The 142333-nt window shown below is 39.2% G+C and overlaps 1 protein-coding gene, 2 long non-coding RNA genes and 2 other non-coding genes across 12 annotated transcripts; 1 reads left to right on the top strand and 4 right to left on the bottom strand.

Annotated features, from left to right (window-relative positions):
• Positions 1-25920: 25920 nt before the first annotated feature.
• Positions 25921-49004, bottom strand: LOC137062563 (uncharacterized). The gene is made up of 3 exons (XR_010901248.1): positions 48760-49004; positions 26228-26368; positions 25921-26101 (listed from the first exon to the last, which is right to left on the bottom strand). It is a non-coding gene; the product is annotated as an uncharacterized lncRNA (long non-coding RNA).
• LOC137061952 (nuclear factor 1 B-type-like) lies at positions 33358-138990 on the top strand. Of its 8 annotated transcripts, none has more exons than XM_067432787.1 (12): positions 33358-33470; positions 56120-56651; positions 104125-104178; positions 105478-105546; positions 108730-108850; positions 109657-109769; positions 115562-115687; positions 116180-116364; positions 118801-118939; positions 120158-120240; positions 126599-126678; positions 133119-138990. In XM_067432787.1, the coding sequence occupies exons 1-12, from the start codon at positions 33375-33377 to the stop codon at positions 133246-133248; spliced, it is 1728 nt and encodes a 575-aa protein (XP_067288888.1). In that variant the 5' UTR covers positions 33358-33374; the 3' UTR covers positions 133249-138990. The 8 variants fall into 8 exon arrangements, with proteins under 8 accessions (XP_067288888.1, XP_067288813.1, XP_067289334.1 ...); XM_067432712.1 differs by having other exon boundaries at positions 33360-33470; positions 115559-115687; XM_067433090.1 differs by lacking the exon at positions 33358-33470 and adding an exon at positions 50334-50677.
• On the bottom strand, positions 46089-46160 carry trnah-gug (transfer RNA histidin (anticodon GUG)). Its single transcript has one exon. It is a non-coding gene; the product is annotated as a tRNA-His (tRNA).
• On the bottom strand, positions 46576-46647 carry trnah-gug (transfer RNA histidin (anticodon GUG)). The gene has a single exon. It is a non-coding gene; the product is annotated as a tRNA-His (tRNA).
• LOC137062506 (uncharacterized) lies at positions 70386-77142 on the bottom strand. The gene is made up of 3 exons (XR_010901241.1): positions 76452-77142; positions 73954-74117; positions 70386-70809 (listed from the first exon to the last, which is right to left on the bottom strand). It is a non-coding gene; the product is annotated as an uncharacterized lncRNA (long non-coding RNA).
• Positions 138991-142333: the final 3343 nt, after the last annotated feature.

Genomic DNA, 142333 nt, shown 5'->3' with positions numbered 1-142333 from the left:
GTGCAAGAAGCCAATTCGTGAAATTTACTCATTACTAAATATTCTACGCTCAACTGTTAGTGGTATTGCTTTCCTATAGCTCAAACAGTAGAGCATGGCGCTAGCAACGCCAAGGTCATGGGTTTGATTCCAGGGAAAGCAAGAATTGACAAAAAAATCTAAAATGTGTACCTTGAATGAAATGTAAGTCGCTTTGGATAAAAGCGTCTGCCAAATGCATAAATGTAAATGTATTGTAACAAAATGTAAGCATTTGGGAACAACAGCATCTCAGCCACATAAAATCACACAGTGGAGTCAGCGCATGCTGAGGTGCGCAAAAGTCGCTGACTTTCTGCAGTCAATAGCTGCAGACCTCCATACTTTGTGTGGCTTTCAGATTAACAGTGTGTAGAGAGCTTCATGTAATGGGTGTCCATGGCAGAGCAGCATCCAAGCCTTGCATCACAAAGTGCAATGTAAAGCGTTGGATACAGTGGTGTAAAGCCACAACTGTATATATAGTTGTTTTTAAAGTTTTTTTTTTTTTTTTTTTCATACAATAAATATTGAAAGTGTTTATGATATTCTCAGTTTTAAATGTAGTAATTCATAATATTTACATAGTTTAAGTTTTAGGTTGGGACCATTTTTTAAAAATATATTAAAGTTTTAAAATACAGTGGAAAATGGTCTGCATACCTATTATAATCATCAAACTCTCTTCAGTGTTGAGCTCATTCAGGACGAACGGACACTGACATCCTGAGCTCTAGGATACCGATCAGTATATCACCTCAACATCCCATCACAGAGGGCAAAGGTCCACCCTTTATTTGTTTCCCTTTAATAAAGAATTTCTCCTCAATGTAAAATCCTCCCATCTGCTGAGGAATTTCGGCTGTCAATCTCTTGTGTGAATTATTTTCATATGCTTAGACAAATAAAGCCTGACTCATTCTTGCCTGCAGATCCTCTTCACCTTACGGCTCAGCGACCTATGCGCTCATCTTTTACTACTCATTTTCAGACTTCATACATTGTCACATTTGGTAATATTCTATCCATTTTTAACAGTTAATTAAATGCCTTTCCATTTCAACATTGTAGATAACCACCACTGACCTTTCATTAAAGAATAGCATTGATGTGAACATGTTTGAGTGTTTCCGGTACCCAGATCCACACCCACATGCATGCTGACCATCTGGACAGAAGATTTGTAATGCCGGATTTATTATGCTGGCACACCACAGTCTCTTGTTTGGCTTTTGCGTCAAAAGCTTTTCCTCAGACAGTTAAACAATTAGCTCTGAGGCCCGTGAATGAGATTACAGCAATTGCCATTTGAACACCTTGGTCTACTTTATCTAATGGTTGACATGATCTGAGTTGTCAGCTTGTTCCTCACCTGTCCTAAAGCTGTTTATAGCAAAGGCAATCCTTAAGCCTCCAAGAAAACAATGAACACTTCCTGTAGTCTCTGGGTAGGAAAATATTAGGGTACAACTGGGCTGACGGCTCCACAGGGTAAAAGGCTTATTTGATTTGATTTTCGTCTAAACCATTAGATGGCACACAAACTTGCTCAGCACTTTCCAAAACATCTGTTTTTTTAAGATACACGTGGAAATTTGTCAGATTTTTGACACGATTACAGGCAGCAGCCCAAAGTTGATTCTGCGCTTGTTGATCTAATATTTTATGTTTTTAAAAATGTTGTAGATTTAAGTTGCCAATAAGAAACACAACAATTATTTAATGTATTTTGAAACAAAGGTCTTATTAATGTTTGTCAGTTTTGTTCAAGGTAATTAAAATGACAGTTTTGCAATAATGGAAGAATGTTGACATGACATGTAATAATTCAGATTGTAAGTACCATATATTAAGTTGGGTGTCCATCAAAAAAAAAAAAAAAAAAAAAAACATTTAATGAAACATCATATTTAAAATGTGATATTAATCATGTCATATAATAAAATATTATTCTTTTTGCTTCTGTAAATCTATATAAAATTATTAAGCGATCTCCTTCAGTGATTTCTGACTTTTTTAAAGGATTTTGTTGCTATATATTTCAGATATATTTCTATATTAACATTTTAATGATAGAAAATGTATATTAATTGATCAAAAATGAAATCATTTATTCATCAAAATAAACAGAAATACTTTGATAAAGAGATTGTTTTGAACAACTATTAACTTGAAAAGTATTAACATTATTTTAGCAAAATAATTTGTATCAGTACTGTGATGCCCATGCTGGTGAGCCTTTTACCACATGGGGTAAAAGAGCCCCCTTGGCACCTCATACATTTTTAAGATTTTTCTATGTATCATGCATTATAGGAGTATAGTGAAAAGCTATTTTTTGAAGGTGTGCCTTTAGCCCTGTTATACCCTAATCCATATAGTGGTCCACTTTCCACCATGAAAAAGACTTTACAATGAGCACCTTTTTATTCTATTTGCCTTGATTGGAGATAATTGAAATAGTTAGAGGTACTGTAATATATCTGCAAAATAACCTATTATTTAGGCATTTGAAGGTTTTGTTAGGGGTGTGCTGTTTTGGCAAGATTGTGTTGGTAGTGCTTGTTGTGGTGCTTTGCCTCTCAGCAGCCCTTTATGTGCCTGGCCAGATGCCCAATGCCCTCTCTGCTGGCCTCTGTGTCTCATGCCCTGGTGTGTGCCAGGGTCTCTCTGGTGATAGGCACTGTTCCACACACAGTCACGGTGCCAGTTGAGTGCCAGTTTGGGGTTCCAGTTGAAGGCCCTGGCAACACAGATGTACTGATAGCCAATATCTCTCTAACCAGTGGTTGAAAAGCGCAGAAGGTGGATTAGATCTGTGCTCTCAAGAGCGTTGGCATCACAACATTACCATAACGTTTGCTTTTGCTTCCAATTAAAATTTTAATTGGGAATAAAATTGTATTCTTTTGGTGGAATAATTTATAGGCTAATATGATGCTCAAAAGGTAACCTTAAAATCCGGGACCATGTTTGGGATTTCCGCCTGGATTTGGCCTACCCAAATTGAAAAGCTTCCCATACACACATACAGTGGTCTACGTTGAAAATGTTGGTGTTATTTTAAAGAAAACCCTTTGAAGTTACATAAAACACTGCTAAAAAATGAATAAAACTAAAATAATAATTACAAAAAAATAATAAATAATTTTTTTTTTTTAAAGTGTTTAACTCAGGCCGTGTGTGCTCTAGGTTCATGCAGACAATTTGGGCTGTTTCCACTAAATTCCAGAAAATAGTGGGAAAAAAATAAGTTTCATGTTGTATGACAGATTTATTCAAATGGATCTGAAGACTACCAGGTTACATATCCAATTTTTTACTTATGGTTTACGGTCACAGCAAATTATTTAATTGAATGTACCTAAAGCCCCGGACCGAGATGTTCAAAAAAGCTTCCATGTTTGTTGCACCTTCAACTTACAGAAAACACTTAAACTACAGAGTCAGAGTTTAATTTCCTTAAATGAGTTTAAAGGTTATGTTAAATATATAGAACATGAGTCTATCCACACATGCAAATGTTTTAATTAGTCATTTTTATTTAATTGAAATGCACTTGACTTGTCTTTTCCTATTTTGTGTTTGTTTTGTGATTGTGTGATTTAAATGTGTTCTGCTATATTGGCCAGGTTTCTCTTGAAAAAGAGATTCTATATCTCAATGAGACTAACCTGGTTAAATAAAGGTTATATAAAAAAAATTAATTAAAAAAGGGAGGACCCCCACCATATACAGTGGTATGAATTCAAACAGCCCAAACTGTCTGCAGGGTTCTAGAGCTCATATGGCCTCAGTTACACACTCAAAATGTAGTTTATTTATTGAATTATGAATAATGATTTTCTCTTCTTTTTTGGGGGGGGGGGGTATTACAGTTCAGACAACATGTACTTACATGTTTATCACTTTTAGCAGTGTTTTATGTAACTTTAAAGGGTTTCTTGTAAAATGACACCAATATTTTGGACCTAGACCACTGTATGTGTGTATGGGAAGCTTTTCAATTTGGGTAGGCCAAATCCAGGCGGAAATGGCACCAGAGTAATGTAGTGTAAATACATTACTTTGTCTAAAACAAAAGCCAAAGTGATACATATCTCTAGAAAGTAGAGACTACGCTTTCAAATGGTACCACATATTAAAATTGAACGTATATACCTGATGATGTCATTCTGGACCCTGTACATGGTCAGCGGAGTTTAAGTGGTTAACTATCTATATATCTAGCACACCTAATATCTAACTATAGTAAATGTACATTAAGGTATGGAAGCAGTGAATGTGAATATAAGGTTAATGTTATTACGTTTAATGGTTTGTATAAAGTTTGTATGTTAATTGATGTTTGATGGAACTGAATAAATATTCCAAATGTTCCGATCCGATCTGACCTGTAGTTAAGTTAATTATTAATGAGAATTATTAGTGTAAATACTCAAACTAAATATCAGCTGAGACATACTACTGGTACTAAAATGAATGGGATAAAATTAAACTTACCTCCCAAATAAAAGAGACAATCAGTATAGGCACGGTCTTTATGGGAAACTTAAACTTCTTGTGGCTTCATTCATTTTAAGATCCAAGTTCACCTCACTCTTCCTTTTTGTCTTTAAATTAGTTGAAATTGATTGTGTGGTCAGGTCATTTATCTGCCAACATTATTTCCAAACAAAGGAGAACCCAGTAGCAGTGTTTCGTTCTTGAAAGAATCAGACGATGTGTCCAAATATTCCTACTTCCCTAATACACTCCTGAACAAAATCTTAAGACCAGGGGATGCATTGCAAGTTTTACACATTTCGCACTTGTGGATCATAACCGGGTTGTAAGTCCTGCTTCAAAATGCCAAAAGAAGAAACAGGTCTTTTGACCCATCTTGCATGTTCCCCTGATCTAAATCTCATTGAGAACATTTGGGGATGGATGGCAAGGGAAGTTTACAAAAACGTCAGTTCCAGACTGTGGATGCCCTTTGTGAAGTCATCTTAAGAACATGGAGAAACGTTCCCACCAGCCTCCTGGAAACAGTCAAATCAAGCATGCCGAAATTAGGTTTTGAAGTGATCAACAAAGACGGTGGGGCTACTCACTACTGAGTCCTTTTTTGACACGTTTAGTACTGTTGTGCATTTATTTTTGGGCTATGGTCTTAAACTTTTTGTCAGCTGATGAACGGCCTGTTTGAGTTTAAATGCAGCTTTCAATAAATTGCCTACTCTCTACTGTATTTTTTGTCTCTTGTTCCTGTTTCTTCTTTTGGCATTTTGAAGCAGCACTTACAACCTGGTTATGATCCACAAGTGCGAAATATGTAAAACTTGCAATGCATCCCCTGGTCTTAAGATTTTGTTCAGGAGTGTATATAGTAGGCATATGCGGAAAACAGTATGTACAAAAGAGTACTGTCCGAATTCATAGCATTCGAAACACAATAGGCAAAAACTACTCGGATGACTACTATACTGCTTCCTCAGTTTCTGGATTGTACATTCAATGGACATTTTACTATCCCAAGAAGCCACGGCAGAGGAGATGTGAATTGCAGTGAAGTGACTCAACTCTGACGCTGTAGGTCACATGACAAAGCTAACATTGCAGATGCTGCATGTCTGGATTTTATTCATAATTAACACATATAGCTTACTTTTTTTAATGGTTGTGAAGTTCTTCAACAAATGTAGTACCTACAGCTGAGGTCAAATGTATTGGCAGAGAATCAGTTTTATGTTTTTGCAAAGTTTGCTGATTTAGTATTTGTAGATAATTTTTCGACACATATGGAAAGCAATGATACGCATTTCATAAGTTGTAGAGGCTTTTATTGGCAAAAATATTCAAAATATGCAAAGAATCTATATTTACAGTTGGCTCTTCTTCTTCATAACCTCTGCAATTCACTCTGTTATGCTCTATATCAGCTTCTGGGCCACATCCTCACTGATGGCAATCCATTCTTATCTTTATTAGTGTTTAGAATTGATCAAAATGAGTGGACTTCTGCTTGTCCACTCGCCTTTTGAGAATTGACCACGGGTTCAAAGGTTATTAAGATCCTAGGGCTACCTGGCCACAGATCCAAAATTTCAAATTTCAAAACTGTAATGATCTCAGAGCCACTTCATTATCGACCTTTCCTTGTGACATGGTACTCCATCCTGCTGGGAAATGCACTGATCATCAATAAATTGCTCCTGGATTGTTGGGAGAAGTTTTGATACCGTTCTTTATTATCATTTCATCACTGGAACAATTTTGATGAAAACTATGATGAAAATGATTAATCAACGGAATTACACTGGTTCACATTTTCTTCTTCAGCCAGTTGATTTTCCAGATGCCCCAAACTGTTGGAAGGGGGCTTCATCAGAGAAATCACCAGTCCTTTGCTGTCCAATCCTTGTACTTGTAGAATTTCAGTCTGTCTGGTGTGTTCATGAGAAGCAGAACCAGGGATAAACCATCACATGCACCTCATAATCCTGCTTAGATGGGGAAGAGGAAGTCATACTTTTGCTGTGGATCGGAGGCACACTTAGCTAACGCTGTGAACTGCCCAGCTGCAACTACAACATGCAGTGTAAAAAGATTGGACATTACATCAAACTGTGCCGATGAGCTCAATCAAGCACCGTGGCTATATCTATTTCTGACTCACAGATTTGTGTGGTGGATTTGGTGGTTGACAGCGGATCTGTCCTGCCCTATCCTGCTATATTATGCAGGATAGGGCAGGACAGATCCGCTGTCAACATAATAGAGCAGGATATTGGAGACATAATAGAGCAGGATAGACCTATCCTTCTCTATTATGCAGGATAGGACAGGTCCAACGGTATTGAAACATGCAAAGGGAAATTTGACAATGCAAGCATGATGCTTCTGTAGGGAAATAAAGTTTACAAGATCCTGCATGGCATGAAGATGCATCAGGCAAGGATGCGGGAGAACATCTGATCATGGTGAGACACAGCCCGGCCAGGAAACACCCCACAGACCCCAGTCCCTCCAGCGCAATAAAGGCCGCCAATTCCTGCAGAATAGTCCCATAGAAGCAGATTAAGTGGCCTTCAGTTAAACAGCCAAACCATGTAGATACGTTAGCAAAATCCTTAAAGCTACAGCTAAGGGGGAATAACAAATTATTGTTACCTACGCGGCCAAGATATTTGGCCATGTTAAGAGTGGAAACACCTAGCCCTCCTAAGAAACCATAGAGCCACAAAGATACATCAACCGTGTCAGGAGCTTTGGTGAGCTTCGCAACATCTTAAGAAAGAAGCGTATGTCCCTGCGCAGGGCAGAGTGGCACCGGAGATGGCGTAAGCAAAGAGCAAGGAAGCATGCTGCCTTTATTTCCAATCCTTTCTCCTTGACTAAGAAGCTTCTAGGTGACAAGCACAGTGGCAGCCTTATGTGCTCAAATGAGGAGGTGAACTCTTTTTTGCACAACACCTTGAGCGACCCAGATAGTGACCTGGAACTGGAACCACACACAGCCCTCATAAGCCCACAGCCTCTGACAGAGCCAGATCAGCCTCTGCTCAAGGGCCTGGTGGAGTTCCACACACTGGGTGCTTCTCAATATCCCTCCTCGTTTCCTCGCTCCTCCGTCCTTCATCCTATGACCCGGAAACCGATGGAGCTCAGCCATCTTGTAGGAGATCTCAATTCTCTAATTGCACCTCGAGGAGGTGAGGATCGAGGAGTGCGGAGGCTTCCTGAGGAGTTGTGAGCGAGGATACACTGGAGTATTCTTTGCGGAAGTGTTTTATCGACTAAACGTCACGCACACATTCTCCTCCCCCTTCATATCGTGCCACAGTTTATTCATTATTTTTATTATTGTTTACGTGTACAAGACACAAATCCCAACTAAATCCAGAGTCATCATTAATTGACAACGCTTTGAAATGACGTTAAAGGGAGTGAGGATTTCACTTAATAATAATAATAATAATAATGCGTTCGATTTATATAGCGCTTTTCAAGGCACTCAAAGCGCTTTACATTGAAGGGGGGAATCTCCTCTACCACCACCAATGTGCAGCATCCACCTGGATGATGCGACGGCAGCCATATTGCGCCAGAACGCTCACCACACACCAGCTGATTGGTGGAGAGGAGACCGAGTGATGAAGACAATCAGGATATGGGGATTATTAGGAGGCCATGATGGACAGAGGCCAGTAGGCAAATTTGGCCAGGATGCCGGTGTTACACCCCTACTCTTTTTTATCGAAGGACATCCTGGGATTTTTAATGACCACGGAGAGTCAGGACCTCGGTTTAACGTCTCATCCGAAGGACGGTGCTCTTTGCACTTGCAAAGTACACTTGTATATAAAAAATATATACAAATATAAAAAGATATACAAATTCACACACATATACAGTAACATACAAGTTGTGGTTAGTGGTCAGTTTGTGTGTAAATGTAAGTTTATGACCAACTTTTACTACTTCTCATGTAATTTCTATTGAGAAACTATTTTAGTAATAGAAAATTTGCTTGGTTATCACCAAACCTCTGTTCATATGTAAACACCGCCTGCAAACTCTTTTTAAGCTTTCAGACACAGCCAGAAAGGTCAGCAACAGTGATTACTGATAGATACTGACTTCCTTTGGAGTGACTTTGTGCTTTGTAACTTTGCAGACCATTTTCCAGCTCAAACAGCAACATTAAAAGAAAGTTGAAAATGTGAAAAGGCATAATTGTATTAGCGGTTTAAAAGTTATTAAACACTTTAGAATGATGGGATAACTGATATCTGGTAACCGTTGTTATTTTAAATCACCAAAACAAACACGCCCCTACCCCCAAAAAGGGTCTTGGCCCAATTTTTATAGCTCCGCCCCACACATACGTAACCCAGGCAAGGACTATGGCAGAATCTGTGTGTTACTAATCCAGGTCGAATATTCAATGAAAAAGTCACCCCTTCCATCACAAAAACACAAACCGTTGTCATGAACAACTCGATAGAACACGAGCCGACAGTCCAGCTAATGACATATTACAATTATGACAAGATTAGAGTTATAGCGATCACAAAAACACAAACCGTTCTCATGAACAATTAGATAAAGTTAGTAGGCTATACAAGCTCGATAGTCCAGCTAACGACATATTACAATTATGACCGGATTGGTAATATACAGGTCCTTCTAAAAAAATTAGCATATTGTGATAAAGTAAATTATTTTCCATAATGTAATGATAAAAATTAAACTTTCATATATTTAAGATTCATTGCACTCCAACTGAAATATTTCAGGTCTTTAATTGTTTTAATACTGATGATTTTTGCATACTGTCACGGTTCATGGGTTCATTGACTCGCCCTTGTGTGTTTGTTGTGAGGCATGGTTAGGTTGAGCGCTGAGCATTATCAGCTTCAGCCGTGTGTCATTAGTGCTCTATTTAACGTGTGTGTTTGCGTTTCCTGTTTGTCAGTTCGTTGCAGACGCCGCCCCGGTCTGGTCTTCCGCTCTCTGCTCCCCGGCTCTCTAGTCGGTGTTCCTGGGATTTCTGCACCCGCCTGCGGAGGCTTGTTTCTCTGCCCAGTTCCTGCCCACTGCGATCCCTGCTTTGCCGGCCTGCCTGTGCCTGTACAGTCCCTGACAAAAGTCTTGTCGCTTGTGTACAAATTGACCTAAAGTGCCGCTGAAATATATTTCTAATCAAGATTTTTTTACAAGAAATGGCTCATTTTAATCCCACCAGCTTTTGTGATAATGTTTTAGTGAAAAACTAAACTTTCAAAAAGTATTCTAATATTCACAGCGTGGTAAAGCCCATTGAGTCAATTTTTGCAAAGACATAAGTGTTGTCACCTTGTCATTAGAGCTTCACCTGTGACTAATAATGGATCAATTAGGTCTCAGGTGTGTATAAAAAGAACCCCAGTACACTAGACCTTCACATCAACTGCAACTAGACCTCTGCAAACATGCCTTAGATTCACCCTGAGACTAAAGTTTTGATTATCAAGAGGCTGAAGACCAGATCCACTGCTGATGTGGCAGACACCTTCAGTGTGTCTCAGCGTCAAGTACAGAGGATAAAAAAAAGATTTGAAGAGACTGGAGACGTTTTTGACAAACCCAGGTCAGACAGACCCCAAGACAACTGCTCGAGAGGACCGTTTGTTGGCTCGAAAATCCAAGGCCAGCCCATTTTCCACTGCAGCGGAGCTCCACGAGACCTGGTCACCTGAAGTCCCTGTGTCAACCAGAACAGTTTGTCGGATTCTGTCTCGAAATGGCCTCCATGGTCGAATCAGTGCCCAGAAGCCAGCACTAAACAAAAGACAATTGAAAAACCGTGTGGCATTTGCCAAGGCCCACAGCCTGCTAAAAGGATGGATGCTGGGAAAGTGGCAGAAGGTGGATTTTTCAGATGATTCTTCTGTTGAATTACACCACAGTCGCGGCAAATATTGCAGGAGACCTACTGGAGCCAGAATGGATCCGAGATTCACCCAGAAAACAGTTAAGTTTGGTGGCGGAAAAATCATGGTCTGGGGTTACATCCAGTATGGGGGTGTGCGAGAGATCTGCAGGGTGGAAGGCAACATCAACAGTCTAAAATACCAAGAAATCTTAGCTACCTCTTATTCCCAACCATAAAAGAGGCCAAATTCTGCAGCAGGACGGTGCTCCATCGCATACTTCCATCTCCACATCAAAGTTCCTCAAGGCGAAGAAGATCAAGATGCTCCAGGATTGGCCTGCCCAGTCACCAGACATGAACAACTGTTTCAGTATTCATGAGATATATTCGGCTTTGCCGTATAGTGCTGGAGTTTTCTGAGTATCTGTTAAATAAAACTTCTTTTGCACTTGCACTTGGATCTTCTGCCTTTATTCCAGTGTTTTGCGACAGAACGAACTGACCAACATGGATCCAGCAAGAGCAACTGATCTACAGGATTATCTAACGAAGAACGCTCTTTGTATGGACCAGCAGGACGAGCAAGCACTCGCCACGGCACGGGCGGTACAGACTTTGGTGAAGCAGGTGTCAGAGCTTACTACCAAGGTTCAACATCTTTCTGCACCCACTGCGCCACCCACACCGCCTGTCCCTCACCAACAACCATCCACGAGCGATCGACATGAGCCACGGAGAGCCACACCTGAGAAATATTCCAGTGAGCCCAATCTCTGTTGTGCATTTCTCACTAAGTGTGGCATATTTTTCTCGTTGCGACCTGTGACTTTTGGTTCTGAGGCATCTAAGGTGGCCTTGGTCATGACGCTGCTATCTGGACGAGTGGCGCTGTGGGGGACAGCGGTGTGGGAGAACCGCCATCCCTGTTGTTCCTCGTTCGCTACACTATCCACCGAGATGAGACAGGTGTTCGACGCCAGGGGGAGAAACCTGTTTCAGATTACGTCATCGAATTCCGCACCCTAGCGGCTGAGTGTAGCTGGAACGAGGAGGCGCAGTGGGACATGTTGCTGCATGGGCTGGCTGACCGCATTCAGAAGGAGATCTACACGCTGGAGTTACCTAACAAGCTTGACGGGTTGATCGAGTTATCACTACGAGTAGATGCTCGTTTACTACGACCGATAGACCTGACACACCCTGTCACAAGTTTTGAGTTCCGGGGATTTCCCAGCGGAGGAGAGGAGAGTGCAGTCAGCCACACCTTCGATCACGAGCCCATGCAGGTGGGTAGGGCTCGGCTTTCCCAGGAGGAGAGACAACATCAGCGGGAGAGAGGTTTATGGATGTACTGTGAAGGATCAGGACATTACTTTAGATCATGTCTGGTAAAAGACAGAGCCCGACAGTAGGAAGGAGGTTACTGTCGGGTGGGATGTCTATGGACAAATCCTCATCAGCCACTCTCCTCTCGGTAAGACTGCAGTGGGCAGCAGGCGATCACAGCTGTAAGGCACTGGTCAACTCAGGTGCTGAGGGGAACATTTTGGATTACACTATCGCCAAAGAGTTGAAGATTCCCATGTTTCCCCTTGAACGGACGATTTCTGTGCACTCTCTCGGTGGACAAAGCCTACCCGACATCACCCACAAGACGGGTATGCTCACCCTCATCACATCCGGTAAACCAAACCGAACAGACTTTTTTATTTATTTCCAGGTCCCCACTTGTGCCAGTGGTGTTGGGTCATTCCTGGCTAACCAGACACAGACCCAGGATCGAATGGGGTCGGGGGACGGTCACGGAGTGGAGCAGAGAGTGTTATGCTGAGTGTTTAAGTGTCTGCTTGTCCGTCTGTTTCTTGTTCTGTGTTAAAGGAGGAGTCGGTGAAGCTGTCTAATGTGCCAGAGGAATATCTCGACCTGAGGAGAGTGTTCAGTAAGTCCCGGGCTGCTTCTCTTCCTCCGCATCGTCCCTATGACTGTGCGATAGAGTTATTGCCAGGAACTTCTTCACCTAAAGGCAGGTTATACTCTCTTTCTAACCCGGAGAGGGAGGTCATGGAGAAATATATTTCTGAATCTTTGGCAGCCGGGCTCATTCGCTCTTCCCCGTCTCCTGCCGGCGCCGGATTTTTTTCCGTGAGTAAGAAGGATGGTTCTCTGCGAGTGTGTATTGACTACCGAGGGCTGAACAACATCACGGTAAAGAATACTTATCCTTTGCCGCTGATGCCTTCAGCCTTCGAGTGGTTGCAGGAAGCATCCATATTCACCAAACTAGATCTGCGCAATGCTTATCATTTGGTCCGCATACGAGAGGGGGATGAGTGGAAAACGGCTTTTAACATCCCCAGGGGACACTTTGAATATTTGGTAATGCTGTTCGGTCTGTCCAACTCCCCAGCCGTTTTCCAAGCACTCGTTAATGACGTGTTGAGAGACATGGTCGATCAGTTCATATATGTCTACCTGGACGATATATTGATATTTTCTTCTTCTCTCCAGGAACATGTTCAACACGTCAGACGAGTGCTTCAAAGGTTGCTTCAGAATGGGCTTTTTGTCAAGGCGGAGAAGTGCTCGTTTCATGCACAGTCAGTTCCGTTTCTGGGATACATCGTGTCGTCTGAGGGGGTGCGCATGGATCCTGACAAGATTAAGGCTGTGGTGGATTGGCCAATCCCAGATTCTCGTAAGGCCCTGCAGAGATTTCTGGGATTTGCTCATTTTTACCGGCGTTTTATTTGCAATTACAGCCAACTAGCCGCGCCTCTGACGGTCTTAACCTCCACCAAAACTGCGTTCAGGTGGTCTAATGCAGCCGAAACTGCATTTTCTAACCTGAAGAGCCACTTTGTTTCGGCTCCCATCCTTGTAGCCCCTGATCCTTCACGTCAGTTTGTGGTGGAGGTTGACGCATCAGAGGTGGGGGTTGGTGCATTGCTCTCCCAGCGCACCGCCGCAGACGATAAGATGCACCCATGCGCATTTTTTTCTCATCGCTTATTGACGGCCGAACACAATTATGATATTGGTAACAAAGAGTTGTTGGCTGTAAAACTAGCATTGGAAGGGATCGGGGGTGCCTTTTATCGTCTGGACCGATCATAAAAATCTGGAATACATCAGATCTGCCAAAAGTTTGAACTCCAGGCAGGCTCGGTGGGCTCTTTTTTTCGGTCGTTTCGATTTTTCCCTTTTCTATCGTCCGGGTTCTAAGAACATCAAACCCGACGCGTTATCTCGTATCTTTGATTTTTTCGAGCGCCCGTCTACTCCCGAGGGCATTTTACCAGAGAGATTAGTTTTTACTTGTTATCTCCTCACTCACATGGGAGATTGAGTCGAAGGTCCGCACAGCTTTAGATGGGGTAACGCCTCCGCCCGGAGGTCCACCGAGCCGATTATTTGTACCAGAGGGATTATGGTCAGACGTTATTCCGTGGGGTCATGCTTCCAATGTGGCTTGTCATCCAGGAGTTTCTCATACCAACTTTTTGGTCAAGCAACGATTCTGGTGGCCCCGTATGGCTCGTGACGTCCGAGATTTTGTCTTGGCTTGCTCGGTTTGCGCTAGTGGTAAGACTTCCAATCGCCCTCCTGAGGGTCTTCTTCAACCGCTGCCTGTCCCTTCGAGACCCTGGTCCCACATTTCACTAGATTTCGTCACTGGTCTCCCGCCATCACAGGGCAATACGGTGGTTTTAACCATATCGGACCGATTCTGGAAGGCGGCACACTTTATTTTTGCCCAAATTACCGTCAGCCAAGGAGACAGCGGTTGCTACCGTAGATCACGTCTTTCGTATCCATGGCCTCCCGAGTGATGTGGTTTCCGACAGGAGATCTCAGTTTACTTTTGATTATTGGGAGCAACTGTAAGTCTGTTATCTGGGTTTCATCCCCCGAGATTATTGTTACAAACATGAGCCACGTCTGAAAGGTAAAGGGGGAGGTGTTGCTGTAATTTATAATAATATTTTCAGTATTACTCAGAAGTCTAGTTTCAAATATAATTCCATTGAAGTTTTAGTGCTTTATGTAATGCTGTGTAGTGTAAATGATAAATCCCGTTTGACATTTGTGTTGGCTACTGTATACAGGCCACCAGGGCACAATACAGACTTTATCAAAGAATTTGCTGGTTTTTCGCGACACATACAGCTCATGAAAACCCCAAATTCTCAGCTAATCTCAAAAAATTAGCATATCATGAAAAGGTTCTCTAAACGAGCTATTAACCTAATCATCTGAATCAACTAATTAACTCTAAACACCTGCAAAAGATTCCTGAGGCTTTTAAAAACTCCCAGCCTGGTTCAAATCATTACTCAAAACCGTAATCATGGGTAAGACTGCCGACCTGACCCTGTCCAGAAGGCCATCATTGACACCCTCAAGCGAGAGGGTAAGACACAGAAAGAAATTTCTGAACGAATAGGCTGTTCCCAGAGTGCTGTATCATGGCACCTCGGTGGGAAGTCTGTGGGAAGGAAAAAGTGTGGCAAAAAACGCTGCACAACGAGAAGAGGTGACCGGACCCTGAGGAAGATTGTGGAGAAGGACCGATTCCAGACCTTGGGGGACCTGCGGAAGCAGTGGACTGAGTCTGGAGTAGAAACATCCAGAGCCACGGTGCACAGGCGTGTGCAGGAAATGGGCTACAGGCATGGGCGTAGATTACGCGGGGGACGCGGGGGACATGTCCCCCTCACTTTTAATAAAATGTATTTTCGTCCCCCGCACTTTTACTGGGTCTCACCGATTTACTGGGTCTCTCAGTCGACCCACTCCGAGCCGGATCTGAACCGGCGTTACCTGCGCGGGAGCGGGCAAATTAACAGGGACGCTAAAAACAGCTTTCTTTAATCTGGGTTGATAGCGCGCTTCTTGAGGTCACGGGGAAGTGTATTTACATAGAAACCAATGTGTAATACATCAAGATTTAAATTCAGAGACAAAAAATAATCTATGCATGACCTGTCATTTTATTCGCATCTAAATATGAGGAGGGCACTCTCACAGAATGTCAAACGTGGATTCGTAGAGGTAATATCCAGTCACGCTGGAGCTGCAGCTGAAGGAAAACAATCAATGAGTTATGAAACAATGAGTTATGAAACGTGACGACGACAATCAGACGATTGCGGCAATATAGCATATATATATATGCTTTTTGTGTGTTTTTCAAGGCATCTCAATGTAGGCTATTGACAATAAAGTATAGGCTATCATATGAATTATGCAGCTTTTAATGTTTAGTATCTTCTGCTCACCAAGGCTGCATTTATGTAATCAAAAATAGTTCAAACAGTAATATTTTGAAATAAAAAAAAATATTTTGAAATAAAACAGCTTTTTTCCTATGTGAATATATAGTAATTTATTCCTGATCAAAGCTGAATTTATCATCATTACTCCAGTCTTCAGTGCCACATGATCCTTCACTATTCATTCTCATATGATGATTTTATAATCAAGAAACATTTATGATTATTATCTGTGTTGAAAACAGTTGTGCTGCTTAAAAATGTTGTGGAAACCATGATAGCCTACATGTTATTTTTCAGGATTCTTTAATGAATAGAAAGTTCAATGGATAGCATTTATTTGCATTCATTAAATAAATTATCTTTTGTAATATTAAAAATATCACTTGTGATCAATTTAATGCATGTCTGATCATCAAAAGTATTAATTTCTCTCTTTTTTAATTTTACCACAAATGTTTAGATGGTTTCCACAAAATTTAAGCAGCACTATGAGCAGCACAACTGATAATAATCATAAATGTGTGTTGATCATCAGATCCTCATATGAGAATGATTAGTGAAGGATCATGTGACACTGAAGATTGGAGTAATGATGATAAATTCAGCCTTGATCACAGGAATAAATTACACTTTACTATATCTTCACATAGAGAACAGAGAAGCATGGTTTACATTAGAATATATTTTTTTTACATTGCATAAAATCGATGGAGTCTTAATGCACAAGTGTTTGTAGGCTAGTATATAAACCAATCATAAAATTGGCACAAAAAATAGGAGAATAATATTATAGATATTAATTAGTGGTTATTGTTTAGCAGTGTATTTGATATCTTGCCCAATTAAAAGCAAGAGATGCGATAAATTATATTGGTCCAAAAAATAATAATAATAATAATTTCTGTCCCCCTCACTTCTGAAAAGATGGCTACGCCCCTGGCTACAGGTGCCGCATTCCCCAGGTCAAGCCACTTTTGGGCTACAGAGAAACAGCACTGGACTGTTGCTCAGTGGTCCAAAGTACTTTTTTCTGATGAAAGCAAATTTTGCATGTCATTCAGAAATCAAGGTACCAGAGTCTGGAGGAAGGCTGGGGAGAAGTCCAGTGTCAAGTACCCACAGTCAGTGATGGTCTGTGGTGCCATGTCAGCTGCTGGTGTTGGTCCACTGTGTTTTATCAAGGGCAGGGTCAATGGAGCTAGCTATCAGGAGATTTTGGAGCACTTCATACTTCCATCTGCTGAAAAGCTTTATGGAGATGAAGATTTCGTTTTTCAGCATGACCTGGCACCTGCTCACAGTGCCAAAACCACTGGTAAATGGTTTATTGACCTTGGTATTACTGTGCTCAATTGGCTTGCCAAATCTCCTGACCTGAACCCCATAGAGAATCTGTGGGATATTGTAAAGAGAAAGTTGAGAGACGCAAGACCCAACACTCTGGATGAGCTTAAGGCCGCTATCGGAGCATCCTGGGCCTCCATAACACCTCAGCAGTGCCACAGGCTGATCGCCTCCATGCCACGCCGCATTGAAGCAGTCATTTCTGCAAAAGGATTCCCGACCAAGTATTGAGTGCATAACTGAACTTAATTATTTGAAGGTTGACTTTTTTGTATTACTTTTTTGTATGTACTTTACTTTTATTGGTCGGATGCAATATGCTAATTTTTTGAGATAGGAATTTTGGGTTTTCATGAGCTGTCTGCCAAAATCATCAGTATTAACAATAAAAGACCTGAAATATTTCAGTTGGTGTGCAATGAATCTAAAATATATGAAAGTTACATTTTTATCATTACATTATGGAAAATAATTAACTTTATCACAATATGCAAATTTTTTGAGAAGGACCTGTAGATGTAAAGAGGAAACAAACATACCGGTTTATTAGGAGTAGTATCTTACCTGTTGAACACATTTTGTGAGCTGACACTTGAAACCTTGAAACACAGGAGATTTAGATGCTCCATAAAGTGTGGAAATGAACGGGTCTTTATTATCGCTAAAGTGAGCCACAATACTATCGCAAATGGACAAACAAGTGAACATGACACACGAGCATATTTAAGCAAAAGCCAGCATATATTAGTTCTTTCTTGGCTAATGTCCGTCCTGTGTGACTCGTGTGTTTTGAATAATGACGTGCACTGGGCCTCTCTTCTCAACATAGACACACCCCGTACCTGCTGATTGGCTACAAGTTTGTTATTCCACTCGGCCTGAGTCCTTTTTCTAAAACGGTTTTGAAATAACACTTATCCCACTTTTAAGTGCATAATTTCTTATAAATACAAGTCACATGTCAATAATATTTATTTAATATTTTAGGGAGATTTTATGGTACTAAATATATTAATGTAATATTTATGATTAATTTATGACTGTTTAAAATAGTATTTGCTAATATATTTTTATTATTTATATTACAATACGTGTAGCATTTAAGGTTAAAATAGAGAAAAAGTATATATATTCCTTTAATATTCTTATATTGTATATACTATAATATTCCTATATTGCAAAAAAATATTCCTTTTTTTGTTCTTGACTTGAATTTAAATATTCACATTCTTCACGGTATCATTTCCAGGGTAGAGAAGCTATTTTAACGCATTGCATGTTGCATTTGATTGCATTAAATATTTTCACTGAAGTTTTTGAAGAATTCGGTTCTCAATGTTGATCTGGTAACCGTGAAAACAATGTCACACACTGGACGCTCGCTATATATTGCTGGGGAAATTTTTTTTGTGATTAAATATGTGTGTGTACTGTGTATAATTATTATGTATATATAAATACACACACGCATGCATATATATGTTTAAGAAATATTTGCATATATACAGTTTATACTGTATATTAATTTACCTTATATATAATATAATTTTTAAAAATCTAAATATAACATGCATGTGTTTGTACAAACCTGATTCCAAAAAAGTTGGGACTCTGTTCAAATTGTGAATAAAAAAAGGAATGCAATAATTTACAAAGCTTATATTTTATTCACAATAGAATATAGATAACATATCAAAGTGAGACATTTTGAAATGTCATGCCAAATATTGGCTAATTTTGGATTTCATGAAAGCTACACATTCCCAAAAAGTTGGGACAGGTAGCAATAAGAGGCCGGAAAAGTTACATGTACATATAAGGAACAGCTGGAGGACCAATGTGCACCTCATTAGGTCAACTGGCAACATGATTGGGTATAAAAATAGCCTCTCAGAGTGGCAGTGTCTTTCAGAAGTCAAGATGGGCAGAGCATCACCAGTTCCCCCAATGATGTGCCAAAAATAGTGGAGCAGTATCAGAAATGAGTTTCTCAGAGAAAATTGCAAAGAGTTTGAAGATCATCATCTACAGTACATAATATAATTTAAAGATTCAGAGAATCTGGAACAATCTCTGTGTGTAAAGGGTCAAGGCCGGAAAACCATCCTGGATGCCTGTAATCTTCAGGCCCTTAGACGGCACTGCATCACATACAGGAATGCTACTGTAATGGAAATCACAACATGGGCTCAGGAATACTGTCAGTGAACGCAATCCACCGTGCCATTCACTGTTGCCGGCTAAAACTCTATAGGTCAAAAAAGAAGCCATATATCTAAACATGATCCAGAAGTGCAGGTGTTTTCTCTGGCCCAAGGCTCATTTAAAATGGACTGTGGCAAAACAGAAAACTGTTCTATGGTCAGACGAATCAAAATTTGAAGTTCCCTATCTCGAGGGAACTTCGAGCTGCGTCGAAACGCTAGGGGACGCCTCTGCGTACCATGTCATGAAGCACTTGTGTAATCAGTCCAATAGCAGGACGATACGTCACGGGCGGGTGACATCATCAACCAGGAAGCTATAAAGCATACCCGGACCAAACAGTCACTAGCTTCTGTGTCTTCACAAAGCGCTCTGTGTGATATTGTCCATTTATTGTGTGTGTGTCAAAAAAAGTGAAAAGAGAATGTCTAGTCAGTTCAGGCGATGTGTTACTCCCTGCCCTCGTTACATCATGGGTGGGGATACACACAACCTGTGTGTAATGTGTTTGGGGCTTGAGCATGCCCAGTCAGCTCTCGAGGGGGTTGGCTGTGAGCATTGCGAGAGTGCTTTGGCTCGCGATCCTCAGGGCTCGGGTCCCGCTGTTGCCGAGGCGCAGCGAAGGCTCGCGTCCTGGGGATCGCAGTTAGATCTAGTGGCGGGGATAGAGATGGGTGATCCCCTATCTCTGCCCTTACCCGCTGGATCTCAAGCCTCAGCTCGCGAGTTGGAAGCACGCTCTGCGGTTTCTTCCGCTCGCGCTGAGGCACAAGATCAGCTGCAGCACTCCAGTTCCGAGGAACTGGATGTTGTAAGCATAAGTGACTTCCACCACTGCACACACATGCACAGGAGGAGCTTATGGAGGTTGTTACTCGCACCGTTGCCAGATTAAGCTTAGACTGGCCGGCCGAGCAGTATGAAACACATAAACAACAAAGTAGGCAAGATGAGAGATTTCTGCCCTCATATTCACAACCTCCTAGGTGGGGCTTGCCATTCTTCACGGACCTCCACACCGAGGTGTCGAGGTCCTGGGCTAGACCAGCATCTGCCAGAGTTTTCAACCCGTCGACATCCGAATATTCAAATATAAACGGGTTGAAAGCTCATGGTTATGCGGCGGTGCCGCGGGTGGAAGAGACGCTCGCGAGCTATCTCTCCCCCGCGTCAGCATCGTCGCTGCAAGCCCCGCAGCTGCCCACCAAGCCCGTAAGAACGACATCAGCGCTGGTGGGCAGGGCGTACTCGGCAGCAGGGCAGGCGGCCGCCTGTTTACATACGGTGGCCGTCCTGCAAGCATATCAGGCTGATTTGTTGGGGGATATAAATGAGGAAACTGAAGAAGTGGGGAGAGAGACAATAGGTGAAATTAGACGGGCGGCAGATTTGTCTCTTCGTGCCACCAGGGAGACAGCCAAATCCATCGGCCGCTCTATGGCAGCCCTGGTGGCCATGGAGAGACATTTATGGTTGAACCTCTCTGATATAAAAGAGAGGGATAAAAAATTCCTAATGGACGCGCCCGTCTCGCCTTCTGGTCTGTTTGGTGACGCAGTAACAACGGTCGTCGACCGTTACCAGTAGGCCAGAAGGCAGGCTGCAGCTTTTCTGAAATTTCTCCCCCGAAAATCGTATCCCCCAGGGGCTGCCGGGCGGGGGCAGCCCCAGCCGAGTACGTCCTCCTCCGTAGCGCATCGAACGCAGCAAAAACAGAGCGTGGCCGCTCGGGCCCCCCCGCAGAGAGAAGGGGGTTCCGGGCGACGCGGTCAGCCGGGACCTTCCCGCGGTAGGACGGATCTGAGGACCGTCCTTATCGCTAGGAAGGCCTCGGCTAAGAAGTCCTGACGCCAAGAGCGCAGGGCTTCCGATGGCAGTCCCCTCCGGGAAAGTGCGGCTCGCCGAGGCGCCCGCTCTTTCCCGGTGCCATCGGAGGGCTGGTCTGACAACCCTGCCACCATTGGTGCTTCAGGGCGCGGCGGTCCCCGGCGAACGCATATCTCCATGTCCGCCTGGAAACGTAGCGGCTTGGGGATGTTCGCGCCCTCTCGGGAGGGCCCCTGGGCGGTCAGTTCGGTTGCTACCTGCCGGTTATCCGTTACAGGACACCGGGCTGACTACACAGGAAAATCCAGAGACCAGCCTCGAGAGGCTGGTTCCCTTAATAGATTTTCTGGTAGCGTGGAAACTTCAGCCGAATGTCTCAGAATGGGTCCTGCGTACAATAGAAAAAGGGTACAGAATTCAATTCGGGTTACACCCGCCTGTGTTCAACGGGGTTACTGCCACGGTAGTAAGCCCCGAACAGGCTCTGGTAATGGAACAAGAGGTACAGACTCTTCTGCGAAAAGAGGCTATAGAAAGGGTCCCTCCCCACTACAGAGATTCGGGGTTTTACAGCCGGTACTTCATATTTCCAAAGAAGGATGGGGGGTTAAGGCCTATCTTAGATCTGCGTCATCTAAACAGAGCAGTAAAAAGATTAAAATTCAAAATGCTCACGATAAAACAGATCGTGTGATACATCAGGTCCGAGGACTGGTGCGTCACGATAGATTTAAAAGATGCGTACTTCCATATCTCCATCCTTCTGCAGCACAGACAGTTCCTCAGGTTCGCTTTTGGGGGAAAAGCGTACCAATATTGAGTGCTGCCATTCGGTCTAGCTTTATCGCCCCACACTTTCACGAAGTGCGTGGATGCAGCTCTGGCTCCGCTGCGACTCCAGGGCATCCGCGGGCTATATTACATCGACGATTGGCTAGTGTTAGCACAGTCGAAACAACTGGCGATTCAGCATCGAGATGCTCTTCTCGCCCACATGAAGGTGTTGGGGCTAAGGTTGAACGAAAAGAAAAGTATGTTGGCGCCACAGCAGAGCATTACTTTCCTGGGGTTAGTTTGGGACACGAGAACAATGTCAGCTCGGCTATCTCCGCCCAGGGTAAAAACGATCCTGAATACCGTCAACCAGATAAAGCTAGGTCAGTCACTCACTGTCAAACACTTTCAAAGAGTGTTGGGTTTGATGGCAGCAGCGTCCAACGTGATACCTTTTGGCCTGCTGTACATGAGACCCTTACAGTGGTGGCTCAGGACCAAGGGGTTCTCCCCTAGGGGAAACCCTTTTCGCTTAATCAAAGTCATGCGCCGCTGCCTACGTGCCTTGGTGAAGTGGAAAGATCCTTGGTTCCTTTCCCAAGGTCCAGTTCTGGGGGCTCCTTGTCGTCGCGTAATGCTAACGACGGATGGCTCCCTAACTGGCTGGGGAGCGGTCATGAGTGGCCGCTCGGCCCAAGGTCTGTGAAGGGGCCATCAGCTCTGCTGGCACATAAACCAGCTGGAGCTGATGGCTGTGTTTCAAGCACTCAAACACTTCCTCCCAGACCTGCGGGGCCGCCATGTTTTAGTTCAGTCAGACAACACTTCGGTGGTCTCGTATATAAATCACCAGGGGGGATTGAGATCGCGTCAGTTGTGGAAGCTCACGCATCACATGCAAGATTCTCTCGCTCAGGGCGATGTACATCCCGGGGGTCCTGAATGTAGCGGCAGACTCCCAGTCGAGGCAGGGAGTGGTGCCGGGGGAATGGAGGCTCCACCCCGAGGTGGTGGAGGAGCTGTGGATCCGCTTTGGGTGAGCCCAGGTGGATCTGTTTGCGTCTCGAGAGACGACACACTGTCCAACATTCTTTTCCCTCACACATCCAGCCCCGCTGGGGCTGGACGCAATGGTACAGACGTGGCCGAGGCTGCGTCTGTACGCCTTTCCCCCTCTGGCATTGCTCCCAGGAGTGCTGGAGAGAGTCCGCCGGGACGGGGTTCAGCTCTTATTGGTAGCCCCGTTCTGGCCGGGCCGAGTATGGCTCCCAGACATCATGTCTCTCCTAGAGGGTCCTCCCTGGGAAATCCCAGTTAGGAGGGATCTTCTTTCGCAGGCCGGGGGGTCAGTACTGCACCCGCGCCCAGAACTATGGGAACTGTGGGCTTGGCCCCTGAGGGGGCCCAGTTCATAAACACGGGTCTATCGACTGAGGTGATAGAGACCATGTTGCACTCCAGAGCACCATCCACAAGGAGACTTTACGCACTCAAATGGAGAGTTTTTGACGCCTGGTGTACGCACCAGACTTTGGACCCTGTTAACTGCCCGGTCGGTTCAGTTCTCGAGTTCTTGCAAGAAAAATTCTCCGCATGGTTATCCCCGTCGACTCTGAAAGTGTATGTGTCGGCGATATCTGCGTATCATAATCCATTAGATAACGCATCATTAGGGAGACACCCGTGTGTCACGCGTTTCCTCCGTGGTACCTTGAGGCTCAGACCTGCGGCACTCTCGAGGGTGCCGACTTGGGAGCTGGCCATAGTGCTGGAAGGCCTTATGTTGGCTCCCTTCGAGCCGTTAGAGGAAGTGTCAGAAAAGTTCCTCACACTAAAAACAGTGTTTCTTCTAGCGATTTCATCACTGGTGATGAAATCGGCTTCAAAGCAGACGCTTAGCAAGTGGATAGTCAAGGCTATCTCGCTCGCTTATGAGTCGGCCGGACATCCTTCACCTATGAGGGTCCGTGCCCACACTACTAGGAGTATGGCTGCCTCTATGGCTCTTATTTCGGGAGTTTCACTGTCAGAGGTTTGTGATGCGGCTGGGTGGTCCTCTCCGCATACATTTGTGAGGTTTTACAATCTAGACGTAGCCTCTACTCCGGGGTCCCGGGTGTTTCTGGGTTGAATCACACATACAGACATTTGGGACTCTGACGGCATGGGTATTGAGGTCCCCTAGCGTTTCGACGCAGCTCGAAGTTCCCTCTAGATAGGGAACGTCTCAGGTTACGTATGTAACCATGGTTCCCTGAGAGGGAACGAGTCGCTGCGTCGCGATGCCATACCCTCGGCATGCCTGTGATCGATTTGTTCGACTTTTCCAGAAGCTAGTGACTGTTTGGTCCGGGTATGCTTTATAGCTTCCTGGTCGATGACGTCACCCGCCCGTGACGTATCGTCACGCTATTGGACTGATTACACAAGTGCTTCATGACATGGTACGCAGAGGCGTCCCCTAGCGTTTCGACGCAGCGTCTCATTCCCTCTCAGGGAACCATGGTTACATACGTAACGTGAGACGTTCTTTTTGGAAAACTGGGATGCTATGTAATCCGGACTACAGAGGACAAGGACAACCCAACTGGTTATCAGCACTCAGTTCAGAAGCCTGCATCTCTGATGGGGTTGCATGAGTGCATGTGGCATGGGCAGCTTACACATCTGGAAAGGCACTTTTAATACAAAAATGTATATTCAAGTTCTAGAACAACATATGCTCCCATCCAGACCTCATCTTGTTCAGGTAAGGCCTTGCATTTTCCAACATGACACATACAGACCACATACTGCCTCAATTACAACATCATGGCTGCGGAGAAGAAGGATCCGGGTACTGAAATGGCCAGCCTGCAGTCCAGATCTTTCACCCATAGAAAACATTTGGCGCACCATAAAGACAAAGAAGAACTAAGACAGTTGAGCAACTAGAAGCCAAACAATGTGACAACATTTCTATTCCTAAACTTGAGCAACTTGTCTCCTCAGTCCCCAGACATTAGACTGTTGTAAAAAGAAGAGGGGATGCCATGCAGTGGTAAACATGACCTTGTCCCAACTTTATTTTAAATGTGTTGATGCCATGAAATTTAAAATCAACACATTTTTTCCTTAAAAATTTCCATATATGTCTTTCCTGTAGCTCAATTAGTAGAGATTGGCACTAGCAACGCCAAGGTCATGGGTTCGATTCCCAGGGAAAGCAAGAATTGACAAAAATGTAAAATGTGTACCTTGAATGCAATGTAAGTCGCTTTGGATAAAAGCGTCTGCCAAATGTAAATGTTATACATTTTCTCAGTTTAAACATTTGATATGTTATCTATGGTGCATTTTCACATCATTGCATTCTGTTTTTATTCAAAATTTGTACAGTGTCACAACTTTTTTAAAATCGGGTTTCCATACATAATAATTATACACAGTACACATACATTATGTAAAAACAAACTTTTATTTTGGATGCAATTAATCACGATTAATCCCCCCCCCCCCCCAGTATAAACAATATAAACAAAGCAGTTACCCAGAACTCTACATGTGTGACGTCAGCTTCACATTCTTTATTGCTGTCCTTTCCGTTTAGAGGGTATTCCAGAAAGCAGGTTATGTGACATACGCGGGTAACTCAGAGTAAACAGACAACCTCCGCTTTCAGTTTCAAAAACAGAGGTAACTTGGGTATGTACAGTAAGTAGCCATAGCTATGCTCCGGATTATATTATATAGCTATATTATAACATAACATAAAGCAATGTTTTTTAATTCTTAATCTCTTAATCTCTTTAATTTATTTATCTTATTCTGTTCTCTTCTCACACATCGTAGATGTGCATTCAAAGGGTTTTTGAATAAAATGCATCTGTGATACCTCTCACAACAAATGCAGACATAAAATGGCTAAACATACAAATAAACTTATACAGCCATATTGTCTTTATAAAAAGCACAGACTAGTTTTGGTCAATCCATCTCTCTTTTTTAATTTAGCATCAAACAAACAATAGTTCAAATTATTAAACAGCGGATTAAAACCGCCCACTAGGTGCCAATATGCTATAATAATGTTAATTGCCATTAAACAAAAGAAGAAGAAAGGAGTATGGCGTGCTGCTTTTTAGCGTCCATTTCCATGGTGACTCCTGGATTCGGCACTCAGTTGAGAATGCTTTTGTGTGGTCACCGTTAACTCTATGTTTCCTACTCCGGGTTGACTGGTCTTACTGCAGTCCGTGGTTTAGAAGCTGCATACCTTGAGTAAGCAAGGTTTGGGTTAATCAACCAAGAGTTCAGGGAATTTGAGACGGTATGTTAACCTTGATTTTTGGAATACCCCCCCCCCCCCATGGGCCCAATGTTACACCAAAAATTCAGTTACCTGAGTTATGAACAGGCTGACTGCTGCTTCCAACTGCTCTCCACAGACCACCTGATAGCCAAGACTCAATTTTCAGAGTTTAATCCTGTGAAGAATTTACCTGTAACGTCTAATGGGATGTTTTGAAAAGGCTTTTGTGACCTAAACAAAGAGCAAAACAATTTTCAGTTAGATAAGTTAGGTCTTAAGTACTATAGTTTACTAAAGGGCCTTCCCCCTTTTTTTGTACACGACACTCCCACATTCAACAATTTCTGCCAAGTTCTTCATGATTTTCTTCTCTTAAAATTATGAACGTATTGATAGGTAACTGTTCCTAAGACTAAAGTCATCCCTTTGTCTGCTAGGCAGAAAGGAGAGACTTCAGGGAGGATAAACTTAGTTCAGATGAGAGGAAAGGCAAGCCTTTTATCTTGGGCAGGCACTGTATTTTACACAATGTCCCTCCAGTGTAACCTAACAAAGGGCTCCTTATGTACTTCCTCTAGGCTGGCAGGTCTAATACTGCGGCACAGGGGACGGTTGCGAGGAGACGTCTTTTAGAGAGGCTTTGGATGGTGTGTCGGATAAAGAACAATTCATTGAATCAGCGAAATGTGTGTGTGTGTGTGTTGTGCCCTGCTGGAAGGTGGCGTCTGGGCCAGTAAGAACTAGCTCTACCCCGTCCTCTGCCCACCTTGTTTGAACTTCTGCCTGAAGCAGTTGTTTTCACTTCCTGTGCACTTTGATCCTTTTCTGGTTTATTTAGGTCAAAGTAAGCATAATTAGTTAACTATAATGCTCTTGTTTTATATTTCACAAGAATTTGATCATTTTTTCAGGACTCTATGTATAATAGGAGAATGATTTAGTCATTGTGCTCAATGATTCAATGTCAAGGCCTTTAATTTAACTAATCTGTATCTTAACCCCTAATCCTAGTGCTTGTTTAGTTGCTTCCATTAACTCTTGTCGAACTTTGGCATTGCCCCAGAAGGTCCCACGCCCACTCGCTCCCACCCTCTCTCTCTCTCTCCCTGCCACGGTTGGATGCCTCCCGCCCTGATGCTGTCCATTCCCAGTAGGGGCCTCTGTTGATTGGCCCGGCGTGTGTCCTGCACTGTGTGGTGGTGTGAATGACGGCCCCTGTCAGCAGTGACTGGCTCCCCGGCGCTTGGCATTCTTCATTTGAGTGACAGCAGATAGCACCTCCCTTGAATTACCCTAAAAGATTGCCTGTGTGATGGCAGGACCACCTCATCCCAGAGGGAAAAAAACGTCTTGGCTGGGACTCTTTAATGTCGCTCTCTCATTGAGAGACTGAGTCATGACCTCTGAGCAAGTGTTCGCCTGTGTCGCTCCTCTCAGCCAAAATTAATCATTGGACATATTGCATTTATAACTCCACTGGAACTAAAACGTTTTTCATTATGTTCTTTTAATAGGAAGCTGTTTGTTTTTTCCTTTTTTTACATTTATTCATTTAGAAGATGATTTTTATCCAAAGCCACTTTGATATTATCAGCTCATGCATTCCTTGTGAATTAAACACATCCCCTTGCTGTTGCTAGTGCCATTTTCTTGGTCTACTTAAATTTCCTAGAAATTATATTGGCAAATAATTTTTAAGTATTATAAGTAAAATAATTTAAAGTATTTTTTACATATCTTTTTCTTTGTCTATTTTGGTCACACTTTATATTAGGTGTCCTTAACTACTATGTACTTGCATCAAAAAACAAGTACAATGTAGTTATTGTTTGGATAAATTGCTCTTAAAAAGAAATTAATTACTAGTTATTAACAACTTCTTCATTAGTGTAATTAGATTAATCTTCAAATTACTCTCTCCAAAAAGTATTTAATCATTTAATAACGGTTTACTTTCTGAATCCTATATCAACAAGGATGGCCATGAAATGTATCTTTTAATTAATTAATTAAAATAAATTATATAAAACGACATAAAATATTTGTATTATTAGCAAAGTATTTCGAATGTGAGAAGGACACCTAAAACATGCATTTTCAAATTAAACTATACATTTTGTTGTTATTCCACAATTGTATTATATATGATATATTGCTCTACAGTCTATAAACAGTATTTAGTTCAATTACATCAAAAGTAACTAATTAAATTACAGAAAAAATGAGAGTAGTCCCTTACTTTTATTTTTCAAGAGAAAAGTAATTAAATGACAGTAATAATTACACCCAACACTGGTTGTTTTACAATTAATGTTGATTTTATTTTTAATGTTGTATTACAAACACTTTTGCTGCTATTGGGATGGGATGGGGTAAGGTTAGTGACAACGGTTAAGTTTGGTGGTATGGGTAAGTTTAAGGGTAGGTTACGGGGGTGAGGGAAGGGTCAACAGAGATGCATTAATTATAGTTGTAATTAATGACAGCTGTAATTACATGCAGGTATTTTTTTTTTTTTTAAAGTGTCGGTTTTTGTTGGTTTAACTTAAAAAAGTAAGTAAACTTGCCTTAAAAGGTTGCCTTAAAATTTTGAGTTCATTGAAAATTTGAGTTGATACAATGAAGGAAATTTGTTTAATATATTTATTATATATTTATAATAAATGTTAATATTGAATGTTAATATATTTATATATATTTTTTTAGCACTATTTGGCATGTTTCACTGCGTCATCAGAAATAAAACACACACAATTACCCAATATGCTTACAAAATCTTTTAATAATATTTTAATAAAGGTTGTCGAATCTCAAAAAGTGTTCATTGTATTAACTCAAAATTTTAATTTCAATGAACTCAAAATTTTAAGGCAACCAGGTAAATTTTTTCTAAATATTTTTTTACAGTGTATGTACACAATACGTGCATTGTAACAAATGATTCATTTAAATGTTAGTGTAAAGTGGGACCAATGTTTCAATAAATCAAGCCAAATCTGCATGAATAGATGATAATAGTATTTAAATGATTATATTAGTTCAGAAAAACACTTCATTTGACGCTTAAATTATACTTAGGTTTAAGTCTTATAACTACAGAAAATTAACCCTGATTTCTCTCCATTGTCTCGAAGCAGGCATAATTCTTCTGTGGAGCAACAGGTGGTCGGTCATTTGTGAACAAATTAGACTCTCCAATACATTGTGGCAATAGGTTTTGTAATTAATTTAGTTTTAGCCAAGATTACTCCATTACTGTCAATCATTGTCTGTTCTGGCATTAATTACTGTTCACTGAAGTCTTGTTTCATTCTGAAAAAATGGCACAAATTACAGTCAATCACTGTTCATTGCTTAAAAAACAAAACAATATCTAAATTAATGTATTTGAATGGTGTATATTGAATACATATTGTATTTATGTTGAATTATAATTTGCTGCTTGCCCATGTGTCTGGCCTGCTAAGTAAACTGGCCTAATTAAACAAATGGCCACCTGTTATTGTTCTAGGAGTGGACATCTGGTTAAACAAAAGAGGGAATTATAGGAATAAAACTTAATGAAACCTAATAGGGTCTCTAGGGGAGTGATGTTTGGGGTGATATCTCTTTTACACATCTATATGATTGAAGGCTATTAGAATCTCAGTCTTGGACAGTGCTAGACTAGGACTAATAAGCATCACTGTACATTGGTAATCATCAATTAGTAACAGACATTTGCTCTTTTCTCCTTATTGCCTGACTGCCAACCCATATGGGTCAACATTAACTAGTCTGTGCATCCAGTCTCATAAATAAAGTAAAGGACTCTCAGCCGTAACTGCTGCATTTGCTCCATGTGAAATTTGACTACAATTAAAGGTGCAAGTGACATTTTTAGAAGCATTGTGAAGTTACATCCTGAATTGATAATAATGTATATATAAAGAATATATTTGATATAACAATATATTTAAATAAATATAAATTGACAAAAGGACTTAATTATTTATGTATCCCAACTGTTATAAATTGTAGTAAGTAGATAGCACATACACAGAGAGTCTGTAGCAGGTGTTCACATTACTTGGATCAATTCAACAGCCTTCACTTCCCTGCCTCTCAAATGATTGATTTGCCTATTGATTTTTTCATATAAATCTTACAAACACTTGACTGAAAGAAAGTAGAAATCCAATTAAAACTAGAGTCTGAAAAGGTAATCCTAATCCAATCAAGGCTAGAAAATGTATTGATCTGCAGAGTCAAAATCAATTGAGGAAACACGTGAGGGAAATTCAAGTGAAATGTCAAGAGAATGTTTTCCATGACCTCGATTAGCATATTCAGAAAACAGTGAAAACATCTCACAATATTTCATCAAGTAATAGAATAGGTCTTGGTTTTCTTTCAGTGAGCATTTATGAATCAATAACCTTGTACTTTGTTTTATAATTATTTTGTTTTTTAAGTATTATAAAGTTTTTGAAATGATTTTAGTCATTCGACTGATGCTTACATTAGATGAGCCTATATATAGAACAGCATGTGTTTTAGATGACCCCTGAAATCCAAAGTGTAAGAAAACAGAATAATATCTTTGGGACCCTGTGTGGAAATGTGGGAAAGGTTTCGGAAATGAATAGAAAGACACAACGCAAAAGGCGAGGGGGATAAACAACACTCTAGGTATTCTTCTGGCCATGGTGCTTCTGAAATGCCACCTCGGCCCCTGAATGCCAGACGCGCTGTGCCCTGACTCGCGGGACGTTCTCACACAATCCCACAATTCACGTGGAGGGAAGCAGCTGCGGGCGGGAACATTCTGTGAGGAGGTGGAGGTTGGGAATGCGCTGCCGAGGGAAAAAGGTCTGGATAGGTTACAAAGAGAGTCCCAAACATGGAACAAAGCTGGCATTCAGCATTAAACCCCACTACTCACAGCAGAGTGTCAGGTTGATGCGTAAATCTGCAAATGTCAAAAAGCACGAGCAGTGCTTCATTTGTTTGCATGTATGTGTATTAAACATAATTCTGAAGGAGTGGGATGTGGGCATGCTTTGCAGGCCTCAAACATTAGGTTGTTGTGCTGCTCGTGGACAGAAACTGGAAATCAGTGGCTCCAGCACATCCATTGGATGACACTTGCATCTTTCTGCCTTCCAATGCAAGAGAATCCTTGAATCCTTATAATTGGTTAATGTCATCAAAGCCTGTTTTGCATTGCTTTAAACAGACAAATCTGTGCTAATGCTATTAATGCAAGCCAGGTATTACGTGCTAGCTGATGCCTTTGCACTTGCTTCTAAGAAATTTGGATTGCTTGAACGTTTGAAAACCTTCTAGAGTCTCATCAGTTCTTACAGCTGTGTGCCTCTTCAGCAGTGCCTCTTCTGCTCTTGGTTTTATATCCTGTTTTATCTTGATTAAACAATGTTTTATCGAAATTGACATTTATACATCCTTTACAAGGGTAGGGCAAAATTTGACCAAGATACAACTATTTGAAAATCTGGAAAATTTGAAATACTGAGAAAACCGTCTTGTCCAAATGAAGTCCTTAGCAATGGATATTAATAATACTAATAATACATTTGTGATATCGGCCTATTTACAGTAGGAAATTTACAAAATAAATCCTAAAGATTCTTGGCATTAACATATGTATTTTTGTTGATAATTTTGACCCATACAATATACTGTTGGCTACGTGTGACTTGTGGTCCAGGGTCACAAATAAATGAACTTTTTGTCACTTTTTGCTTATTTAGAGTGGACTAAATAATTGCATGTAAATAATAATAATAATAACAATAATAATAATAATAATAATAATAATAATAATAATAATAATAATAATAATAATAATAATAAAATAAAATGTGGACTTAATAATATCTAAATATTTGTGATATTATTTTAATATACATATACATACTGTATCTCAAGATTCATCCCCCCATGTTGCATCAGACGACTAATTCTTAAAACTCTAAATGAACTAAAATTATAAATAAGATTGATGCCTATAGTAGTGTTTTCTTATATAAATTAGATCTTGCTTTCAGTATTTATTTTATCTCAACTTGGTTTCCCAACAAAACCGAATTCTGTTTCTTTACATGCTGATGCTCAGTGATACTTAATAGCATCACAGAATTACTAACACCTTTAATACACTTTCTAGTCCACATCAGTGTCATTTATAAAGTGTTTTTATTTTTTATTTTTTATCAACACCAACTTAATGCTTTTGAGTTCAAATATGAGTGACTCTTAACTCCACTTTCTTTCCATCATCTATAAATAAAGAGGATGTTTCAAATCTTTTGCTGCTTTTAAATCAAATAAGTTTGTCTTTTCCTGCTTAGAAATTGCTCAGTGAAGAAAGTATGGCTGACTAATAAGTGAATGGACTTGGAATACCTGTTGGTGTTTGCGCCTCTCTTTCTTTCTTCCTTCCCTGCTTCCCTCTCTTAAAATTTAAGTTAAAAATTCTCTCTCTCTCTCTCTCTCTCTCTCTCTCTCTCTCTCTCTCTCTCTCTCTCTCTCTCTCTCTCTCTCTCTCTCTCTCTCTCTCTCTCTCTCTCTCTCTCTCTCTCTCTCTCTCTCTCTCTCTCTCTCTCCCCCCTCCCTCATTTGCTGTATAAGTCTGTGATATCTGAACCGTGCCCGGCTCTCATGTCTATGAAACTCCCCAGTCTTTGTTTGGGGAATATAATTCCCATTTGGGCCTCCCCTCATCGACACAGAATGAGGAGCGTTTGGGGGTGGGGTGGGGGGGTGAAGGGGATGTGTGTGTGTATTTATGGCTTTAGGGGGGGTTCCAAAAAACACAAATCAACAATATAGAACCGATGAAAATGCAAATAAACTTTGAAAAGCGTCTGCGCACAAAGGCACCTCATTGGTTGCCCACTTGTTGTACTGCTCAAGATGCCAAAAAAGAGATCCATGCTCCTGTTCTGCACAGCTTAAAAAATTAAAGCCCTGGCCGAGGTGGGGGGCTCTGTGTGTGTGTGTGTGTGTGAGGGATTCAGATCCTGATCCTGTCATTATAGGCAGCACTGCAGGCTGGAGTCATCGCTAGAGCACAGGGCTATGTGCGTGCATGTGTGAGTGTGCGTGCGTGTGTGTGCGTGAACTTTTTTTTCTCCCATAATGCAGTGTGATAAGGATTGGCCTACATGGGGCTGAGAGAGTGGCGTCTGATGAAGGCTTGATTAGTGTGTTATCTACTCCTGAGCTGCTCCTGATGAAAGCTACTGACGGGAGAATGGCTGGGAAAACGGCAGACAGCTCCATCAAATGGCAGCTATGTTATGACATGACAGCCAGGACCTGGTGGATGGTAAGTTTGGTGCTTTTTGGAGCTTTTTTTCCCACCAATTTTTGAGTGACGTAACTCCTCCTTCAGTGCGGTTCATACCGTGTCTTAGAGGAAAGGTTTTGCCGAGCAGTTGTTTGAATTTGAATGAATTGTTTTATCGTTTTATTGTTTGATTTTTTTTTGTGTTATGTGTAAAAGAGTAAAAACATATTTTTTGTGTGTTTACTTCATTTTTTACTGCTGTACTTCTATTTCTTGTACAGTTATTTTAGCAGTTTGCTGTATGTAATCCTGCTTTATGCCCAGTCTTCTGATGTGTTGATATTCACTAACGCGTGTGTTGTATTGGGATGTCACTGATGTCACGTGAGGTCAGGACCCTGAGCTTGACTGTCAGGAGGTCACTTTTTTTTTCTTCAGAGACCATCTTCTGTTTGCATACGCTTATCACTTACTTTTAATCAAGTTAAAAGTGTCCATCCCAGTTCTCGCTGTTTAGGGGATTTTGAGAGTTTTTCAGCAGTGATCAGGGACCCCTTCAGATGAAAATGATGTTTTACAGTTAATGTTTTAAAAGAAATCAATTATTCTACATGATGTTTCTTGTAGCCTCTGCACTGTTAATATTTCTGATTGTGACTTTATTCCCTGGTTTTGGTCATGCCGCTTATGAACACTGTCGCACAAGATGTGGTCGTGCTCTGCACTTGTTGACATTTTTCTGTCTATTTTCCCTCCTGGCAGACAAAAGCCTCTTGTTTGTGCTTTGCTTTCAATGAAGCTACTGCTGGTTCTTATCCCACTATGAATGTTAATTTTGCATCAGAAGTCATACTTTTTTCTTTCTGCCAGCTGTCTTGTGAGTTAACAATTTATCATTGTTTTATTTCATAAGGCAATGATGATGATTATGCTTCTAAGCCCCTGTTTTAAATGTTTCATAACTACAAACATTTTAAGTAATTAAGCATCTTTTTGTTTTTGTTTTTTGCTCCAGACAAAGTCTGAAATTGTGTGGCAGCTTACTTGCTCATTTGGACACAATTGTGTCAATATTACTCTTACACAAAACACTTTCTTATTTTTCATCTTTCTTATTTTTATTCCTCTGGAATCTGTCTGAGCCATTAAAAGTCAACTCTGGTACTCATGAAATAACAAATAAAACAAATAAAGGTTAAACTGTGTAAATAGTATACATTATTACGCAAAGTTACATTATTTTTATACACTATTTGTTAAAGGACAATTGCAATAACCAGAATTCTGTGCTTTTCAAAAAGTTAAGTTTGTTTGTTCTGATAGGAGATTTGTTAGGGTTAGGGTTACACACTCACCATTGAAGCGTTTTATTATGCATTTTAAATCTTATTTTTTTATATTATGCAACAACAACAAAAAATCCCTGAAAATGATTGAATTAAAATGCAGTAATTGATTTTGAAACAGATGGGACTACTTTATGTTTAATCATTTTCAATACAATTGTTGCAGTATTATTTTTAAAATTGTTATTCATAGATATGTGTACGTTATTAATAAATGAAAAAATATCATGTGTTTACCATTGAATAGTCTCTCTATTTATGTAAAATAATCAAAACCAAACAAATATCCTCCTTGGCTTTAGTTTCATTTTGACAGATGGGAGATTTCATCCTCCTCCACCAATGTCCAATTGAATATCTGAGTTTAATCAAAAATTTGGAACATAGCAAAATATTTTAAAATATTTTTCGTAATGATAAACAAAGTGCCACAACAAAATCATATGAAACACCTTAGATCTGGCATTGACTCACTTGCAGATGGACATAAGCATCTAAACAAGGATAAGGCCCAGACATGGTTCGATTTGAAATGCTAACTACTCAAGTCTAAGAAACTGGTGCAAATGTCAGCACTGTCAGCAGATGCTGGGGTGGGCTATGCAGAGAGGAAAGCAGCATTTATCGCTAATCCCTGTGGCCAACAGTCGTTCATTAAGGTATACACTATACGGCCCCCCCTTTCTTGTTTATTGAGGTGTTTTTTTTTTGTTAGTTTTTTTGCGCTAGAGTCCCTCTGTCTGGCTTGCTTTGTGCAGCTGGGAGACTGATGTCAGTCTGCATGCAGCCTCCCAGCAATCTGGCCTTCAGACGATACTCCTGCTCTCCTGCCGAATGTGGGTCGAAGATTAGCATAATACCAACTAATCGTGAATAACATTAGCATTGAGTAAGGCAGTAATTAAAAGGATTAGCGGTAGGGGAAGAAATAAATGAGGAAATTCTATGACAACTGTGTTTATGATATTGATTGGATGACCACTGGGCTCTGATGCTCAGGACTGTTGGTCAGATGAGAACATATTGACATATTGAAATAGGCAGACAAAGTAAGCGCTGCTTATTTTAGAATTTGCCCTTGTATACCAGGTGTGGTGACTGCATTATGTAAAAGTCTAAATACGTACTAATTAAACATGCATTTAGGGTTTAACACTTCAATGACCAGCATGTAAACATGGGATTATTATCAGTTGTCATTATGAGAGTGATTTTGCACTTTTAGATGGTCATCTTGGTTATTTTGATTTAGACTAAAATCCTCAGACTGATCTAACAAGTTAATGGAATTGTTTGTCTGGACGTTAAACTCTCTCCATAATCACAGTGATAATGATTGCGGCTGTTGGGCACATCCCAGCTTTGTAACTTTTGATCATTATCATAGGGATCAAGCTCAACTTCTAACTGCTCTCTGCTGGCACTGTATGTTAGCATCACAGCATGTAAAGAGCTTCTGCCACTTTCATCTTACCATGAGCCTATTATAACTAGTATCACATTAAACCACCAAAGGTGCGCTCAGAATTTTATTCTTATGAAATTTTTTACACAAAAACGCATAGTAAAGATAATTATTATTAAACAATATAAAATTATTATTTTATTTAATATACATATTATAATCATACACTCTAAAAAATGCTGAGTTAAAAACAACCCAAGTTGGGTTGAAAATGCACCGACCCAACAATTGGGTTGTTTTAACCCAATGGTTGAGTTGTTCTTATCCAGCAATTGGGTTGTCTTAAGCAACATTTAACCCAACCACTGGGTTAAAACAACTCAACCATTGGGTTAAAACAACTCAATTGTTGGGTCGGTGCATTTTCAACCCAACTTGGGTTGTTTTTAACCCAGCATTTTTTAGAGTGTATTAATAATAGCATAATTAACCCAAGCTTATGGATACTTTGCAATTAGCATTGATACAGAGAAGAAAAGAGTTACACTTTATTACGACAGTCCATTTTAGACATTCTCATAGTAGAATATGTTGACATGTACTTGCAAAGTTATTTATAGTCAGTAGAATGTCTGTTAGAGATGAATTTGCAGATTTTTATTAATATTACAATTGAATTCTAATGCATGACAAAATAATTCATATTTTAAAATTATTGAAGAATTGTAGGCACTAGCCTACTTGCTTTATGCAATCACTATAGGATAAATCACTATTTTTGTACTTCTTTTTTGACATTGATAGGGCAAACAGTCACCCACAAATAGTCTGTAGACAAACAGGCTGTCTTTGAGTTCACATGAACAGCGATTAAGTTACTCGTCACGCAGACCTATAATAACAACAACAAGCCACAAAAACATAATTGGGAATAACGCCTTACCTTAATCAATCAATCAACTTTATTTATATAGCGCTTTTACAATCACCTTAAAACCTTAAAACCAAGAATAAATAAACTGCCTTGTTTTCTTTTTGCCATGGCTATGATGCTATGAATTACCGAATGGATTTGAAGGATGTGTGCAGATCAATGTTACGTTATACTTTTTCTACGAATATTTGAGTTAAATATGCACTAATCATGAGTGGAATTTGCACCGCAGCGCCCCCACACCTTAGGCTCATGAAAAGAATAGCACGTAGTTATTTTTATTGAAGGGAATTAGGTTTAAATCGCCGTCATGCATGATCGAATTGTATTTTTGCAGTTTTACACATAATAATCCAAGATGATCACATTACACAAAACTGAATATATTGAACATTGTCAATATTTTTTGAGACCCCCCCAAAAATTTGCAAATCATGTTTTCAGGGGAGCCCTTGTCTTATTTAGGGGAGCCGAGCTCCCCCTAGCTCCCCTGTAATTCGCACCCTGGTTTTATTAAAACAAAATTATTTCCCTGGATCTGACAGGATGGGCAAGCTATCAATATGTAGCCATGCTAGTGCCTACAAACAATGAGAGCAATGAAGCAATGTATTTGTCAACAGAACTCAACTGCAGGCACTCTGGAAGAAGTAAAAGAAGATGTAGTGAATAACCGATATATCGGCCAGCCGATACACGGCTGCTGAGTTCGCCGATAGTTATTTCCCGGCATTATTTACAGACTGGCGTCCACAGACCTCTCTGTGTCGCTGGAGATGCTGCAGTTTACATGCAGACCATGCACTGCCCATCCTCCACTAGTAAAGTGCTGGAATCTGATCTTCAAGACAACGGTACGTTTTAAACATTCAAAGCATTTTTTAACTGTTTGACTTAGCTGAAATATTGCCATACACTTTAAAACACGTTGCTCTATATGTGCTTGCAACCAGGGCTGTTTCTAGCCATTTTGACGCCTATAGGTGAAATCCTTATTGGTGCTCCCAGTCAAATTTTAAAACGCAACACTAGTATTACTGGTATTTAATAATAAATACAAACATACATTCCAAACTATATTTGTATATATTTGTTAATAAGGATTACAATTAATACCAGTAATACCATTTTACCATTTTGTAACCAGATACCTGTATAGCCCATAGGCCATCCATACATTAGAGTACCCTTCACCAAGTATCTCCCATTGAAAAAACAGAACTGAAGGTTGTCCATCATTTCAGCTACTTGGGGTGCGTGATCTTGTCTGACATCAGGATCGACAAAGAAGTTGACAACAGGCTGGCCAAGGCAAACAGTGCCTGTTAATAATAACTTAACTGTTATTATGCAGAAGGTTATACGGATGTGTCTGGAACAACAACAACAACCTCAAAAAAGACAAGAAGGTCAGTGTATACAAAGCTGCTGTGCTGACCACTCTCCTGTACAGAACTGAGTCCTGGATCACGTGCCATCATCACATGAGACTCCTCAAGCATCTCCACCAGCGCTGCCTCAGCACAATACTCAACATTTGTGTGAGTGACTTTGCCACCAACACTGAAGTCCTTGAGTCAGCAGAGGTAATTAGCATCGAAGCCATGGTCCTCAAGGTACAACTCTGCTGGGCTGGGCACATCTCCAGGATTGAGAACCACTGCCTACCAAAGATCGTGCTGTATGGGGAGTTTCCCTCTGGTTACTGCAACATTGGGGCACCACAAAAGCGGTACAAAGACTCCCTGAAGAAGTCCCTCACTGCTTGGTGCATCGCTCACTGTCAGTAGGCAACACAAGCAGCTGATCACGACTCCTGGAGGCGCACAGTCCATCAGGCCACCTCCCTCTTTGAAGTTACCAGTAGGGCCACTATAGAGGACACAAGGAAAAGAAGGAAAAATTGGGTCCCCTTAGTACCAATCCTGGACCAGACCTTCACCCCGCATAGGCCAGCCATCAGCAGACGTGGATGTCCTTACTAATTTGTTGTTCGAGAAGCCAAGCCAATCACTATTTGCTAAGAAATTGTTCTATGTAGACATAACTACATAATTATTACATTTCACATGAAAGTAATACAAATAAATACTGAGTCAGTGTGGTTTTTGTTCTCGTTGATGCTTGAACTTTCCCTTTAAATATAACAACTTGCATTAAGCACTATTAAAACTGAATGAATCGATTCAACATTTAACACCATCTGTAAAGATGTATTAAATTCAAAAAAGTGATTTAATAAAAGATGTGAATTGTGCTAAAAAAAACCATTGCCTTATCTTCTCCTAAAGGATAAATGATAAACAGACATATTGGGTGATATGATTGTAGGATGATTGCAGAAGTGACACTGATCTGTGTTTTTGTTTATTCTTTTTAAACATTTGTATATATAGAGCAATGTGTTTCAAAGTGTTTTGCAATATTTCAGCTAAGTCAAACAGTTAAAAGATGTGTTGAAAGTTTACTGTTGTATTGAAGAGCAGATTCCAGCACTCTACTCATCATGTTCATTGTGTCATTTGTATGATGTAAATTTAGGGAGCAAAAGCAGTATTTGCTCCACATATCGGCTCAAGAAAATCTGCAGCCCATATCGATCATCATCTAAGGCTGATGAAAAAAAAAATGGTATCGGCATCGACACTAGAAAATCCATATCAGTTGATCACTAGATGAGTGTAAACGATCTTTGCCGGTATTGTAAAATAATTTAAGGATTCACAGAGTACTTACAACACGATTCATCATTTTTGAGAGAAATAGTAAAGGTGAATGCATATATGTCTTGGGGGATTTGGCAGAAGGAAGGATCGTGGAGGAGACGATGCGTGACCCAGGGAGAGACCCAGAGCACAATCAGGATGAATGCCCATGGTGGAACCACTGGTGGGAGGAGCCAGATGTGCGACCACCAGCAGTAGAGCCAGGAGAAATACAGAGATCGGGCGACAGCTTATGTCCTGGAGGCTGAGGTGGAGTAACGGTGCCAGAGGACTGAAGCACAGCTACAGGGATGGTGGTGGATGGTGCATCTGAAGGCCCAGAAGTCTGTGATGTAGGCAGAGCAATGACTGACCAAGATGGATGAGGGAGCCTGGAAAAGCTGTAAGGACGATGGTCCCAGGTGGAGCCAAATGAGTAAGAAGCCACAGTAGAACCAAATGGTCAATGGACTGAGGTGAAGTGACAGGATGAATGGCCTGAGGTGAAGCCAGGGGATCCCCTTGCCAAAGCGGAGCTGGAGACTGGAAGACCTGAGCAGATCTGAGTTGCTGAGTCAACTGAAGAGGAGGCCAAGGAATTGGCTGTCTTGAGTAGAGGAAGCGAGAGAGGTGAGACCATCAGAGATGTAGGAGACTGGTAGACGTAGACACAAGGCAGAAACAAGTTGCTGGTTGGAGCCAACTAAGAAGGGGTCGAGGGACTGAAGCAAACCAGCGCAATTAACTGTGGAATTTACTACGGAATTTATTTAAGGCTTTTGCTTTTTATGCTTTTTTTTTTGTTTGTTTGTTTTTTTGTTGCTAACCTTGCCTTCAAGTGGCTTTGGTATAAATATACAGGACTAAATGGGCAAATTAACGACAGACAGGTGAATAGGCTACTATGCAAACAAACAGGCACAGCCATTTAAATTGGGGTCTGAAACCATAGTGGACATTATTAAATGCACTTTTAATCCCATAGCGCACTTCGATAATGAGTGTAAGGTTAACTGCTAGAGAACTCATAATGCACTGTGAGGGTTGTGTCGAATGAATAGAGAGGTGCAGGTATGACATCAATAGGATTATCCCATAGGCTTTTGGATTATCACAAAAAATAAGCTCTGTGAAAAACAAAAGTTTATGATACTTACATGTTTTGTCCATTAAGATAATTGTCACAGATGAACAGAATGCAGAGATTTTCCCCAGAAGTAAAAAGCTAAAGCTAGGCTATAAATGGACTACACCACAGTCCTGCGATTTCAGCATCATCCTCACTAAACTTCCGACAACTCTTTCCATTTTTATCTCAAAACATTTTCCCAGAAAGTTTGAGTTACATTAGTTTATAAGAGCACAATTATGAGCATAATGAGCAGCTATAAAAGCAGACTTGAGGTTATCTGCTCTGTGTTATGATTCATCTCCTCAGCTTCTGTAGTGTCAATTAGCCACTTTAGCAAGCGCCTTTTTCAAGACGTAACAGCTTAAAAAAAAAAAAAAAAAAAACACACACACAAAAAAGACTCCACATAAATAAAATTCATGAGTTGGGTTATACTGATGTATTTTATGTTATAGAATAAAACGTAAAAGTGTCTTGAGCTTGTGTTCAACACAGACCTTATTTCATCCATTGAAAAGGATGAAAACCCCATTCAAAAACCCCACTGACTTTGAGACGAGGGCTAAAATGCTAACTCGCTTCTGCATTTTTGCCTACAAAGTAAAGTCCTATACCTGCACCACTCTATTCCCACTTGCCAGAAGATGGGACTGAATCAACCATATATATTACACACAAACATTTAAGTAGTTAAAAAGTTTAGGGACACTGACTTGATTAAATCATTTGCAATGCTTCATGTGAGTGGGCAGGTGCTAAAAGTTATTTTGGCACAATTTGTTTGTTCCAGTTCTCTTATTGGTGAAGATCTCTTATTGCAGCATCCTGTGTAATAGTTTCCCACCAGGACTTACGCTGTTAAAAATGATACTGGCGGTTTCAGCTAAAGAATATTTCATTGATTAACAATCTCATAGCTCACAGTAGGTTTGTTTTTAATGGTTTATAAGTTATCTTTTGGTAAATCAATTCCCTTATGGAGAAAATGAATGGCATTTTTACTTCCGGAACTCGACTGTTGCACTATGCTCTTCATAATCTCTTTGGAAGAGTCATCCGAGTATTTTTCACTTACTGTTTCATAAATACTGTGTATTTGGAAATCTTTCTCTTTTTACATACTGTTCATTTTCATACTATATACTAAGGAAAGATGGATATCCAAATGCAACCTGATGGTACCTTTAAGACTGTTACGATAAAAAGATCATAATTTCAGTCTTTTGGGAACACTGGGCAAGTGAATATGCTACTCTCACATGTAGCGGATGTACACATGGGGGCTATTTTTAAAAAGCTGTGAAAATGCTTATATGGTTATGCAGACTATCAGTTAACTTATCTTATGGAGATCAGATGGGGAGCATTTTAAATAGAATGATCGACCAGGGGTTCTTTAACTGCTACAGCGTTGTGTAGCCATGCCTGACGAATATCTGCTTAGGGCAATTAGGAAACAAAAGGCCTCTTTGTTCTAAACGGGGTTGGGGGGTCGATGAGGGGACGTTAAGAAAGAAAGAAGCCTTGAGAGAGGAAAAGGGGAAGCGTCAAGGTATGAGCCAGTACTGCTGCTTAGAGGAATGGTGTAGAGATATAACCTGAGTAACCTGATATAAGAGCACAAATTAAGATCATGATCAATAATAATAAAGTGTGTAGTAATGGCTTTTATTAGTTTTTTAGAGTTTACTGTTAATTCCATCAGATCAGACATTTTCTTCTTTTTTATGTTTTATAGCTCATAAAGATGAAGGGAAAATATTGTATAAATACTCAGTAACTGGCTTAATTCAGGATTGCTTACAATGTAAATGCGTTTCTGTAGAAAACATGTGAGACTTGTGGATATATTATATTATTTATTGTTTATACCTCCAGCATTTTCCCTAAATTGTTACATGAGAAGAATTATGCCAACATAAAGAAGTATAAAAACTCTAGACAGTTTATATATCTATGTCTATTGTCTATTTGTATTACTTATCACAAAGAACTGAGTCTTATCATGTTCATTAAAGTTTATTAATCCTGCCATAGCTGCTTACCTTCATTTATATGCTTCAGTGCTCAGCTATCCAGTGCCAACTGATAAGACATCATTGAAATATACACAGGCCTTCATCTTACCCACGTACAGAAGAGTTAAACATTGTAATGTAAATGGACATGGTCTTGCTGATGCCAATGTGATACAACAATAGTCCAGTGCAGTACATTTGTTTTTACTAGTGAACACCATTTAAACACCATAATTATGTTTTGGTAACTGCTTAGATTTCCATCACAGCTACAGAGAATCTAACTTCCATACTCTCAAAATGTGTACATCTTTGCTCTAATTTCTTGGGGTATTTATAGTAGGCTACTTGATATTGCACGTCCAATCATTCAACATACCCTTTTAAAGTGGTGTGATCACAACTTCAGTCATTTTATTTTAATCTGTTTGTAGAGGAAACCCTGTTTAGTGAAAATAAAAGATCAAATATCAGACCGCGAGGCTTCTATAGTTGTGGCTAATGAAGATGCACATTGTTACAGGAACATGTGTTCAGAGACCAGACAAAAGCCTGCGGGGATGCACATTTCATGCGACATAGGTGCATGCTTGTCCTGTCAATCAAGACCTATTGATGTGAGGAGTGAGACAGATGCACATAGAGAGAGAAAGCAAGTACACAGCAGTTTTGCCTGACTCTTCTGTGGAGGCCTGCTGCTTCTTTCTCGAAGCTGAAGGATTTGCAATGCATGCACGGGTGTGTGTGTGTGAGTGTGAATGGGACGCAGTGGTTTTGGCAGGATTCCATGTTTACTATAAGCTTTCTCCTTGTTTATCTGAGCGTGTGTCTCGTTGTTGCTCTTGTTCTTGGTTGCTGGTTCGTGGTAGAGAGGAACAAGGACAGTCTTTCATGGTTGTCAACAGGTGCATAAGAGCTCCCTCTGCATGTCTTTAGTGTGTGTTTGCGTTTTATATATATGTGTGTGTGTGTGTGTGTGTGTGTGTGTGTGTAATGTGCGTGCGTGCGTGTGTGTGTGTGTCTGTGTGCGTGTGTGTGTGTGTGTGTGTGTGTGTGTGTGTGTGTGTGTGTGTGTGTGTGTGTGTGTGTGTGTGTGTGTGTGTGTGTGTGTGTGTGTGTGTGTGTGTGTGTGTGTGTGTGTGTGTGTGTGTGTGTGTGTGTGTGTGTGTGTGAGTTTTTTTTCAAGATTGGACGACAGGTCAAAGAGATACAAGGAAACAAGAAAACTAACATATTAAATGCAATTACATTGTAACAAGGACATGAGCATGTTTCTAACTTTAAATGCATGTTACTACATTTCAGTAGCCTATGTGAACATGCAAAATAAAGAAACCAACAGTTTTGTTTTAAAAATATTTTTAATTATCCATAATGACTGGTTTGGGTTATTGATTTATTCTCACAGCATTTTATTGAATAAAATGATCTGAATCTTTTATAGTCTCTGCCATCTGAGTAACACTGATAAAGCAGTGTCTAGAATTACTACAGGTGCAGTAATCTCAAACGAACACAGTAAGGTAAATAATCATTGTCTTTATCTCTGCCAAGTTTTTCTAGATCCATTTGTAGGCAGTGTTTTCATATATACAGTTTGGATATTTTGGATATATATATATATATATATATATATATATATATATATATATATATATATATATATATATATATATATATATATATATATATATATATATATATATATATATATATATGGACAAGTCTGGACACATTATTATTTGTAATGTTTTTGAAAGAAGTTTCTTCTTCTCATCAAGCCTGCATTTATTTGATCAAACATAACGAAACTTTGTTTTAATATTGTGATATATGATTACAATTTAAAATATTTGGTTTTCAATTTATTACACTTTAAATTATCATTTATTTCTGTGATGCAAAGCTGAATTTTCAGGATCGTTACTCCAGTCTTCAGTGTCACATGATCCTTCAGAAATCATTCTAATATTCTGATTTATTATGAGTGATGGAAACCTAATATATTTGATGAATAAAAGGTTAAAAAGAACTGCATTTATTCAAAATAAAAACATATTTTCAAATAATATAAATCTCCTTTACTATCATTTTTTATCCATTTAATACATTCTTGCTGAATACATTTATTGATTTATTTCAAAAAAAGAAAGAAAAAAAAGACTGACCCAAAATTACTGACCAATAGTGTATATTGTTGTTAAAACATTTGCTTCTTTTTTTCTCTTTTTTTTTCTTTTTATTCATCAAAGTATTATAAAAAGTATCACAGTTTATGAAAAAATATTGTACAGCCGAACTGTTTCCAAATTTGAAAATGAATCATCATATCAGAATGATTTCTGATGGATCATGTGACACTGAAGACTGGAGGAATGATAAAATTCATCTTTGCATCACAGAAATAAATGATAATTTAAAGTATAATGAATTGAAAACCAATTATTTTAAATTGTAATAATATATCACAATATTGTTTTTTGTTTGTATTTTTTATGAAATAAATACAGGCTTGATGAGCAGAAGAAACTTCTTTCAAAAATATTACAAATAGTAATGTGTCCAAACTTTTGGCCTGTACTAGGATATATATATATATATATATATATATATATATATATATATATATATATATATATATATATATATATATATATATATATATATATATATATATATATATATATATATATATATATATATATATATATATATATATATATATATATATATATATATATATACGCCCACACACCCACACACACATATAGTCGTTTGCTGCCCTCTGGTGCTTAAATCATCTCGTGGGTAGGCCTACGTATTTAAACTTAACATAACTAACCCTAACATGAAGGTCAGACAGATGTTGTTTTTATCGTCCAATTTTGTATATTTTTTAGGGGAAACTATCATTTTGAGAATAAGAGAACATGAATGGACAAATAAAGGTGTAGAATGTTTAAAAAGTTGAAGAAAATAAGGTAGGCTGCTAGGTTATATACTAGGTTATAACTATAACTATATGTATATGTAGTGACTTCTCAGCCTTGAGTTGATTTAGTGTTTATATGAGCACATCATTTTGTTACTCAAAAGAGCAGCCTTCTGTGGAATGTTTGCCGTGACCCGGATTCGAACCGGGGTTGCTGCGGCCACAACGCAGAGTACTAACCACTATACGATCACGGCACTGGGCTGGTACGCCAGCAGCTGGCAGATAGTTCTCTACTGCATCCTTGTGGGGTGAATGGAAACTGCGCTGTATACCCCCCAACATAACAGGTTACTTAGGTGGTTGCACATTCTGCATTCGACAAACGAGATTATCTGAAAAATTTAAAGGGATTGAAAAAAACCAAATATTTTATTCTAACCAAATTTTACGTTTTTATATGACCAAAAACAACAAAAACTATTTATTTCCGTGAAGATTTTAATGTATCCATGTAGAGCGCTTGATTAGGCTATATTTATAGACAGACAACCTGAGTAGGACAACGTTCTCGAACAATATTTTACTAGCCAGCTGTGCCTGACAAATGGCCACTTTTTCTGTCACATTAAATCAAATGCAAGTGTAAAAGTCACTGCTTCATTTTTTCACTGCCGTGACCCGGATTCGAACCGGGGTTGCTGCGGCCACAACGCAGAGTACTAACCACTATACGATCACGGCGAGCTATTACAGCAGATAGATGTGACTGAGGCTGAGCAGTCACACAAGAGTGTGACTGCTTGTATTGTTTTACAATTACAATTTAAGTCTATAAAGACAGCCGTATTACCTAATGTTAGGATAGTTTGTTTTGACTGTGGCATTGCAACAATAATCTCTGAACAAATATGTCGTTATAAAACAGTTTTTTTTATATTCCATGGGCTTAATGTTTCACGACTGGCTTCAAGTGGCTATGATGTGGGCACTCTGTTATCCTGTTTTGAAAGTATTAAACCGCAAAATTAAAGCGAACAAATTGTCAAAACAGCTGTTTATTAGAGTTCCAAAGTTAGAGTTACAGGTTCTACGCCATAAGACACCGTGCTTTTATTGGAAAACGTGAATGAATGGGACTTGAACAGAGCAGAGCAGAGCAGAGCGAGGTCACAGACGCGTGCTCCCATGCGAGTTTCACTTTTTACATTAGACTATAGGATGATGCAGTCGACATACTTTCTTCTGTAAATTATGAAAAATAATTGCGTCTTGCGAAAGTGTTAATCTACAATATGATTTGTTTCACATCAACCTGCTTGCAGTCTAGGCCTGGTGATACAATATGGCCTTGTGCCGGTATATGAAAAAACGGCATCTACATATTTATTCTATCTGGCCACTTTACAGTAAAGACCATTCCCAGATTAATCGACAAACGCTTTACTTGTTTTTTTTTTTTTTTTTTTTTGCTTTAAACTTTAGTGTTGCATTTAACATTTCACTGAGCTTCAGGAATTAGCCTACTCTGTCAAATAGCTACATACAAAATTATAGCCTGGATTGAAATGGTCATCAATTGTTTTCAAAATAAGTTTTTCTCAAATATTTCTCATATATTCCACACAATAATCTTTTTCACATGGGGAGGAGAATAAACAATACAACAATTATTGATCAGTTTCATGTTCAGGCCTTTACTCCTGTGAATCTATATGGAATTAATTACAATTAAGGATACAATAATTGGAAAACATAGCCTAATATAGCCTAGTTTTTAAATACAAACACAGTTTTTAATTGCTTAATGAAACCCAGAAACCAAATGCATAATGACTGCACATTTTCTTGATTAGAAGTTATTTTATTTATTTGTTTTTTTTTTTAAAAAGAAGGGGGAAAAGAAAAAGAACAATGAATGTGCACGTTTTTCATCCTTACTAGCCTTTCAAGAGAAATATTACCTGTCCTACCAGGCCATACTACTACTACTACTACTAATACTTCTACTACTACTACTACTACTACTACTACTACTACATAATAATAATAATAATAATAATAATAATAATAATAATAATAATAATAATGATAATATAACAACTTTTTAAAATAATTATTGATTCATAGAAAATTAAAATTCTGAAAAAATAAATAAATAAATCAAAGCACTAGAATAAATGTGACAGCATACAGTTAGAAACCCTGCAAATTAATGGGGAAAAAAAGCTCATATGTCTCGGAGAGTAATTATAGCCTTTGGGATATTATCAGTTACATTACAATAAAACAATACAAAATAAAACAAGTACATTTGTAACATCTCTTGCAACTATGATTTTAAAAGGCATATAGAACAGATCAGTCATGGAATCACTTAAAAAGGGTGGTGCCGTTTATTCAAAAGCAGCAGGTCATTGTTTTGCATTAAATGTATACATTTCAACTCAACTGTTTACCGGTATTACAAATCAATTTGCATGTTGGAAGCAACGATATTTTTATAACAATAAATATAGCCTGTCGATGTAGAATAATTAATAATAAAGTAGGCTTATATTCACGCGCAGGACTTGAATGCGCAATGGACAGCGAAATACTAAATTCCATAACCCGTGAAAACATGAAAACACGTTTTAATCATTCGAGTCCCATCTCTTGGTCAAAAAAGAAAAAAAGAAACGGAATATTTTTGATAATTTCTTAAAACGAAATATCACCTTGATAAGCCTACTCACTGATGCACCAGCTATACACAATGTAGCCTAAGGAAAACTGCAATTAATGACTAGAAAATTAGGCTTAAGCGTCTGAGTCGAAAGAATGCAATACCTCTGTACATGAAATGTAACTTACGGAGACAGTCTCAAGGCTCGCTGCGCGCACGGCACAGGCTATCCAAACTCGTGTGAAACTTGACATGCACAAGCGAAAAGATCTCTAAAATATTCAGAAAGACATCGATCTTTCTATATGTTTATAATGATCTCCTGTCCTCCGCTCGCCACTGAACTTGCCAACGTTTACGTAGGAAGAATTTGCAGCCCTTTCGCTTCATTTCGTATCACACTCCACCTACTCGATATAATGTTCCAGCAAGCCCTGTGTTTGTTGCTTCAAACACAGGGCTTGTTTGTTTGTTTCACAAGTGTGACAGCGTAAATGAGAACAAACGATTCAGTCTATATAAGTCGTTTATCTTGACATAGACGTTTAGTTAGCCACGAGTGCTGTCACAGCCAAAACGAACTTTTCTACGTTACAACTTTGTTTCGTGCAAAGCAAAGATGACGATCCGGTTATAAAACGAAAACAGTTATTTAAAGGTTTTTGTATTTTAGTTATTTAATTTTTTTGAAAGATAAACTAATTATTTATGATAGCCTAATTAGCCTATATTTCAACTGTTGTAAAGAAAAAGATACAAATGTTATTAACACAATTAAAAACGATAAAACATAATGTATTTTTCATAGGCTACATGCAGCGTTTATAAAGTGATTGCCTCTCCTTAGATCGATTGACAATTTTGTAACGACCAACATAAATGAAAGACCCAATGAATTGCTTTTTTTAGATCACCACTGAATAGCATGTAGCATTTAGAAAAACATATAATTCTTCGGACTTTATTATCATTCATATTCATTGTCTATGCTGTGCTGTTATATGATTAGGCTTTTTATTCATTTAAAGGTGACCTGAATAGTCAATACACCGTTTACTGTCTCCTTTTTTATGTTTGATAGTGCCTCATTTAATGGCACCGGTAAACACGCTCAAATTAATGCGTGTTTCATTGTGGTTGGACTCGTGTGTGTGTGTGCGTGTGTGTGTGTATGCGCGCGCGCGGCGCTCTGCTGTTCTGGGATCAATGCCATCATTGTACTCTCTAACAGTGGTGACTTTCAGTGCTATATCATTCAAAATCTTAACAATGGTTTAGTAATACAGCCTATAGTATATTTCTACCGATTTAAAGATTACTTGTAACTATTAGTAGAAAGTCATTAAAGTTTACCAATGATAAAACGGACATACAGTAACAGACAATTGCATGAAGGGGAATAAGTACGAGAACGTTAATTTAATTAAATACACTTCCTTGAGAATAAAATACTAATTGATTTGTGGGAATGTATCTGCTCTCATGCCTGTCTCCACAAGGAACCTTCTTAATCCCCAAGGCCAAAATATACAGAAGTAGGCTATTTGACCTGTCTTCAGCTAGTAGTCTAAATTGTGCTCGGTCTCGCTTTGATGGGACTTGGTCAATGTTAATATGCAAATAGTGACACTGCCTGCCGAGCGGAAGTGAGGGGCCTAAGGCATGGAACAGCGAGCGGAGCTCCACCGGTGCGCCAGCCAATCAGAAACGAGGATGTAATTCCAAATGCGCAGCTACGTTTGGCTGCTGCCTGCGAGCAACAGCGACGACAGACAGAGAAAGTGAAGGCGCAGACCTACCCACTTCCAAAAACTCAGCCTATTCTGGACCGCGTTCAACTCAACCACCAAAAGCTATCCAAAAAGACTGACCTGCAGAGGAAGGAAGATAAAAAATATCTGAGGTGCTCGCTGACTTGATTTTGCCGCTTGTCTGCCAAGAATTCTCTTCCGGTGTTCATTTTTGTAAGCACTACAACGTGAAACGAAAAGAGAAAAAAAAAATAAAAAAGCACAAATTTTTGAACTTGAGACATGTGAGCGTACCGGCTTCAATTTCATCCGGCCTCCAGGAACCCCCTTCAATTCCATGCAATACAGTGCAATGGTACGTTATGATGGAAAACACTGTCTTACTAATATTTGTGAATATTTTTCTCGAGTTGCTGTGTTGCGCGTATGTAACCGTAACAGAGCAATAGCATTACGTATCGAGATTGAACTGAAAAAGACACTTTAAAACTGCAGACAAAATTATAGTAATGTTGAACTGTTTATGTCATGCATTGACAAACGTCCTATATGGGTCATGTTGTGTCAGAAGTCGAGTTTGTGCCTCTTGGCATGCATCCTGTGTTCGCTAAAACTCTCCCCTATTGAATAGCAGTGCGCTTCTGGCACGGAGCAGCAGCGTGAATACCTGGACAAGCCGTGTTGATATTTACTCACACGGTTCTCCTGTCATTTAAATGCTTGTCTGGGCTGTTTTACGTAGCGGCACTTGCACTGACATTGTAACTTTGTTCTTTGATACTTTAAATCTAAGAAACATTACGCTATGCACACGTCGATGTTTGTTTGCAGAATAGCCGTACGTTTACGTCCATAAACCGAGTCATTGTTTTACCATGAACATTGGACTTTGGTGCGTTACGCTTTTGTCGCGGTCCATTGTAGTTAGCCTACATTTTAATAATTGATAAAGTGTCCTTCATAAAGTCTTTGTTGAGCCTTGTGGACTTATGAGTTGGACGGAGGGGCTGGGCTTTGACTTCGAGACAAAATGCCGATGTAAAGCGAAGGGAATCATTATCTGTCCAACAAACAGACTGGCACTGTGCTTTTCTCTCACTGGGATACGTGCTGTCTCTCCTTTCTCGCAAAATATAGAACGTTTTCATGTACTGCTCTTTTAAAATGCATTGAACATTGATAAAATAATTAATGTATTCAGTTTTGAGTTAACTTTTGAATAACAAATGCTACATGCCCACACTTGCAGTTGCGTCATTAATAAACTCTGTTTTCCAAGTGTATGATGCAATACCAAAACCTTTATGTTTTAATGTCATATCTCAGTATTGGTTTTGTAATAGCTGATAGTGAAAGTAAACCTAACCAACTAAAGTCTAGACAAGGGATAGTTAATAGCCTAACTTTCTTTAAAGGCCTAGGCTATAGGTAATTCCCTGATATGTTTTGATCATAATCATCATATTTTATGGTGTGTATAATCAAAGTTAAAGGCTTTGAATTTTTTGTTTATAAAACTAAAGTGATATGTAGATGCAAACTATGGTCAATGCATAAGATTCATGCACTTGTTGTTTCTTTAAGCAAGATATTAATGGTCTAAAATGGTCTTAATTTGTAATTGAAGAAGCCAGAAAAAAAATCTTGGTTCTACTACTGTACCTAGACTATATTGTGCTCGCTTCGTCGTATTTCGTAGTTTTACATGCCTGCCCAAGTGTCCAAAATGACATTTGGATAAAAAGTGGGAAATTACTTAAATCTTTGTCAATGTCACGGAGGTGCAGTCGAGGTGGGCTGGAGATATGGGATATGCGCTTGCTGGAAGAGGAGGAGTATGACTGTGTAATTAAAGGCGAAAAAAAAAAATCTTCAGACTGATTTGTTAGGCTCCAGCAGACTAGAGGGTGTTACCGGCCCGTATTATATCAAGTTTGAAAAGCAAACACATGATTAGAAATTAGGCGCCTTCAAGTTTTCTGATTGCACGTGCAATATTTTATTCAAGATTCCTATTGAAACTCAACTCTCAGATTCTGGTAGCTTTTTACTCAGCGGCGGGTTCACCTCACGCGCTGTGGATACGTCTAGATTCACTCCGTTTACACTCTTTTGTGCTCTTAAATAGTCGTCGGGATCGGTTAAATGCAAAGTGTGGGATCTCCAGTTGTTCTCTGTTGCCGGATAAGAGCGTGTTTTTTTGAATGAGGATATCAGGTCTTACTCAAACGTGCACGGAGCAGCACGGGCTCTGAAGAATGAAGCGATAATATCAATCATCTGATACCCTTCAGGACTTGATAACCGCGCGATCTACGATGTATTCGCCGATTTGTCTCACACAGGTATATTTTATGTTTTTGAATTATAAGTGAATTGGTCATTCTTTATTCTTGTCTGTGTTCATCATTCACTGCACGTGCTTTTGATTCATTTAAAAAGCGCTGCAGTTATGCTTTTACGTAGGTTATTTATTGTAGGATAGTAGCCTACACTTCCCTGTTGTCTTTTTAAACTTCAAAATCAATTTGAACAACCTCTTCGACGTCGTGTCTTATTAAGACATGTAAGCAAATCGATTAATTTAAACTTAACTGCAACCTTTAAATCCCCTCCGGAAAATAAATATTTAAATTCTAAATAACTATAATTCTTCAAAGAACATTTTATTCTCTAGTTCGTCTAGAGAACCATCTATGTAGGCTACTGGTTCTTTAAAGAAGGCAAAAAGCAATAATTTAATCTGAGAAACCAATGACTAGTAGTATAAACTTTTTTAATCTTCAAAGAACCATAACCAACTTAAGAACCCTGTAGTGAGAGAGCAATGGTTCTTGATAAGTTGTTTCTTTAAAGTTGTGTACAGTCGATTTTAATTTTAAGGCGATTTGTAGGCTATAGGACTTCTAAAAACCGACGCACATCTAACTTGGTGTAGGCTATAGATATAGGCTATGTGATAGAATGTACTCAACTCACTGCGCAGGGGAAGCTAAATACGTTTATTTCAATAAACACTCAACAGATAAATGTTACCCCAAATTTGATGAATTTTATGTTAAAAACTTGATGAAAAAAAAAAGTTAAAAGGGAGATGCTATTTCTAGTGCGAGGTTATGACAGTGACTTTGAATACACTTTTCGAGAGCCCACCGTTTTATCCTCATCTTTCTTTGAGAAAACTTGCTTTCGTTTGTGCTTGGAGCTTCTCTCACAGAGTGAATTAAGATGAAAACAATGATAAGGTTGATTCAGCGGTTGGACAGAGTCCGCCGGCTTTGGCTGACACAATTTTACTGTTTATATTTTCCTTGGCACCAGAGAGTGATTGACTGAGATATGGTGAGTACAGAGGACCTCGAGCCTGCGCAGCCAACAACCTCGTGCAACACTTTGAACTATTAAAAATAGAAATCCGTGTGATTTTTGGTTTAAGGACATTCCTCAGCAGTGTGATATGAAATACATTTGCATAGCAGCTGCTTTGACAACATATGAATGTAATGTTTTTATTTTACATTACACTTACATTCATTTTTACTACATGTTGTAGGGATGCAACAGTGTGTGATCTTGCAAGGCCTCAGAAATGTATTGATTTAAATTCATTATAGCAAGAATAGCAATGGTTTTATCACAGAGCTTCTTTGTGGTCATATAGGGTCATTTAATTTATAGCAGAGCAAAATTCATTTAATCAAGATCCTTTTTTGCATACCATCAATTATTTTGATAATATGCAAACTGTGGACATTTTATATGTTGCATGAGGTTGTGGCAAAATAAAATGTATATAAAGCTATCTATCATTTAAAAATAATTAAATTATGTCATTTTTTGCTTTCTGTCATTTATGATTTGTTATGAAAATCAGCACTTTGAATGTACTTACATTTTTATACATTCCAGGACTACACAACATAGTGTGAAAACTTACACTCTTTAGCGAGTTACATATATTTTGTGCAACATTGTTGCATGAAGGATTGCACATGCATTCCTAAGTTGTGTAGTTTGTATTATATTTTTACAGTGCTCGAGTGTGGGCTGTGTGTGGGGCTGTCACAGATATATAGGCAGTGGTGTGCTGGATGTGGTTTCCCAAAGAGCTGCCGCCCGCCTGCACACAGAACAATATGTGGTTTAACTCTTCTTCGATCCATTCACTGCAGCCCTTATTCATTTTTCAATGTGGCGGTGAAAAAAATTGCATAGAAGTTTGCAGAGTGAGTGTGTATAAGACATTGTGTTGAGATTCTCGCACACTTGCTTTCATTGTCTTTTTACTTTTTAATCTCATCCATTGGTAAAAATGTACAGGGCTTATTGATCTTTTTACAAAAAAGATCTATAAAAGAATAATTTTATGTTAAATTATATTAAATTATAAAGGGGAGCTTCAGAAAGCAATAGTTGCATTTTAGTGTTTAGTGTGCTGTTCTATTTTATATTTTAAAACATGATTGAAATTGCTTGAAAATATTTAATAATTTTCTCTTTGAGGTGATGAGGAGATTATATGTGTGGAAACATATAAATGTTTAAAAAAATGACACTCAGTGGTTTGTAAAACTGGCAACTGAGTTTACTCAGCTTGTAGTGTAAACCCATATAGCAAGTTGAGGCATACTAAGCAACAACAAAAAAAGCCGTAGCTCAATAAGACAAGTGTGAATAAGCTATGCCGCTTATTCAAGGAGTCGGCCCGCTTTAGTTTTGGTTTGGCATTTTAATGCCACTCTTACCAAACAGCCCTGAGGCCCAAAGAATGTGGCTTTTGTGCCAAGATGTCATTTTCATTGTCCATCTAGATTTGATTTTTGGAGGCCTTGGAATAATTGCAGTACATTAATTCTAATAAATTAAGTGAATCCCAAGGACCGCAAACGCCTCCTCATAGTCAAGAGTAATAGCTGAAGGTGTACAATTGATTTACCACCCCCACCTCCGGATTTTCTTCACTCTTCTGTGTTTAGTTAAAAGCCGTACCTAGTACCTCTGGCCTTGGGAAGGTTTGTTCTGTCATTTTACACAATAGACATGTCCCCATTTGTCTTGCTTTCTTTTCAAGTTTAGGTGATAATCATTCCCTCAGCTGTACTTGTCCAAGGCATTTAGAGACTATCTTTTGGTTTTCCAGGATTCTGAGAGGTTCTGTGGGGCTCTGTGGTAAGGGCTGTTTCAGGAATGTAGGGCGCTTTGATAAGAGATCTGGAAGTATGGGGGGTGCTTGTGCCAACACGGACTGGTGCTTTGAGCGTGGCTGGAGATGGAGAGTGAGCGAGTGAGAAAAGGGGGGTAGAGAGAGAGAGAGGGAGAGAGAAGGGGAATGAGAGATTGGTGATTCTGGAACCGTCTGCTCTACACTGGCACGGTGCTGGCACGGCGCGGGCAGGCGCGGTAAACAGTGGCATCCTTTTTGTGCGTGCCTCCGACACCTGCAGGCAGGCCAGCGCTGCCTGCAGTCGCAGTGGAAATGGTAGATGAATGTTTCATGTTGATGCTGTAAAATTTAATTTTAAATAATTGTGGTGCTTAAAAGTTCTCTAAAAGCAGGACTAGAGTTAACAGAAAGTATATTTGCAACTGGTATTTGTAACCGTAATGCTCTGTAATGCGTCGTTTGTATAAGTTTATCTACTTTTGCATCTTATAAATGTTCTTTATCTGTAATGTTTTCTAAACTGCTTTTATTTTTTTGGGTTGCACATGCTCTTGGCTAATTCAGTGAGAACCCATGCCAAAAGGCCACTTCTGCTCCTGCTCACTTTTCCTTATCCCCTCTCTCTCTTCTCAGGATGAGTTTCATCCCTTCATCGAGGCGCTGCTCCCTCATGTCCGTGCCATAGCCTACACCTGGTTCAACCTGCAGGCACGAAAGCGCAAGTACTTTAAAAAGCACGAAAAGCGAATGTCCAAGGATGAGGAACGGGCCGTCAAAGACGAGCTACTTAGTGAAAAGCCTGAAATCAAGCAGAAGTGGGCATCTCGTCTCCTGGCCAAGCTGCGTAAGGACATCCGGCAGGAGTACCGGGAGGACTTTGTGCTCAGCGTAACAGGCAAGAAGCACCCGTGCTGTGTTCTCTCCAACCCTGACCAGAAGGGCAAGATCCGTCGAATCGACTGCCTTAGGCAGGCTGATAAAGTGTGGCGGTTGGACCTGGTGATGGTCATCCTGTTCAAAGGTATTCCGCTGGAGAGCACAGATGGGGAGCGGCTGGTCAAGTCCCCGCACTGCACCAATCCGGCACTTTGCGTCCAGCCCCACCACATCACTGTCTCTGTGAAAGAGCTAGACTTGTTTCTGGCATACTATGTCCAGGACCAGGGTAAGTGCAAGGGGAGGTTGGGAAATAACGTTTCTTGATTTTATTTACGTGTGCTAATTTAACTGGCAGGTTCAAGGATATAGAGACAAAATAAAATGAATGTAATTTCTAATTGTTAAGGCTATATGAGTAAGGGCATACATTTATTGTTTTACATGGGCTTATTTTGGTACATTTAAGTATTAAACTGATTTGTATTTTAACTCATTTTACATTTTACAGATTAGTTGGCATTTAAAAAGAGAATGAGTAACACAAATGTGTTGTATGTGCTGGAATCACATACATTTGTAAAAATGGGCTAGATATTTCAGCAGATTTTTTTTTACCACCAGGTCAGTATCAGAGTACAATACATTTAAAATTTACATAAGAAATTATATACTCCTCATTATATAAATGCATGCAAAATATGTATTACATAATGAGAATTTGAGCAAATGGCACAATTACACAATACCATTCTATTAGTTCTATATATATTTCTCTTTGCTCCTTTTTAATGACTAAATCTGGTCTGGTAATTTCCACAGTTTTTTTACACTTCTTTGAGCTAGTTTATTTTCGCAAAGTAAAAGAAAATGGTCTAAACTCCTCTGCACACTTACATGTCCCTTCAAATTTATTCAAAATGTACAAAAGGACTTACAAACGTGGAAGGCTACAACATAAACTATTCATTTTATTTCCATTTTAAGTCATCTGTTAAAAAATATATTCATTTGGACTTCATTCATATTTTCCAGGGGGCAACAATTCAGGTTATGTATAAGAATCACTACACAACAAAAATAATTTTAACGTCATTAAATTGTTGCTTTTGTGAGTATGTAAATGTTTTCAATAACGTCAGGCATGGCACCTCCATTTTGTGAAACTGAAGTGCCAGGGTAAGCAGAAGGCAGAGCGGAGGGACAATAATGGTTGCCACTGGCACCATGGTTGGCATCAGACTCTCTTTTGTGTCTTTGTAAGATGGAGTGCATTCGCCTGTTGGCACTCACACGGCAGCCTAAAGCTCTCGTATATGGCTCTGAATTGACCTTAGTCTCCACTCTTATTTACAAATAACATGTTTTACAAATGAAGTAATTTGTATATAAATTCTAAAAGTTATTGTCTGTATTTTCAAAATGGTTTACTGTTGTGAAGCATAATCATGGTGGCTAACTCGTTATAACTGTTACTCAATAAACATATTTCTGACCTTTATATAATCAGAAAAAGAACAGTATGGAAGAAACTACTGAAGTAATTAAGTGTCAGCAAATTAATATTGGGTTCTGTTAATGGCTTACTGTGGCAGTGCGGTATGTTTTGCCTTTAATATCCAGTGCCCATCTCTAGACAATGCGCTCACTTTGTGCCAGTGCACCCAGGGCGGCCATTTTGTTAGCGTTGTGCCAGGAGAGTGGTAGGAAGAGTGCCAGTGACTGAGGATGGCCGTTGATATCAAACCCTCTTTGTCTGCTTACTGCATGCCTTTGATTCGTTAGTTGGCATCCGCAATGCAGTGGGCATGGACGAAAGTTTCCTGACAGCGGTGGAATGGCAATTGACGTTATTCACTTCCAACTAAATAAAACCGAATGCAAAGCAAAAATAAATCTTTACACCATAAGGAAATTGTGGTTGTGGTCTGTGGCAGGTGAACTGAAAAACTAAATCGCGTTCAGTGCTCAGCAGATATTGATGTCCGTATGCCAGCGAAGGGTCCCTTTGTAAGGTGACTGCAAGCCATTACTGCTTTTGTTCTATTTATTTCATCGAATGTTTTACTTTTTTCTCAGTATAATTGTAGGTGTTTTCACACGTGTTGTGTGTGTGTACTGTTAGTAATTCATCTCATGGTCTGGTTTAAATTTAAAGGTGTTTTAACCGCTATCCGCAGCACCTGGCATCCATAGGGGCATCAAACAGTTTGCCTCGGGTTTATGGATGAAGGCTTAGCAGACTCGCCGCTGTTTGCGAAAGCACCTTAGTAAATGCCCAGCTGAATCCCCATTGAAAAGGTGGTGAAGAGGACAGGAATTAGGGGCGGCAAGCTTGTTGGTGGGCATCGTGCCATGCCCTGCCTCTCACTTCACCAAGTCTGGCCATGCCATTTATGCAAGTGTCTATGCCTGTGCATGCGTTGTGCATGCACTGTTCAGCTCCATTCTCCATAAATAATGATAACATTATCAAGATCACAGTTATTCTCTATTAAAATATTTAAACAGTATTCAGAATACCATATTTCCAACAAATGAGAACACAAAAGACAGGATACTTTGATTCTGTTTAGTGTGATTTGCTCATTTTCTGTTTTTGTAGTCTTTTTTTTAGTACTTTCTACTTGTATATTTTTCAAATAAATATATTTAATATATTATTATTATTATTAATATAATTATTATTATATATTTGTATGTATTTTAGCGGCAACTATCCATGCTTTGAAACATTTCAGCTAAAGTTGCTGAACTGTTCCAGCTATTGCAACTCTCTGATTCCACATTGGCTCTACAAGTCAAGTCTGTGCATGTGAAGTGATGATAATTTCACTTCAGAACTCATAAATCATGACTCTCACTTGCCAGGCACATTTCAGACAAGGGAAGTATGCTAATTATTTGAATTGTATGATGGATGACGTGCATTTCATTAATGCACCTTTGTTTTTTTGTTTCTGCTGTGTTTAATACTCTGAGGAAAATTTTTGGTATAGACTTTTTATACTAAAACAGTGACTAAGCAGAAAAAGGTTTGAAAATTGACCAGCCGGTTTATATCAAACAGGCATTTTTCATTTTAACCCAAGATATTTATTTTCCATCACATTCTGGAATATGTTCACAACCTTTATCTCAGTGTTTACATTATCCTAAACACATGACATTATTTTTCAAATAAACACAAAACCTCAAAAATGCTAGTGTAAATTAAGTGCCGGTTCAAGCCTTTCATAAATATTTACATTTGTCTGGCAGTTGGTTTGTTTCAAATACCTAGCTGTCCTTTTGTAAAGCTAAATAATTGAAGAAAATGAATGAACAATTAATAAATACATTTTACCTAAGTCATCAACAACAGCAACAATAAACTGTCTTATTTTGTGCAGGCACAGCCAGCGTTACTCAACAGCTAGAAAGTGTTACACAATCGCAAGAGCTCAACATATCAGTAACAGTGCGAAGGTGTCGTGATTTCCTGCCCAAACTCCCTAGTGTTTATTTTGGTCCCTTGTGAAGTAGCCGGTGTTTTATTGGCCGCTTTTCTGGTGTCAGATGGATTATTTCTCATTTGTTCTAGCATGTTAAAGAGGTCTGTTTTACGACTGCAGGACTTAGCTTTTGCCCTCTGTGTCAAGACCTCACTAAAGATGTGGAAGGTGTCATGTGAAGTTTAATTGAGCACAACAGATCTTTGAAAACAAGGTGGTGACCTGTGGCGCGTGGGGGCAGGCCAGGGGGTCGTTTCGGGGGGCACCTGGACCCCCAGCTGACTCATGACCTCTGGATGTCTGGGTCAGCAGAGCGGTTGCCAACTCCTTCAGAAGAGCTGGTCATTCATCAAACTCCCTCTCTCAACTTGCCAAAACCCCCAACACACCAATACACACAGATACACTGAGTTCCCTAATGGGCCTTTATTTGCTGTGTGTGTGTGCTCTGTATAGGAGTTGTTTGCTGCTAGTTTTCCAGCTGACTGAGTATACGGCAGGGTCAGGACTAGCCAGCGTGACCTAGAGGTCATCACCCCTGTCAGTGACTAAGTACAGCTTGTGGTTTCTGCACTCTCACTTTTTTCTCCCTGTCTGTCTCCTCCTATCTTATACACTCTGTCCCTGATTTCCACATACATGGACAGTTAGACCAGTCCAGAAGTATACTTATAACCACTGTGTGATTGCTCTTCCTGATTATGGGCACTAGAGAAAGCTATGATGGAGCGATAGGCAGATTGAGTAATTTTTATGTAAAAGGCTATGGAATTTTAGGGTTATGGAAAGTGGAATAAAGAGAAATACAGCAGATTGGATTTGGGTGTGTTGCTTAAGCTGTGTTGTCCAGTTCTTGAACGAATAATTCTTATGAGTTTTTTTACTGAATCAAGCACTTTGTTTACATCTATCTGTAAGACTTGAATCCATACTTACTGACTGGTTTATCATATGACAAAGTTTGCATCATGAGTCATTAAGAATAAATGTAATGTTTATTTGTTTAGTATTGTTATTTAGTATATAAGGCCTGCTATTGGCTTGTATTTATGCCACCTCTAAAGAGACCTTTTGTGGAATTATTTTAAAGGTCTTTTTATTAAAATTATTTCACAATTTAAAAGTGGGAATGAATTTTTAATGGAATTAACTGGGATCATTAAATTCTTTACAATTTCCATCTCTATTCTCAACTTTAGTTTTCTATATTGAGCTCTGCATTTCTAAACCCTAGCAATGTTCCTTTACGCCCATTGGAAGCATTCACTGACGCAATAATGAAAAAAGGACAGCTGGCTGGGACGAAACGCACACACAATTGACATTTGGGGCCATAACCAAACTTGAAGGAAAACCGATACAGAATTACAAGTGTTTGGAATGCAACAGGGCCACAGCATTTGTTTTTGTTTAGTCATTTATTTATTTATTTGCTAATTGTTTCCAGTGAGCCCTTGTGGTTGAGTCAGTCATGAGTTTGTCCTTTGGAGAGATACATAAAGTGTTCAGCACATCCACTTGATGGCCCGCAGCTACTGACTCGCTCCCAAAAATCAGTACAGATGGTTCATTTTTCCGCTCTCTCTTTTTCTCTCCCTTGCTTCTCTGAACCGCGCATTTGTTGGTGCTTTGCTTTCAAAAAAGAACTACAACGCACGACTTGGTTTCAGTTGTGGAAATGAAAGGCAATAGCTTCTGTTTGATGTTTTAGTACACTGGTGTACCGCCACATTAAACATAAAGAGGGAAAGAGAAGGAAGAAGGAGGGGTGGTGGAGGAGCAGTGAAAGGATTTGCCACTACGACTTCAATCCAGACGATAATCTTAGTGGCCTGTGGGTGTTGTGAGTGCTTTTCTGCTGAGTTTCCTCCGATTAAAGAGTCTGATTGACTAAAACACACATTCAAATGTTTCTTTGCAGCTCTGTATATTTTTACTTGAGAACACTCCTTTTCTTTAGAACTGTAAGAAATCCTTACTAAAAAGCAGATTAAACAGTTTTTATTTCATAAACACCATTTGCTTTAGCTACTAGTCCATTTCAAAGTATTTAAGCTGCAGAAATATGGTGGCATATATGTAGAGCAGTTGTGCAGGCTGTTGAATACCAGAGCAGAGATAAAGACAGACATACACTGGCCTTATTTAACCTCCACCATTTGGTTTTCTGTGGAGGAACTTGATCCCCTTCTACTCCAAGCAGCCCAATGGTACAAGGCCATCTGATCACATCCCACAGGATCAGTTTATGATGCAAGCATAACAGGAATTTCACTGGAAAACATTTGGATCCACCGCAATACTGCGGTCAAATCTGCCGTACAAATCTACAGATGCGTTTGTGATCTCTGGGCTGGATCGGAGTGGGGGATGAGGTCGTAGTGCGTTTGTGCTGAGCATGCAGTGAGGTCTCTAAAGCAGAGGCTGCAGTACTGATTAGTATTCTGCATGGCCCGCGGTGACTAGCTCACGCAAAAGCCATAACCTATCGAACACATTCCCTTAGTCTAATCCATTTAGAGCTCCCTCCAGCTCTCTGGCCTCCCTTATTGATCCCCCCCCACCCCTCTCTGTCCTCAGTCTCTCCTCTTAGCCCGCTGTTGTTTCAATTCAGTGGTGTACTGTTACTCCACATGCTGCTGCAAAGGAAATGTCCCCCACCCTTTCATTTGTTCTCTCTCGCGCTCTCCTTTCTGTCGTGCTGTCTTACATTCTGCACTTTGTTTCGCTTCTACCTTGTCGCCTGCTTTTTCTTTCTTTCTTTCTTTCTTTCTTTCTTTCTTTCTTTCTTTCTTTCTTTCTTTCTTTCTTTCTTTCTTTCTTTCTTTCTTTCTTTCTTTCTTTCTTTCTTTCTTTCTTTCTTTCTTTCTTTCTTTCTTTCTTTCTTTCTTTGTCTGTTCTTGCTGTTGTCCTTCTTGAGTACTTTTTTGAGTTATAAAGAATATACTTTTTTTTGTTCTTTCTTATGCTCTTTCTTGATGGTGGCGAAAAAAAGTATTTAATTGTTTTCTTAAGTTTTTACGTTGTTGTCTGCATTCTTGCTTTCTTGCTTTCTTGCTTTTTTTTTTGCTGTTCATTGCTTTTATACCACACAATTTCCCTCTAAGGTGCCGCATTCTAGATTTTCTAAACAGGCCTCAAGAGTTTATATCTGTGTAAATACGTTTATGTATGTTTTGGAGAGTGTGTTTGTGTATGCTATCTCCGGGACTCTTTGTTGACTGAATACCCTCAGGCTCAAGCACACTATAACCTCCCTCGCCTTCTTTCACACACTGTAATGTGTACATAAATCTTTGTGGTTATGAGGAGTGTGGAAGGGTCTGTGCTGCAGTGTGGGTGCTGCTTCACCCTGCGTTTGAGTGGGTGTCTGAGTGTGTGGTCGGGAGAAGGGATATTCCCTTTGGAATGTTTTATCAAAAGTGGTGGAAGAGCAGCCTATCAGAATGTTGACTCAAATGCCAGAGTCTACTATCATGAAAAAATGGGAAAGTATGTTGGAAAATGAACTCTCTATTCAGGGGTCACAGACTTTCCTGCTTTTGCCTCTTGGCTTTTTTTTTCTCTTCTTTTTTCTAAACACTTATCCTGTGTTTCTCAAAGCTGCTTCCAAACAACCTCACATCATTGGTGTAGACAGAGGCTTTGTGAGAACCCAGAATGCATTGGTGATCCCTGGGGCCCTCTTGACAAGAGGACCAGCACCGACCTCTCCTTCCCTCCAAATGAAGATGGATGGCCTCATTCTCTCTTACTGTATTTCACTGTATGGGGTGTCTGGGTCTTTCCCCCCCAGACTGGACCAGCACCACCCCATAATGGACTCTTCTCCTCTCTGCCATCAACCAAACGTGCTAATCATGCATCTACGCCAATGAAGATCATCCAGAGAGAAGCAGACAAAAGGGAAAGACAGAGGGGGTTTAGGGTTAAGGTAGCAGAGAAACCCATATTGAGACCTGGGGAGCTGAAGAGGGCACGTCTGGATTCCTCCGTGGTGGGACAGTCAGTGTCTTTCACATCTCTATGTTGATGGGCGTTCTTCATTAAGGGGACAAGCCCGATGAATAGCTGCCAGAGAAGGCCAGAGACAATTGAGGAGGTTGCCACGGGAGACAGTGACTTCTCCCCCCTCGGCCCACAGTTAAAGTCTTTTCATGGCAGACAGGATTCAGAGTGATGGCCGTCTCTTCTTTTGTGTTGTCTGGTACAGTACCTCCCGCCGCTGAGACAGACAACCCAGAGGTAACAGTGTGGAAGGGTTGGGAAGCAACAATGGGGTCAAGTCTGTCAAAAAGATCACCCCCAAGACGTAAAACACATTATGAATGACTTTGTATGGGGTTAAAAGTTGCTCCAGAAGCATTATGCAAAGTGCAACCTGTCACACGCTTTTTATCTGCCTTTTTATTTTCCTTTAAAGCATTTTGTCTAGTTTTAGCACTGATTGGTTGCCTAGTGGAATCTGCTTCTTTATTAACGCCAGGTGTATTAATGCATGCCATGAAAAGTTTAGTCACCTTCTTGTGCCTGAGAGAGCATGTTCAATCAGTCAGACGTATGCTGGAAAGTTAATGAAAAACTGTCATGCCTAACTTTTAGAATTACTCTACAATTCAATAAATCAAGCATACAATTGTAACCTATGTAAAAAATGCATATAATCTAGAGTCTAGAACAACCCCTTACCAACCTAAAAAAATACAAATACTTAGAAGACCTTAGCAGCTACATAGAAACAGTTTGGAAACAAGTTTTGCCCTGGCAAGCACCACTCTGATAACGAAAAAATCTTATTGCACAAGAAATAAGTACACTTCTGTCCAGGTCTGCATTTAGTCCTAGTCCCTCAAGTATAGCCCCACAAGTGCTAGTTCTCTGTAGCTGAGTGCCCAGTGGATCCTGTATGGACATCCTGTGAGGTGGGTCAACATAAAAACTAATCCACGGCAATCATGGGAACGACAGATGTCAAAACATACTTCTCCAGTCGCTTTCCCCCAGTGATAATAGCATCCTGTTTTCACACGGCTTCATTGTATAAGGGCAGATTTCGGTTAAAAAAAAGAGCAGGGGAGAAAAAGAAGGGTGATTATAGTTATTGATAGACCTGATAGTACAGAGAATGAAGTTGTCTAATCAGTTAGAAAATTAGTTGGTGACTTCAGGTACTGCAAGGACTTTTTCTGAGCCATGTTTACACAGGTTTGGAGTTACCTTTTTATTTTTATTTCACTAGTAATCCACAGAGCAAATACCAGACTTCACCACACTGTATTATTAATCTATAAATATGAGCAGAGGTATATCTTCTAAACAGTCATATTAGGTTAGTGATTCTTAATAACACTTTATTACTTGGTTTGTGATCAAAATAGATTAAATTAAAAAGACATTCGTAATTTGTGTATTGTTTTCATGATATGACTATTTCAACAGTCAAAATGGTTACCAGTGTAGTTTCACAATTCTCAATACTTGTTTGATTCTACTACAAAACTATTATGTGAAACATATTTTTCAATTTAAAGGTTAAATATTACAAAATGAGAACTTAGTATAAATGTCTTGGACTTGTCAATGAAATACCACTATTTTTGAGATCCCCAGTGAGTATCCACCTGTCACTGATAGTTTCTGAAGAAGTCTGTTCCTGTAATTTGCCCTATCCGGTGACAGTTCAGGGCTGAGGGTTCTGGGAAGTTGGTGTGTTAAACGCAGAGCGCTGCAGAACCAGCAGTTGGGTGGCGGTGATTAAACGCACTATGCCGGTAACGGTGCCGCTAATGAATACAGGGCTTTAACGGCTACGTATGTGCCTCATTATGAGAGCCTGCACTGAAAGGATATACGCATTGGCTCCGGATTACTGGAATTTTTCTCAAATTGGCCTGCCTTTCTGCTGGCCCAGGAATCTAGCTGCTGCTTTTTTTCCCTCTCTCTCCTTCTCCCCCGATGTGCCTCTCTGACTTTTGTAGAACATGCATCCACCCACACACACACACACACTCTCTCACACACACACACACACACATGCAGAAACACACACCCTCGCCCACACTTCAGTTCCTGAAGCATGCATTTAGATAAAATCAGGCATACAGCTTTGATAACCGCAGCTCCGCCATGGCATTTGTCAGTACTGCTAGTATATTTTTGTATACAAGTACTTCAGATTTGGGTCCCGAGTTCAGCCGTGGAAGTTTGTAATTAAGGATGTTACATGTGCATAGGCCCTGAACCCACAGTACGTTTATGCTTTTTTCCCAAAATAATAATGTAATTATGCGGTCCAATAAAGTTTGCTATGGCAGAGAAAGCATACTAACTACAGCTGTGCTTGGTCAAAAGTGTACACATTGCATTTTTAATTTTCAACCATGTCAGTGTGGCAATGTACAATGTAATGTAAACTAACAGATTGTGGTGACGTCATAGGCTGTTAGGAAAAGGCGTGCAGGGAGGGGACAATTTATTGGTCAAAGTAGGCTTTTCTTTTTGATTACTGGGTTGGAAACTTGTCCTGGCTTCACTGTGGCCATATTTTCGTGAAACCCGCTTGACCACATTTACCCCTAAACCTGAAAACATCCCAATCCATAACTGCCAGCTGGAATTTCCTCCAGCTCATTCATTTGCCATCAGTGGAGCTGCATTACAATGTATTGTAGTGTCTTTTCCGGACACCAGAACAATGCCACCTTTGCTCAGACACACACTTGAACTTCTAATTCTGCGTTAAGAAGGATTAGAGGAAAGTTGACCATTGTTCTCCAGAGAGGATGTATCATTTAGCCTTTGCCTTACATTGGCAAATGCAGGGTTGCTAAACTTTCATTCCTTAATAGTGTATGTTTGTGTGTGATGAAGAAGGATTATTCATGTGAATAATACAACAAGCACACATCTCATGTCCGTTCAATCAGGGTCAGGTGAACCCCAACCAGTGTAATTAATCAGGGTCTCCCTGTGATTAATGATTCAGGTAAGTTGATGTGTAGTTTTACACAGCCTAAATTAAAAAAAAAAAAAAAAAAGATTTACATAGAGACAAGCTTAAATAAGGAAACACTTTCCTAATTACGAAAATCAAGGAATAACTAGTGAAAAAACAAATATCTTTCAAGGGCATTGATATGTTTTGGTATTGAAACATCTTCATTGACTAATGCTGAAGTATTGGGCAGTGAAACCAGGACTCTTATGACTTGAACCAAAACCCACCATGTGTGTCTTGTTAAGGGCAGTTATGACAAATGGCAGCAGCTGTACAAACTAATCTCTCTGTAGCTTTCACACATGGCATTCAATTAACAATGGGCCACTGTCAGACTGTAATCCACAGCTCGCCAACCTGCCCCTACTCCCGCTGGCCTAGCAAACCTCTGCATGTGTGCGAGTGTGGAGAAATGTCTTAAAGTGCTTGATGTGTTTTTATTGAGCTGACGTTAGCTCGGCGGTACCAGGTCAATCAAATGTGGGTTTGTGTGGGTCAATATGAGTGTGCGTTTGTGCATATAGCATTAGCACATGTACAGTGTTTATGAATAGAAATACTTAAGGTATTTAGGTCACTATATGTAGCCAAAAGACGCTTGTGCATGCACGCACACTTACACAGCTGCTGGAGTTTGCTTGTGTGTACGTGTGGCGGGAAGTGGCTTGTCAGAGGCTACATTCCCACTGGGTTTGTAATGATGAAGTGTATGTTGCAGTGGTCACTGTCGGCTCAATTCAACACAAATGAATACAAGCCATTCAAGAGACCAATGTCCTACCATTCCTTAATCAGGATCAACAATCCATAGCGATAAGCAACCAATCATTCAAGATGACATTTGAGATTTAATAAACATATGTTTAATTAAATGCCACAACTAGATTACTTTAAAATAATACAATTATTTTAATAAAAATGTACTATTGTTGTAAATATTTTTATGTACAGTACTGTGCTTATATTGATTATATAGCTTAGCAACATGCTAAAGCCAAAATTGGAATCAGCTGTGTTGCATTTTTGTGGTATTACTAAGTTCAATTAGGAGTCCGTGAAGGTCCTGAAGGGGTTTGTGGACAGATACATTGAACATAGGATTTTTAATTTTTTTTTATCTTTAATGATCTGAAAAGCATTATAGAAGGCATATTTGTTAAAGTTATTAATGAAACTTATAACTTTAATAAATAACTTTAACAAATAATAAGTCAGTATTATAAAATCTGTTCTGGAATTGAACCCTTTGAGCCATTTGAAAACTGTAGCATGAAAGCAGCAAAAATGTAGCAGTTTTGTTGAGACCCTTGAGTTGGGACAATCATGCAAGGACAATCATGGAAGTTGGTCAGAAGTATATTATGGCATTAATTTTGATTGAATAGAAAATTAATGACAGACCTATATAAGGAAAAGGTCTTTCACTATTCCAGGCTAGTAGTACCAGAGTGCAAGAATGAAAAACTGAATGAGAAAAAGGGTTGACTTTTTTTTTCTATGTTGAATCCAAGAATAATTAAGCTCAGTCCCTCTGGCTGTGGACAAAGCCACAGAGTTATTGAAGAGAGAGGGAAGGTTTGTAAGAGTGTGGGGGAGTTGTAACCAGCACTGGCTAGAGTAGTGACCAGCCCCATGCCACACACACACACACACACACACACACACACACACACACACACACACACACACACACACACACACACACACACACACACACACACACACACACACACACACACACACACACACACACACACACACACACACACACACACACACACGCACACATGTAGTGTTTCCATGTTTTATGGGGACTTTCCATAGGCGTAATGGATTTTATACTGTACAAACCGTATTTTCTATCCCCCTACACTGCCCATTCTGCATTTTTACTTTCTCAAAAAAACTCATTCTGTGTGATTTATAAGATGTTTTCTTCATGGGGACCTAAAAATGTCCCCACAAGGACAAGGATTTCGGATATTGCCATCTTTGTGGGGAGTAACGTAGGGATTACCAGCCCACACACACACACACACACACACACACACACACACACACACACACACACACACACACACACACACACACACACACACACACACACACACACACACACACACACACACACACACACACACACACACACACACACACACACACACACACACACACACACACACACACACACACACACACAGAGAATTCATTCATTGAGATCTTTCATTCTAGCTTTCATGTCAATGCTGTTTAGATGAATGACCCTTCATGTTTGTAATCATTTGTTAAAGGAATAGGATAAACACCTGCCTTATTTGATGGGTCACATTTAAATGCATGGTGTTGTGGTTATGCACATTGCCATTTGTAAAACAACTTCCTTGTTAGATGTTACTCAACATTTTTTGCTGCTGTTTCCTCAGAACTATATTAACGTTAGTGACCTACATTCTTTCCTTTCTCAACAAAACATCTGTTTACTAGCCTAGATAGGGCTTTTTTACACTGCACTTAACCCTGGGTTATCCTTGCTCTAAACTATGCTTTTAACTCCACATTTTGTGTCAATTGAAGTGAAGAAGATACAGTTTCATTCTTTTTTCTTACCTTAATGCAACATAAATGGATTTAAGAATGTACAATGTTAAATGTCAGCTTATGAACAGCTTAAGAAAGATTAATTGTTAACCCTGGGTCAAATATGGTCAGTGGGAAATGTGAAGCCAAATAATATAGGATTTTCATTTACCCAGGGTTTACATTGGCCCAGGGTTAACTATTTCAAGTGTGAAAAGTAGAGACTCACAAAATTACAACCAGACAACGTTTGCTCTTTGACTGTCACCAGAAAAGTTTTGATGACATTATCTTTTATTATTATAAACAACTGCTCATGCTACATGTGTGAATCATCTTTGTTTGGATCATGATTAAATTCAGTGGTTGCCTCTAATTTCAAATTTCAACAGACAATTTTGTGTTTAAAGTTAGTTTGGCCTGTTAGCAAGTAAACAACACATACATTTGCTTTAACAAAAAAAAAAGTTTAGTGTATCCCTAGTGAAAAAAACAATATATATACATATTTCAGTTGTAGACTATCATAAGATGTACTTTGACTGTAAAGAGAATAAAGAAGCTGAAAGTATTTTAACTGGATTTGGTTTGTAGAGGATTTGAACAAATAACCTTTTTTATTAAAATGAAAACACACATGGATGTGTCACAGACACACACACATGGATGACTTGTGATTAATTTAGGAGAAGTTTGCTACTTTTATTTGGGATTGACTTTAGCTTGTAAGCAACATCTTAGCAATTAAAGGATGCTCAGAAGACCTTAGCAACCACATAGCAGTGCCCTGGCAACCGCCTAAACAACCTGTGGTGGTGAATTTTACACAGGCAAACAACACTCACATTTTTGAGTGAAAGCGTAAAAGTCTATTTTGGCTTGTTTTGAAAAGTGATCCCATTGAATTGAAGATGATTTGAGAAGTTAAAGGCTTTGAATAACATTTGCACAAGGATCTCTTTGCATCTGTTTTAATTGTATTCACCTTTTCAAGAGAGCAGTGCTGATTCAGAGTGTGTTGGCTTCATTCAAGAGCCAAATTCTACAGTCCTCAGCATTGTGAGGAAAGCTCTCGCACTTGTTATTTCTCTCTTTCTCTTATGTTATCTTGTGGGATTTGGACAGTCAGCTCTGCTTAATGCTGTGGTTTGGCGGGAAGCTGGTAAGGCTGGCGCTCTTAAAGGAGGATCTGATCTTAGATGGGCTGATGTGTGAGTGCAGAAAGCAGAACAGCACAGGGCTTTGTGACGACACACACACACACTCGCTCTTCTCAGTAAGGGATCCACTGCACCTGCAGATTCACAAAGTACAAAGGGCCACCGCCAATCATTCTGCTACTGTGCTTGTCTGGCATCTCCCAAGGAGATCAGATCACCCTGAGAGAGAGAGAGAGAGAGAGAGAGAGAGAGAGAGAGAGAGAGAGAGAGAGAGAGAGAGAGAGAGAGAGAGAGAGAGAGAGAGAGAGAGAGAGAGAGAGAGAGAGAGAGAGAGAGAGAGAGAGAGAGAGAGAGAGAGAGAGAGAGAGAGAGAGAGAGAGAGAGAGAGAGAGAGAGAGAGAGAGAGAGAGAGAGAGAGAGAGAGTTTCTGTGTGTGAGTGTGATCTCACATATACTTAAGTTCAGGGCAGGACACAGACTGGCATGTAGCTGTCACACGGACACACTGTGACAACCTCAGTATAATTTACAGCATTAATAGTTATGTTTATACATCATACTAGACTAATGCCCACCATATAGGGGAAATTACATTTTATGACACTTAAAATAGCAAGTCATCTGGCAAATTTATTTATTAAAATCTGAAGTGTTTCCCTGGGCGGTTGTTTATTTTAAAGCTCAGGAAATATTATGTTTATATATGTTTATCCTGAGGAATATATTTGTTTGTTCTGTGATATAGAAATCAAAATAAAAACAAAAATCGAAAATTATTAGTGATAAACCGTATACCTTTAAGCTGATAACTGATAATATTAAAGTCTTTTTAAATGCTAAATTTGGATTTATTACAACTTGCACTATATATTTTACATTTTTATGTTTTTATATTTTTTATATACTATCCTGAAATCTGACTTTTGATTGCAGATTATCTTGGAAAATTTAAGCGTGGACCAACCCTCCAATACCCCCTCCCCCCGCCTACGGGTTGGCATTAGTTTATTTTTATTATGGAATTTGACTTCCCAGTACTGAAAGTCCTCCCCTGTCTGGTCCACCGTGTCTTCACAGGGAAACTTCAGCTCTCACCCTAAGCCGCCATGTAGTCAAATGACACAGACAGGCTTGTTGTACTCCACCAACAAAAGCTATGAATTCCTTAAGAATGGCCTTGTGTTTGTGAGCGCACCCCTGCGGGACCTCCACTCTGCATCTATACATCTTCATCGTCAGCCTTTGTCAGGGTGTGGCGGCCCTACTGCCTGAAAAGGCTCTCCCGTCACCTGCCAGACTGCAGGAATGTTAATGCTGTGGCCTTGATAATTGGATTTTACTAACACCGTCTGCAAGAAACACACACACACACATCTGCGGATGGACGTTCTGGCCTGCTATTGTTCAGCATTCGTCTCAATAGAGAGCTCAATAGAAGCTTGCTGTGTTTGTATAGGGCCTCATGTCCCCTTAAAGACTGTTTACAGTCTCTGTGTGTGTGTGGGTGTGTGTATGTCTGAGTGTATGAGAAACAGCTCGAGTGCCAGGCACTTGTCTGTCACCCTGCCGGTACTTATAGGTGTGCAGAGCGACTACAGAGAGGTTTGAGAATAAAAGAAAAGAAAAAATAACTTTTAATTCTGTAGAACTGATCTAACTGTTTTAACTATTACAAATGAGAATGCATGCAAATAACAACGAGACCAATTCACAAACAAATTATTCTTTTGAGCAGTTCTTTTTAATGAATCAGAAACACGCAGCATGACCAGTGTAGCTTGATTAGTCAAACAAATGACTCTGATGAGCTGATTCTTTTCATCAAGAGTTCAAATAGAGGCATTTCTGGTTTGAATCAATCTGAAACACTGCCCAATATTAAATATTATTATTATTATTATGTTTTTTTTTTTACAGAATTAGCAGAGAGAATTGTTTTCATATGTAAGCCAAATAAATATTTATAAAATATAACTCCCATCTGCATCACAATAAAATCAGTTATTGAATTAGAATCTAATCAATTCAGGGAATCTGTATCGATACAGCACTAGTATAATTGAATTGTGGCTGTCACAAACAGTACTAACACTTTGCAGTGTGTACATAACATGACCAAAGGAAACTTGGAAACTTTTAGCTCTGTTTTTAGTGTCAGTATTAGTTTCAGTCATCAGTCATCTTGTGTTAGTCTGTTAATATGCCTGTGGGAGTGTTATAGTTATATTTACAGTTTTTGAGTAAAGTAAAGCTCTATGCAGTAAGATACAGACTATAAGGGCTGTTCTATGTGTATTTATGGAGTGTGGGGTGTTATGTGTGTTATAGCTGTGTGTGTGAGCTTGGGCTTGTTTAGGTTGTACAGGACACATACACACACCCCTTCTCAGGGACTCTGATGCTGTTACCACTGAGAAGTTACATGAGCTTGCTATATATTTTAGCTGTAGTGGCTAACTTATTTTCATTTACCTTAGGTGGACTACTAACCACACTCACATATAGTGTTTTTATCTGGGTATGTATTTTCCTTGTGTATAAGAACAGTAGCCGCATTTCCATTACAGATTTACGCAAAACTTTTGCGAAAACTATTGTGAAATGATGCTGTTTCCATTCACCGATGTTATGCGACTAAAATATATTTTTCAATTGGTAGTAAGTAATTATGATGATATGTTTACTTATATCCAGCCACCGCACTAAACATTATTTTTAATCGAAGGAGACGTAGGCGTATTTTCTAAGCATTAATGGCAAGGAAAACACCTTACTTTGGAGCGGCCACGTATGGAGTGTTTGTGGGTGTTTCTCCCTCATATATTCTTCAAGGTCTTAATGATAATTTGTGGCATTTCTTTGTTGTTTAGAATCCAGTATTACTGTAATTATATTGTCTTTTATGAGTTTAATAAAGAACTCTGTCTTTTCTTCTGTCCAAACATACTGCGTCATCTGTAATGAATGATCCACTCTTACGTACACCAGGTGAACTAGAAATGCAAAAAAAGGAAATGTTTCTATTGCAGTTTGGCGAAAATTGACTTTTTTTAAATGCCTTAAAATCATCTTATGCAAGCATAAAAAAATATTTTTTAGCGAAAATGACGTGTTTTTTCAGTTTTTCAGCAATTTCAATTTGCGAATTTGAAGGGTAATGGAAACGTGGCTAGTGACACGTTTATTTATAGATACCTGCTCACTAGTCAACATTTGTAATTTAAAAAAAAATTCTAATCACTTTCATTTTTACACACAAAGCTCAGATCTAAAGGATGTGTTGTGTTTGGCATGCAGGCTTTATTTTGATGTAATCTATGTCAGAACAGTGTTTGGAACAATTATCTCAATGAGTTTACTCACAGCTGTAGTTTTGGCTTGTTCTTGAGGTGAACGTGCTCATTGCCAGTATCTGCCTTCAGTTCGTCTCACAGATGCTGCAGAATCATATGGTGGGTGGAGCCACAGCTGCATTCCTCTGGCTGTGAGGTGAGCTGCTGACACTGAATGCCATGCCTGCGAAATGGCTGGAAGTCATTGAAATTCTGATGAAATTCAATGGTAAAAAAGAAGCTTGGCTGTCAATCAGTGGAGCACAACTTTTGTTGATCAGTCTGATGAACCCCTATGACCTAAATTAACCCTTATGACCTAAATTAACAAAAATTATTTTTGTTTGTTTCAGTAATGTAATTTTTGAATAATGTATACAATTAATAATGTAAGAATTAATATAATACATTAAATTGTTAATATCAATATTTAATTATGTTTATATTTTGTGTGTGTGTGTGTGTCCGTGTGTGTGTATTTGTGTGTGTGTATATATATATATATATGAATCATTGAATCTGTGAATCATTTTCAGAGCCCTCTCAATGGTTGTTTGTAGAGTAAGTTTCATAGTGGTTTGGGGCTTAATGTTTTTGGAGCAATCTGCTTTAACTGAGCAGTGAAGGCAGCTGACTGGAGTATTTCCGCTCGTCCCCTCCACATGCTCCCCATCATCAACCCTGGTCACAAGCCCTGACTGCCAAGATAACCCTCCTGCAGTCCGACCTCAAGCCTCCCACACACCACACATATTAGCACAGAGTTTGGTCCCTGCATCTTCTCAAACACCTCTGGTTAGACATAATTGACAGACTGTTTACACACATTATAAGCAATACATACATTATATTGTGTAAACAGGTTCTGGTAACATTAAAGATGCCATATGCCATATTCAGAGGTCATGACGCTGTGTGCTATGAGATGCTAAAGCTTTGGTTGTGTTGGTTTTGTCATATATAGAGTTAAATAATAGTAACGGTGCATTCAGACATCTACATTCTCTTTTTTCTTAGCCTTAGACTTAGCCAAAGAATGGAAAAGGGCCAATTCTTGCTTTTATATAGGTACATTCTCAACAAAAACAAAAATGTCTGTAAGAGTGTCATATCCCCAATAACAATAGCCATTTTGTTTTCATAGGTCATTCTTTTTTCGGAACATTTAAGGTGTGTGTTTTGTGCATTTTGTGGTTTGGATCTGAAGTATATGTCTGTGCATTGCAGTATTTATAGTAAGATGCTACAGAAAGCACGGCTCAATCTGCCAAGCTCGTAAAACACCTGTGTAAACAAAGAGCCTATCACTCCTCTCCTCTGAGGAAAAGATTCTGTCAGCTCTCCCTATCACACTCACTCTTTTGCGCTTGTCTTCCATACTAGCTCACTGTGTGGGGGTCTCTCTCGTCCCTCCCTTCCTTGCTTATAAGACAATTTCTTCTTTCTTCCCCCTTCTCTTTTTCTAAGAAAAAAGCATGAAGACATACAGAATGACCCTGAGGCCAATGGTCACCTAAAAGATTGTCCAGAAAGAGCACACTTGTGTACCCATATTTTCTGGAAGATGTGAGATTAAATGTTAATCAAGCTCTTTGACACAACAATCTCCAGCCGTCTTGCACACACTCACACATTTGGCCGTTTCACTTCACTAGATTATCAGTGCAGGGGAACTCCAAAATCTCACACTCCACTCCAGGCCTCCATGTCAACAATGATAAACAACACACACATGCCAGATAAGATCATAGCACAATTGCGTTTGAGATAAGTCCCCTCAGTCTAGTTGATAACCATCTACTGGAACTGTACACATGCAGAGGGCTGCGTTTGTGGGAAATGAATTGAATGCTTGCGGATACTTCCGACTCACTTTGATGCTTTTGCTAATATAAAAACATATAACAGCAAGATCTGCCTACACTGGCCATTTATACTACAAGCATTGCATTCACATATTGACCTGCTTTGCAAGGTATACTATAACCAGTCATTTAGCAAAAATAAAATAAAATAATGATAGTTAGATACATATACATACTTTATTAATCCTTCACAGACAATTAGATTTGTTACAGTAGCAGCAACCACATTCAGTCTTTGCACACAGACAAGTACACAAACTAAATTTAACTTAAACATATTCTACCCTATTATAATAATACTAAGAGCAGGCAGGAATAACTCTTAAAAATAAAGGTGCCAGGAAGAACCAAAAAGGGGTTTACACAGTAATGCCACAAAAGAACCCTATTTAGTTCCCTGAAGAACCATTTTTTTCAAACCATTGTATAGTCTAAAGAACCTTTATGCACAAAGAACATTTTGTGCAATGGAAGGGTCCTTTGGATATTAACGGTTCTTCATTAAACCAATCACCCCACCAAAGAACCTTTATTTTTAAAAGAATGCAATAGCGTTCAGTCTTACATTTTGGTGGAATCACCCTGCCACTGAATATGCTCTGCCGAAACACCTCTAAGGCATGTCATTATTCATAAAAACTTTTCTTTTTCTCAGCATCCTCACCTGCTCAACGCAGTCCTGTATAATGCCAGTGATGGAGCTTGCCTTTTTAATCCGTTCATTTTGTCTGTTTCTGTCATATATTTATGCGCCCACCCCGCAGCACACCACCCCAAGTAGGATAAGGAACATTAATAATATTTTATGAGTCCACAAGAGCTTGTGTCCATGCAGTGCGACTCCATGTTCCACTGTTCCGACCATCTGCATTCCCGCCAAATGACATCATCTCCTCTCACCGGCCGTTCGCTTGTCCCACTCTTCCGGTGGTATGGCACAAAACACGCACTGAGGGAGTAAACGGAGCGCACATGTATCACATGCTGAGGAGGACGGAAGTGCGCTAATCAGCGCTGCGCTGTTCCTCCACCCCACCCTGGCCCTGCAAGTTGTGTCTGGGCTGCATGTAACAGTATCTCTAGAAAGGAACACAAAATGGAGAGCTTTGCGAGGAGAGATTAGCTCACAAGGGGGATTGATAAGGGAGAAGCCAAGCAAAAGCAACCTATAAAGCTCTACAAGCAGTCAAGCATAGTCTGAAAACAAGTGAATAGGCATGTGTTGCAGAGAACGTAATTCAGATATAAAGGATATTAATTACACTCCTTATTTGGGTGAAAATTGCTCTAATGGGAAAGAGAGTGCTTCTATTTGGTCTAATCTGTCTAATTCGAGTAATAGGAATAGTCTCAGGTTTGTATTTGTATATTGAAGGTGTATTTAGGTCAGAGAAACAGTGGGAGAAGAGAACTTGCACAATTGATAGGGCAGCGACAGATCAATAACTACTTCAGTTTATATATAATATAAAAAAAGTATGCTATAAACTGGAAACAATAAGACTTGATATTATTTGCTTCCAGTTTTGGCCCTTTTCTTATTATCAGAATAAGAAAAAACTAAATAATATTGGTCAATAGTGATAGGATGCCATTCAAGGAACAAGCAATAGTGTGAACTAGTCCGTTCTATTTTTCCTATGTAAACGAACAATAAACTAGCCTGACGTGGTCATACTCCAGTCCATTGGGCTGTGATTATGGGGCTTTAACCCGAACCAGGAAAGACATCAATTGGATAAACCTACAACCAATCAGAGCAATGGAACAATGCATAACGCTAGTTGTCAAATGTCAACAGAACTCAACTGCACCGTGTTGCCAAGTCTGCATTTTTGTTTTCCATGTCCGTGGGTTGAAGCGACCTCAATTACTGGTAGTTGATATATAGACCCGGGAATGCAAATTTTAGCAGGCAACTTTGCCAAAATAACACACATTTTATTCCCCACAAGAAGCTATTGTTTTGGGCTATTAGTTGGCGGGTTTTGTTGTAAAAACTTGGCAACCCTGTCTGCATGCGCACTGGAATAAACAATCTTTGCCAGTGTTGTAAAAAAAGAAGAGGAATTTAAGGATACTCAGTGTACTTACCAACATGATCATTTCTGAGAGAAATAGTGAAGGTGAATGTATATATGAATAAGCTCTCCGTTTAGGATTAGAACAAATTAAATCAAAGCGCCTTTGATGACGTGCACGATTACGTTACTGTTTATCATCTGTCTGTCATCGTCTAAAGCCCACCCTTATGATTTCATTGGTCCGAACAGTTTCTGTTCGGGCACAATCACTCCTCTGTGGATCAAGTCCAGACCAAACTGCCCGAGCTCAAATGTTGTGGGCGGGGCTGAGTTCGGCTGGCATCCAGGCTAACAATAAACCTCAGTGAAAGTTGCAATTAATCTTTTTTTTCTTTTTTTTTCTACAAGCATCATTCCCACTTCATGATGTTTAACATGTGGCCCAGTGATGTGTGACCCTTCCGCAGGGGATACATGTCTCATGTTCTGGTGGCCGATGCTGTTCTACTCAAATCAGGCACTAATATAAACCAGTGCTATTGTTGTAACTGTGCAGAAATAAATCTCACAATCTTCTCCTTTCACTCGAGCATGGAACCCACACGCTACCACACACCATATGCCTCAGCCAACCGCAAAAATACGACGGCCATTATGGCTTTCCAGACTTCAAATTGAAAGCAGAGATGAGGACAGGGAAAGACATGGTAGCACTTGTACAATAAAAATCTGGTCCTGTATGTGTCTTGTATGTTGTGATCTTATTCATAATACATGGATCAACTCTTGGAACACTTCTTAACATCTCACCACAGCAGTTGCATTATTAAAATATAGCATTAAATGTCTTTTCATTCAGTTTCATACCTTTGTAATTAATTTTTTTACCACAGAAAATAAATGTGTCAGATCAGGGCCAGGGAAACCCAATGCTAACCCAATTATACAAATCTTCCTGTTAAGTTTAAGTTCCTTTTCCGTGATCTTTAAAATAGTGACCACACCTATATTTGACTACTAAATAGTCTATTGTAAAACTTGTGTTTATTCTTAGAAGCTGTTAAATCCCACTAGCTCCGCTGGGATGTGTGTCCAGAGGGGTTGGTACTCGTGTTCCTTTAAAGCACTGAAAGCTCAGCTAATGTATACCGTCTCTAACCAAACACTGCTGTCCCGCCATCTCACTCAACCTTTCTTTCTCTTACAGCTTCACTTGCATGTACTTGTAATCAGGAAATGAGCTGCATACCAAGCTCTAGGGTTGAGAGTCACCTGCTGAATAGCTGTAAGCTGCACTGTATACATGACTGTCAAGCTTCAGAGACTCCTAGTGTTTAACTCTTTCTGTCCACTTTTATTTTTGGTACCTTGTGGAACAATGAACTAAATACTCCAACAAACGTCCACTTACTCATGTTTACAGGACATGGCACTGGTTGTGTTTAGAGGAGGAATGTAGGATTACCTTCTACTGTATATGAAATCTGATTCATTTGGCTTTTTTATCATTCAGTGGTCTCATACTCGTCTGTACCCAATAAGACCCAGCATGTAGAAGAGCATGTACTGAACTTATTAGTTCAAGTTATTGCATTACATAGAGTACAGTGTGCATGATGTGATTCTTGGCTGCGTTCGCTTGGTTGGTAATGAGATGATTGAGAACACGGTGACCCGTTTAGCTCCATTTGAGGCACCATTGCTGTCTTATGTTAGTCAGCATACATAGTCTTAGGAATTCGGTTAGTCAGTTGCGTGTTTATGCTGGCAAAACATGATCTGTCGTAGAACAGGTGAAACATGCATGACATAATTAAACAACATTACACAATACAGAGGGCATTTTTATTGAATATTCTGTAAGTGCTGCAGGTAATCACAGCATTGTTGTACAAATGTTCTGCATTAAGAAAAAATATGTTTAATAAGTTTAATTTAAAGTTAGTAAATGCAGGTATTATGAACTAACAATACAGAATAGTTTTACATAATTTATCAATATAATTTAATTTTATATTCTACACATATGATCCGTTTTAATTTGATAGGGACAAACATGTATGATGAAGTCAAGTCACCTTTATTTAATAATAAAGACTATTTTAAAGCAGCTTTACAGTGTTAAACTGGAATATAATGATTCATTAATAATGCAAATGGATTGTGAATTCTTCTATAAAGACAATTCAATTCTTCTGTAAAGCAGCTCTAAAAAAGACAATAGTGTCATTATTCAGCTGAAGTAATGTAAGTCTTGATTCAGTTTAGTTCAATGTGTAAAGTTCATGAATTAAAACTTTGTCAAATGAGTTCAATTTAGTTTCACATTGGGAGCTGCGCTGGGCGTTGCACTTGAATGAGTGGACATATCTCGCATACATATGTCTGTCATCTGCCAGGTATAACAGAGAGTTCTTTCATTCCACCATCCCCTGAAAGAGGCTCCCAGAGATTTCAGGCACAGCATTGTTTGTGCTCTATGATGCTCACTGAATCTGAATTGGTCATCATATTAAAACTGTTTTTGTTTTGTAGAGGATGTGGAATAAGCGCTCCCTTGTTGTTTGTAGGCAATGATGTTGAAGAGGTTATAATATTTAACATTACTAGCTATAAATATGGACCTCTGTTTGTGAGTTTTCCTTAACTTGGAGTGGAGCCTACTGTAATGACCGTTTTTTCTAGACAGCATGCCTTCACCCCCTTTCCAACAGATGCCTCTAAGACCAGATTACACAAATGTTTATGTCTTCTACAGAGTGTTGCTGAAGAGATAAAGCGAGGGTGATGCTTATCCTCTTTCCACACAGTAGAAACCACTAAGACACAATGTAAACTAAGCCTAGTGCCATGACTTTCATGTCCTCCATTAGAATTTGCCCTACTTAGACATGATCGACAGCTTTTGAGAGTTAGGTTAATGCTAGTCTGGACAGCTCTTATTACTTTCTTGCACCAGTAAAAAGTTCTGCTTGTTTTGCCAAATAACTTTGATGATGACATCAAGTCATATTATAAGGAAAAATTGTCTGTTTAAATGTATTGTGATGTGTGGCTCAGTTACAGGAAAAGAGACAGGACCAAGTAAAACCTTTAGAATTGGATAATTTATTTCCTTCCAGGTTAACAGAGTGAAAGAATCAAGTTAGTACATTTAGATAAGTGTAAAATACTGCCTGAATGATTACTTCAGCCCTTGAGTGGCCATTTACCTTGATATATTTTTCCAATCATAGCAGTTCTTATTAGTTTCACCTATCTTAGCATGCTAACCTAATATTATCCTTGGCCCTTTTTCCTAACTCTGTGACCACAATGATTTCTCTCCAGACAGAAATTAGGGCTGTACTTGCTCTCACTTATTGGTACTTCTCACTCTACATACTTGTAAACTAGTTTGAGCCCTATTAGGGTGGGCAATATAACCTTATATTACAAAATGAGTAGATTTATTTCACAAAAACAATATTATTCATTGGCCACTTTATCAGGCACATTTTGCTAGTGCTGGCTTGGAACCACTGATCTATAGAGAACTGGATTGCTAATGGCGTCATAAAAGTGAAGCCGCTGTGCCGTTATTTTGGTATTCCATTGTAATCTCACGCGTTCTATTGAATGAATAGGAAATTATATGATTTTACTGAGAAAACATTGTCTAAGGAGACACCGTTTTATATATCTGAAGTCTTCCTGTACATGCAACACCAAGTTATGTTCATTCATTACAGTAGTAAGCATCAGTTTGGCGGGCAGACGAAAAACATTTCAGCGTACATATTACAAACATCAAAGCGTGCATTTTGAAATCGGAATAAAGATTTATGCATTGTAACCTGAAATCGTCGCGTACTGTTGTGTTTATGTATTTATGTTGTGCAGTAATATTGTTTTTATTCATACAGTAAGCTAACTGCAGTTAACAGCATACATTTTAAAGCAGTTATTGATTTAAATGATGATTAAATAAATATTTAATTCAACAACATGGCATACATAGCACTTATATTGGAACACTTTTACTCATATGGAAACTGTAAACAGTATAAATTTGCGCTGTGTTTAAAAGCCTGAAAAAGATGTTGCTCAATAAGGAAATAAAAGAAACACTTCATAACGTATTCAGGCAGGTAACGCTGACTGCTGACTGCTTTATTTTCTAGATCATGCATGGTAAACTTTTTGTTTGCAAAATAAAGGCTTGTATTAATATGTATTGTATAAGCTATTCGAATTAATTTCTGCAGCTAAACACACACACACACACACACACACACACACACACACACACACACACACACACACACACACACACACACACACACACACACACACACACACACACACACACACACACACACACACACACACACACACACACACACACACACACGTATATAATGTATATATATACGTTAATGTTTAATATTTCTTCCATAATTACATACATAAAGAAATACGTTTTTTTGTGTTAGTTCTGTTGTGTTACCTGTGTTGGCAGTGTGCAGTAACACACCCACATATACTCTACAAAAATAAACATTACAGATAAGATCTGAAGTAACTATTATTTTACATTTATATATTGTGAAACAAATGCTGTGAGACTAACATGCTACAAATCATTATATTTTAGGTTAATGTTTTGGCTGTACGTCAATAATGCCCTCTGTCAGTAGGGAATAGTAAGATGGCTGCTCGAACACTTCTGGTGACTTCACCGACTGATGACAGTTTAGGACGCAATGAGCCATCCAGTCATTTTTATAGATTGGTGGTTGGAACCTCGTTTGCTTCAGAACTGCCTTAAAGGCACAGTATGTAAGTTTCGCCGCTAGAAGTCGCTTATAATGTGAAATAATGGGAGTCGTAGTTTTGGCTTTTCACCTCCACAGCCAATGGAAAGGAATCTGACTGACTCAGGCAGAAATCATGTTCATTAATGAGCAAATGTATTAAAGTTTTATTAACGTTGCGTTGGTATGAAGTTGGACGTGCCGAGAGCCCTTGGGAGCGAATGCTAATGAGAGAGACCTGCACGAAACACTGGTCTTAGAGCTTTTATTATGCTTTTGCTGCAGTCAGCCATTTACACTCTTTTTGTTGCGTATAGGGTAATGCATTGCTGTTTTACATGGTTAAAGCAATCATACTAAATACATTTGAGTCTGCTGAAAGTTATGAAAGAATGTTATAACGTTACTCTGTGTTTTCGCTCAGTGGCTGTATGAGAGAATTATTGCACTTTCTGTAATCTAGATTGATATTAGAATATCATATTAATATAAACAGTATGACTGAATGATTATGGAGGCCATTTGAATACAGTGAACTCCTTGTCGTTCTAGAAACCAGTTTGAGAGGATATGAGTTTTGTGACATGACGTGTTATTTTGCTGGAAGGAACCATCAGAAGTGCTAAGGTAGGCTGTAGTGTTTAAACAATGCTCAGTTAGATCTAACCCCAGATAGATCGTCGATAAAAGAAGTTGTTTACACCAAATTCTGTCCTAACATATCAATCAATAAATCAATCAACTTTATTTATATAGCGCTTTTACAATGACTATTGTTTCAAAGCAGCTTCACAGTGTTAAACAGGACAATATTGCAACAAAATTTGATTTGGCGGTACAGTCGTTCTGGAGAAAACAGTGATGTTATCAGCTTATTTTAATTTATCATATAGCGACAATGTTGGCAGATCAGTTTATAGAATCAAATAAGAACTAATTAATTATTTTGTTTGTATATTTAGTTGAATAACTTGGATCATAATTTTAGTGTCCCCAACTGAGCAAGCCAAGCAAAGGCAACAGTGGCAAGGAACCAAAACTCCAACAGGGCATTATGGAGAAAAATAAACCTTGGGAGAAACCAGACTCAGTCAGGGTGATAGTTCTCCTCTGGCCTATTATTAAACAGTGTATAATTATTATTCTGGCAACCTTACAGGTCATAAATCATATTAGATCCGAATATTCAAAATGTCTGGGTATCACACAGACATGACTGTGTTTATGAGAATACTTGCAAAGATGGGCAATTTTACACATCAGTGTGTATATTTGACCGTTCAAAGTTTAAAAACACATTTAAATAAGCTTTCATTACAGTGCAGCACGACAACATCACATAAAAATAACAGCGACAGAGATGATAACCAAGAATTTCTACCGGTTAATAAATTATTTATCGTGTCTAACCGTATTTCGCCCACCCCAAACCCGATAACCCAATAACCCAATCTCTTTATCTCATTCATTGAAAATCAGCAGCCTTAGTTGAAAAGAAAACAAAGGTATCTATGTTGTGCAGCCACATACGCTGCTTCTGTAGCCCCGTCCACCAACTCGTGGAGCTAAACAGGCAATAAACACACCGACGATAGGGATATTATAATTTGTAAACAAGACACAGACACTGGATTTGTAGACAAATTGAGATTAAAACACAATGCTGTGCCTTCTATATTGGATACGACAGGAATTGTGCAACATACTTATGTGAGTAAAACATATTTTTATATGTGATAGTATTGCATTGTTACAGATCATACTGATTGTGTATGTGACGTGTCTAACAGAGCATACCTGGCACAGGCTGGAGTCCCTTATTTGTTGGTTCATTGCAATTCAGTTTTAGACTCTCAGGGCTCGCAAAGCCCAACGTCCTGGGACTATGTGTTGCCAGAAGGGCTACCAAAACATACATAACAAGCCCGTCGGCAGGCCACTGAATCTTAAATGGTGAAATTTCTTGATCTCCGTTGTGTTTTAAGAGCGTGCCTGTGTGTGTCTGGTTCACACTTATATCCACTAATCAGGCGAAAGATGATAAATCATTGTGTTTGCTCACGTGTACTAACAGGAGGAGAAGCTCATTTAATATGCAAATCTTATCCAATCCGTGGGCGTTTACTTCAAAGTCTTTAGTGCAGCACGCCCATCAAAACCGTGCATTTTGGAGAGAGCCTTAAAACCAGTGTAGAAAATAGCTTATTAATTATTACCTAATGATGTTTTTGAATCAAAAAACCATGCAGACGTCATAAGTTGACTTCAGTTGAAAAGTTGAAAAAATAAAAAAGCCAGTGCATGACACCTTTAACTACTCTGGGGGATGCAACTTATCTGCTAAAGTCATTTCTGTTATTTGAAAAAAAAAAAAAGAAAAAAAAAAGAATTCCTTAAAAGAGCTCTATGGAGACCTGTTTATCACTATTTCAAATCCTGTAGTCATGTTTTTAAAGGAAACTATTTTGCTCTTTTAAAGCACTCATTGCTCATTCCCATGACCCAGGCCAGGGTTTTATGATGTGCTGATTCAAGTACACAGCAGCTCAGGGATCTTACCTCATGTGCACTAAGGGTTAACACTCCAGACGTCTTCCACTGAGCTTTAGTTGCAGCTGCCAAGGTTAAATAAGGTGATAGCAAATCGTTTACTTGCTGAAATGTTCCATCAAGTTTGGCTGGTTTGTCATTAAGCCTGCCCACTTCAGATAGTTGGGAGAGTTGTGTAAGTTTTGCTAGTGGCATATTATCAGTCAGCCCAGCGAATGGAGTGATTACAACTTCCAATAAAAAAAGATTAATTATTGCCTTTGTTCCAACCCTCCCCTTTCAGCGAAAGCACTCCAGACCTTTTAATAACAAAGTCAAATTTGTCAAAGAGCAGCCAGAGATGGCAGCTAATAAAACCAGAGCTAATCCAAGGAGTTAGCAGTCACCCACATTGCCTTCAAGTAAAGTCTCTCTTGTAAAATCAAACAGTTTGCATAAACATCCACCCGTGACATCTAATCCATATTCGCTTCTGTCTAGCAGGCCAACATTTCTTTACTGTATTGGAATGCCTTTTTGTTGTCATCATATTTATGACCTAGTTTATCTTCTACTTAACAGTCTCTGAATAAGTTACCTGAAATGCACCAGCTTCTTTCAGATGTGTGCTCTTACTTCTTGACCATGAGAGCCAAAGACCTGTACCTGGGCCCTGTAGTTGCTCACTACTTGGGGACACAATTTTTTTGGGGGACATCATTTTTTTTACTATATTATTGGTCTGCCCACATTGACACTATAGTTGTGGCACGGTTCACAAAACCCACGGTTCGTATCACTGTTTTAGGGTCACGGTTTTCAGTACTGTTTGGTTCTTGTTGTTTTTTCTTTTAATGGTTAACACTCCAGAAATTTTCTTCAGCATGTGATATATATTTTAATTATCCACAATTTAGGATACAGTATTTTAAAAAAAAATGATGATATGTAGAAGTTGTTTCCTAACTGGCTGTCTCCTGTTTAACACATTGGTGTAAAATTTTTCATGTAATCATGTCAATTTTGATCAGAACAATGCACTGGGGCTTTAATTCAGCGTGAGCAGCTTTTTGCCCAAGCTTCAAGGGCGTGTTTAAATTATGAAAATAGAAGCTTATATCTTAACTTTAATGTTACATTTATCATGTGAGCTATACTTATCTTATATACAACATGTTCTATGCATGTGTGTTTGGGAAAGAGGGGACAGAGGGGAATACGGTTGCATTTGCAGCAGATATATACTGCCCATCATAAATAAAAGCATGAGAATGACCGGTGTCCGAGGATAACACTGTAAAAGGTGACAGAATGGACGACATTCGTCTGTATTTGCAATACACGAGCTGCGGTTCAGCTGTACGAGACAAACGCCCGCTCTCCATACACACTTCTTCTAACCTGCCAAAACACTGCTTGCATGTGTGGTGTAAAGCCGCCGTTATACGACACTGCACATCCTCCAACCACGCCCAGCCTTCCTTACCTCTCCCACCTGACATTTCTACACGTGACGTGACCTGCAGCACTCCATTTTTACTTATTTTACTTTGTCCACACACACCTCTTATTTTGCGCGAAAAGGACACCGACTCTCTGAGGTAACATACTGGCACAAGGCTACATTGTGCATGCGTCGAACCATGGGACGCACACGCTCCGAACCAGGAGAAGTGAACACGGCATCAAGGTTCTTTTCAGAGAACACTGTGAAGCTGCTTTGAGACAATCAGCATTGTAAAAAGCGCTATATAAATAAAGGTGACTTGACTTGACTTCCCCATCGTTCTGCTTTGTACAAGAATTTACAGCATGGCGTAATGGCATCCATGACTGAGTAAAGACAATTGACCCTTCATGTCCCGTCCAACTCTTTTAGTGTATGCAGGTCTGGGGAGAACAGAGATTCTGTAAGCCGATGTCATCAAGCCCCTTTCCCACTGTGAGGTCTAGATACCTGCGGCAGATGAGTTCCTGGGCCTGGTTTTATGAAGACGGGGGTTAATCTGTAATAAAACAGAAAATAGCTTCTTTACGAGGTGCTAATGGTCTGTTAATGCAAAGGAACCAATTCATCTACCTGCTTGTTTATTTACTGCCTATCGAGGTAGGCCTCTATTCAGACCACGGGAGGAATGTTGACAGGTTAACCACCCCCTAATGAGAGCAGGCTGACAGAAATCCCCAAGCAGTTCATATACTTTCCTGCTTACCAATACATGTAAGCTTGCGAATATCATCAAACAATTTGTACTGTGCCACATTCTTTCATTTAGACTTCACATTTCTGTTCTAACCGATTAATATCCTTAATAAACTTTCAGCTTATCCCTGATAGTACCAATTTACCTTATTTTAAGACTTTGGTCTGTAGATGTGCAGTCTTTGTTTATAGCACACTGTAACTCAATATCACCACAATATTACTCAATTAGTTGCCTGGTTTTTCAGAGTGCTCAAATGGCTGTGGGCTGAAACTTTAACAAGCCACTGTTGTGTTTATAATTTCCTCTTGTGAAACTTGTATGAAGAGTGGAGCATGAAACAAGATGTGATTTAGAGACCTGGTCACAATGCGAACCGCTGTGGCTGCCGTTTCCTACCTTTGTGTGGACGAGGGCCCAGGGGTGCGGCAGCGGATGCACAGCCCCGGCGCTTGCCGCTTTGAAGGGGAAGGAAGCTCCGTGTCAAAGGCAGCAGCTTTGCTATCTGGGGCAAAGACAAATCAATGCCCTTACAAGGTGTCCGATACAACAAACTGTGAATTATTTCTATGCAAATCATCATAGAAATATTTGTTTAACTGTATAGGAGTACTTGAAAGTTGCCAGCAAGTCACAGACCAAGGCAGAACTTTCTTGAAGTCGTTTGTTTTTGCACTGGCTACTTGGTGTGCAGGATTTTCTAATAACCTTGAGAGGAGCCTGCACAGGCCCCAGTTCAACGAGTGCATATGGCATATTTCTCCTCAGCGAGTAGAGACCGCCCCTACTGGAGGCCCCCACCCCCACCCCACGTGCACTGAAAGTCACTGGAGTTTTTTCTCTGCCCTAAAAGTTCTCCCTGTAGACATGCTATATGGCCTCTCACAGACTGTCTCCATGAAGGAAATGCATTATGTGTAAAAGGAATTCCATATGGTGACATACGATCTGTATAATTCCTTCAAATGATAAAAAACCCACCTTGCATGTCCTGCTTTTTGTGCGCTCAGCATGAAAAGCTTAAATAAAGGCCCTTCCCCCAACATTTCCTCCCATGCTTTAGCACTGCGAAGGATCTGGTTTACTGTACTTTTAGCGGTGTGACATTATGGCCTCCTGGGTTTGCCATAGTGAATGCTTACAAATGAAAGCTTGGGATGTTCCAGGTTAGGCATGCCAACCTCAAGTGGCTTGGATTGGGGCCCCAGGCCACGGATGGGAAATGTTGCAGCACCTCTGCCAACCGCCTGGGACTGTGGCCGAAGCCCTGCTGCCTGACGCCTGCCACTGGTGTCAGCAGTGAAATTGACCTTACTTCTAGGGAGCATTTGGAAAAAGTCCCTGTCTGAAGAAAAAGTAGTCCAGTATTGAAGGCTGGGCGAACATTTGCCAAGAGTGTGAATTAGTGTGTCCGATCTAATGGTGACTCTTTGATATCCTCTCCAGTTCCCATGATGCAATGGGATGTCCAGGCCTGGCGCAGATAACATTTTGCAGCCTTTGCAGGGAAGCTTATCCAAGTGCTAGGGGAGTATCACTTGAGCATAGGCCTCTAATGTTGTAAAGCAACAAGATTTATTGTGAGGGAAACACATTTCTGGACTGTTGATACTTACATTGGTTACAGTCTAGTTCTAAAAGCCATGCTAATTGGTTAGAAACAAATGGACAGTGTATTCCCACACATTATAAGTTAGGAAAGCATCATGAGTTGAGAACTTGAGAACTTGCTGCTGTCAGTCTAAAACATATTCGTTTTGGTCCCAAATTAATTGATGCCGCACAAACTAAATCTAGTTAGGAACATTTAGTAAAACACACCCACTGGAGCGAAGGTATTTGTTATGATTGTCTTTCGGGTCAACATCATAATGCTATTTTTTTTGTCTAAATATAATGTTTTTTTTCCCAAATAAAAAATAGGATTCATACCTAATGTCTTGAATTCACACCTATACGTCATTTCAGAATGTTTGTAAACAGTCGGCACCAAGATGCTTCCGGGTGGCAGAACGCGAGCGGCTTCTACTGACAAACTGAAAAAATCCAGCCGGCTACTGTAAACAGTTACATAGTTAAGAACATTTTTGTTGATTAAAGTTGAAACTATGACGGAAACGTGTTGTGTTTGGGGTTGCGCCGTCAGATATACAGCAAAAGGTGTAGGATTGTATCGATTTCCTTCAGAAAAAAGTAAATATCCAGCACGGATTCTGATTGATACTTTAAATGATGGGGCATTATATTTTATATTTTGATTGCGATGTATCTATACCTTATAGCATTGTATAATTATATTACAATATATTAAAATTATGTATACAACCTTGACCATGTTTGTGCAGTGTGCAGTTTTACACTATAATGAAATGAAAAGGTAGATCAAACGTTTACACGTTTATGGCAGCGTCATAGAGGGAAGAAAAAAGGGCAGTAAAATGTAGCTGGGTTTTTCCTCAGACGATGGAAAATTGCTGCAGGCAATAATAATTAATGCTCAAGATGGTAGCATACCTGGGCTGTAAAAAGAGTTTAAAAGTGTTCTGGTCCTTAGAATTCTTCTTGAGGTGAAGAGACAGGGTGTGCCTCTGAGCCCTGAACTCCCAACGTGCAGCATAGACTGAATGGAAACAACGTGTGTGTTGTATAGAACAGTGGCAATGTGTTTGTGCACTGGAGGTTTTCAGGGGTGCGCTGGAGGGGTGGGTTGTTCGGTGTTGAAAAACTAGATCAGATCACATACATTGGGAGAACAGTGTTGTTTTCCACTGCTTACTTATCCTTTCCTTTCTTCACTTATTTTCTTGAGCCCAGCCTCTGCGAAAATTGTCCTACAAAACACACAAGGTCTCGCTCTCCTTAATGTTGTTTATCTTCCTGGGTAATAAGCGTACATCACTTCCCAAGTGCGTCGACACGTTCACCTGTGACACATTGATCAGCATGGTTAATAAGCAAAAATTTGGATGACGGAAGGTGATGGGTTTGGCTGTTAAGTCAAAAAAGTCCCCTAAGGTCCTTAGTCCCCTTAGGTCAAGTAGACAGTCGCAAAAAAACAGAGGAAGTGGTAGAAAAAAAACAACAGGAGAAGGAATAATGCCGGACGGGAAATTCCTGAGTTGGTTCTTGGAAAAGCTGACTGTTGGGACTAAGAGTTCCATCCGCCACTTCATTCTTATGAAGGAGAGGCTACATCGTTTGCACAAAAGAGCTCTTTTGAGATTAACATGTTAACTTGCCTTTTAAGGTCAAGAGAACAAAAACCATGAACTAACATCTCAGGCCTCCCAATGCTGGCTTGTGCCCTTCCTCTTTTCTCCTACGCCTTACTCAGCTTCTTTTCCCTCTAAAAGTGTGTCTACTAGGAGGTTTGTTAAGAAATGCCACCTTTATAGGTGAAGGCGAATTAACAGGCCTACTCTCTATTCAGCTGCATGACAGCTTGGCATTGTTCTTCATATCATTTTAGTGTTTTGGCAGCCTGCCCCAAAAACGGAACCACACACAAAGACCTTTTGCATTCTAACCCCTAAAGCAAGGGAGGGTGGTTGTTGCCACACTGTGCAGGAATGCCTGCCGTAACTCTTATTCCAAACCACATATGATTTATTAAACACTGACACTGTTTGCACTTCTTAATGGTCTTGTTATCTTCTTCAAAAGGCCTACTCTTATCATTGTATATTTTTGCTTAGAATTGCTATAACCTGAAAAACTACATTTTTGAGGTATTGTGAAAATAACCAGACTGCACATGATAATAATGCAGATTTTTTTCTTTTTGAAATTTCTCTGACAGCACTCTCAAATGACCAACTAAACATAGTTTCAGTGAGATGGGCATTGAGACATTTCACTACAAGTAGATGTGTTGTTGTTTTTTTTTTTTTTTTTTTTTTTTTTTAGGAGAGATTTATAGGCTACAGAACAATGAAGACAAATCTGTTTGTTACTGGAATCATTTCTTATTTAGCGCCTGGACCCCATTCCTTAATGCCAGGCTTTGTGTAAAATTGTTTATGGTTTTAGAACAACAGAATCTGAAATTCATTTAGCGGTTCCTCCTCTTACAATCGGCCATATAAACTGAGCACTGGAGCCAAACCACATGTTACCGTTGAAGCCCAAGGCCACCCCGACAAGCCAAAGAAGCACATGGAGGATTTGCCTGCCTGAGCATCTGCCAGGGACAAGGGATCCTGCCACGTGAATTATGGGATTGCATCACTCCATTCTGGTGGGCTAGCTGGAGTTCTTTGAGGCTGTTGGACAGTTGTTGCGGCAAGACTGGTCAATTGGCCTGTTTCTTGACCTTACTGCAGTCATGTGCACTCTCTAGAGTAAAAGGACAGCCTGCTTTATTATGATTGTATTAATCATCAAGCACTGGCTTTTTGACACATTCAAAGGAAAGGCTTTGTCAGGGGGGCACCATTCTGCCTCTGCAATCTGTTTCACAGTTGATACATTTGCCCCCCCAAAAGAAAACTGTACCTTTTTTGTTTTAAATATGCCAGCTTTCTCAAGAACTTGAATGACATAATAATCCAAGAGAACAAAATATCAAAACTGTCGGGGTATATTTTCAGGAGATAGAAACATACGGTTGGTCAAAATCGTGTCTACATGCTGGTCAGATAAATCTCTTTGGATCCTTATATCTGTAGTTTGGCAATACGGTAACATCTTGGGTGACAAAATTGCAGCTCTGATAAAACTCATCGCCTGTAGCTTTCTAGTAATCCTGAAGGCATTGATTGGCTGGTTCAGGTGCGTTTGATTAGGGTTGTAAATAAACTGGGTTTAGTGGCAGTTGCCCTCCAGTTTGCCCATCCCTGCTCTAGAGCCCTGATTCTATAATGTTCAGACACGTTTGATTTGAAATATGTACAATTTTTCAGCAATGGCCACCATAGAGCAGATGTGTCCAGTCCTGCTCCTGGTGGGTTACAATCTTGAGTTTAGCTTCAATCTTAATTAAAGACAGCATAACCATCTAATTGATGTCTTCAGGATTACTAAACAGCTTGGCAAATGTGTTGGGGAAAGTTGGAGTTGGAGAAAGACATTGGCCCTTCATGAACAGTATTGGACACACCTGCCATAGAGGGTTCAGATAAATATATCAACATTACGTTATGTAGAAATAAGATCAATTGATAAATACATGATATAAGTCAGGACAGTATTTGGAATAGTGGGGGTCAAGGAGAAGGACATCTCTATCTAAGGTGAAAGTGAAATTGCAAGGAGATCTGCTTTCTCTTATCTACTTCTGAGAGATTGAAGTGCCACTTTCTAAAGAATATTACAGAGAAATCTCATGATATCATGATGATGCATGTCTAATTATTTTATTAATAAAAAGCTATTCAAATCTTCAAACAATAGATGACATGATGAACTTGGTGGGATTAGTTATTGCCAAGGACTCACCTTTTAAAGGCACAACCGACTAATCAAGAGATTATCTGACTAGACTAGGTACTCAAGGACTCATAATTCAGCATTTTATGAAGGTGAGACAGGGCACAGAATGTCAAGAGCAGTTTACAGGTAATAGAGTGCTGTTGCACTGAGAGACACCTGCAGCATCTATTTTAGCCCTGGCTGGGGTTTTATTCTGTGTGCACTGAAATTAGTGGTGTCGTAGCACTATAAAAGTGCTCAGACATCTGTTGGCTATGTTGGGAGTCAGTTTTTATGTTTGTAATGACACATTAAACTCAGTGTTTCCCCCCATCTTGTTCCAGAAGTGTGTGCCAGTGGAGCTGTCTAAATGAGTGTGTGCTTTGTTCCTTTGTCTGTTTCAGGCCAAGATCTCGCCTTAGATGTGGCATTATATGATCCAATAATTCCCTCAACATCCTAATTAGGTTGTGTGTGTGTGTGTGTGTGTGTGTGTGGGTGGGTGTGTGTATTTGTGTGTGTATATGGGTGCTAAACAGTGGCTGTCTGTCGCCTCTGGCCCAGCTGGAGTGAGGCCATACTTGGGTACTACTTCTCTACTGTGCTGGCACATTGCCCCGCCTCCTCATGCTTGAGCTGACACCCCATTGGCCCTCACCACAAACGGAAGCTTGGCTATCAACTGAGGTTGGCACTGTGATGTCTTGCAGCTGAAGGAAATACAGTTGCATAAGGGATGCTGATCTGTGTGCTTTTTCAGTCTCCATCACAATTTACATATTGTTCCTCCTAAATAATATGTGAGATTAGAATTAGCGTGATCTGGATCATAGTATTTTGAAAATCGTATGCTAAAAGTATGCGGATGATACACTTTTCCATTGATTTTCAAAGTGTGAATTTGTGCATGCTGATATTGTCTATAACCCCTTGTGGCTTGTGCAATGTAAGATGACAAATTTGTGGAAGTTGAATGTCAGTGATCAAGCAATGAAAGTTACAAATTATTTTTAAGGTAGCCAATTTAGCTATATATGTCAACGTAACCAATACATGTGTACTGGGTTTGTGTTAACGAAGTTTTTCTTGGGCATTTTTTAATCAATTTTCATACTTCATTTTTACATTGGCAATAAGTTCTTGAATATTGGGTTAACTGATACACAATGCCGCTTGGTAACCTTGGTAAATTAACTTAACATTTTAATAGAGTAATTAATAAATCCCCGTTCTACATACCGGTTATTGGACACATTTAAATAATTAGTATCATTGTAAATAATTGGTATCATCATCTAACATAAAGAAACACTATTACTTTTTAAAATATGTTTTTATTTTTCCCACTGTTAACAAACTAGCATAAAATCTGCAATATGGAGTTCAACTCCAGTCTGTTATCAAGAATTTGAGAATGTAGTCAAAGTCACAGGTGTTTCTTTTTACTTTTTTTAACAAATCTAAAGAACACACTTTTAATTGTTTTAATTAACCACATAAATCCCATACGCATTGCTGGCATCGATTTTGACTAACCTGCTATTGTGCTACAATATGCAAATTTCACCTCACCTAGACAACTAGCATTAACATTTTATGCTATAGTCATGTCAAGTCAAGAACCTTTATTTATATAGCTTCATAACACAAATTGTTTCAGATCAGCTTTACAGTGATAACTGGAAAATAATGAATTTCAGCTGTTGTTCCATAACTTCTACATTGTCTGAACTGGCATTTCTTGAAATTGTAATTATATTGTTCATGTGAATATAGCTTAAAGGAGAGTACCTGTACATGGTGTACAAGAAAGATACACTTATTTTGGCATGTCCTGACAGTGGAAGCATAACAAGGTGGTTGAACAGGATTTCTTCTCACACTGAGTGTGCAAGTATGCTTGCGTATAGGTGTGTGAGTAATGCTATATTGACTTTTCAGTCTTTAACTTGTGTGAGCAGTACTCTGGTAAGTATGCAATTAATAGAATAAGCATAAAATAATGCTTTAGATCCTTGGTTTTTAGTATGAAGAACAAACACTTAGAGAGTTGATTCTTGCCATGACTTGCAGTGTGTAGAACAACACTTTCTAAAAGAGAAAAGTTTTTCTTAGCCTGAACTCATGCATCCCAAAACCCCTTCCAATGCACACATCAACTTTGTCGACTTTTAAAATATGTAGTTTTGCGCATACATTGCTAATTTTCACACACACTATACTGCTACTGATCAACATACTCCACATAGCCATTGGCCTCCTGTCGTGTCATTCACAACTCTCTCTCTCTCCCTCCCTCCCTCCCTCCCTTTCTGTCTTTCTTTTCCTTCATTTCTCTCAATCCATTCCCCTCCCCATTTCTCCTCCTCTTAACTACTTGTGCAGAGTTAATGGACTGTTTTGGCTTGGCTCCAGCCACTGAGTGTCACCTCATTAGTGTTCCTCTCGACAGGAGCTACATACGGCAGAATGTCATTGGTTCCCCCCTTCCGTCTCCCCCGTCCTCATCCGTAGAAGCCTCCATGAATGGGAAAATGTGCATGCATAATTGAATCTATAGTCTCAGTCTCTTCATCCCTCCCTCCCTCTTTCTCTTCATTCCTCCTTTCCTCACGTCTGACGGCTACAAAAAGGCTTGGACATTTGCCACAGCTACGGATGGATCAGGCCGACGGTGGCATCCCACGACTCCACGCACACTCATGCAAATGGACCGTTCACTTGGCCAATCAAACAACAATACGAGCAGAAGCGATACGCTGTCAGGGGGGGATTTTGGAGAGGTTTGGCCGACACTTATCAAATTATTGATGTGTGTTATGATGACTAGGATCTGAGGCCCCTTTAGAGTGAACGTGTGACTAAAGTTTGTAAGTCCAGACGGAGCAGTTGTGAGCGAGTTTTATTTGATGTGCCCTCTATAGGCTTCCTTTGTTACTGAGGTGGAAAACACACACACACACATAGTACTGTCACAGTGGTCCAGTCATTTTTATCGTGATGGATGAGCCACCCTGGGTTCAGTGTTGTGCTGACATGGGAACATGTGTACATCAGTGCTCACTGCGTGATGCAATGTGTGTCTCAGCCTTTGTGTGTGCTATTTGCCTGTATGTCTTTATTAACACAGTGTGATATTGTGAAGACGTGTGCCTGAAGTTTCGTGTGTGTGTGTGTGTGTGTGTGTGTGTGTGCGTGCGTGTGTGCGTGCGTGCGTGTGTGTGTGTGTAAGGTGCCCTGAGTGACTTGTTTTCCCAGACACTTCTTTTATTTGCACTTTTTTAGGGCCACAGAAGGCAGTCTGAAACAAACAATTTCTCTTTTGTTTCAGTCTTGCTCTCTCTCTCTCTCTCTCTCTCTCTCTCTCTCTCTCTCTCACTCTCTCTCTCTCTCTCACACACACACACACACACACACACACACACACACACACACACACACACACACACACACACACACACACGTTTGTCCTACCATGATCCACCCCACTCCTATTTAATAGCCCCGTCCTGTCTCTACCATTGTTCGGTTCTTCTTTTCAACTCTGTCTCTCTTTCCCACCCCTTTTCTTTCTCTCTTTCTGCTCAATCTCTCATTCATCCCTGGAGATTCTGACTTTAGCCTCCCCTCTTCATGTCTGCAATCAAGTGCTTGAGATCAGGCGGGAAACTGAGGCCAGTGAGGATGTGTGGCTGGGGAGAAACTTTTTTTTTTGGAAGGGGGGAGGGTAGATTGGGGGTTGGGTGGGGGATATGTGTCTGTCACTCGGGCATTAGTCCCATTTTCACACCCTGTCTGTCTGTGTATATGTGGATAGATTGCGTCACAGAGAGAGTCAGTGTTTTTCTCAGTCCGTGTGTAGTCTGATCTGTGTCATGCAGACCCTTGTGAAAGGATACTCAATAGGAGAAAACTGAAGTTGTAATCTAATCAGAAGCCTTAATAAAACAGTCTTGGCCCAATTATAGATCTAAAGATTCTCCAATATAGACAGCCAACCAACCCATGTTCAGCTATTCAGGCACTGAGTATATTATATTTACTTAACTTTAATTTGGAATATTTAAAGGAATATACACAATACCAAGAAGTTTGTACTCATGTATTGGGGCCGTAAAGACATTTACAATATTACACAATATTTCAAATAAATGTTTTCTTTTTAACTTTCTATTGATCAAAGAATCTCGAACAAAATGTATCAAAGTTTCCTGTTACTGTTCCTGATCCCAGTATTACTGTTTTAAATGTATATTTGAAGTTAAAATAATTGCAGCTTTGTTGTGATACAAAAGTGGGAAATTAGTGGGTAAAAGTGAAAGTTTTACGGTTTTGCAGTCATTAAAAAAAAGATCACAGACTGATGTGGTTGATCAATCAGACTCCTAAGAAGTATCCCAATGTGTTGTACAATAATCTTGAGCTATTTATTTGCTTTTAAGAATTTTTTGCAACATGTAAAGATATATTAACTGCACTATGAAAAAATGACCATCAGCCCAATACTAATGTCTTTTCAGAGAAGAGATTCCCGTTTACACAAGCCTCATCTGACATCGGCTCTCTATCTTTAGAGCTGGCACGCTGCTCACTATATCTATGTTTGGGTTACAGCAAACTTTGATAAAGAGCTGTGATTTATCAACAATTTCCATAATGAAGAGAGGGAAAAAGTATAACAAATAGAGAGATAAGCATCTGACAGATTAATTTAAAATGGATAGAAATGTTAATAAGCATAGAAGTATAAATAGAAAAGCAAAGATACATGACATCCTTCTCTATGCAATTTTTGGGTATGCATGCAGATGTCAGCCATAGCGCGAGGTCATAAGAGCAGGTCAGTGACCAGCACACACAAACACACACTCAATCGCTGGGTGTCACTCAGTCACACACAATATTTACACAATTGCAGCTGTACCGTTCAAAACATTTCGGCCAGGACTGCCCATTATTAGAAGATATTTATGCCTCTCTGGTTCTCTGTGCTGCCTCTCTCTCTCTCTCTCTCTCTCTCTCTCTCTCTCTCTCTCTCTCTCTCTCTCTCTCTCTCTCTCTCTCTCTCTCTCTCTCTCTCTCTCTCTCTCTCTCTCTCTCTCTCTCTCTCTCTCTCTCTCTCTCTCTCTCTCTCTCTCTCTCTCTCTCTCTCTCTCTCTCACACTCCCTCCCTCTGCTTGGCTCTGGACTCAGGATAGAGTGAAAGAGAGAGAGCATTCTTGGCTCGGGCCTGGTTTCTTTGGCAAGCATAACAGTATATGTGTGCAGCTTTCTAAAATGGCTGCCAGACGCCTCCTCCTGAAATGTCGACGGTATGCATGCGGCAGGTCTGTTTGCGTGTGCGTTTGCGTGCGCTGGGTGGGGTGGGGGTGTGATACAGTGAATTAAAGTTACTCAAGTATGTGATAGCTCTCAACCACGCTCAAAACAAAGACAAGAGGCTGCTTGGGTTACATGTGGATGGAGCCAACTGTAAGTGTGTACTTACGTGTTTGGGTTCATAGATTCCAGGTTCAGGTATTGTAGGTATTCTTCCCGCAGAATAACATTGTTACATTGCAGGTGGAGGAGTGCTGAAGCTATAATCGTGACAGCTGTATGGATGCTATCCAGTAGATAAGGTGCCACAAGGATACATTAGCGCATCGTATTTATGAAGCTCAAGCGATCCGTGATGAGCTCATATTGCTTCTATTCATGTGGATATGATCTTAGATCGAATATCTTCATCTTAGCTTTTTAGTCACCAAGAAAAGCATCACTATTACTGTTAGGGAACTCAACAAACTTAAGTCCATGACTTAATTCACCCATAAACAAAAATGTTGTCATCATTTACACAACCACGTCGTTCCATTGACTTTATCCATTGACTTCTTTGGAACACTAAATAAGATAATTTTGACGAATGTTTTGATGCCCTTTGACTTAAAAAAAAGAGCCATTTAAAAATAATAATTGGTATCATCCTATATTCCACTGAAGACTGACCATCATACGGTTTAGAATGACTTAAGGGTGAGTAAATATTGATAGAATGAAGTTTTTGTCAACCCAAATTTTGGGTTGACAAAAACACACCAAGCCGACAGTCAGCTGCCAGCAAGTGCCATCATTGAGGGTCTGTCAGTCCAGATTTTGCAGTGTGTACCACATCATTGGCACTAGTCAGTTCACTGTCAGTGGCTTTGTGGTCAATTGAGCATTTTGAATCAGTTCCCAGCCAGAATGAAGAAAGCGAAGACCGAAGATCGAAGTGAAATAGTAAAAAAGTGTATAACTGTATATCCACTGTCCTATTTCCGATTTCCTTTTTTAACGTATATAGACTACTGTCACCTGATGGTATGGAGTTTTGTTTCTTCTCACGGAGATGCAGAACATACGTGCTAGTTGGCCGTTTGCTGTAGTCTTTATGGTGTGTTCAAAAATTACCTTTTGGCCCAGACACAGAGCGACAACACAGATGGCTTTCTTTGTTACTAGTTTGTTGATGTTGGATCTGTGTGTAACAGCCTTTAAGGAGAACTCTGCTAACCCATCAGACTTTCAGTTTAGGTGAAAAAATCCCAGATATTTTAGTGTACAGAATATCATAGGACTTGGGGGTGGCCTCTTTTGACTCTTATGGGCCAGTGAACAATGCACTAGCAACCACCAGGAGTACCGTAGCAACTGCATATTAACATGATACAAAATACTCAGAAGACCGAAGAAACTGCATAGCATCTACTCAGAGCACCCTAGCATCATGACATAGAGTTTAACATGGTCAAACAGTCCACATTTTCTTTAGAAAAAAGTAGCTATACCTTATAGTAGTAACCTCATGGGTTACTGCACATAGAAAGGAAAGATTCATTTTCCCCTTCTCTGTCTGCCCTCTCTCTTACATGTTCTCTCCTTGGACAGTTTGTTTGTTTAAACAAGTGGTAGGGCTGTTAGGTGCCAAGGGTTGTTGTATTTGGAGAAGCTCAGAGTGTTTCTGGGAGCTGTCTCTCGCTTACACACACACACACACACACACACACACACACACACACACACACACACACACACACACACACACACACACACACACACACACACACACACACACACACACACACACACACACACACACACACACACACACACACACGCACAGCACTGCCCTGACCAAACTGTTTAAATGTCTGGCTTATAGATATTTATTTTGAGAACGAACCATTGGTTGTTTATTCAAACGCCCCACCATGTGTAAAACACAACCACACACACACACACACACACACACACACACACACACACACACACACACACACACACACACACACACACACATACACACATACACAACCACACAGAATATATTTTATATTATACACACACAGTATACACGAAGTATATACATTATACAGTATACAACCATACCATCTTCTGCTGAACTTAGTTTTAATGATTGGTTATTTGGGTTAATATTGCCTTTTTATCAGCTCAAATTAGTCTGGCCATTCGCCACTGACCTCTAGTATCAAGAAGGCATTTTCACCCCTCGCTCACTGGATATCTTCTCTTTTTCAAATCATTCTTTGTAAACCCTGGAGATCCCAGTAGATCACCAGTTTGTAAAATACATAGATCAGCCTATCTGGCACCAACAACCATATCATGTTCAAAGTCACTTAAATCACCCCATTCTTATGCTCAGTTTAACACTTCAGCAGATTGTCTTGACAATGTATACATCTTGACATACTGTCTAAATGCATTGAGGCCATGTCCACACGAAGATGCATTTAGCTGTATACATAGAAATGTTGGATCATATCAGTTTCGTCCAGACAGATCTGGCATTTTGGGAGCCTGAAACCGCAATTTCTGGGTCCAGGAGTAGATAAATATGGAAACGACACCTTTGTGTTTTGCGTGCACTGCCAATCTGTATATTTGATGTCATCACCCCACGTCTCGACCGTAGTCAGACACCACTACCGTAACAGCAACAACAACAGTGGACTACATGCTTGTGTTCATACCGCAGAATCTTTATTTGTATACAGGGTGCAAAGTTTAAGTCTTCTCTGTTTTTAGTGTTTCTCTGTGGCAGAATTACAGTGCCACATACTGGTTTACATCGTTTTCAGTTGTTTTCAATGGTTTTGTGTGTACGCAGAATCAGATATTTCTTGAGACAACGACGTGTTTACAGAAAAAGCTTTACAACGAGAAAAAAAAAAAACGGATGGGGAAAGCTCTGACTTTGCGTGAATATGGCCTGATGTGCTGCCATGATTGGCTAATTAGATGTTTGCATTACCGGGCAGTTAAAAAGGTGTACCTAATAAAGTGGCCAGTGAGTGTATAATGTATGCCATATTGGACTTTAGAAGCTGGCATTTGTGAATGTGGTATTACTTATTATGGAAAAATGTAAACTTTACATTTAGGCTTATTGAATATCCTTCTGAAATTAGCCATGGTTACTTTATTTCATTGTGTGGCATAGCAGTGTGTCTGGATCAGAACTGTTTAATAGTGTGTGTCAGCTGCTCCATTGTTGGGCCCTGTGTTTAATCACTCAACATCCATGCAAGATTGTTTAGAGATGCAAACTATGCAAACTAACCTCTACCTCTCTCTGTTTTGGTTTTCTTTCTTGGGGCATTGGCAGGGTAGGAGATGTCTTTAAGCAGACTGATGGATGGCGTAGAACTTGCTTGTGAATTGTAGGGGGAGGGTAGTTGGCATAGGAACGGGCACTGTCACAATGCCAACCTGCTTCTGCCCAATCAAAGACTCAGCTGTTGGCCGATGGTCCAATAAGTTTTCATGATTCAAACACTACTTAAAATGTTATTTATTGTGTGGGAAGAAAATTGTCGACGCTTAATGCAGAAATAACTCTTAAAATTCCTCACAAATGCACAGGACAAACCGCGAGTGGGGATTTTTCTCCTCTTCTCACTCTATCTTAATTTTCTCCAGACTTTTTTCTTCTTAATGTATGGTGTTCCCTCCCTTTCTTTGTCATTGTTGAGCTGAAGCCAAGAACATTCCGTTTTTGCAGCTCTGTTTAATGGTCATTTTTGAGGGGGGAGGGATTTATTTCTATCTCTCTATCTCTTACTCTCCCCCTTTAACTTTCACTTCTGAAATGGAGCTTAGGAAGGAACAAGAGTAATGGTCCAGCTTATTTTCTCTCTTGCCTTTTCTAATTACTAAAAGCCAATATTCAGGCATCATGAATTGCATTGGCCAGTATCAGTGTTGAGTTGGTCAGCCAACTAAAATGAGTTTTAGGGCTTCTTTAGGTTAAAAAACCCTTGCAATGACTTCCTGTTTAAGCATGTGAGATGTTTTAATATTATATTGGTTATTGGCCTATATTATTATTATTATTATTATTATTATTATTATTATTATTATTATTATTATTATTATTATTATTATTATTATTATTATATTATAAGTATTAATCCATATTACAAATATATCGTCCTGCACTGGATATTTATGTACAGGGCAGCCTCATTTATCCTATTTTTTTTTAGTTTGCTATACTTTAACATTTACTTAAATGTAATATTTAAAAACACTAATAATTAAATGTTATAATAATTTATTATAATTTGATTAACATAGATTACATTTAATAATGTAAATTAAAAGCAAATAATAGGATTTTAACCGACCACAACATGAAAAAAAAATATCTGCTTAGCGCTATCGGAGACAGAATTTTTATATTGGTGTATCCCTGTTGCGCTTAAATAAGTTAAACAAATACGATGAAATATTTAAATAAGTTCCTGAAAAGACTGGGTGAATTAATGCCACTGGAGGTGTTTCATTAGCACTGTAGGATCAAGGGAGGGTCTTCCTAAAGGTTCTGTAAGGTAACATCATTAATCATGTGCACATGTAAAGCACACATCAATGACAGGCAGAATTCTTCTCATTTTTCCATCTTTCCTCCCCCACTCCTCTACTTTGCTCATGCTCTACAAGGTGGGGCATGCGTTGTATCTCCATTTTACTTTTAAGGCACGTTTCAGCTTTGCCTTTGCCTGTTCTCACATCCTACTTTTTAACTTCCCTTTCACTTCTCCCATTCCCCCTCACTGAAAGAAACAGGCATGTAACTAAACACATCTGGCCTGTCCTGTCGGGACGCAGAAACTGTTGTTTCATTTTCAGGAAGGTACGGTGGGGCAGCAAAGGCATTAAGTATACCAAATCCTTTCTTTGTGGTGGGTTTGTTTCCCATTTGCTTTAATCGAGCTACATGAACTCCACAAACATGTGTAAAACCTGATGATCATGTTCGCCAGCCTGCTTTATGATGATTCAAAGAGCATGACAATTTGTACAAAGATTTTAAAGTTGACTTTGGCATGCGTAAATTACTTGATTTTGAGTCATTTTATTTGATTTAGAACCCTTTCAAACATTCAAATGCAGAGTGACCCCCCCAAAATCAAGACTACATTGTATATCAGCTGGGATGTGCAGGTGGGCAAGGGGTGGGCAATATAATAATAAATATGAAAAATGTGATATGATAGGCTATGAGTTATTTTAGTTAGGCTATATATTATGATTTAAAAAAATACCCTAAGCAAACTACAAAAACAATAGTAAATACAAAATAAAATAAAAATTCAGATACTAATACATATTTATTTAATATGTATACATTTATTTAACATCTGTAGTTGTTTGATTAACATTAATGACAGACAGGTATTTAATTGGGCTCCTGAATGCATGGATGTAATATTTGTGACACATATAGTTATTACCCACCTGTTTACGTACACTTAAGCCATAACCGACTGTGTTCATGCGATGGACATTTTGACATCAGTGCGCGTGTATTTGACTATTCAGGAGCAAGGAGAACTGATCAGGCGTGTGACAGAGAGCGCACGAGAGAGAGAGAGCGCGCACGTGAGAGAGCGCTTTTGTTGTGTGTCATTCAGCGCGATTCCGCCCATCTTGCCATCACTAAGTATAAAGAATTGTAGTGGAATTGTAGCCAATTTTGTGATACGACGGTCTTGGCATTTCATTTAGCTGTAAGTTATATTCAACCCGCTAAAGTGGCTAGTGGGAGTGGCTGCCGTAGCCGCCACACCTGAAATCTACCCGCATTTGGCGGGTTGGCGGGTGTTAATGTCAAGCCCTGTATATAGTGTATTTTTGTTGTTTCGATTTTTCAGATTTTTCCCTTATTTCCTAATGTTCAAAACAATAACAAAAACCATAACAGCTAAACACCATGGGAAAACACTGGCAGGTGGATGATAAATTACAATGAAGTGCAGTATTGTCATCTGTAGGCCTACTGCTCTTTCTAGGTTTTAATCTGTCAACTTTATTTGTGTTTTCAGACTCACAACAGTCAGGAAGTCCCAGCAACAATGAGCCTGGCAAGAACCCTCCAGGTATGTCAATGTAATACATTGATGCACAAATGGACATAAATCTACAATCACATTTTTAAGTAAACTATTTCTAGGTGCTGGTATACTCATAATAATGACAACCCATAAAAACAGATAAATCCTTCATGACATCCATGTTGTCTCGTTTTCATTATTTTGTTTCAGGGTTTCCACAGTCATTAAAAATAAAAAAATATCTGTGAATTTTAAAATTGTGATTTTCAGGACTGGAAAAATCATATAAATTCCTACAGTCAGTATAAATTGTTTTAGTTATACTCACCTCTTAACTATTTAAAAATATATCATCTTGTAATTATAAAATGATAAAACGTTTTTTTTTTTTTTTCTCATCGAAGCCAGTATGCCAGTATGCCAGTATGCCCCCTGAGTTTGTGGGGTGAAAAAAATCCTACACTGTCTAAAAGTTGAACTCTTTTTTTGGAGAAATTATACTGAAACAGGGTTATTTGTTTAGAATATTTTGGTTTTGACCATAATTGTACTCAATGTTCAACACAAATTAAAGTCAACTGGAAAACCGGCCATGTCATGTCTGTGATTTTTACAAGAAAAACACAAATGGCCATTTATATAAAACAAGCCATGTCATGACATCAGCAGTCCTGTCAGATCTTAGTTTGCGCTGATTTTGCAGATGGCATGTAGAGCGAATGGTGCTCCTCGTCTAACAGTGTCTATTTGTCATGCCAGTGAGTCCTATGTTTGTTCCCCTAGACTCACCTGTGTTGTCTTTTCGTTCTCTTTTTTTTCTTACACGGTCACTGCTAGGTAATGCATAAAAAATGAAAATAATGGAGAGTGTAATTAAGTCTTTACCTCAAAAGTAGGTTGCGCGTTTGCCCCAGCCAAGTAAAATAAAGCTCTCGGGCTATGACTCAGACCCAGCTAGTAATGCTTCCGTGGAAACCCTGGCCCTCACTGCACTTCCTGTTGGGCTTTGCGGTGCATTGTGGGAAAGACTTGGATGTCCTGGCATGCTCTGGGAGCTGGTCTTTTTTGGCACAAGTCTGGAATGCAGTGTTACGTATTAGTTGGTTTTCTCTAAATGTATCTAATTGATCTGGTCTGTACATAATACAAGTCGCAGTTAATGTTGTCTCATTCCCGAAAATTATAGATTAAATGGTGACAAGGATAAAAGATTATTTGTTTTATCAATGTGAAAACTAACATTTCTGATGCCTGCTCACCAAACACACAGCTTTTGAAATGTCTACATTTGTATGTGTTAGGTAAGGACATGTTGTCTGAAGAAAATGCTTTTGTCTCCCACAGTTTACTTAGAAGACAGCTTTATTAAATCAGGGGTCTTTAGTGTTTCGGAGCTGGTGAGAGTATCCAGAAGTAAGTCTACACGCACACACGCACGCACGCACACACATGCACACACGCACGCATGCACACATGCACACACACACACACACACACACACACACACACACACACACACACACACACACACACACACACACACACACACACACACACACACACACACACACACACACACACACACACACACACACACACACACACACACACACTCACTGGTTACACTACTATATGTTAGTAAGAGCATCTCACATTGTTTTTTACAGACATTAGTACATAGCTTTATTTGATACAGGTAAATATACTGTAAATGCACAAAACTACTCTGGGCAGTTCTAGAAAATGATTTATAGGGTGGCATGAGGCCTATTAGGGGTAGCAACACCAAAGTAAGAATCCATGCATAGTTATTGTGGATTTATGGCCTGCCATACACATTTATGTTCATGCATATGTGAAATGTTTGCATTAATCACCCGATAAATGTTTAAAGCTCTAAATGTAATTTAAACATGACTTTCAAATACTCAAAGTATTGCTAAACCTTTAAACAAACATTTATCTACCTAAATGAGGACACACCATGGAGTTTTGTTTTTACATTATGAATCTACTAGAACTAGACTAACCCAAACCCTAGCTTAAAAATAAATTTTTTAGCCTTTTTTTCAGGGAAAAACCTGAATGTTTGAATGCAATAATTATATTTATATGAATTCATATATAATAAACAAATGAATTTAGGGATGTTGCCTCCAAAGGGAATTTCTCTTACTTCTTGCGACAGCTTTAACCCACAAGTATAGTTAGGTAAACGCACAGAGCAACAAAACCAGCATGCTTTATGCTGAGGCATTCCTGATTTAGCAAGGGAGGGACTTACCCAGAACATCTGTGGAAAATCCAGTCTAGCGGGCTTTGTGTGAGTGCGAGTGTGTGTGTGTGTGTGTGTGTGTGTGTGTGTGTGTGTGTGTGTGTACGTGTTTGTGCACGTGTGTGTGTGTGTGTGTGTGTGTGTGTGTGTGTGTGTGTGTGTGCATGAGTGACTTTGTGTGTGTGTGTGTGTGTGTGTGTGTGTGTGTGTGTGTGTGTGTGTGTGTGTGTGTGTGTGTGTGTGTGTGTGTGTGTGTGTGTTCAGAAGTTTAGGTGCACATGCATACAGTAGTTTATGTGTAGACATGCCTGTTCTCATAAGAGATGATGACAGATGTTCCAAAAAGAATCTCTCTCTGATGGCTGAGGACAATTTTGCCCTCTGGCAAGATTTGTACAAATTACCAAAGGGGTTATCAGGGCCTGAAACATTCACACGTTTCACACCCACACACACACACCACACACACACACACACACACACACACACACACACACACACACACACACACACACACACACGCACACACGCTCACACACACGCACACAAATAAAGACGCTCATATTCACCCTAAGGGTGTATGATGCACTCAGTGACGCTGTAACTGATCCATGTCACACCTAAATGTAACACAACACTCGCGATCTGTCCCACATACACACACACACACTGCCATCAATGTGGCCTCTATGAGCCTCTGCTCTTTGGTGAGGCATTCAAACATTAAAAGCACTACTGCCATATGACTTACCTACATGTAAAGGCATGTACCAAAACCAGCAGAACAATAGAAGGTCTGCCAACTTCTTGAACAAACTGACAGTTTTTTGCACATTTAAGGTTTTAAATATATAATTTAATGGCCATTGTGTTTTCCTGTAATGCAGTTCAGATGAGGTTATATTGAACACTGTATATATTGTTGTGAGTTCTCATATTAAGTACTAGAGCAAATGTCATACCTGCTCACCTGCATTCATGTGGCAGAAGCAGGTCTTGGGCTCAGTGCCAGCAGAGACTTGACAGTAATTTTGAATGTGTTTCCTTCACCTCAGACCCTCAGGACATATCATGTCATACATGAAAACACACACTCTGCTAAAACTTCATGATACATCTCCTCAAACTACTGCATAAGATATATATATATTTTTTTATATGGAATGTTAACACTAAAACACAAGCCTTGCATATGTATTAAGTAAGAATATTTTTAGCCATGTGTTTTTGTTTTTGATTGTGTGAGACATCATCATTTGTATTTTGTGTAAGTGATTCCAAACCAGGAGTTTGTGCTCACCAGGGAGAATTTAAGCAGATTCCAGTGGGTACTTTATCATGTTAAACCTGTATAAAAGCTTAACAAATAGCTAATTGTGAATATTTTCATTATTTTCAGGGAATCTCTTTACTATATATAGAGAGACCTAGAAACTTGAATACATACTACATTATCACACTTGACATTTAGGCTTTCCTTGTCCTCATTATGTAGGTCAAACCGGTAAACACATTGTAGCGATTAATGATAGGAATATATAACTAATGATTAAGATTAATGATAGGAAATAATTGGAAATAATGATAGGAAATAACACCACAAGTGTACAAAATTGTTAAACTTATTTATATAATATAATATAATATAATATAATATAATATAATATAATATAATATAATATAATAATATAATATAATATAATAATATAATATAATATAATATAATATAATATAATATAATATAATATAATACAAATTTATTTATTTATTATTAGATTTTTTTTTGCTTTTATTTATTGCTCCCTTGAAACCAAAACCACTGCCCTAATAAACACAGACCACCACTGAAAGATATGCTTCAGTGCTACAGTGTACATTAGCCAGCTAATAAATCACCAACATATTATGAAAGGTATATATATAATTTTTTAGGAAAGTGGGTATAGAGCTATCTGTTCATAAAAGACCAAACTCGTTGTGTCATGCTATTGTATGTAAACAAAGAGGCTAGTGACAGAGGTTAGACCGCTGAACGTTGCTCTGGCTCTTGTGGTTTCTCTGTAGATATGATATCTCTGACACACTTCATACTGTTACAACCCCTTCGGCTGTTCTCTCTTAGATTGAGTTACAGCTACAGTCATGTTTGGGTTTGCCTTCATGCAAATTCTGCCCTGAATAACAGCTTCTAACTGAGAGCCAGAAAGAGTGTTAAAAGTGATTTAGTTGATTGACTCTTTATGCCAAATCGATGATGTAAGTTACTCGACATTCATACCTATCCCTAATCACTGTCTTTTATCTATCTCTTGTCTCACCAGCTCCTATCACACAAGGTGCAGGAGTGAACTTCCCTATGGCTGACATGCCAAGTCAGCCATATTATCAAGACCTGAACTCAGGAGTGAGTTTACACCGATCCCTCTCATCTCCTCCTGGCAGGTTAGCATGCATGTTCAAACACCGCACATGCATACAAACGCATACATTATCAACCCTGTTTTTTGTTTTCGGTGTCAGTTTTGTGGCTTTTTGTAATAAAACCTCAAACAAGCAACAGCAATTTTTTGTTTTGTTTTATAGAAATACCGAATAGAATTGTTCTATAAAAATGTTACCTATATATGAAACAAAAAAAAAAAAAACGTTTCTAAAGCAAAATGTAAACTTTTACTTTTATGTGTGTGTGTGTGTGTGTGTGTGTGTGTGTGTGTGTGTGTGTGTGTGTGTGTGTGTGTGTGTGTGAGCCTGTTTATGTGGTTTATGAGGACACAAATTTGTATAACTACATGGGTATTACACTGGTATTACACTATAAATGTGGTTTATGAGGACATATCAAATGTCCTCATAATTCAAATGGCCTTAAAAACATACTAAATGATTTTTTTTGAGAAAGTAAAAATGCAGAATGTTTCCTGTGATGGGTAGGTTTAGGGGCAGGGGCAGTGTAAGGGAATAGAAAATACGGTTTGCACTGTATAAAATCCATTACGGCTATGGAGAGTCCCTGTAAACCACATAGACCAACATGTGTGTGTGTGTGTGTGTGTGTGTGTGTGTGTGTGTGTGTGTGTGTGTGTGTGTGTGTGTGTGTGTGTGTGTGTGTGTGTGTGAGTGAGTGTAAAAATAAGTTACAGTAGAGTTAGTGTGGGTCAAAGTTCATTAAAGTATCCCTTTTGGCTTTTCATTGTCACAGGTGTGTGAAGTCAGTAGGTGATTAATGCTTTTCCTTCTGTCTTCTGCAGTAAGCGGCCCAAGACTATCCAAGAGGACAGTATGGAGACTAGCCCCACCGGGCCAGACTTCTACCCGTCCCCCAGTTCACCGGCTAGCAGACCCTGGCATGAGAGAGACCAAGGTGAGAGAGACTGGGTTACTCTTGAGGTCATTACATTATCATGTGAGCATTAAGCTCATTTCCTCCATTTAAGCACTAACTAAGAGCTATTTAGAACGGTTTCTCTTTCTCTCTTTCTCCCCCCTGTGTGTGTGAGTGTATGTGTGAAGTTCTTTTTTTCTGTGTGATTTTCCCCTTTCTTCAGCTCTCAGTAAAGTGTGATGTTGATAAACTGGTCTTCATTCTTGCAGCACTTTGTGAACTCCAGTCTTCATGCAAAACTAATCAAAACACATCAGTCATCATCCGACTGTGGCATCCTCATGACCTCGGCTGTCCTTCTAACACTCCATAAAACATTTCTGCAACAATAGTGATGTTCTGAAATTATGAATATTGAACATTTCAGTGGTATAAAATGTCACTTACAAGTAGGAATGCTCACTGTAGCTTATTATTTTATTTATTTATTTTGCTCTTTTGATCTATGAAAGCATATAGAATTCAGATTTCCAGCACATTTGCAAATTCAGATTGCACATACATTTTGTTTTAAAATCATTATTACATTATTTATACAGTTATCTATAAACATTTTTTTTTAAAATTAGGGCCTGCATTTTATTGTTAAGTCACAAAAATGTAAAAGTTAATGTCATTACTTTTGCAAATTTTAATATTAATTTAGCCTTATGTGTCAAGAAATGTTAGGTTTTGTTCAATGATTTTCATTCCTGTGTGCTACTTTTTAGTGTGCTGCAGTTGAATATAAATAGAATAAAGAGCCGGTTGTCCTGTTGTATGTTTTGATTGAAACTTTTGATAAGACGTCATTTATTAAGGAGAAGTGTCACATTGTCACAGGGTAGAACTGTCCCGTCTTGTTTTGTGTGGGCATGTGTGTGTCAATATTGGTCTGGTTTCATTCTTGTGTAGTTTAATAGCTACATTTAAGCCCATTTTAAGCAATTAGAGTATATAATATTGTCTATATAAAAATTTTTATGGATAATTTCTGCACTATTAACATCATCAAACGAAATCCCAAAGCACTTTCAAAATAGTATACAAACTTTTTTAGACAAAATTCCCAAAACAGTTTTCTGCCTTTTAGCACAAAACAAACAAACACAAAACATCCATTATATGTAGATCAGACTGTCCTGTCTGCATGGGTTGGTAGCTGATTAACCATGTTTCCTCCATCATAAAGGGGGATTTGTCTGGCGTGTGGCAACTATTGAACTTGACCTGATCTCTAAAATGGGTGTCAAAGGTCAGATCAGGGTTGTGACCTTTGAGTCCAGACACTAGACCCAGATGGGTTGGAAGGGGGAAAGGGTGTGTGGCAAGGAATGAAAGGAGAGATCTCTTGTTCCAACATGAGTTTGCCAATGTTACTCATTCGCTCACATGAATGTTACCCAGTTCTGTAGTGTTCAGTTCAGATCTTATCTAAAAGATTTTTGAGTTTTAATAGACATTGATATTTTAGCATACGTGCAGTCGAGAGAGAGATTGTATTTGTTGTGTGTGTGTGTGTGTGTGTGTGTGTGTGTGTGTGTGTGTGTGTGTGTGTGTGTGTGTGTGTGTGTGTGTGTGTGTGTGTGTGTGTGTGTGTGTGTGTGTGTGTGTGTGTGTGTGTGTGTGTGTGTGTGTGTGTGTTAGAGACAGACAGAGAAGCAGGCAGGTGTGACAGCGTCTGTTGGAACTTGTCCCTTGACGACCAACAGGTGGCCAGTGAGAGAGAGAGAGAGAGAGAGAGAGAGAGAGAGAGAGAGAGAGAGAGAGAGAGAGAGAGAGAGAGAGAGAGAGAGAGAGAGAGAGAGAGAGAGAATTAGAGCCCTAAAAAAACTACACTTCTATCAACAAAAAAATTCTTTAACTGTAGTTAATTCAAGTTCCACACTCTTTTCCCTGGAAACATTACATATAAATGCTATTTTTTATTTTCCTTTATGTACTTGATTTTAGAGCCCTGCACGGGCCTCAAATCTAGGCCCTAGCCCGGCCCGGGCCCGAGACGCTGAGGCCCTAGCCCGGCCCGTGTCCGACAGCTTATCAAAATTCTCGGCCCGAGTCCGACTAGAGCCCGTTTTTTTTTTTTTTTTTTACATTGTTGCAGCCATTAAAATAGTTCTGTTTTGTTTTTAATGTCAAAGTAGTTATTTTTCGTTTCGTTTCTTTAGTACGTTAATTTAGAAAAATGTTTAGAGCATTTTTTTGTTTGTTAAATTAAAGTTTTAATTTTTTTAAGTGACGACCAAAAGCGGCCAGCGGCCGACAGTGAGTTAACCGCATATTTAATTAATTTAGTCTCTCAAATCAACTCTTGACTTGTCTTGCCTATAATAAAATCCATAAAACACTTCAAGCATCACAATGTTAGTTAATTTCGCCAACTATTACCACCAGTAGCCTAAAAGGCATTTTTGACGAGCTGAGGCAGGCTGATTCTGCTCGCGGCTCTCGCAAACGGAGCTAAACAAATAAAATAAAAAAAGCACATGCAGGTTGTCTTATAGCCTACCTTACACCTACGCAAATGAATATAAATCCCATCTTCAATTCCCGGGGTATATGCTCATTTAACGGAGTTTACAGCAACGGAAGCAAAAGATTAAGATGCATTTTATTCAGCAGCTTATTTCAGATTCAAATACCACATAAGAGAGCGCGACGCACTGGTAAGATAATGATCTCATTCATCTCATTCATTTTTATTGAAGATGGTGTTTTTGACTATCTTAGACTTATTTTAAGTTTCATTTACAGCCATTTGCGTTGGCTTGCATTAGTCATTTGCGGCGATGCGTGTTGCAGCACCATCATATCTATCTGACTAATAATTCGTTCTGTATTGACTGGTTTAATATTTCAAAATCGATAATTAGGCTATGTTGTCTTTTATTATTACAATTAGGCCTATCTGCATTTATGTTAACCTACAGACTTTCAAACATTATGTCATTATGTGTCACAATGTTTTATGGGCTATATGTTGAGCCTTTTGCCGTCAATACCATGGATATGGCATGGGCCGGCTACTGCCGAAGTTGTCTTTGCTGTATCAATAGGCAATATATTTATATTTAACATGAAGTATAGGGCTTCCCTGTACATTAATAGCACCAGACGCCCCGCGGATGACACGCAACAGAAACGCCACGCTCACACCACGCTTGCAGTGTGTCTCCGCGCTGAAGAAACGCGCGCTGCTGCTGGCGCGGACTCTGAACCTATGCTCTGAACACTGTGCGAGCCATCTTGACAGTCGCGTTAGCTATTATGGTCTCGTGTTGTTTCCACCAGCGCAGAACTCATTGTTCCTTTTAATTGATAAAATAAATATAAAACGAAGGAGAAGCCTATAAAAAGGCCCGAAGCCCGGCCCGCGTTTTAGGTATGACATGAAAATTGGCCCGAAGCCCGGCCCGAGGGGCGTAAAAAAGTCGGGGCCCGTCGGGCTCGGGCATAAATGCAGGGCTTTACTTGATTTTGTTACTTACATTGGGACTTTCAGTTTAACTGGTTAATTTTGTTTGATCATTTATGGAAAATGTATGTAGTACTACATTTTTAAGTCAATTCAACTCAGTTGTTTGGTTGATTTTATGCAATATGCAATTGTGTTGATTAATCTTATTTATTTTTTATTACTCGTCTTTATTTTATTGCCCGGACTTCATCTGATGCCGTTGTTTTGCTGACTAGCTGTTGAGAGAGATGGAGGGAGGAGTGAAGAGGGGGATGGGGTTGAATAGAGCTCATGAGAAAGTGTTTTGTTTTGTAAAATCCATATCAGAAGGAGTGAAGCATGAATATTAAAGCCATATGAGGCCTTGACAGAAGGAAAATAGTCCTCATGTGCACAGAAACACATACACACACACTGACCAGTATATACTTTTCTAATCTCATATCAAATCGACTTTGTGGAAGTGAAATATAGCTTCAAGTCTCTCATTCTCTCCATGTCTTTTGTCTCTGGTATGGAGCAGCTCTGGGAATTGTTGATGTAGCTTGAAAAAAATCTAGCTTCTTTCTCTCCATATCCCAACCACCTTCATTCTCTTTTTCCTTCCTTCCCTCTTTCCTCAAACTCCTGAGGGAGTATAATCCTGCCTTCTAACAGCTTTTTTCTTCCTTTTTTAAATGTTCTGTTGCAACAGGTGTGATGACAAAATATTATTTGAAAGCCATATGCTAAATTCGGACATGTTGAAACAGGAAAATAATAATTTAATGTGTCATACATAACCATACCGTATAAAGCCAGCATTGTGCCCAGGCTCTCTTTTAAAGTGCTGTAGCTGCAAGTACTATTACAATACCTATTTATAGTTTTTAGTTTTTTCTGTATAACATTTCTGTTTGGTCAAAGTCTGTTTATAAAAATGATTTATAAGTGTGTTGGTGTACAAACCTATTTATTTTTTGTGTGGTCATAATTTTCTGTTTAGAGCAGGGGGCTTCAACAGTTTGCAACCCTTAAAATCCCCTTTTATATATATTTTAAAATAAAATAATTTAAATGTTTTACATTGCAACTAAATATATAAAAAGACTGCAAAATAATTTAGTATGGTAAGGAATGCAAAATATTTTTTAATTGTCTTGTCATTGGCAGTAGTAAGGCAAGGTAAGGCAAGTTTATTTATATAGCACATTTCATACCCTATGACAATTTAAAGTGCTTTACATAGAAATTAATTAAAATAGTGGTAACATATGCATGAGAAAAAAGAATACCATGTGGACAAATACGCATAGTTAAAACAGTTGTAATAATAATAATAATAATAATAATAATAATAATAATAATAATAATAATAATAAAATGGTCAGATCCACAATAATGGTCTGATATAAAAATAAAACATTCTTCAGTTTAGTAAAAAGTAGTAAAAAGTTACTTTGGTAATTTGGGAACCTGAATAGAACACACAGACACGTGGAATCTGGAATCCCCCAACATTCCAATGTCTTTGTTCTATTTGAGTTAAGATCATTTACCTTTTTCCTGCCATCACAACAGAGAATGAGAATGAGAGAGAGAGAGTGAGAGAGAGAGAGAGAGAGAGAGAGAGAGAGAGAGAGAGAGAGAGAGAGAGAGAGAGAGAGAGAGAGAGAGAGAGAGAGAGAGAGAGAGAGAGAGAGAGCATTTATGATGTTATTAAATATATAGGGACATAGTTGCGATTGATTCCTTCATCTAAAGCATCTGCACATATCCAAACACACACTCTCAAGACAGAATACACATCATGAGAAGTGCTTGCTGATATGTCATTAGCTAGCGGTTCTCTTTTCTAACCCCTCCCTCACTTTTCCTTATTTCATTATTCTGATTTCACTGTGTCTGTCTCCCTTTCTTTACTCTTTTCTCATCTCATCTATGATTGTCAGGGAGGAGCGCCATAGACATGCAGGCCAAGCACTATGTCTCCTCTATGTCTGCTGATGAAGAGAATCTTTTTTTTGTCTTGTTGGAAACAGATATGAAGTAAAAAATAAATAAATAAACAATCAAACTAGATAGATGATACACTGCATTGCACTACAGAGGGGGACAAAAAGAGTGGGTGAAAAAGAAAAATACATGAAAATGCCGTTCTTATATTGGTAACTGTTTTTTTGAATTAAAAAAATTTGCTGAATATTTAGTCTATTAGTAAGACATTTTCTTCTTTTCTTTGTAAAGTTGATTTTGAAAATGGGTATTTCTGCTCATCTCGGATTGTATTTCTTACAATGTTAATGCTTTGTCCATGAACAATCTGACATCCCCTTTATTTTTTTATTTTTAGCAGACATGTCCTCTCCCACTATGAAAAAGCCAGAGAAGCCATTATTCAGCCCCACATCTCCACAGGACTCTTCACCTCGGCTTAGCACCTTCTCCCAGCACCACCACCCAGGACTGACTGGCCATAGTGGTATTCATTTTCTAAAAATACTTCTCACAATCCTTTCCATGATCCAAGCAAACTATCCAATAACAACTCAACATTTTGATTGCTAATGCTGCCTTAAAATACTCCTCAAAATTTCGTCCTTTATTGTATAAGTTTGTAAGTTGTCATTTTAATGTGATCTTGGACTTAAATGGAAAATTTCACTTCCCGATAAAGGCAGTTTAGGGATGTCCATTAGGTGTGTACAGTATTTTTTTGTACTGACACTAGGGCAAAAAAAACAAAAGATTAAAAAGAATCACACTGGTAAACAAGACTTTTTGGGGATGTTCATGTTCTCTCAGTTCATAAAAATGTTAATTTCCGACATTATTTGAATATAGCATTATAAACATGTTCACAGATGGCTTCTTGATAATGACCCATGAGAAAAACGTTATTACATTTCATTGAGATTACATGTTGCCAAATTAAAATCTTTTAGTAAAGTAGTTGTTCTCTCTGCATGTGCAGTAATTTCCACTAGGAGTCCACCTCCGCATTCGCCGCTGCAGTTCTCTGCCCCTTCCATCCTTCCCCCAGCCCCCTCGCCTTACATCTCTCATGGCGCCATCCGTTACCCGCCGCACCTCAACCCACCCGACTCCCTCAAGAACTACATGCAGCCTTACGACCCGTCCAGCCCACAGAGCAGCCAGGTAAGTTTGGATTACTCACGTACACGCACAAAGACTAACGTACACGCGCATTAACCCTGACCCTAAAGCAATCATACATAATTAGTACAGTTTATCTGTACTGGAATAGAGCCTTTAAATCTCATGACTGTATGTACATTGTCCACAACACATAATAGATGCCAGCTGTTAAAATATGGTGTTGGTTTAACGTCTCAGTTGTAATATTCCCTTTCCTGAGACGCGCAAGAACAGATTCACATTTATAACATACTTGAAATAACATGCATCACATGTACCGTAAATTCTCCAATCATAATCATCATGTTGTCACATGTGTTAACCATACCGTGAGCTAAAGCTGCTCTACCCCCTAAAAATAATGAGACCCTCATTGTAAGGGCACATGCTGTAAACACAAAGGTGCTTTAGCGCAATTTCCTTCCCTTTCTGCCTCTACCTCTTGTTGGCTGTCTGTCTTGGTGTCTCTGGTTGTTCCCACTGCATCGGACTCAAGTTTGATTAACAGGCCACATTGTTTCAGCACAGTAATTGACCCAGTTTAGCTAACGAACACAAAATCATTAGTGGTTTTCTCTGTCGGCGCCTTGTCTAAATCAGCTCAGAGCCGAGCGCGGAGCCAAACGACGGCCTCTCCATTGCTGTGGCGACTCTGTTTACCAGCTGCGGCGTAAATGAAGCGAAGGGGAACGAAAAGAGAGAGAGGGAAAAAACGCAACAACAAAAGCAAGTCAATAAACACTCCAACCATGGCAGCCACTGCGCATTAGCACAAACACACATGCGCTCAACGTGTCTCCAACTCTATGAAAACTACTGTTACTGCACGTTTTACTGGAGCTGAGATTCCCTAAAGTATGAATTAAGAGAAAATAATATTCCTGTTATTGTATTTATTGTGCTATTATATAATTTAATACTATTATATAGGCCATTATGTCTTCATTGTTATATGAAGCATAACAAGCATGTAAAACAAGCTTTACCTCATTCATGTTAATTGAAGAACTTAAAACGTTCTCAGTTTTTTGACTCCGCTGTGGTCGTGGTGGCTGACTCCTCCCCCTTAGTGGGTGATGGATGGGGCTCTCGGTGAAGCCGCTTTTTAAAGAACTTTCTGCATCTCTGCCAAGCAGCTCAGACTGTCCCACTCATCTTAATCAACATTTTACAAAAGGCCAAGCCTCTCCAAACATTTCGTTAAAATTTTAATTCCTTTTATTTCGGATTATAGTGCAATTGGTTAAGGTTGACAGTTTCTTGTTTTTGTTTGTGTTTTTTTCATTATGTGTATTACTTACAGTGTACTTACCTATGAAAGTACTCAGGGGAAAAAGGGGAGCTACATGGGCTAAGGTTAGGTTTAGGGTAAGGTTAAGGGTTAGTACCTAGTTATTACCCTGTTATTGTAATTACTATATTAAGTACATAGTATGCACATGCTTTAAACTTGAAAGTATTTTGATAGTTGCTTAAACTATGCAGAAGTGTGAAAAGTCAATAACAATAACAAAAATATAACTTACGTTATGATGGGTAACCCAGTAAAAGTATCTAATTTACTCGTGGTACCACCATTAACACAGTCTCTCTCATTTTTAAACTGTTTGGGGGGAAAACAAAATGTTTTGTTTAAAACAATACATTAAGAATTACAAAGCAAAACTAGTGCAAGAAATATCTGCTGTGATTTGATATGTTGGAAAACACAGCACTGATTGTCTGAGGGATTTCTTCTTTCTCTGTGTGATTGAAGAAAGGTCTCGATATGACCGAGTTTTATATCCCCGCCGCTCAAACAGTAAACAAAGGGCTCATAGACTGGTTGAGGCATAGCACTCTGGAACTGTTACTTGGGAGAAACCGCAGGGAACGATAAAGGTCGTAAATATTTGCCGTTGCCGGGGTCTGGAGCTTGGTGAGGGGAGATCGCTCTGCAAATAACACGGGTCATATAATCGGGTGGATGGGAGCCAGGATGTTTTTATGCTTGCTTTAACGCAGATTATATTACACCCTAATTAAACATTCTATTCACATTGGGGAACCCCATGGACACCATTCTCTTTCATAAAGGCCTGTTTGAGTTTTGAACTTAGGGCCCCGCTATGTGAATTCAGTTGAGTCTGTCTCCTGCAGTCCAGAGTAGAAGGAGGTAGACGCTCGCTCTGTGTCTGTGTCTGAATCCTATGTTCCCTCAACCCCCTCTTTTTCTGGTTTTTGTATCAGCTTGGAATAAGTCATGAAAAGTGCACAGTCAGCTGTCTTGCACCAATGCCAGAAGAAGATGGGAGAACATCAAAAGATTGCTTTAATCTGCCCACTTTAATCACAGAAAACAAAAAGAAATGAACATGATCATTAGCTTAATTTGAAAACATGTAACCATGCTGCCTGGTATGCTAACAAACTCCTTTTTTTCTCTGAATGCCACAGCCGAACAGCAGCGGTCAGGTACTGGGGAAAGTGCCCGGTCACTTCACACCAGTACTGGCCCCCTCGCCCCACCACGGCACAGTCAGACCAGTATCTCTCTCGATGGCTGACACCAAGCCAATCACCACATCCTCAGAGGGTGAGTTACTCCCATCTCTACACTACAGCTGTCACATTGCTCACCAAGGCTGCATATATGTGACCTTGGACCACTAAATCATACGTTTTTTTTGTATTATTTTTGTTTATTTATTGAGATTTATGCATCGTCTGAAAGCTGAATAAACACGATTTTTATTGATGTATGGTTTGACAATATTTGGCCAAGATACAACTATTGAAAATCTAGAATCTAAGGGTGCAAAAAAAATTAATCTAAATATTGACAAAAAATCACCTCCAAATGAAGTCCTCATCAATGCTACTTATAATTTTATTTTATATATTTATATAAATATACCCGTGCAATTTATGACTTAAGGTTTTGTTGTCCATGGTCACATATTTGATCAAAAATACAGGAAAACCAGTAATATTGTATTACAATTTACAATTTTATGGGTCTTCACCCATAAAGTCTTCTATTGTGCTACATTTAATAATTTATTTTTGTGATGGCAAAGTTTTCAGCAGCCATGATACTTTAGAAATCATTCTAATATGCCAAAATTGTCCTCAAGAAACATTTTTAGTATTATCACAGTGGTTCTGCTTATTTTTTTGTTATACCTTTTTTTCTCAAGATTCTTTGATAAATAGAACGTTTCAAAGAACAGCATTTGTTTGAAATAGAAACATTTAACATCATAAATGTCTTTACTGTCATTTTTTATCAATTAAATGTGTGTCTTGATGTATAAAAGTATTAAATAATTGATAAATAATGATAACCTGTACTGAGCACAAACTTTGAAACAGTATGTGGCCCCACTTTATATTAGATGGCCTTAACTACTATGTGTAAAAAATAAGTGCAATGTACTTGTTGTGTTCATATTTTATCGCAAAACACTTTTGCTGATATTGAGGTGGGAAAGGGGTAGAATTAGGGACATGTGTGGTTTTTGGGTACGTTTAAGGGTAGGGTTATGTGTAAGGGAAGTGTCCAAAGTGTAATTACAAATGTAACTACAGAAATTAATTACAGATGTAATGACTTGCAGGTATTTTTTTTAAATATAAGTACTATGTAAACACATGTATGTACACAATAAGTGCATTGTATAAAATTATTAATTAAAATGTTAGTACATAGTAGTTAAGGCCACCTAATATAAAGTTAATGCCAGTATAGTGTATTACTTGTGTCTACACCAGCTGTATTAAGATATTTGATACTGATTGAACATATATTTAGGTTATTCGGCTCCAGGCACCCCCACTGCCAACCGTTTTGTGGGACTGAGCTCCAGAGACCCAGCCTTTCTTCACCAGCAACAGGTGAGATATACCCAACTTCTTAAAATTTCTCTTTTTCCCCCTGTTCTCTCTCAAATCCCCATCCAGCTGTTCCCAACAGGTGTCAGAGCTGTCAGACAGGTAGCACGTCAAATAATCTGGTCATGAACTTTAGGCACTGTTGTGGTACCATAAAGATGCAGGGCTGTTGTGACAAAATAAGTTACATCTGGCTGTCTGAAAGTGTAATTTGTTTTGTGTCGGCATTTGTTAATTATATGCACCTATTGGGCACATGTAACATATTCTAAGACACTGTGTAGATTATTATATTTATAACGTGTTTAATGTCCTGGACATTCCTGGCAAGCTCCACTCTGTTACTCAGAGTTATTGAGCACGTCTTTCCACTTGCTCTGTAACCACGGTCACGTTTAGAGGTTTATAGTTTTTGCAAGTGTGGGTGAATGTCACTTTTATGAAGAATTTGTTGGTTTCCATAAATTCATATATAAAGGGCCCACATTCCTATAAATAAGCCAAGACTAAACTCGTTTCATTTAAGTACCCTGAAAATAAATACATTAGCCCCCAAATGTTAGGTGGACAACCAAGCCATAATTGTGTATAAATACCTTTGCAAAATAACAAATCAACCATCAAATGACACTAGACATTTTCTCAGAACAATTTTTCCCCCATATTTTCGCAGTTAACCAAATGGTTTCAGTTCAATTTCAGTGGATGTATTGGGTCACTTGCCCTCAAGTTCCCATGATAGGTGTACTTGCAAAATAATCACAGGTGCATATCCTCACATTAGCTATGAACATATCCATTTAAGATTCAACAACCAGCAAGTGCTCAAATACGCTTTACTATTTTAAACAGTTTATCTGCTGTTTAAAAATTTTAAACCAAGCACACTTTTTTTCCAGCAAACATCTTTCTTTAAAATAAAAGTCAGTTAATGTGATGTTTTATTATTCAGCACAATGATATTCCTACATTTTAAGTGTGCCTTAAGTGTCAAAATACTTTTTGGGGCCACTTTAGAAGTGAGACATTGCTACATAATTCAGACAGTCCAATTTCATTCAGTTTTTCTACCATTTAGTTTATATTAATGTTAAAGAGTAATTGATGGATTTATACACAGCATGGGACTTTGTTGGACTTTAATTTTTATTGCGAACACCTCCCTTGAGGCTAATTCCAACATAAAATCTATCTTGTCTTAGTGTTAAAACTACTGTGCAACAATAGCTAGCATTGTCTTCAGATGGACAAAATGATATATGACTAAATGCAGTACTAAACATGAACGATTTGGTTCATGTCAGGCACGGCTTAGAAGGTATTTAGTGAAATGATCATTTTTGGCAAAACACTCAGTATTGTAAAAAGAGTAATAGTCTAGTGCGTGTGCACGACGGCCCTCTGCCGCATGAAAGGGCTGGTCTGAGGCCAGTATTTTCCACCCTCCTCTAATTGAATTCATCTGCACGCGGCGACATCATAATTAGTGGTTTTCTCTTGCCCTGCTCCTGAGTTACAGTAATGGCAAGCCTTGCTTTTATTGCTCTCTGGTTTTGCATACTTGGACTGGGCCAAGTAACGTACCGCTTGCCAACAGGGAATGTGCTGCAGGCCTTATTTAAAAAAAAACATGGAGCTATTTTTGTCATTTGAGAATGATTTTTTCAAAGATGCAGAAGTTCGAAGTGACGGATAGGCGGTGTAATTGGATATAATAAAAGGGCTGATATTGATAACAGCGATTCAGTGTGCAAGCTGGATGAATGAGTGATTATAATATCTTTTAGCAGGTATCGCATGTAGGCACCGCAGCTGCTGTAGTGTCTCATACGGCTTAATGCCTTTTGTTTTAGCTGTAGTTCGCTTAACAGGGAGAGGGATCAGATGAAGACAGGATGATATATCAACCATCCATCATGTTTATATGAGCTGAAGCTTTTGTTTGTCCTCAAAAGTGAGAATTGTATAGCCAGTCCTAACCCGAGTTAACCTGCGGCCATTGAGCGGGCGCTTTCGCTGGGTAAATAATGTCTTGCGTACACACCAGCCTTTATTCTGAGTGATTTATCATAGGATATTATGAGATGTATTGACACCTGTGTTCCCCTGCTGAGCTTTTGTAAGGGCGTGCGGTGTGACGCGTGGGGCGTATGGATTACTGCCGTCGCCGTGGCGTCACCTTACAGACCCGTAGCGCTCCTTTCCCAGCATGCTGTGGGGCAGGGTGCTGCCTCCAGCTCAGCCAGGCCGTCTGGAAACTGAGAAAGCTCCAGACGCTCAGCGGGACGCTCTCTTTCTCTCTCTGTTCCTTAATGCCTCCTCTCATTCTCTCACTGTTCACTCAAATCAAAGCTTTTTTCTTCTTTCTCTTTACCTCATTTTGTCATTCTTTCTTTCCCTTCTTTTCTTTATGTGCTTTTCTCTCTTTCTCTTTCTCTGTCTCTGTATTCCTCTTGTAGGGCCTAGCATCGAGAGGGTCTCTGTATATGCTCAAACACACCCTCACTATAATGACTCCATTACATAAACATTCATGCCGTGTCTTTAGCCTCCGTTTACTGGAGTCAGTAAATCAAGCGGGTGTGTCCATACATACATAATCACTCCTCCTATTGGTCCCATAGCAACTGTTTAAGCTTATTTCATTTACAAGAACCATCTGTTTGCATATAACCCCTATGTGAGATGTTGAGACGTAGCTGCTTGTGATTTGTGGCCCGAGGTCCTTCAGATAATATGCTTGTAGTCTGTTGTCGCAACGCACATACATTGTATGATATTGTGTTCAGACTCTGAAGTGGCAACTTTGGGATGGCAGCCCTTAGAGTAATGGACAGTTTCCTGTGATAAGCTATAGAGACAATTCATCTGGAGCATGGACAGTGTCGCATGGACGTGCGTTTATTTGGAGCAGAAAGAAAAATATTTAGTGGTCAACTGCATTGGTGTTTCAAGGCAGGCCTTCCAATAATAATGCCGATATATACATAACACAGCTGCCATTCAACATAAGCATTAGTTATTCACAAAACATATCCATACTTTATCAGTTAGTGGCTGATTCGAGAGATTTTATTGTTCAAGCTCATTTCACATTTAGATTACCTTGATGATGTGTTCTAATGTTCAGTTAAAGTTAATCTTTAAAAACGGTTATTACTATAAATGACATTTATGTTAATTTTTTGTGTCAATAGTTTTGTGTTCACATCATTGGAGTCAGTTAAAATGTATTTTTACAGGAACTAATACTTTTTTTTAGCAATGTGCCAGTAAAGACTTGCCATCACATTTTAAAATATATTACAATATTAATGTTTTTGACTGTATTTTTCAATCAAATAAATGGTGAGCACAAAAGGCATGTTTCAAAAACTTTTAAAAAAATATCAGAGCTTTTCTCTTAAATGATTACATTTTCTGGAAACCATTAATATACAATTTTATATTATAATATTAAAAGTAGTATTAAAATGTAGCAGTTTACTGTGTTTGCTGGTGTACCATTTTGTAGAGCTAGATATGCATTTTTCAATATATAATGCATCAGACAAACTTGGATGGATGGATGGATGGATGGATGGATGGATGGATGGATGGATGGATGGATGGATGGATGATGGATGGATGGATGGATGGATGGATGGATGGATGGATGGATGGATGGATGGATGGATCTCGAGGGCCAGAGATTTCCCCGCCTGTCTTAAAGTATGATCACAATGGCCCTGTTGTTAAATCAAGCTCATTCACAACTTACTCAAAACCCAAACACACAGGGGAGAATGACAGATGAACATTCGTGCACACAGCCTAACAGCACCTGCTCTAGACTGATACCCCTGTGTAATGTGTTTGTGAAAACACCAGTGATGAGAAGATTTCATTAGCTGCTTTCCCCAGGGGTTCTTCCCTTTCTCTATGTATTTCTGTTCTCCCTCCCTTCTCTCTCTCGACCAGTGATCACAATCTTATTTGGCTTTATCTAATGCAAACATGCTAAAGCAACCACCACTCACAGCTGTGAAGGTGCTAGCGCTGCTCTAGCATACCTCTGTGATCCACTGGTGCCAGCGACAGATGGCACCCGTGATCAGATAACTGCCGACCTCGAGCTTAGAGCTTGTCTCTAGCTATTATGTTTTTGATGCTGACATAATGTGGCATTTTATACCTCATTGTGGGATTTTAGCTGTTTCATTGTAGTTAAGCCCATTGAGTTCAGTTAATAGTGGTACTCCACTAAAATAACACTTCTGCTTAGATTAAAATTCAAGGTATATTTGAGAGATTTTTTTTCTTTTCTTTTTCCCCCCATTTATTTATTAGCCTTTTGGAGCTTGAGACCATCAGTGCTGAAAAAAACTATTTGGGTTTTAAAAACAAGTAAAACTAATTTGTTGACACTTTTTAGTGTTTTGTGATTTGTTTTTATGGTCTGTATAATTAACCAAATCTGAAGACCTGAAATCACGCCTCTTAATTCCAGAGAACTTAAACACGGAGGATAGATGCAGGACAACACATCATCAGCATATTGTATGAGTGTGTGTTTTTTCAATGAGTGGGGTCGACCAAAACAGGATGAAGGAATGCGCACTACCAAAACAGTCTGATAGCTGACCTCAGACTTTGCCCCAGTGCCATTGTTTTCTGGCTTCAGGTCACTCGAGAACACGCTCTCTCTCTCTTCCACACACACACACACACATACACAGTGTCACACTCGTTAGTTTGTTGAAGTAGAGTTGGCAGTACTGATGGAGGTGGATATCCGCACACAGCAATGTGAAAATACTTCACATATTTCTCTATTAGTCGCTCATCAGAGCCTGTTCAGCTTAATGCCCCCCCCCCCCCCCCCCAACAAAAAAATGTCAGTAAGACTTGTTTTTGTAAGATTTGTAAGTTACATTTATCAAAAGTGACATTTTTTTTTACAAAATAAAATAGTTAAATAAATGCTGTTCTTTTGATGCCATGCTCCTCTCTATTCATTAGGTAATTTTGAAAAAAAAAAGGTTTCCGCAAAAATATTATAACTATTTTCAACATTGACAATAATAAGAAATGTTACTTGAGTACCAAATCAGTCAGTTAGAATGATTTCTAAAAGATCATGTGACACTGAAAAAACAGAACAATGGCTGCTGAAAAGTTCACAATATAAATTTTTACTGTATTTTTATTAAATAAATGCAGCCTTAGTAAGCATAAGAGACTTTTTCATAAACATTAAAAAAACAAATCTTACTGACCCCAAACCTTTAAACTGCATAATATGAATTAAAATTTAAATAGTTAAACATTAACTTATTTACACATAACATGTAGTTACAGTGTTTTTTTTACAGTTACTGAATTTGTAGTGGATATAATTTGATATATATCCACAGCATCCTTGACAGGACCCCCATGCTACTAGAGAAGTTCCTGTTTAGTGTTAGCACTGCTCACCTAATTTATGTGGCTGTCACTCTGGGAAATGTGCATTTCGGCCACCCGAAAGTCTCCGGGTGAGCAGTAAAGCATCTTTGAAGTAAATATAGAAAATTTGTTACATATAGCACTTGTGTGTCTGACAGGGTGGCGACGTGCATTAGCAGAAAGTTATGTTCGATAAAGTGTCATGATTTACTCTAACGTCGTTGTTTGTTGATTGCTTCTCACACTTTCATGCATACAATTTGTTGCATGCTTGTGTGTAAATGTGACCAGTTTATTTTCCCCTCTCACCCACACCGACATTTTCAAAAACTGCTGCTTTGTAAATTGTTGCCAAGAACTATTTAAATCTACTGACCAAGATTAATCTCTCACATGTTTCATGTTATGCTTCAATGAAAACAGGCTGTTTTGACATTATCTAAGCAGTGAAGTGACCGTAACTGCATGACCAATTGGAATGCATGTGCTTCCTCCCATTCTAGTGCATTCTGGGATAGATGAATAACCTCCATGTAACCCAGCCTTTGTATACTAACCTCTTCTTTTGCTTTCAGGAAGTTTAATAATTAGACCTCTAATGATATTGCATGCCACATGTGACAATTGCCTTTTGTTTGTTTACATTTTTGATGGCATCTTTCTTTCAATGGAATTGCAATTTAAATTAGGCATAATTTTAGGCCTAGAACAGAAGATTTAAGATCTTATATATAATCCATAATCCAGATTTATTAAACCTGACCATTAGTGATGGTGTTTTCTTAATCTAGTAATGTAAGATTAACATCAGATAAATGTAAGAATATTTGTTGAGATGAGCTAAGGTCTTGCTCCAGGTTTTGTTGCATGCTAAATGTGTGTTAGTGCCGTTGTGCTAGCCCAGTTGTCTGACTGAGAGGTGTTTGATTGACAGCTGAGGATTTGTGACTGGCCCGTGAATCAAAACATCAGGTCATATGGCTCAGAGGAGGCTTTGGGGATTTCTTGGCAAAGGTAAACGTTTCCTTTATTTTCAACCCACCTCTCCATTAAATATTACTTATGTACAACCTGTATCTGCAATAGTCCAACACCCCCTCCAACCCAGTCCAGATCAAGCCCCACTTTTTCTGTGTTTTTACATTCATCGCAAAAAACATAAGCAAAAGTTGTGTGATAAATTTTGTTAATGTATTCGTGTTTAAGGCCATGAATGCATTACTCATTCACGCAATGGCTCAATATGTCATGAAAGATATAGAAAAGCAAACATCATGATAGAAAATTGAATATGTGCTGATTTGCATTTTAACTTCTAACTACAGTATATTTCCAAATGTTTTAGGTCCATCTCCTTTGCTGTTCTTTAAACTTCTTTGGTTTAAAAAGCAGAACTTCACAAACCTTTTTTCAGGCTGTCGCAAGACTGTTACTGTGCACATCTGGATGAGCAATCTGCGGCCAAATTCATAGAAACTTCACACACCACAGTACATTAACAGGAGAGAATTTATTGTTTAAAGAGGTGGATTTGATGGTTGTAGGTGCTACATCTGGATGAATTTAGAGATGCAACTTTTTAGAGTTTTTGATATACTGGCATCCAGCAATTATTGGTAATGTTAGCACAGCACTCTAGAACCATCTTCTAGCATCTTGAATCTCTTGATCCATTCACTTTAAATCAATGCTGCTAAAAAATTATATAGGGATAACAAAATTAGAGATTAACTAATGGATGTTGGGTGATTTCAGCCAATCAGCCTGATCTATCATTACCAGTTCAAACTAGTCATAGAAGCTTCTGCCCATCTTAGAGACAACTGTGTTTATGATCTCCTCACGAATGATGTTGCTGTATTGTCTGTGTCAGTATATATGACAAGTCACACTTAGACATTCCTGGTCAGTTAGACCTCTGGAATGAGACTAAATGAGCGCAAAATGACCCCAGAACAATTAATGATTAACATCCTTATCTCCCTAAGAGAATGGAAGTTATGGAGATGGTTACTGCTGGGAAAGAGCAGAACTCCAGCATTAGTACATAGCATCTGTCTGAGGCTCACTGACAGCAGAGAGTTGCATATTTGCAAAGGTCACTGCTAAGCTTGGGGTTTCAGAGCAGAGGCAGTTAAGACTGTTTGCTCTGTTTAATCACCTCACCCTCCCTTCTGCATTAAATCTTTGCTCTGTTCTCTAAAAAAATATCTTCATACATTTCTGACAGTGAAAGACTGAAATTGAAAGATTAAAAATGTTTGTATCTTCTCTCCAGATGTTTTTTGGAGAGCAGAAATATTTTTTTGTACAATAGTTACAAAATGTTTGAAACTTAATTATAATAGATTACATTTTTTTCACATTTTATTACATTGCAGCCTTATGCAAAATCGTTTTAAATAATTTTTCTACATTCTACATTCCCCCATAATGAAAAGGCAAAGACTTATGATAATTAATACATATTCAGACCCTTAACTCAGTACACCTTTGGCACTTTTTAAAGTACCTTTGGCAGAAATTATAGCCTCAAAAAAAAAAAACTTTTTAGGTATGATGTCACAAGCTTTGAACCTCTTGATTTGGGAATTTTCTGCGTATAAATTCTTCTCCGTAGATCCTCTCAAGCTTTGTCAGGTTGGCTGGAGATTGTCAGTGAACAACCATGTTCAGGTCTCTCCAGAGATGTTTGCTGATGGTTTCAAGTCTGACTCTTGTTGGGCCACTCAAGGACATTCACTAAGCCATTCGGCCCAGCCTGAGGTCTTGAATGATCTGGACCAGGTTTTCCTTAAGCATATCCCTGTATTTTGTTACATTCAGCTTTCTTTCTCCCCTGACCAATTCCCAAGTCCCTGCCAATGAAAAAACACCTCCACAGCATGATGTTACCACCATGCTTCACCGTTGGGATAGTTCTGCAAAGGTGATGAGCGGTGTCTGTTTTTTTCCACACCATCCAGTTCATCATGACAGAGAATCTTGTACCTCACAGTCTAAGAGTCTTTTAGGAGCAGTTTTGCTCATTTAAAGCAGACTTTCAAATGTCCTGCACTGAGGAGAGGTTTCAGTCTGGCCACTCTGCCATAAAGCTCAGAATTGCAGTGCTGTTTGCCAGTCTCCACACATGATCTCTGGAGTGACTTTAAGGTTCTTGGCCACCTCTTTTAAGAAGAAGAGTCCTGGTTGTTCCAAACTTCAAATTTAAGAATTATGAAGGCCATTGTGCTTTCGGGAACCTTCAATGCAACAGATTTTTTTTAAAACCTCAGCCTTCCTCATATCTTTGCCTCAACACAATCCTGTTTCTGAGCTCTGCGCACAGTTCATTTGACCTCATGTGCTCGCTTTTGCTCTGATATGCATTTTCAGATCTTAAAACTAGGTGTGTGTCTTTCTAAATCATGTTCAAATAAATTAGCCACACATTTTACTCCATTCAGCGTGTAGAAACATCTCTGATTCAGGAAAATAAAATGCATCTGAGCTAAATCTCAAATGTTTAGCAAAGTCTAAATACTTACATCAAATGTGATATTTCAGTTTTTTAGTTTTGGTAAATTTGAAGTTATCACAAACGTGTTTTGCTTTGTCATTATAGTTAAATGATATATTATTATATGTTATATGTACAAAGTTTATTTATACATAAACATCATTGCTTCTATGCGTTCTTAGAGCAGTCACTGCTGGTGTGTTCGACAGATTCCCTGTGTAAGGTAGACTTAGTGGGAGCTATATGTCCTTGAGCTATATCCTCTCTCCTCCACTTTTTTAGTCTCCCCAGCTCCCTGCAGTGGGAAAGACCTTGCTCAGCACTTCCTCACTGCAGTAAATGTGTGGAAAAGTAGAGTAGCACTGAACACACTCTCACTTCCTTCTGTAGGCATCAGTGTTTCAGGCCCCTGCTTTCATTCCAGCCCCTTTTCTGGCCTCGTAATAGACCACACGGAGTATGGGGAAAAAAGTTTCTCTAGCAGTGGCTTACCCTTTACTGTTTCTCCAACATTACATACAGAGATTTTATAATCAACATAAAATAGGGGCACAGGCTTGAACATTATTGAACATTGAAAACCAAGCCCAGATGTTACATTTAAAATATTCATTAAAAGTTTACTAATTACCATGATTCTGTCAACTGCAAAAAAACAAGCTTGCAGCCTGACAGAACGTGATTTGAAAGCAAGGCAATGTGCTGCAGATGAAAGCTGATGCAGTTGAAGAGTTGACTTCAGGTCATTGACTTATGGAAATGTGATTTGTTGCTTGCATTTACTTGCAAAGCTGCAGTGCCGCAGTGTGATGCATGCCAGTCCACAGCTCAACCCAAATTGAATTGAAGCCAGGCTTGTTTGTTGGCATCCTGTAGGAAATGGGTCAGCAATCCATTAAGATGGCATTAGATAATCTAATTTAGCGTCTGATTCCAAAATGAAGCAGGCCCATGCTTGCTCCTGCAGAAGGGTGGACGTTTAGGACGAAAGACCTGTAAGCAGCTCATGAAGAAGCAATAATCTGGTACGGGAGCAAGGTTGTTTGTTCCTCTCCCTTTTTCCCACATAATACCCATCTCCCTTGTAAAGGGGGCCCATCACATCTGCACTTGTCTGGTAACTGGGGAAACCAGACAGTAGGAAACGCCACACTGAACCTTGAACTTGGGAAACAAGGGGTATTACCCCACCCCATGGCAATCAATCAGACACTGTTTATTGATGCTCTGCAAAGGCAAAGTTTAGCAGCAGTACATGAGACAATTTACGAGCTTTATGGGTGGTAGTCTGTTTTTGCTGTCCCATTAGAAATCCTTTATTGGAGCTGACCAATGTATGTGTTCAGGGAAAGAAGCAGAAAGCAAAAGAAGAACTACAACGCAGTTCCTTTGGGCTCACTTTCCCTGTTTAAGAGACAAGCATACATCATGCTGTTTTGGATCATGCTAGCTAGATTCTTCTTAACCAATGTATGTAACCAACAAGATTTCCTTGGACTTTTAAAGAAAGACCATATTGGTTAATATATGTATTTTGCTAGTGATAAGCATGGGAATTGTAATATACTATACTAAATATGCTAAGTTATAGTATATACATAAATAATATTAAATGTATACTCTACCCTTTGGGGAAAATAAGGTTTTTAGTAACACTTTACAATAAAGTCTCATTTGTTAACATTAGAACTAACAATAAGCAATATGTTTTTGACAGTATTTATTAATCTTTGTTAAAGTTAATAAAATATAATTATTAATGTGTTTATGTTAGTTCACAGTGTATTAATTAATATTAACAGATATAATAATTTTTTGTTATTAAAAAATACTGATTAATGTTTAAATTAACTATAACAAATATTATTAAATGATGTAGATCATGTTAGGTCTTGTTAAATAATGTAGTTAATTAATTGTAACTAATAAGATCGTGTTAATGAGGTCTCACCATGGCTGCATTTATTATCAGAAATACGTTAAATCCAGTAATATTGTGCAAAATGATTAAATTATAAAATAATATTTTTCTGTTTGAATACATTTTAAAATGTAATTGATTGCTTTGATGGTGAAGCTGAATTCTCATCAGCCATTACTCCAGTCTATATTGGTAGATGATATCAGTACTTAATATGTACTGCTTGCTTTTTCAGTCTTGTAGAACTGAGAGAAAAAGAGAAAGAAAAGACTCGAAATGAATGCAGTGCACAATTGTAATGCCATTGGATTTTCATAGGAAATGACGGGCCTCTAGTCATCAGCTCAACTCACAGGTAATTGCAACAAAGTCAAAATCAAGTCTCAAGTACTTTAATATTTATCAAGTCAAGTCATAAATCCTCCAAACAGTGACTTGAGTCTGATTTGAGCCCCAAAGTCCCCCGTCCACATCTCTAAAACACTTAATCGCTCATTTCCTGTTAGATGATTTCTAGCAGGCTAGAACGGCAGAGAGAGGAAAGGCGCAGCAGGAGGGAGGAGAGACAGAGCCCAGTTAGTTCTTCATGTGATATATTAAACCCCCTTTAAAGAGAGTGGAGTGCACATTTGATTTAGGTCCTATTCATACAACTTTGTGACTCTCTTTCTGACTCTTTCTCCTTAAAGTGTGAACCAGTGCGCTTTGGAATCATAATATGCAATGCAGGCTTTGGCTACCGGGTGATTTGTATAAAATTCAGACTGAATCATTAGCTGCATTCAGGGCGACGGGCAGTTGTATCACCCCGGGCTACCTCAGAAAGAATAAAGTCACTGTTCCACATCCGCTGGGTCCCTGTCCTTCACCAGCCACTGGCTTTAGCCCTCGTCTCCCCCTCGGAAAACAAACAACAAACTCCAGAAGAAAAGCCCACTAAAGCTTTGCACCTGCATCCAAAGCAGTGAACCCAGGGAAAAGTCTTTGCACACAACGGTCTCCTTCCTTCTCCTTCAATCAGCCCACCACCCACCACCCTCCACCCCTCCTCGAGCATGTCTCCTTTCTTTTTGGGGGGCAAAAAAAGAAACGGGGGGGGAACAAAGAGGTGGCTGTGTGTGCCGGGCACTGTTGACAGAGCAGGAGTACGGCCTGTAATCTGCGAGCAGAAAGATTGTGTTTGGCGATTGGGTGAGACAGGTATTTCAGACCGAGGCGGAAGAAGAGGAGGGGGCATACCAGAGCTCTGGTTTCTGGTCTGCCTAATTATTCGACACATGTACGCACCATTCAGCCCCCCTGTCCTCCCCCCAGGGAACAACATGCTGTTTGTGCACCCTGGTGCTTTTGCATCTGAGATTCGCACCACAGCTCGCAATTAACAGTCTCGTGTTGTAGTGCCGTTAACATGTGCTGAATGCAGATAGAAAAGGTCTGTAGACGGTCCCGCTGACTTAACCCCATTGATCCAAAAGTGGGTGTCAGCTGCAGGGGGCTGAGATGGATGCGTGCTCCTGGGGAAACTTCCCCCGTGCATGTGCACTAAGGCTGCTTTGTTTCTCTGGGATATCCTGTTCCCTGACACTATGCCGAACCCATTATTGTGTGTGTGTGACGGTGTGTGCATTTAATGGAAAGGAAAGAGGTAGTTTTCAAAAGAAGGTGGAAAAAAAGTCTAGACATGATATGTCTCTTTCATGAACTGATTCTGAAAGTTAAATGTATCTATACACTATATTTAAAAGCATGTAGTATATAAATTAATGTGTCTAAATTACTCAATACTCTTGATGTTGTGTTGTAGACTTTTTGTATTATTTTTACAACTTGAAATGTTTAAAATTGTATCAGTAAATGTAGAAATCAACATTAACCAAGAATAATAAATGCTATAAAGATAATGTTCATGACTCATTCATTAAATCTAATGCTTTAAGTATACCTTAATATGAAGTATTATCATTTATCTTATAATGTGTATGTAATTAGATTATAATAACTCCCACAATCTGTCTTTCCCCTGTGTGTCTGCAGTCCTGGTACCTGGGCGAGCTTAATTCCATTCCAAGTGTCGAACGGGACTCCGATTCTGCCAACAAATGTCCAGAATTACAGCATAAACATCATTGGTGAGCCACTCCTCCAGGCAGAATCAAGCAATTGAACTGGACCCTGGAGAGACAGGTCCTCGGACAAACCAGCAAGCAGCACTTATACAATCGACGTGGACCTTTGTCCCACCCTCTCAAGGACATTGGCTTAGAGCAGTAGAGTGAGTCGGTTCAAAGTGTTCTCTTATGACATGAGCCTCTCCACACCAGTCAGTCATTGTGTTAGGAGGCCCCTGAACTGAGATACTGTGATCTTTACCATACAAACTTTAGATGCCTTACTGTATATGCATGACATGCTAGTCTCTCTTGTTAGTGTTTATCTTGTTCTAAAGTCACAATTTCTAGCCTTGGTTTACGCAACGATTTAGAGGGGGGTGGCCACACAAGGGCTGGCTGGCTAGCTGGATGGCTGGCTTGTAAAGCGGGCTGCGATTCGAACAAACTTTCATCAAACAGAGGCTCATCGTATTCTTAACATAAACATAGGAACAATTTTCGATGAACTGAATGTTTCTATTTTCATATTACAACAACATTTAATTTACCTATGGTGGAAAATCTTTTGAATCCGCAATCTTGTCAGACCTGTACTTATTTCTTTTTAAGGTAAAGGTTGGAATTTACTCTCAAGAGTTAAGAACTCTGAAAACCTTTGTTTTTCTTCATTGAAAGAAAAAGCCTATATTACTAGATGAGAAATACAACCCCTTTTTATTTTCATGTTTTTTTTATATATTTCCTTTAAAAAGGATTTTGAGAAAAATAAGACAATATCTCATAAGAGGCAAGTGCAATTTAAATGATTTTACTGAAGGGAAGCTATCATAGTCTGTCTGCCCTAAGACTCTAAAGGAATGGGGAGTAAATGTTTTAAGGTGAACTTTAAAACATAAAAAAGAAAAATGAAATTAAAAAAAATAATCACATCCTTGATTTGGGAAACTAGGGAAAGCTAAGGGTGGAGGAGAAGAGTGGGATTAACAGTGAACGTTTACGTGAGCAGAACTGAACACAAACAAGACAGCACTTATTTTGAGCCGTACCCAAACATGCGGGTAGTTTTTTTTTATTTATTAAAATGAAAACTTAAAGTAGGTGAAAAAAGACTCAGACACACAGTGTGTGTAAAATGGCTTATTTTGACATATTACTCATTGATCTAGTTTGCATGTTTAGTCGGCTGTTAGCTTGTAAAGCTACTGTTTACACTTTGATATCATGAGAAACAAGAGGAACGCAGAGTAATTTAAGACAATTTGTGTATGTGTGTAAAGCTGTACTCATTTCAACACTAACCTGCAGGTTGAGGCGAGGTCTCAAGGTGCTTATTTCAAACCCACTTTGGTAGTTCCCAACAGTTGCGGTCCCCGAAATTGTCGATTGCTCCCGGCATTCTCAATGCCATTGCCTCTCCAATCAGACATATTTATATAATTAATCTTTCCAATAATCTTAATTTGCACGAAAATATATAATCCACGTTACGTGCCTTGCCTTCGACTTTAAAAAAACATCACTACACTTGTTTTTGCTGCATTTATTATCGTTTTTGGGGAAAAGTAACATTTTTATGATAAGAAATATTTTGTACTCTGGATGAAATTGTGACATTTTTGATTTTTAGCTTCATTTACTACTTTATCTCACATTTACAGTGCGTATCAAGGCTGTGTATAGTTGCCGTTCTAAAGTTTATAATCAACCAGCATTTTTTTTTTTTTCAGTATTTTGGTGGTTGTCATTTTTTGATTCTGTTCGATTAATCATTTGTTTGTTTGTTTGTTTATTTCTCCATCTTCCAGTCATTATTGGGGAGGGCGGGTCCAGATTTATAAGAATTATGCAATACCAAGTTTTGCCTATGTAGGTAGTGCTTTTAGCTAAGTGGATTATTAGAAGCTAGTACAGAAATACAAATAGTGTAAACATTTATTTTGTTGATATTGTTGTTGTTGTTGTTGTTGCTGTTGTTGACATTGTTGTTGTTATTTTCCTTTTTTTATTCGTAATTGACCAAAGTGGGAACTGCTTTCTATGCAGTGTGCGACAAGGTCTTTTTTCCCTTAAGTGTACCTAAAGGCAGAGAAGTGCGTGCGAGAGACGTTTGTTTCGTATTCTCTATAAGGGGAGGACTTTTATTTCCACACGTTGAAGCATGTCTGCAAAGAAGGCACCATTTGGTTTAATACGGCTGCAAAGTCACTGATTTGCCTACTGTGACTAACAAACTCTTTCAAACTTCCCACCTGGGGTGCTAGTTTGACCTTCGGTAGTAGATGACTTTCATAGAGGAGACAGCTTGACTTGAGAGCGACAATCACTGGCGAATTACGCACACTAGGGCAAAGTGTTAAATGCTGGCATCTTTTTTATCAAATATCTTCACCACCCTGTTCCTCATGTCCAGTAAACAACATAGCTAGGCTATATGCAATTCCCAAGTAGATGCCTTAAATTTTTACAAACAAGTGACTTGTTATAAAATGCGCTACAATCACGGTCACGCAAGTTGCTGCGTGTTAAATCTGTCACAATCAGTAAATATCAGTGTTTCTTATTCTTCCCTTTTGAAGTGCTCAAATATACAGCCTTATTGAGGTTGTAGTCTGTAAAACAAAAACCCCCATGGGGAGAATCGGTTTTTATAGTTATCTCAAGTTTTTATAATTATTTTTGAGTTGTTAAAGACTTCGGTGAAAGGGAATCATGTAATGCTCTTATGGTCTTAAGGATCAAGAAAAAAAAATGGTTTTGCACCTACAGCATATAGGCAATCATCCAGCCATAGTGTCTTTCAATTAAATACAGAACAACAAAAACTCAGGCGTTTTGCTTCACAGGGCATTACCGGCATCAATTAATAATAACACTTCAAGTCCCCCTCACATCACCATGGTTTCAAATTGTAGCCCTTAAATCACTATTCAGTCTGTTTCTGAGACCTCAAGTCAAGCTGAATCTCTCCTCCTTCACCAAGATGTTTATATATACAATATATATAATTAAGCTAGAGTCACCCCGTTCAATGTGCACTGTTCCGTCTTTTTCTTGTGTTTAACAAATTTGCGAAAAATAAGTGCTTTGCAGCCTTCTGGCCGTTGGCGATGCCACTGAAGTGCGTTGTGCATTTCCTCCTGAAGTGGTGGGAGTGTCAGGGTCATAGAGTCATTCTTGTGTTGGAAACCGTGAAGGAGGACGTAGGTAGGGGTCATCTCGGTGGCCATCGTAATAGCAATAGTTTAATAGTAGTCATTATGGGTTAAAATCTGCTCTGGCAGCTATGTGAACTGTGTGTGCGTGTGTGTGTGTAGATGAATACGTCAGAGTGTGTGTTTCAAGATGACTCTGACACTACGAGAGGAGAGTACATGAGGGTCTTCTATTGAAATGCCTGCCTTGTTGACAAAAGTGTGTACACTGTAAATTTCTTTCTTTTCCCCGTTTGTAAAAAGTAAAAACTTTTGACATGTATTCGTGAATTTCAGTGATGTCCATATTTTTTAGTGAAACTAAAAAACAAACAAAAAATACAAAACTGTTTTGAGTTTAGATTTGTGTTACAACTCAACAGCTGTCCGATACATAAGAAAGAGGTTGAATATGTAATTCTTTATTTTTTATTTTCCTGTACTTATAAAGTGGAGTGAATTCCCGTATGGGACTGTAAATGTTTTAAACAAAATGATGAAGGTCTTTTGTTGTATTTCGTGTTGATTAACTTGGATCCTTGAGACATTTCATAAATGTTTGAAGTGTTGTTTTGTTAGTGTGGCCATAGAGTGTGTGTGATGTGATTATGTGATATTGAAAACGGGACAAGAAATAATGTTGAAATTTGTGCTAAATAGGGTCATTATTTGTTCTTTTGAACCGTTGGGGAACTCCTAGTCACTTTAGAAGAAAGGCACCTGATTAGAGTCTCCCAACAACAACTACCAGGGTAATGTCGCTACACGACATCACAGATTGTTCTGCTGTCTTGTGAAAAATAAAGCATGCATTATTTCCCCCGTCAATAGAGGCTGACCCACCATACCATGTACAGAATTTGCTGGCTGAGAGGCTGAGATTTTTCTGCTGCACGTAGGCACCTCCATTCTGCAGTGTTTACATATGTCCGCCATGTTAGGATGAATGCTGCATAGTTTTCAGGGCAGGCTCGGTACTCCCAGAAGCCTTTGTGTGCACCCACAGATGTCTTTTTCATGTTGCCATCACAGAGGAAAACAGCTGAGCATTTGCACTTTCTGCAGTTCCCACTACCCCTTTCATTGGAACATTTGTTTGTTGTTTGGATTACGTCTAGCTAGCGATGATGCTCTGATTAGCCCCTGAGCTACGATTAGATAGTGTTCGTATCTAGTCGGAACGAATGTTGTCATGGTAGCTCAAGGCACTTCCCCTCACCACAGCATACAGGGTTTATACAACCATCAGATTAAACCTTAATTCCGGGTAGAAGTACTGATATAGAGTAGTTCCTTTTCTTAAAGGGCTAATCTTTTTGAAAATAGTTTTTGTTGCAAAAACTGCAATATCTATTGATATTGAAAGCAGTAAGAAGGCCTGGTCAAGTTGTGAAAGCCATGGTCCAGGGCCCTAGAGAATCCACATGTAAATAACTTATGCAAGGAGGACCAGTGGAACTCATGCAATGTCTATTTTCAGCTCTTCTGTGTGTCAGTGCAGGGAAACGGCAGGAGGACATCTACTCTCATATTTCCCTTTCTAGGGCATTTACAACAGCATGAGTGATCATTGACATAAATAGGAACATAAAAACCAGCATATTATGAGACGTTTACCAAAAAAAACAAAAAAATTAAAATAAAAAAAAACAAAAACAAATTGAAAAATATTTCAAGCAGTGCCTGTTTCAGCTCAAAGTCTCAGTGGACTTTCCCTTGTAAATATAAAAACATTGAATTTTCTTAAGGGAATACAAAAAAAGTCTTCAATCAAAACAGAATCTATGGGATGCCTCTTCCCATGTTTTTTATCCCCCAAACATTTTTTTTTGTTGTTGTCCCAGTTCTGTGTTTTGTGTTTTTGTGCTTTGTTCAGTTTTGGATAATTTAGTCAAATGGGATACCCCAGTCTCTGTTTCACAGAGATCAAGTAATAGTTGGGCAGTGTGTTTCTCTAGACTACACTTAGTACTACAATAGATGACAAAAAATGTCAGGTGAAAAACAAATTGCCAGCTCCACAGCAGTTGTTCATTTTTTCTTTTGCCTTTTTTAAGGGGGGAGGGGGTCTTGTGGCACTTTTATGCCCGCTGCAAATTCAGTGGTATTGTGTTAAGTGGGTTTATAACATGACAACAACAGCACTAACACCAACAAATGTTATAAAGTCATAACAGTTTTTAGTAGTGATTATGGAAACAGCAGTTGTATGCAAATATTACTGTATGTTCTGAATGTACATTATAGAATCACTTTATCAAGTTTTTGTGTTTTTACTCACAGTTAAAGAAACACAGGTGTCCTTCAAGAAGCTGTACAGTGAAGGCCTTGTTTTATTTTCTGATGATTTTCGACTTTTCCATTTTCACAGCTATAAACAGTAGGCACTACCTTGCCTTTGAGTTGGTTGAATTTGGTGCAGGGGCTAAAAATGCCACAAGATTACAAATGAGTGTAAATAACGCTTGACTTTTTTTGTGATTGTTACTGTTATATCCAGCCTATACTGCTAGCAGCTGTTTTTACTGCAGTCAATTACTGGAAGTGGATATATTTCCTATGCAAAACTGTTTAAACAATAAAATGAGCTATGCTACAAAGCAACTGTTGTTTGGAGTCATTGCTTTTTCATTGCTGATCTTCAATATGTTTTTCTTGCAGAAATAATATATCAACAACCATCTATGAGTTTTGTGTTTGTAGGTGAATACAATTGCATATTGCTTCAAGAGGGAAATGTAATCACACTGAAAATGTAATGGGAAAATCACTACTTGTGTGGTTTTGTGCAATCTCCCTCCAAGCAAAAACAAATGCTTCAACAAAACATCAGGAGCTGGAGCCTTAGGCAAATCTTGTTGGGCAAAGACTACAGTATATGTGGAAAAATTATTTTTTATAGAGTTTTTATGGAAATCATGTAGCTCAAACATCTATGTGTGGACTGGTGAGATTACACAACAGCAGCAAAAGCCCACCACTGTGTCCACTTGATAAGCGATAAGCACAGAGTACACTTAGTGTCATAGCAAAGCATCTCTAATGTCGTAGTTCACTAAGGGCTGAGAATAAGGCAGATTAGGCCTTTGTGGATGCCATGTTGGAAGAGCATGAAAACCATAGTCCTGATGTCTGCTTATCAATTAGGTCGAAACCAGCACCTGGCCGTGGGCACAGAATTTGTTTGGCTGCGAAACAAAAACAATGTGGTGCTGTGCTGATATAAAATTACCCCAATGCATAATGGTTATCATTACGCCATTTATCAAAATTGGCCTGTTAAGTAAACATCTGGCTTCAATAGTGCGGCTGAAGTCTGTACAGGGTTTTGGCTCTTGGAGTGTCCCACATATTTTCCAAGGCTTTCTTTTTTCTATCAAGGCCTGCTGGTGATTTAATGACGTTGAAGACCGATAATGTTTGGTGGGGCAGAGGCACAGCAGGATTCTGGGTGATTGTCTTTGTTTTCAGAGAGAGGGGCAGCAGAAGGTTGGGTGAAGTGAACACCATCATGAAACACTAAAGGTATGGAACAGCCGAGGAGACGTGAGTGGGGACCGGGAAGCCTTCAAATGGACATACATTACGGTTCAAAGGTTTGGGGATTTTGGCATTCAAAGCTTTTTTAATTGATTTTTATTTGTTTTTTAAGACTCTATTAAAAAATCTATTTCAAATAAATACTGTTCTTTTGAACTTTCTATTCAAAGATTTATGAAACATGCATCACAGTTTCTAAAACATATTAATCAAAACAACTGTTTTCAACTGATAATACTAGTTCCAATTCAGAATATTAGAATGATTTCTGAAGGATCGCGTGACACTGAAAAATTCAGCTTTGCCTTCACATGAATAAATGCAATTTTATATTATATGTATTTAAATGTAATATTAACAATGCTAATAGGTAACACTTTACGATAAGGTTTCATTAGTTAACAGTTAACATGAACTAATAATTAACTGAACTTCTAGAGCATTTTTTTAATCTTGGTTCATTCAGCATTTACATTTATTAAAGGGGGGTGAAACACTCAGTTTCAGTCAATCTTGAAACCTATAGAGTACATTTACATTTACATTTAATCATTTAGCAGACGCTTTTATCCAAAGCGACTTACAAAAAAGGGGAGAGTAATAGAAGCAACGGAACAGACAAGGCCAAAAACCTGTAAGAGCTGTAAGAAATCTCAATTAATTAGCACAATACACAATTTTTTTTTTTTTTTTTTTTTTTTTTTTTTTTTTAAAGACAGACATATACAACAAAAACTCACGTCCGCACAGTACCGAACACTGGATTTTGATAGCTAAGATAGCTACAACCCATTAGGACTAAGGCTGTTGCCCCAGCTGTTGTCGTTAATGCAGATTCAGTGGCCCAATGGGTTGGTTTTGTATTGTAGCTAAACGCGCAGCAATAGCCATCTACAACAAAAACTCACGTACGCAATATACAGAACACTGGATTCTGATAGTTATGATTACTATGTAACATACCCGCCTGAAGGCGCAAATCCGGATGAGAGACGTAGATATGATCCCGGAGTGTACGCTTTTGGTCGTTGCTGTGGTGATCAGTAAGTGCTATTCTGTATTGGTCAAGTGCAAATGGAAAAGATGTGTCTTAAGATGTTTTTTAAGAATGGCTACAGACTCGGCAGCACGAATTGAGATCGGCAGGTCATTCCACCAAGTAGGAACGGTCCAGGAAAATGTCCGTGAGAGCGATTTCAAGCCTCTTTGGGATGGAACCACGAGGCGCCGCTCGTTCGCAGAACGCAAGCTTCTGGAGGGTGTGTAAGTCTGAGCAAGTGAATTTAGGTATATTGGTGCCAAGCCAGAGGTTGTTTTGTAGGCGATAACTAGTGCCTTGAATTTGATGCGAGCAGCCATTGGCAACCAGTGCAGTTTGATGAAGAGAGGCGTAACATGCGCTCTTTTCGGCTCATTAAAGACCACTCTCGCCGCTGCATTCTGGATCAGCTGCAAGGGTTTGATAGTGCATGCTGGAAGCCCAGCCAGAAGAGCATTACAATAATCCAGTCTGGAGAGAACAAGAGCTTGAACCAGGAGTTGTGCAGCCTGTTCTGATAGGAAGGGTCTAATCTTTCTAATGTTGTATAAAGCAAATCTGCAGGACCGGGCTGTTGCAGTAATGTGGTCAGTGAAGTTTAACTGGTCATCAATCACAACTCCAAGGTTTCTTGCTGTCCTTGATGGAGTTATGGTCGATGAACCAAGCTGAATGGAGAAATTTTGATGAAGTGCTGGGTTGGTTGAGAAAACAAGTAATTCTGTCTTTGCAAGATTGAGTTTAAGATGATGCTCTTTCATCCAGTCAGAAATGTCTGTCAGACAGGCAGCGATACGAACACTGACTGTAGGATCATCTGGTTGAAATGAGAAGTAGAGTTGAGTGTCATCTGCATAGCAGTGATAGGAGAAGCCGTGTTTCTGAATGACAGAACCTAATGATGACATGTAGATGGAGAAGAGAAGTGGTCCAAGGACTGAGCCCTGGGGAACCCCAGTAGCTAGATTATAAGACTTAGACACTTCACCTCTCCATGACACCCTGTAGGACCTACCAGAGAGGTAAGACCTGAACCACTGGAGAGCAGATCCTGAGATCCCCGTCCTCTTAAGTGTTGACAGGAGGATCTGGTGGTTAACTGTGTCAAAAGCAGCAGACAGATCCAGCAGAATGAGCACTGAGGATTTGGAAGCTGCTTTTGCCAGTCTCAGTGCCTCAGTTACCGAGAGCAAGGCCGTCTCAGTCGAATGGCCGCTTTTGAAGCCGGATTGGTTGTTGTCTAGGAGGTTGTCCTGTTCAAGAAACCTAGAGAGTTGATTGAACACAACTCGCTCAAGGGTCTTTGCAATGAAAGGCAGAAGGGATACCGGTCGGTAGTTTTCTAAAAGTGCTGGATTCAGAGAGGGT

Source organism: Pseudorasbora parva, chromosome 1 (assembly GCF_024679245.1).
Source record: "Pseudorasbora parva isolate DD20220531a chromosome 1, ASM2467924v1, whole genome shotgun sequence".
Lineage (NCBI taxonomy): Eukaryota > Metazoa > Chordata > Actinopteri > Cypriniformes > Gobionidae > Pseudorasbora > Pseudorasbora parva.
This window is presented reverse-complemented; position numbering and strand designations above follow the sequence as displayed.

What these genes read in the sequence shown, in the direction of transcription:
- LOC137061952 (XM_067432712.1), top strand. Translation starts at nt 33,375, where the DNA reads ATGAAAGCTACTGACGGGAGAATGGCTGGGAAAACGGCAGACAGCTCC. An exon ending in AATCACCACATCCTCAGAGG is followed by an intron (nt 118,940 to 120,157) that starts GTGAGTTACTCC and finishes ACATATATTTAG; the next exon opens with GTTATTCGGCTCCAGGCACC. An exon ending in CCTTTCTTCACCAGCAACAG is followed by an intron (nt 120,241 to 126,598) that starts GTGAGATATACC and finishes TTTGATTGACAG; the next exon opens with CTGAGGATTTGTGACTGGCC.